This window comes from Miniopterus schreibersii (assembly GCF_964146895.1).
Source record: "Miniopterus schreibersii genome assembly, chromosome: 4".
NCBI lineage: Eukaryota > Metazoa > Chordata > Mammalia > Chiroptera > Miniopteridae > Miniopterus > Miniopterus schreibersii.
The window spans coordinates 67038584-67180494 of record NC_138105.1 but is presented as its reverse complement, the minus strand read 5'-3'; the positions used below and the strand labels follow the sequence as shown (position 1 = coordinate 67180494).

Here is a 141911-nt window from a genome sequence, read left to right as displayed (position 1 = left end):
ACAAAATCCAAGCCCCTCAACCTGGTCTTCAACGTCCTCATATAGGACCCCCATTAAATCTTCCACTTTCTCCCTAAATTTTTCCCTGCTGTAATTTCACATTCCAGCCAGGCTGTTCCACTAATTCTTACCTTCCCACCGAAATACCCAGCTCTTTCAACATCCAAACCTTTGCACATGCTGTTCCCTCTGCTTGGAATTCCCTTCCACTTCACAAACTCCTATGCATCTTGTAGGACCCAGCCTCCACTGCACCTCCTCCAGCACAGGGCGCCCCACTCTCTGGTCAGGACTCGTGGCTCCCACGAGCACCTTGTGAATCCTGCCTTTGCTTGTCTTCCTGTCAGTGGGAGCTGCATTTTCCGCCTGTGGGCACCGCCAGCTCCCACCCCAGGAATGCACATGGCTCTAACTACACAGAGTGGAGAGGACGCCCTAACACGAGGCATTAATTACAGAGTCTGGACAATTAGAAGCGAGGCTGGTAGACTGTAGACGTGCAGGCAGCCACAGAGCCATGTATAACGAGGTACTAATTGTGCAAGGAAGACAATTAGGAAGGGAGGTTTTGAGTCACCGGTTCTGCAGTCTGGACAATTAGACATTGGGCCATATATAAAAGATGTACTAATTGCTTGGTTCAGACGATTAACGGGGCACCCAGGAAATAACAAGGCAAAATGCCACCATGCAGCCAGGCACAGAGCCAGGTGGCACAGCCTTGGGGACTGAGTCTTCCCGCAGGACCTCAAAAAAGAGACTTTTCCCCTCGCTGAGCCTCATTCTTCTAATCTGTAAAACGGGATTGTTCATGGCACCTGGCACACATGAGCATTATCAGATAAATGGCAGCAGGGAGGCTGCTAGAAGGTGCTCATTGCCAAGCCCTGGATGGTGCAAGAGGCTAATTACCCAGGTCACACAATGCGAGAATAGATTAGTGTATATGATGAAAATTGAGTGATGGGCACGAGAGGCTGGGAGAACCTAACAAGGTACGAGTTACTCAGTGTGAACAATACAGAGGACATCAGTGAGGTACCCCACTCTGTCCCAGCCCTTATGACCCCACTCCTTGTGGATGTGCCCTTAATTGTGTTCCCTGGGAGCATGGGACTGGGAGCTATGGAGCAGACAGGCCTGAGTTTGAGTTCTGGCATTGCCAGTTTGGTCAGGTACTTCCCCCTGGCTGAGTCTCAGTTTCCTCATCTGTGAAATGGGTGCATTTATCATCCCCATATCTCCAGATTCGATAAGGTGTCACACACAAGCACTTAGCACCATGGCCAGCACGAGGAAGAAACGGGATACATAGTGGCTGTTTAAGTATCATTATTCACATCAGTGTTTTCACTATTGTCAGCCACCGTGAAATGTTTCTCACAGTTCCCTCATGGCTGCGCCTGCACTCCAAAGCCAGGGTTCAAGGGCACACACAGGGCCTTGCAGAAATAGCTGTCCCATCCAGACTAGAATGTTTCTCTTGGTGGCTAGGTGGCCTGGGACCTGGTGGAGGGTGATGGCTGGGTCAGCACGAGCCTCCAGGAATAGTTGTTCAATGGGTGGGAGGGACTCCTGGGAGGAAAGGCCTGCTGCTGGGCATATGTGGGGTTTCTTCAGGTGAGCAAAGAAGGGTGTTCCAGGCAGAGAAACCTGTGTTCAGTGGTATGGAGGTGGGAAGATGGGGCGATGCTGAGGGTAATTCAGGAGTGGTGGGACTAAGCCATAAAGGGCATCATCGTCTGAAGGGGAGGGTGTCGGATTGACTCTAGAGGCAGTGGGAGCCACAGGAGGTTGTAGAGTAATAGAGGAGCTGCGTATTACATCTAGAAGACCCACTGGGGCTTGGTGTGAGCTTCCTTCCATTCTGGGCAGGAATGTCTGAGGTCACTTCTGCTTTAATGCAGTTTAGAAAAAGCTTAAAGCATCCTCTTTCCTCAAATACATGTCCTGTGAGAAGCCCTTGGCCCCTCTCCAACCCTGTAAGAGCCAGAATGGATTGCTTACTGTATACTAGAACATTTCTTTTTCTCAGGTAAAACAAAACCAAAACCAAAAACTTATGTTCCCCCTTTCCCTTTTACCCCTAGGAAGCCCAGACCCAAATGTGAGGTCCAATGATAAGTACCTTATTACAGCCCCAAACAAAAGTAGGACATTATTGTAATTACTCCTCACAGAACCTTACGAGACAGGAACTGTCCCCTACTCCGGTTGAGGACCCCCAATCCCACCTACCCACAGTGTGTATATATCTCAGTTTTCCCGGGATAGTAAGATGATCAGCCCTCCGGTTTGCCCGAAGCTCCCTGCTATGTGGGGACGCAGGACTTCCAGTGCTAAACCCAGGGAAGTTCTGGGTAAACCAGGATGAGTTGTTCACCTATATGACAGCTTTTAAAAAATCGAAAAAGATCAAACAGCACGCTTTTCCCACCCAGGGGCCCATTCATTTAGATATCATGGAAGCACCTGAGCCAAGTGTGTCTTCTTTTTACTGAGCGCTTGTTAATAAATTAACAAAAATCATAGCAAACAAACCCCTAGTCATTGTCCCTGGAGAGGTGGCAGAGAACCACTGAGTCTGCGAGGAGGTTTGCACCGGGGGCCCAAGGTCTGGCCCTGCCCCTGGGTCGCTGGGTGACCTGGGGAGCATGCTGGGCGTCTCTGGGCCTCAAAGGGCACTGCGGGCTGGGAGGGTTCGAAGCTGAAGCTGACCGATTATGTGAGTCTCCATCAGGTAATGCTGGGGAGATGTGCCACCTCCCTGAGGACGAGCCGCTCAGGATGGTGGGAGATGAGGCTGGAATGTTTATAACATCTTATGCTGAGCGCCCACCGGGGTTCAGCCCATCATCGCCCGTTTGGACCAGTGCTGTTGGCCACGCCCCCACTGCCTGTCATCCCCGCAGTGGCCACCAGAGGGCGCCTGCCAGCCCAGAGTCGGGTCGGGCCTGTCCTCTACCCACAATCCTCCAGGACTCCCTCCAGGTAAGAGCCCAAGTCCTCCCTGTGGCCCACAAGGCCCTGCACAACCTGCCCCTGTCCCCTCCCTGCCCTCACCTCCCTCTCTGCCCCTGCTCACTCTGCTGCAGCCACACAGGCCTCCTCGCTGTTCCTCCAACACGCCAGGCAGCTTCCTGCTTCGGGGCCTTTGCACAGGCTGTTTCCTCTGCCTGGGACACCCTTCCTCCCACCATGACTGCTTCATCTCATCTTTCATGTCTCAGCTTAAATGTCAATTCAGAGACGCCGTCCCTCAGCATGCCAGCTAAAGTTGCATCCTCCCACCCATCACTTTTTCCCACACCGCCCTGCTTAAATTCTGCCCATCATGTGTCTCTGTTTGCAGCGATCGTTTTGTTTGTTTACTTGCCTGTTCTCTCTCTCCAATGTCCAGCAGCTCCAGGAGGGTGGGAAATATTGTCACTTCTGTTCTCTGCTGGGTCTCCAGTGTCTAGAGCAGGGACGGGCATACAGTGGTCATCAGTGTTTGTTGAACAAATAAGTGAACAAACAGAGGCAGAGAGGGTAAGAACACAGATGTGGGCGTCGAAGAACTTTATGTTTAATTCCTAGTTCTGCTGCACACTGGCTGTATGACCTTGTATCAGTAGCTTAACCTCCCTGTGTCTCCATTCCCCCATCTGTAAAATGGGAAAATCTAATGAAATAATTCACATAATGTGCCTTGTGCAGCGCCTGACAGCTAGTTGGGCCTCACTGAATGAGCAACTATTACAGGAAAGCCAGTATCCCACTTGTAGGACCCGATAACCTTCATCTCAGAGCCCTTGCCAGGTCAGGACACGTGGGCCAGCCTCTTTCTTTTTTTAATGGCGTATGTTTCCATACAGCGCATGTTCTATGGTTTATCTACCATGTCCCCACATGATGGACACATATCACCAACAACCCTGCAGGGCACACCCTTGGGCACACCTCTTGGCACACCCCGTGCAGGTGTGTCTGAGTTCACAAAAGAGGATGAGTTGCTGCTCTGCAGTTTGATGCCTCGCTAATACTTGGTTCCATCCATTTTCCCCCAATTTTCCCCCAATCTGATCAGTGCAAAACGAGATCTAGTTCTGATTCAATTTTCCATTTCCTTGACCATGATGACTTTTTGTTTTTTTTTTAATATATCTTTATTGGTTTCAGAGAGAGGAAAGGAGAGGGAGAGAGATAGAAACATCAGTGATGAGAGAGACATTGATCGGCTGCCTCCTGCACGCCCCCTACCGGGGCCTAGCCTGTAACCTGGGCATGTGCCCTGACCGGGAATCGAACCCCGATCTCCTGGATCCTAGGTCGATGCTCAATTGCTGAGCCACGCCGGCCGGGCTGCAATGACTTTTTCCCCTCCTCCTCCTCCTGGTAGAATGGACGTGCCCAAGAGATGTGGGCATTGCCACCCACAGGCACAACACGGGTGTCACGCATGGCCTGCCAGCACCACAACTCAGCCCAGGAGTGAGGGGGAGGAGGCTGGAGAGAGGCTGGAGTGTGAGCTCTGAGCTGCTGGTGGGGCCATCAATCCCCTCCACCCCCCATCACTGTGATCACAGTGTGTTCCGGTCAAATTGGGAGATACACCCCATGGAGCAGCCTCTGTGCATTCATTGATTGTTGGGAGGTCAGAGTCAGACTGCCAGTAACAGCTCAGTGGCCCCCCCAGACTCCCTAGACCCGGAGTGTTAGGGAGGAAGAACTGAGGCTGCCCAACCAGGCTTGATTCCCAATTTTTCTACTGACCGCCATGAGACCTGGAATAGGTAATGTCCCCTCCCCAAACCACTATGTGCGTATCTGTGAATGGAGCATTAACAGCCTCCTACCTCCCAGAATTCATTCATTTAGTCATTCATTCAACAAGTATGTATTGAGCACCTACTGTGTGCCAAGTTTTGTCCTAAGCCTTGCAATTTGTAACAGTGAGTAAAACAGACAAAATCACTGTCGAGATGGTAACAGTCTGATGAGGTCATGGGCAATAACCAATGTAGAAAATAATGAATGGTTTTGAAAAGGATGTGAAGAAAAATAAACTAGGGTGAGAGAGTAGAAAGTGAAGGGGGCATGGTTCCTTGAGGTGGAGTGGTCAGGGAGGGCTTCTCTGAGGAGGTGATATTTGAGCAAAGACTTGAAGAGGGTGAGTAGAGAGCCAGGTTGGTATCTGGTTGGGGGTGGGGAAGCACTTCAGGCACAGGGAGGAGCCAGTGGTGCAAAGGCCCTGAGGTAAGTGGGACCATGATGGCATATTGAGGGAACAAGGAGGAGGCCTGGGTGGCTGGAGCAGAGAGAGCAAGGGGAAGAGAGGGAGGAGGTAAGAACAGAGAAGGGATGGGGCAAGCTGTGTGGTGCAATGGTTAGGCCCTAGGAGCCAAGGCATCTGGAGTTCAAATCCTGGAACTGCTCCTCAGTGGCCAGCGACTTTGGGTCCAGAGAAGCCCATACAGGTGCTGAGTATCCCCATGCCTCATTTGCCAAATGGAGGTGATGATACAGTATCTGCTTCATAGAATAGAGGAGTCTGAGCAGGCAAAGAAGAGATTTAATCTGTGACTTCTTTAAAAAAATTCTCTTGGGCCCAGCCAGTGTGTCTCAGTGGTTGAGAGTCAAAACATGAACCAGGAGGTCACAGTTTGATTCCGGCTCAGGACACATGCTCAGGTTTTGGGTTTGATCCCCAGTAGGAGGCATGCAGGAGGCAGTAATTGATGATTTTCTCTCATCATTGATGTTACTATCTTTCTCCCCCTCTCCCTTCCTCTCTCTGAAGTCAGTAAAAACATTAAAAAAAACTCAACTCTCTTGGGCTGCAGGAATGGGAGCCTGGAGGCCAGAGGAGTTTGGGGTGGTGTCTAGACAAGAGATGACAGCTTCCTGTGAGGGTCTGTAATGTCTGACACGGCTGGTCTTGTCAAATCCTCACCCCGTGGTCATTTTATTATTTTATTATTTTATTATTTCCATTCCACAGGTGAGAAAACCAAGGTCATTTCTTATTAGCACACCACCCCCAATGTTACCTGGGTTTCCTTTTTCCCTCTTTCTTTAAGAACAAGAATTTATTGATGTCCTTTACTTCAGTTCTGACCACAAAAGTAACTAAACAAACGAAAGTGTGGTAATAAAACTTAGCTGCCATCTCCCCCAAAGAGCCCCAACATGTGTGTTTCCTTTTAGTCTTTTTTCTATGTGATTATATACTTTGTAATTTATTTAATGGCAACATACTGTTTTTTTCAATTGCTTCTCTATTGTTATTTAGGTTGTATCTGGTGGGTTGCTATTATAGACCAGGGAATAACACCCTTGTAGCTACGTATATGTTCACATTCACAATTATTTTCTTGAGAAAATGTCCTAGAACGACTAATCAGAGGGCAGGCATAATTATTAGGTTTTCCTCCCCTCCTTCTTCCCTTCCTCCCCTCCTCTCCCTGCCTCTCTTCCTTCCTTTTTTTTTTTTTACTAATTTAAGACAACTTTATTAGAATCCTTACATAAAGCTCTTTGTATCAAGTAAATTTTCACACCCAAACACACACACACAATGAAAGAATAGTAGCATATCCTTTTAGCAAGGTTCTTGATGAAAATAACGTGTGATGAAGCCCTTGCCGTGAGTGACCCCGAATGAGACCACCCTGATTTCCTCTTTGTCCTTAGAACATATTGTTCCATCACCTCTCGGCCTTTTGGCTAAGATCAAGTGTGGAAACATATTGTTCCCTTATTGATTCTTGATTTTGAGACGGATCCAGAATATCCTCCTAGGAACACTCGTCATCTGAGATTTTTACCTGTACCATCAATTTCACCATCAGCATCTGTCTCCAGGGCCTTCACTGTTTTTATTGTCATTGAGGTGAAATTCACATAACGATCATAGCCTTGGGATGTATCCTTTTGATGCAGATTACCCAGTGTTCAGACATCCCTCCATCCCTGGTGGCCGCTATTACTATTTTGTTGTGTTTTGTCCAGTCTTTTTTCTGTGCATGTGGGATGTGGGCACCTGTCTCTCTGCGCCTGCTTCATTCTTCCCCTCATTACAAATCTGATTTGATTAATCACTAAAGCGAGGGCCAGGAGTTTGTCTGTCTTGGACACTGCAGTGCCACCGGTGCCTCGAACAGCCTGGCACACGGGGACTGGGTAAACACCTGGTGAATTAATTCATGAGCAACATCTCAAGACTTGTTTTATTTTGCAACCCAGTGTGCTGACATTACAGGACCTTTTTCCTAAGTGTGAATATGGGTGTGACATGATCGGTACAGGTTCGAGAACATGTCCTCTGATTCAAGTGGAGACTTACGCCCCACACCCTACCAGTGTCTCCTGCTGTCACATGCCTGCTTAGTGGAACATCAGGACGTCACCAAAGAGTCCTCCGGAAACACCCAATCTACTCTCCGTTACAGTTGGGGAAGCTGAGGCCCAGAAAGGGGACATGTTCTGCCCGGAGAACCACAAGAAAAAAAATAGCAAGAGGGTCCCTTTTGTTTTTAAAGGACAGTGACTCGAATGGGTGACACTTGACTGGGACTTTGCACTGTGCGCCACATACCTTATCTCTTTTGACGGTCACAACATTCTAGCGAGGCTGGCACCGTTGGTGCCATACCCGTTTTACAGAGCAGGCAAACTGAGACTCATAGAGGGGAAGGGAATTACTCACGGGGTGAAAAGAAAGAGAGGGCAGCTGGGTAGGAGACAGGGCTCATGCAAAGACTCGGAGGTGGGCCTCGCAGACGGTGCACAAATACGCGCCCCTTCGAGGGGCTCCCACAGCTGCTCTTGCTAATCCCCAGACAGCCCAGGGGCTGGTCTGACAGATAAGCAGACGCGCTTGATCTGGGGAAGTGACTGCTTAAGCAGGGCAACCGAGGCCCGGAGAGGGGAACGAGGTCGGGAGGCTCCGGGAGAGAGCCCGTGACACCCCTGCTTGAAGGGAGGATCTTTGACTGTCAGTTCCGCAGCGAGCCTAGGGGAGGTGATGCTAAATCTTCCTGTGTCAAAAATTAACAGGAAATTTATTTCAGTAGCATGTGGATGCACCTTTTCTGCTCTTCTCCCTCTCCCAGGCCACACACATGGTGGGGTGGGGGATTTTAGTTAGAATGAGGGACAAACTAGGGGGCCCAGATTCAACAAAGTAAGGGGCGGACTCTCCAGAAGGGCAGAGAGAGAATAGAGCCCCACTCTAGGTACAGGGAGGGGGAACTGAAGCCCGGAGGAGAGCACGCAGACTCACCTTGCCCCTCCCGCGTCACCACGGGGTCCTCCGCGCACTGTGCGTTCATTCAGGTGAAGCCCCGCTCGAGCCCCATCTCCCGTGTAGCACATTGTCAGCACACAGTTGGAGCTGCCTGATGTGTGCTCACCCCCCCAGACACACAGCCCGGCTCACATGGGAGGAAACTGTGGCCCAAGAAACTTGGGTGGGTGACATGCCCAAGGTCACTCAGCTAGGGGTACTTGGCGCTCAGCTCTGCTTTCGACCAGTCTGTAATTTTTTAACTGCAGGCAGCTCTTGCTCTCTCTCCCTCTCCCTTATTCTCTCAGAACCATTTAAACGATTACAAAGATGCTATTTTTATCTCAGAGAAAATTCAATTATAGACATTGACCTTTATGTTTTTCCCAGGCTCACGTGCTGCAGGCCCGGGGTGTGAAAGGCTCCTGTGAACGTTCTCAGAAGAGAAACGTCTTCAAAGGCAGAAATAGAGGGGTAAGAGGAAGAGCAGAGGTCAAGGGTGAAGGTGCAAGGTCACGGGATGGGAGGCATGCCTCAGCCCTCAGGGGGAGACAGGAGGGCAGGCAGGCCCTTGTCGTCGCCACATTTTGGGGCCAAGGCCAGGAAAATCCGGAGTGTACTCGCTCTGAGCGCGGACTCTTCCTGGGCTGCCCACCTGCCTCTCATAGTATTTTCTGTTTTCCTGGACAAATCTTTCGGGCTGTAGCAATAGTAGAAGCTCATCCAATGGGTTGGGGCTTCCCTTAAGTATTTAATTATTCAACAAATATTAACGGTATGTCAGACGCTGTCCTAGGTGCTGGGGGGAAATGGTGACCCGACCAGATGAAATGCTCCATTTCCAAGAGCCGATGTTGTACGTTAAAAAGTGAACGAGCCCGATATATGTGGGTGGCGAGAAGGAAGGAAAGAAATGGAGCAAAAGAGGAGGGGGTGTGGGGAGGTAGGCCCTGAACAGGGCGGTGCGGGAGGCCGCGGGGAGATGACGGCATTGGAACACTGGAGGCCGGAGGAAGGGGCCACACCACAGAGCCACACCCGCCAGGGCTTCAGATATTTTTCTACACATAGGAACAACTTGGGGATCATAAGCGGGATCCTATTTAAAACCGCTCTCTTCCAGTGAATTAATAACTGCAATAATAGTTAGGCCTCCTAACCCAGCGCTGGGCATTTTATAGTTCGTTATGTTCTCCTAACAGCTTAGAAAGGAGATGTTTTTATTAGTCTTCATTCATAGAAGAGGGAAAGGGTCATGCAGCGAAAAGAAAGTCTGGATGGGACCCCAGATCAGCCTGATTCAGAGGCTGGGGGTTAGCCAGCCTCCGCTGCGGGGAGGAGTGGCTCCCCTCCCGGGGCAGCCCCAGCCGCAGGCCTGGCAACCTGCTCCTTTGAGATGCTAATTAAGGCAAATAGAAGATTCCCACCCTGGACCCTTCCAGAGAACTCAGTGCCAAAGGGGCACTCCCTCCCCCGCTCCCTATGTAGGCAAGGTGTTACCCGAGCATCCGGGCCTGAGGGACTCAGTTTCCCCAGGTTGCGTCACTTGCTCTGAGGCTGGGTCCCTGGAGGCTGAAGACGGGAGCAGAGAGAAGGCTGAGCTCACCAGTTCGGAGATTGGAGGTACCAACCGTGGCCCAGGAGCCAGGCCCTGAACACTCCCCTTGTACTATTCATTCAGTGTTCAAAAAATTTAGTCTTGCCTATTTCTTTGTTTGGATAGGGAAGGGTAGAACAGGGTATACAAGTGAAGAACAGTTTTTAGGTGGCACCTGCCTTATGCCAAACCCTATTCTCAGCACCTGATTAATTGGTATTAATTCATTATCTCATCCAAACAGCCCTCCAAGGTGCTCATCACCATTTTTGTTTTGTAGGTGAAGACCCTGAAGCACAGAGAGGTTAAGTGGCTACCCCAAGTCACACAGCTGGTCAAAGGCAAAGCTGGGCTTTTCGCCACTGCCTTTGGAGGTACAAGAACTCAGGGAGAGAAAAAGTTCTCCTCTCCACCCTGGGCCCGGGCCCAGCACCCATCCCTAGAGGAGGCCACTGTCATAGGCCCCTGATCCGTCGGGACACCGTGCGCACACGTAAGCCCCTGTGCGTGTGTCCCCCCCCCCCCCCCCCCCCCGCCTTTCTCACTTTCGCGTGTATTCAGTGCTGTCCTGCACTTTCCTTGCTGTCACTTAGCAATCCCCCTTCGAGGTCATTCCTTATCGGTACCTGGCTTCTCCCTTTTTATGCTCTGTCAACTCCTCCACTGAGAGCACAAACCAGACTGTTTTTAATATGGTAAAAGACACATAGTATAAAATTTACCATTTTAACTATTTAAAATGTACAACTCAGTGGCATTAAGTACACTCCCAATATTGTACAATCATCACCACTATCAAGTTCTAGAAATTTTCCATCTCCCCAAGAACAAAAAAAAATTTTTTTAATTTTTTAACCCTCACCTGAGGTTATATTTATTGATTTTATTTTTAAATTTTTTCTATTTTTTATTTTAATTTATCTTTATTGTTAAAAGTATTACAGATATCCCCCCTTTTTTCCCCCTTGACCCCCTCCACCCCACCCCCAGGCCTTCCCCATAACAATGTCTGTGTCCATGGGTTATGAATATAAGTATATAAATTCTTTGATTACTCTCTCCCCACCCACTCTCCCCTCCCCGTCTTCCCTCTGAGATCCCTCAGTCTGTTCCATGCTTCTGTGTCTCTGCATCTATTTTGTTTATCAGTTTATTTTGTTTATTATATTCCACATATGAGTGAGGTTACATGGTACTTGTCTCTCTCTGCCTGGCTTATTTCGCTTAGCATAATATTCTCCAGGTCCATCCATACTGTCCCAAAGGGTATGAGATCCTTCTTCTTTACAGCTGCATAGTATTCCATGGTGTGAATGTCCCACAGCTTTTTTATCCACTCAGCTACTGATGGGTGCGTGGGCTGTTTCCAGATCTTAGCTATTGTCAACTGCGCTGCTATGAACATGGGGTGCATAAGTTCTTTCTGATTAGTGCTTCAGGATTCTTAGGATATATTCCTAGACGTGAGGTCACTCGGTCAAATGGTGGGTCAATTTTTAATTTCTTGAGGAACCTCCACGCTGTTTTCCACAGTGGCTGCCCCAGTCTGCGTTCCCACCAGCAGTGCAACAGGCTCCCCTTTCTCCACACCCTCGCCAGCATTTGTTTGTTGATTTGCTGATGGAGCCATTCTGACAGGTGTGAGGTGACACCTCATTGCGGTTTTAATTTGCATCTCTGATGATCAGCGACTTTGAGCATTTTTTCATGTCTCTTGGCCATCTGCATGTCCTCTTTGGAGAAGTGTCTATTCACGTCCTTTGCCCACTTTTTAATTGGATTGTCTTCCTTTTGTTAAGTTGTATGAGTTCCTTATATATTTTGGATATTAGCCTTTATCCGATGTGTCGTTGGCAAATACGTTCTCCCACACGGTGGGCCCCCTTTTCGTCTTGTTGATGGTTTCCTTTGCTGTGCAGAAGCTTTGTATTTCGATGCAGTCCCATTTGTTTATTTTCTCCTTTGTTTCTCTTGCCCTAGGAGATATATCTGCAAACATATTGCTACGAGAGATGTCTGAGATTTTGCTTTCTAGGATTTTTATGGTTTCATGCCTTACATTTAAGTCTTTTATTCATTTTGAGTTTATTCTTGTGTATGAAGTTGGTGGTCTAGTTGCATTATTTTGCGTGTACCTGTCCGATTTTCCCAGCACCGTTTATTGAAGAAACCCTCTTTACTCCGTTGCATGTTCTCGCCTCCTTTGTCAAATAGTAATTGAGCATAGTGTCCTGGGTTGATTTCTGGGGTCTCTGGTCTATATGTCTGTTGTCCCAGTACCAGGCTGTTTTGACGACAGCGGCTTTGCAGTATAACTTGTTATCCGGTATTGTGATCCCTCTGATTTTGTTCTTCTTTCTCAAGGTTGCCATGGCTATTTGGGATTGTTTATTGATTTTAGAGAGAGAGGAAGGGAGAAAGAGAGAGAGAGAGAATTCTCACCGTGAGAGAGAAACATGGATTCATTGCCTCCCCTACACGCCCCGATCTGGGATCAAACCCGCAACCTGGGTGTGTGCCCTGACGGAAACCAAACCCGCAACCCTTTCGGTGTACTCGACATGCTCCAGCCAACTGAGCCACACCGGCCAGGGCGCCTCTTAACCATTTTTGTGTCCAGTTATGTGGCATTGAGCCCATTCACAATGTTGTACAACCGTCACCCCATCCGTCTCCGGAGCTTCCTCACCTTCCCCAACTGAGACTCTGTCCCCATTAAACACCCCCCAGCCCCTGGCTCCCGCCTGCTCTCTGCCTCGCCGGCTCCTCTAGGGGCCTCCGCCTGCGCGCACACAGTGCGGTGCTTCTGCGCCTGGCTTACTGCCCTGAGCACAGTGTTGTCAAGGTTCATCCACGCTGCAGCAGATGTCAGAGCTTCCTTCCTTCCTTTTTTTTTTTTTGGTTAATTCTCACCCAAGGATATATATATATTTCCATTGATATTTAGAGAGAGTGGGAGGGAGGGAGGGAGGGAGAGAGAGGAGCATCAATGCGAGAGAGACACGGCCATTGGCTGCCCCCGGCATGTGCCCCGCCCAGGCTGGGGATCAAGCCTGCACCCCGGGTGAGCGCCCCCGACCGGGCACCGAACCCGAGACCGTCCGGTGCGTGGGCCGCACACTACCCGCTGAGCACACCGGCCAGGGCAGAGCGCCCTCCCCTTGTGAGGCTGATTCCGCTGCGCGGCCAGACCGCGCCTGTCCGTCTGTCCACTCGCCCGTGGCGCTCGGGTCGCCTCCACCCTTCGGCTCTTGCGAATGGCGCTGCTGTGGGCGGGCACGCGCGGGTTTCCGTGGGGGCGCCTGTTATTCGGGGGTTAGACTAGGCCGTCCTAAGGAGCCCTGTGGGCGGGCGCCGAGCCGCTCGCACTTTCGTTTGGCCGTCGCGGACCGTCGGCGGCGCTGCCGGCTCTGCGCCTCGGCGGTCGCTCCGCTCCTGGCGCATCGGCTTCCCCACCTGTCCTGTGGGGCTGACGACACCTCCTAGGATGGGGCCGACTGACCGTGAAACTGCAGTAAAGGGCTTGGAATAGGGCCTGGGCATAGTAAGTGCTCAATTAACGTCCGTCCTCTTGGGATGTCCGGAAGCGCTTCCTCTCCTGCCCCCTTCACAGCGTCAGCTTTTCAAACTCAGGAGCCGGGAGGGGCTGGCTGAGTGTGGGGTGGCGGGAGGGGAAAACGCGGCAGGGGTGCGGGTTGGTACTTCACAGGGGTGACGAGGGTCCAGGAGGCCACGTGGAGCCTGGCACACAGGAGGGAACAGTCACACTCGCTGCCACATGTGCCCTCGGATGAGTGGCCTGGGCATGTGCCCAGGCGGGGAAGTAGCAGCTGAAATTCACTAGACGTTATGAGCCCATCTGCCTCCCCTCGCAGGCAGAAGCAGGGACACGTGTGGGGGACACAAATGCCACAGTGACATCTGTACCCTGTGCGTCTTCGGTGAGATCCAGCTCGTCAGCCTTAGAAAGGCAGCTCTGAGAGGCAGCCAGTGCTGCACGTGAGAGAGAGAACGAATCTTCTCGGTCTGTTTACTCATTCACGCGCACACACTGGGCACCTACTGTGTGCCAGGCGCTGTTCTAGGTTCTGGGACCTACCAGGGAACAAGTTAGCCGGTTGTGGCCTCAGTGTCTGGTGACTCATACTCCCATTTGACAGATGAACAAACTGAGGCTCAGAAGGAAGGCAGGGACTTGCCCAAGGTGGCACAATTCTAGCAGGAGAGAGAGCCGTTGGACAGGTAAATAATCCCTGACAAATGCACGGATTTCTACCAAGTGGTATTGGAACTGAGAAGGAAATGAATAGGGGAGAGAATAATTGGGTGTGTGCTCAGATAGGGTGATCAGGGAAGCCTTCTCGGTGGAGATGACATTTAGGCTGAGGGCTCAGCGGTGAGAAGAAGCTGGGGATTCAGTCAAGAGTTTGGGGGGCTTCCAGTCAGGATGTTGGCATAGGTAAAGGCTGTGCTCACCTCCTCCCACAACCACATCAAAATTACAACGAAACTACAGAACAATCATCATGCACAACTGCCCGAAGCCAAGCTGAACAGAAGCCCGATAACTAAGGATACACAGAAGCAGCCACGGAGAGACTGGCCGGAGTGGGGGAGGCCTGGACCTGGCTGGCCCCACACCATGCGGCGGTTAAAATCAGGAGGGATATCTGGGCTGTGGAGGGCCCCCCTGAGGAGCAAGGAGTCCCAGCCCCACCCCAGGCACCCCAGTCCAGTGTTTCAGTACCAAGAAGACACGTCCCCTTAACTCCTGCCTGTGAAAACTGGCTGGGATTGTGGCTGAGGGAGCTGGAGGCTGCTGGGGTCCCAGGTGTTTCTCCTAAAGGGCCAGCGCACAGACTTACTCGGACTCACAGAAGCTCGAAAGGCACCCGGGACGTACAGGGAGGAACTGAATTGTCCAGCGAGGGCTGGAAGGGCAGCTTTCTCCCAGACAGAAGTCATCCATCCATCCATCCATCCATCATCCATCCATCCATCCATCCATCCATCCATCCATCCATCCATCCATCCATCCAATTTCCAGGGGGCAAAAGCAGCCACAGAAGGATCTAAGCAGAAAAGGGACATGATAGGGTTTGTGTTTTGAAATGCTTCCTCTGGCTGCTGAGTGAAGGCTGTCGTGTTGGAGTGAGCGGTAGGGGTGGGAGTTCAGGGACCAGGTGAGAACCGAATGGCTGAGAGAGGCCACCTCTCCCCCTTGCGCCCCAGGTTGGTCCAACCTTGTCTCATCCTGAACATTTACTGCTTCCCAAAGTTACCCTGGGTCAGGCACCAGCAAGATGCTTTTGAGGTGTCCTCTCCTCCTTACAGTTCCCCACAGTCCCTCCAGTCCATGCCAGGTAACAAAGGAGGCAAAGTGACCCCAGCCACCTGCAGACATAAATGTTGAGGGTGGAACACCAGGCCAAGAGTTGGGAGGCGGCCACGCATAGGGACAGCCCCCGCTGTGGATGGTAAGGAGCACCCTCCCTGGCAGGCCCAGATGGAGGGAAGCGACTGGGGGGCCAGGTGGAGAGTCCCAAGCCCATCTGTCCCTGTGCCCGCTTTGTTTTATGCATACTGCCACCGTGTGGGGCCTAACTGGATGGTGGCTGCCAAGGCTTTGACAGCTCTGGGGACAGAACCCAGGTGCAAGATGCAGCCGAGGGTGTCTGCCAGATATGGGGGGCAGAGCTGGAACCAGCCCTGGAGCTGGACCTGGAGATAAACCTGCGTTGGCTTTAGACCCTGGGCTGCAGGGAGGGAGGCCTGAAGAGGCTGACATCAACCACAGCCGAGCACTATTTATTGAATGCGGGGCATGTCACATGTACCACTTCACACCATCCACAGAACCACTCCACAAGGGAGAGATTTCTGTTCCTTCTTTGCAGAGGAGGGAATGAAGCTCAGTGATAGGAAGCGACTTGCCTAAAGTGATCCAGGGAAGATGCAGTCCATCCGAAATTTGAACCTGATCTGAGTCCAGGATCCATCCTACTGGCCTTTTCAGGAGGGTATGGAGGGTTGTCTCTGAGCAGGAGCAGCCCCTTAACCTCGGGATGGCAAACGATGCTCTGTTCGCCTGTCCGTGGCAGGCATCACTAATCAACGGCAGAACTCTCCCCAAGGAGACAGGACCCAGGCATCACTAATCAATTGCAGCACCCTTTCCCTGCAGAGCTGGAACACAGGTTCCGGATCCAGCCCCTAAGCAGCAATTTCTCACAAATGAGCGGGTGTGCACTTGGAACTGTGAGGGGGACACAGGCTGACAAAGGTTCCTGCATCTTCCAGACGGACAACATTAAGCCACAAATTCCATCCCTTCCCTGTTAAAAATCCCTTTAGTTTCTTCTCATTGCCAAGGATGAAATTCAAATTCCTGGCCCTGCCTTTGACCTTGCCGTCCCCTCCTGCCCTCCATGCCATCTCTTAGCTCTTCAGAGAGCTCCCTCCGACCAGCCACTCTGGCTAAAGTCTCTCCAACATCTACCCTTCCATTATGCAATGCTTTTGTTTCTTTGTAGCAATTGCCACGATCTTCAGTGATCATCTTTATTCCTCAGTGTGTTTGTCCCTCTCACAAGACAGGGATGTGGTCTGCAGGGTCTGGAACCCGGAATGGATGGGCCGGGGTCCTGACTCCCACCTCCAAGAGGAAAGAACCTGATGGCTCAGCCTATGCCCTGGTTCAGTCTGTTAAGACAGGAAGGTGGGGGTCACACTGCTAATGAGGCAGGGGGCACTGTATTAGTGGGGTGGAGAGTCGGGGCCATTCTCGGGAAAAGCCCATGGGCAGGGCAGATGCCCCAGATGGGTTATGAAAGCAACAGCTCAAACGACAAAGAGAACTAATAATAACAGCAAGTAATCATAGCTAATATTACAATTTTAAAATTAAAATATTGTTCGTATTGGAAAATGGGAAAACCAAGGCATAGAAATGGAACGCAATGTGCCCAAGATCACACAATGAGTACTCAGATGTTCACTAGAAACCTCCCTCCCCAGGAGGAGATACATTCCTTCAAAACCTGACCAATAGGAGAACTCCCCCTGTCCCCCCCCTTCCCCCCAGGAAATGAAAATCCCTTCCCCTGGAGGCTGAGCCTGGTCCTTCCTATCTCCTGAAAGGGCCCCAAGGGCAAGTCCCTCCCCACAGCATCTCAATCCTCTGTGACCTTCATTCAATCTTGGCATGGCCCCAGGAACATGTAGGGCTTCAACTCCAGAGCAATTATGTTTTCTTTGTGGCTACTCTGCCTCAACCGCTCTGGAGGGCCTGGCACCAACAGCTGTGGGTGAAGTTTGCGTGTGGAGGACAGGAAGTGTCTATCTTTATATTCTGCCATTAACAAGCCTCTGTCATATTGAAATGGCATTTTATTTCTCCTCCTAATAAATGAGAATGTATTTTTTTAGCTCTTCCGCCATCACTTGATTCTCAAGTTTGAATTGTCTGAATGCTTAAAACACTTTTGACTACATCAACACATTTTAACATTTTCCTCTCCTGAATGAGAAAAGCATAAAAAGGGGAGAAAAATGTGAAAACATTTTGATTGTATTAACAGGAGTATGGAGTGCAAAAATCGGGAGGTGATTGTGCCACTTTCTCTGCTTGGAACTTCACTAAGAGGAATGTGTTTAATTCAGAAAACTCTGGTAAACTGGCATATAGGAAGGAAACAGGTGGGATAGGGTATAATATGTGTCATTCATTTTTTCATTCAAAAGCAATTACTGGGCACTTAATGTGTGTCTGGTACAGTCCAAGGTGCAGGGGTACAGGTGTGAAAGAGCAGATAGCAAGCTCTCCCTCCTGACATGGAGAATGTATGTGAAAACAGAAGTTAAGCAGTTACTTACATAATTAACTATCACAGTCTAAATATAAACCATTGGACATGGGATGGGGAGGAAGCCCAGAGGGGGAACCTCATGTGACTTCTCAGCTGTCTTATTAAAGATGAAAAGCAAAGGAGGCCAGGAGGAAGAGCATTTCTGGCAGAGGGAACAGCATGTGCAAAGGCCTTGATTTCGGAAGGAGCTGGGTGTAGTGGGGAGCAGAGAGAGGATGGCTGGGTCTTGCAGGTCCTGGTGAGGGGATGAGTGTTACTCTGGGAGTCCTTGGAATTTCTTGAGAAGGGTCAGATTTGGAGCACATGAGGAGTAACCAATAGACCAATAATTGAAAGGAAAAACATTCATTGGATAAGTATTTATTGAGCATCTGCTATGTGCCAGGCTCAGCAAGGTGCGGGGGCCACAGGGGCAAACCAAGATAGGGGATAATGCCCTTGTTTTTACACACGAGGAAACCAAAGAGCAAATAGACAACATGGATTGCCCAGGGCGACAGAGCTGCCAAGTGGCAGGTGTGTCTGACTTTAAACCCTGGGAGTCAGATGTTCCCCAATTCTGGTCCTTAGAGTGAAAGCTGAAGGGCTGCCTGGAGGAGGAGGAGAGAAAGGTGGTAAGGAGAGGAAGGAGGGAAGGGAGAGGGGAGAGTGAAGAAACGAGGGAGACTTTTTCTGAGCAACCTCCGGAGAGTAGGACCAGGATCAGAAAAGGGAGGTGAAAGGGAGACAGAGACAAACAGATTAAAGGAAAAGCTAACCCTTAGCATAACCTAAAATCAAGGCAGCTGTCCCATACAGGGAATGAGGGTCCGATTACTGGAAGTGTGCAAGGCCAGCCTGTGTCAGGAAGCGGTTTCCACTCTAAGAAACCCCTTGACCTCCAGGCCCTCGCCTCTCCAACAGCCTGTGATGGAAGGACAGAGGGGACTCCAGCCTGAGACTCCAGGGCAGCCTTGGCTGAGCATGACTCAAGTCACAGAGAACTGGTTTCCAATCCAGCCTCTGCTGTGTGGGCCTAGGCTGGTCATCAGCCTCTCTGTGCCTCACCTGTAAAATGGAGCCATAACAGCACAGACCTCCCAGGAAAAACATTGGGAACAGTGTCTGGAACAGAGAGTGCACTCTGGAAATGCTGTTTTTGGTGGCACTTCCAGCTCTGGTCATCAGGCAGGCTGTAGTTGTTACTAAGGCCTGGGAGGGGTCTGGCACACACTGGGAGTGGCTGGCAGCAGCCAACAGACCTCTGGGAGTGAGTGATGTCACTGGTGTTTCCAACTCAGCCCTCTGCAGACTCCCACTCAAGTGCTCAGGGTGGAGTGGGCTCCTATTTATTGAGTTTTGGGGGCACAGGCTGCCCTGTCTGTGGGTGGGGGGCTCACAGACCTGAACCTCATCACACAGGGGCTGAGGGAACTTCAGCCCCTGGGGCAGCAGCTTAGTGCATGCCTGGGGGCCGAGTCTTGGGACTCTGTCATCTGGGTTAATAATACAAATGTGCCCCCATTTAGTCCCAGGCCCCAGAAAGACTGCAAGGAAAGTGTGGCCAAGGGTCACTCCGTCTCCCTAGTCTGTCCCCAGTCTAGCTACTTTTCTCCCTAAGCTGCTTGCATCCTGGTCTACCCTATCATCACCCGCCCCAGCCAGCACTGTCACCTCCAACCTTGTGTCCTGGCTCCAGCCCTTGCCCACCCGTGGTTTGTCCTCCCTGCGGCAGCCACCAGAGGGCACCAGTGAGCTCTTGAGTCAGCCCCCTTTCTCCTGTGCCCACACTCCAGGGCTCCCACCTCCCTCAGGGTAAAAGCCCCAGTCCTCCCTGCGGCCAACAAAGCCCTGCACAACCTGCCCCTGTCTCCTCCCTTTCCTCGCTTCCCCGCACTCTGCTCCAGCCACAGGAATCTCCTTGCTGTTCCTCCAACGTGCCAGGCACAGTCCTGCCCCAGGACCTTCGCACTGACTGTTCCTGCTGCCTGGGATGTTCTTCACCAACCACTTTTAGGCCTGTGATGTTCAATTATCACAGTGAGGTCTTCCCTGGCCATCCTGTTTAAAAATGCACCCTCAGTCCTTCCCTTCTCCTGCTTCATTTCCCCCACTACTTCTCACCATAGATTTATTCATCTGGTTTCATGTCCATCTCTCCTGTTAAGAATTCAGCCTAAGATTGTTGCCTGTTTTGTACCCTGCTGTGTCCCAGTGCCTGGCACAGAGTAGGTGCCTAATAATTGTCTGTTGGATGCATGGGTAAATTTAGAATGAGCTGAAACAGACCTGGGGCTAGAAGCCCAGCCCTGTCTCTCCCAAGCTATGTGAATGCCAGTACATCCTTTTAACTCTGAGCCTCAGTTTGCTTGGCTGTAAAATGGGGAGAAATCACCCTTTTACTCCCTGGGGAGGATTCGTGCTGCTCAGCTGCACGGGAAGCTCTCAGCCCACAACCTGGCACACAGCAGGTCCTCATCAGATGGAAATTTCTGTTGTCCTTTGTCCATGACCTTCCCCCTTCCCTCAGCAGCCTGTTCCTAGCTCAGAGACATTCCAATATTTTGGTTTCTGTTCCAAGAAAAGTTATGTTCCCTTAGGTGACAAGGACAGTGACCCTAGGTTGGGGGGGGGGGTGTCCATGTGCTGCTTCTGAAACACCATGAGTCTCTGGGGCACAGGAAAAGCACCCTCTCAAGGGCCCCAGAGTGCCAGGCACCCGGAGAGAAGCTTGATGGGTAATTGGGACGCAAGGCAAGCAGATTTATTTAGCACTTCCCATTTTATCCTGCACGACATCTCTGCTTCCAGGACGATCCCACTCGCAGCCACATGGTTGGATGGGAGCCTCAGAGGGTAGCAGGTGGAGGCCTAGGCTCTAGCACTGCTGGGACATCCATACCCACTCTATGTCCTGGCCAAGTGGCCCCTCTCCAAGGCTGGATTTCCTTTGGAGGTGTGAAATAACACTATGGTATCTAGTAAGTGCCTACTATGTGCCAGGTATTTCTGTGATAACTGCACATAATTAAAGGCAACTAGAAGTTGCTCTTGGATGTTTGTTAACTGACTTAGTGACATGCACAGTGGTTAACACAGGCTGAGTAGAATTGCCTGGCAGTGGCTGCTGCTAGATTAATTTTTGTGAGAATACCGTGTGTAAAACCATAGGCAGGTAAACTGAGGACAACTTTATAATATCCTGGGGTAAAAAATATACCTTTGGAGGTACTTGTGGTTGTCTAGTTATGGGGAGAAGAGATGTCACTCTGATCCCACAACAGTTAAGGCAATCTGTGCCTCACTCCTGCCTGCATCTCCCACCCCCAGCTCAGAGCCTTCTAGCTCTGCCCAGAATAAGGCCTTTCCCCTTCATCCACCTCTTTGGGTGCTCCAGCACTCCCCTACACCCCACTGTAGCGGGGCTGCAGTCTATTCCCAAGATGCATCTGGGCACAGTATACAAATGAAGTAAGTTAACCCTTTTCTCACTCAGGAAGGCCCCACACCCAGCAGGTATTTAGCGAGCCCCAGGGTATGCTTGGCTCTGTGAGAAGGGTTAACAAGCTCCCTGCCAATCCTGGGCCCCCAGCCCAGTTGTCATAGTGACAAGTAAGACCGGGGCTGTGAGCTGGAAGAGTCAGTAGAGCTTCCTGGATGTGCCTTGTAGGTGTTAGGAAAAATAAGGAATGACAGAAAGGGCAAGCGTGAAGTAGGCACAGCCTGGGGAAACATCCAGAGGTAGGACCATCGGAGAAGGAAAGGGTATAGCTCTGCAGTCAGGCTGATCTTTGTTTCAGACTTGTCCCTGGACCAGTGATGTCACCTCACAGATCCTCTCAGCTTTACTGAGATATAATTCACACATCATACAATTTGTGTATTTGAAATATATAGTTCAATATTTTTAGTATATTCCCAAATGATCATCAGCCACCCACAATCTAATTTTAGAATATTTTCATCACCCCCAAAGGATTCATTGCCTAATCCAAGATCATAAAGATTTATGCCTAATGTTTTTATCCAAGAGTTTTACAGTTTTAGCTCTTACATTTAGGCCTATGATCCATTTTGAGTTAATTTTTATATATGGTGTGAGGTAAGGGTTCAGTTTCATTCTATGGCATGTGAATATGCAGTTTTGGTAGCACCTTTTGTTGAAAAGATCATTGTTGCCCCACTGAACTGACAACCTTGTTGAAATCAATTGATCATAGATGTGAGGGCTTATTCTAGGCTCTAAATTCTATTCCATTGACCTATATGTCTATTCTTATGCCAGTAGCAGTGTCTTGATGGCCATAGCTTTGTAATGATTTTTGTAACTGGGAAGTGTGAGCCCCTCAACTTTGTTCTTTTACAAGATTGTTGGCTATTCTGGGTCCCTTGAATTTCCATACGAATTTTAGGATCAGCTTGTCAATTTCTGCAAAAGAAGCCAATTGGGATTTTAATAGGGATTGAGTTGAATCTGTAGATCAGTTTGGGGACTATTGCCATCTTAACAATATTATGTCTCCTGATCCAGGAACATGGGTTGTCTTGCCATTTATTTAGGTCTTTTTTCATTTCTTTCAACAATGTTTTGTTGTTTTCTTAGTATAAATTACACACTTCTTTTGGTAAATGTATTTCTAAATATTTTATTCTTTTGATCAATTGTAAATGGAATTGGTTTCTTAATTTCATTTTGCTTGTTCATTGCCACTGCATAGGAAATAAAATGGATTTTTGTGTATTGATCTTGTATCATGCAGCCTTGCTGAACTTGTTTACTAGTTTTAATAGTTTTTTTAGTGGATTCCTTAGAATTGTCTATACACCAAATTATGTCATGCGCAAATAGAGATAGACTTCTTCTTCCTTTCCAATCTGGATGCCTTTTATTTCGTTTTCTTGCCTCACTGCTGGGGTAAAACTTCCAGTAGTTTTGAACAGAAATGGCGACATCCTTCTCTTGTTCTTGGTCTAAGGGGGACAACATCCAGTCTTTTACCATTAAGTATTATGTTAGCTGTAGTGCCCTCTATCAGGTTGAGGAAGTGCGTTCTATGCCTGGTTAGGTGAGTATCTCATCAGGAAGGGATGCTGAATTTTGCCAAATGCCATAGTCACAATTTGAATCCATGTTTCTCTGACTCCAGAGCCTCAGTACTTACCTGATACACTAAATCAGGGGACTCTCAAAGGAGCCCCCCATGGAATCCAGTAAAGAGCTGGTGTTCAGCAAATGGGGTGCTTCCATGTGTCCCCTTTCTCTTTAGCATTTGAAGTGAACTTGGAGAGGGAGAGGGAGAGGGAGAGGGAGAGGGAGAGGGAGAGGGAGAGGGAGAGGGAGAGGGAGAGGGAGAGGGAGAGGGAGAGGGAGAGGGAGAGGGAGAGGGAGAGAACCACGTTTAATTGGAAGGAATGTGTAATGATGGTGGAATCTCTGGCACAGGACAGAGTCGTAGGGGAGATGTTTTAGACCTGTCTCACAGGGATTTAAAGCTGGGTACTATGCAGACAATCCTGAACTCGGCATGAGGAGTCCTGTTTATATACAGTATTGGGCAGCTGATGGCTTCCCTGGAGTTGTCTCAACAAAAACACACTGGAGCTAATTACCAGGTTCTGGGAGAAACTACAGCGTGAACAGGCTGGGCTGGAAGGGAAGGAGGAGGCGGCTGGGAGGGTGGGAGAGCCCCCATCCCCAGCAGAAGATGGAAATGTTCATTGACTGAACTTTTCACCCAACAAACAATGAGCCACACCCACTGCTTTCCAGGTGCAGAGATTGGCAGAGACCCAGAGCCCACAAGCCGCGCCTCCCCATTCTAGTGTTTTCCAGGGTGGAACTTTGAGGCTTTGGCCATGCCTCCGGGGAGAACATTCTCTCCTCCGTTGTCTTCAAGCTCTGGCTTGCGGGAAGTCTTGGTTTGGTGTTACTGAATCTTAATGCCTTTCTGACACTTGTCAACCTCCTGGGGCTGCCTGGAGGCTAGGACAATGTCAGACTTGAATGTTCTGTTCTCCTTGTATTGATTTTTATGGTCACCTGGCTAGCCATCCTGACTCTTCCCACTGACAGTGGCCACATTTATCAAGCAATCCATTCTTGATTCTATACTTGGTGTCAGATGCTTGATGTTACGTAGTTCACTTCACTCTTCCAACAACACTAGGAGATAGAGACTATTACTATCCCCCATTTATAGATGGCCAGAGGCACAGCCAGAGTGGGGAGACAGAGAAAATAAGCAAACTCGCCCCAATACAAAATCACTCCAAATTATTAGAAATAATCTGGTACCAAGATGAAGGGTGAGGAGGATCCAGCCTTGGGAAGAGTAGGGGGAACAGCGCCCTAGGCAGAGGGAACAGCCAATGCAAAAGCTCTGAGGCTGGATTGTGACTGATGTTCAAGGAACATTGAAGAGTCTGTTGTGTGTGGAGTGAAGTAAGCAAGGGAGACGGTGGAGGAAGGAGAGAACGTGGACAGGTTGTATAGGACCTTGTGGGCTTCACCAGAGACTTGGGTTTTTACCTGGAGTGAGACCTGGTTTACCTCCTCCCCTGGATTATTAACTCCTGGAGGGCAGGACTTTTTAACCTGTTTACTTCTGTGTCCCAGACCATGAAACAGCCTGGTACAGATTAATGGCCTGAAGGGATAGATTTCCCGGGGAACTGTATCATACTTTATGCCCGTTTTCCTTTGCTGCTTGAAAGAACCCTCACAGGCAGATGTAGTTGTCCCCTCTTTACAAATGGGAATAGTGAGGCTCAGAGTGACTTTTTCAAGGTTCCTTCCCTAAACAGGTGGCAGAGCTGGGGCTCATGCCATGCCCACGAGCCTGCAGTCTCATTTCACTCTGCCTCCTCGAGCATGCAAGGCTTGAGCACCTACTGTGTTTGAGAAACCATGCTCAGAGTTTGTGGGACCATCCACTTGATCCTTTAAAATGGGGCCGTGTCCCCATTGCATGGATGAAAAAACCAAGGCCGGATTGTCAACGGCTAGGTCAGGGTCTTGCACCTAGGAAGGACAAAGTAGGCTCTGCAAACCTGGCCGCTGCACTGGCCGCTGGGAAACTCCAAGCTTAATTTAGGTTCCTTGTTTAATTATTCATTCCCTCCTCTCTATTCTCCTATTTATGACTTCCGCCTTCTCATTTTGTTCCCCGGTTAATGCCTTTTGTTTATATCTGCATCTTTGGCCTGGAATGAATGAATCAACGATTTTGGAGGAAAAACCCCTCAAATTCTAAACTTGAGTTCCTTTGTGGGTATGAGGCCCTCTCCAAATACATACCTTGAAGAAATAAAACTCTTTCAACATGTTCAGAACACAGTGACTCCACTTGCGATCTTGTTTGGTGTCTGAGCACTCACATCTCCCACGGTCATCCTTTTCTTTTATATTTATTTATTTATTAAAATATGTTTTTATTGATTTCAGATAAAGAAATGGAGAGGGAGAGAGAAACACCAATGATGAGAGAATCATCGATGGGCTGCCTCCTGCACGCCCCCTACTGGGGATGGAGCCCACACCCGGGCATGTGCCCTGACCTCCTGGTTCACGGGTCCAGGCTCAACCGCTGAGCCACACTGGCCGGGCTTATTTTAATTTTTGTCTTGTTTTCTCATTATCCCATTTTCAAGCACCAACGACAGGCTAGGCCGGCACCTTATCACAATTCGTCCTTACACTCTCCACGTGAGCAGGGGCTGCCTTACCCCATTTCACAGATGGGGGCCTGGAAACCAGAGAGGGAAACCCAGTTTGCAGGTGGAAACACCCAGGCTCCGAGCCCCACGCAGCTCGGCAGTTCCCGAGCTGGGGTTCCAGCGGCGGTTTGTCCTGACTCGGGGGCAGCTGACACGTCATCAGGTGGGATGTTTGCAAAGTGCTCGCTCTGCAGGAAATGCTCCCTCGTCCATCAACCAACACACAGGGATTCACGAGCCCCTGGAGCCAGAATGAAACCAGGATGACGGATAGAGGATGGAGTGTGAGGCGGCCGGTGGCCCGGGGCAGGGAAGGCGTCTCTGAAGAGTTGCCCTTTGAGCAGAAACTGGATCTTGGAGAGACTATTTCAGACAAAGGATCAGCACGGACAAGGGCCCTAGGTCAGGAGTGAGCAGTTGGTTGAAACTTTAAGGAGCCAGCTTGTCTGGAGCGTGGAGCTCTGAGGACAGGGTGGTGGGTGCGAATGCGGCGAGACGGCTGGTTTTATTCCCAGGGCACTGGGGAGCCTTGGCAGTCTGGAGCGGGGCATACCAAGCGCTGTGGCCTTTGCGCCAGGGGCCCCGGGGCTCACGAGGAAGCCAGGGGCCGGAGCCGCCCCTCGCGCTAACGCCGCGGCCCACGTGTCACGCGAAGCCGTGTACCCCACGTGCTCGCGCGGCCCTTCAAACGCCCGCGGCCACGTGACGCCACCGCGCGACCTCATTGGCCGGGGGGGCGTGGCGGCCGCGCGGCTGCGCAGTGACGCGCGCATGCCGGCCCCGCCCCGCGGCCGCCGGCCGTGGCAGAGCGCTGGCGGAAGGGATGACGTCACCGGCTGGAAGGGGGGCGCGCGAGCCGGCTCGAGGGGAGCGCGAGCCGCAGTGAGTGTCCTCGCGCCGCCCGCCCGGCAGCCCGGCCGGCGCGCGCATGCCGCGAGCCGCTGGCGCTCGGGCTCCGCTCGGATCCCATGTAACAGCCAGGATGTGAAGCGGGACAGAGCCGGGGGAGCCCAGCCCAGCCAGCCTCCAGGTAAAGGGAGAACAAAAATCCTGAATTACCCTAAAATTGCAAGCTCTCCAGTGGGGGTCTCGGTGGCAGCGGAGTGGGCAGCGCGCCGGCTTTGTGCTGGGGAAGCCTGCACGGCCATTGTGCTCGGAGGACGCTCCGCTGCAGCCGGCTGCATGCCCAGTCGCTGCGCCCGGCCAGCTGCATCGGAACAATGCCCGCGAGGGCTGGACTGGGCGGGGGCTACGGGGAGGCTCGGCGGGCGGGTGGGGGGCTTCGCCGCGGCGGGGGAGGGGGCTGGGCTGGACTCGCCCGGAGCGCGGCGTTGGAAGCTGCCCAGCGCCGCCGGCTGCACCACCCGGGCTGCGGGCGGGGCGAAGGCGCGCAGGGGTACGTGCATGTGTGGAGGGGGTACTGGCCCCGGAGGCACCCGCGAGGGACCCCGGGCGGGTCCTGGAGCCAGGGGGCGCTGTGCTGGGGGTGGGGTTGAGCAGACGCCCCGGAATGGAGACCAGACCGGGACGGGTGGCTCCAAGTGCGAGCGAGGGAGGACCGGCAGGTGCGCCCAGGTTGGCTGCTTTGCCCGACGCCTTCCCTCTCCAGTCCCCATCCCCTGGAGACCCCCGAGTCGATGCCTTCTCCCTCGAGCGTCTTCCCGGCTTCCTCTCTCCCTTGAAAGGGGAGCGCCCCTCCATCACCCTGGCCTTGCCCCACCCTTCTGCCGCCCTGGTTTCCCCTTCCAGCCCCCCAGGCGAAGCGAGGCTTCGCCCCCAGCCTCAGGGACTCTGGCGGGCGGACGAGCGCGCGCCCGGCACCCGACCTCCCCAGGGCGCTGGGGGTCCCTGGAGAGGGGAAGCCGCCCCTACATCCGCCAGCCCCGGGGGTTCTGCACGCCGCTGGAGCCCCCTGGGGGCTGGGAGGGTCAGGTCGGTGACGTCATCCCGGGGGCGGAGTCGTCGGAACCAGGTTGAAGGGGGCGTGAGGGGGATGGGGGTTGCCCTGAGGGGAGGCTCCCCGAGTTAGAGTGCCCAACTCCGTGCCCCGGGCGAAAGGGTTTCGGCTAGGCTGCGGCCAAGTTCACTGCTCCTTATGGAAATCTTTCAAATTCAGGAACCCCCCTCTTAGTGCTTACCCCTATAAATCCAGGACACTCCACGAAACCCCCCTAAATCGGGGAACTCTCCTTCAGCCGCTTTTTCTCCAAAATTCTCAAACGAGGGAACACCCTGCGAACTGGGTTTTTTTTTTAGCCACACCCCCCCAATCTGGACCCTCCTCCTACGTGACCCTTTCCCCATTTCAAATCCTCCTCTAGTAGCTCCGTAAATATGCAGCTTTTGAGAGGCCCGTTCCTCCGCAACCCTTCTTCAAATTTAGCCACCCCCTAGGGACCTCATTCCCCAAATTAACAAACCTTCCCAGCGTCTCCATCTGAGGGGCACCTCCCCTCCCTCTCCTGGTCTCAGCTGGGATTCCCTGTTCCCCCCGTGTCCATCAGGGGGAGTTCCCACTCTGAGCATGGGGCCCTTCAGCCGCTGGTCAAACCCCTGAACAAACCAGCCTGGGCAACCGGGCTGGTGAAGCGGGGTGTCTGAGGCGTCCAGGTTGGGCTTTAGGGCTCTAAGAAGCGGGACAAATTCGGAGGGTTCTGGAGGGTCCCCAGGATAGGGACCCACCCGCTCTGGGCCTCCGGTGGCCTTCATCCAGACTGGTTGCTGGGGTTCTGGCCTACTCTCAATGTAGTTGTCCCTGGGGTGCAGGGGGGAGGGCCCCTCTTTGTTTGGGGCACTCTGCTTCCTGCTCCGACGGGCTTGCCGCCTTCGAGGAGAGGAAGCCAGCCCTCCCCATACTCCTATGATACCAGCTGCTGCTGCTGAAGCTTTTATTAATGGCCGAGGAACCCAGTTGATTCTACCATTTGCATAGCTCCCCTCCCCCTCCCAGGGTCCCTTTCTTTTGTAACCCCCTCCCCCTGCCAATCTCGCTAGCCTTCTGTCCTTCAGCTATCTTCTTCCTCTGCCAGCTGATACTTTGGCTGAGGATGGCAGGCAGCTGGGGCTAGGGGCGGCTGCTTCCTGTGCCCCCAAATCCCAGAGCCCACCAACTTGGGCCTATGCCTCTGGCTGGACTCCCCTGCCCCCCAAGATGCCCTTCATTGGGCATCTTTTGCTGCCTGTGCTGCCTGCTGTCTGTCCAAGTCTCCCTTCTTCTCCAGAAAGCTTTGTTCTGCCTGTCCCTGGGGTGGAGGGGTGGGGGTGGGGTGGGGGCACCTTCACCATGACAGTGCACTTCTTCATGGGGCTCAGCCGCCCCAGCCCCTTGGGGGCTGCCACCGCCATACTCTGTCACACTGAGAGTTGGTATAATTGGGCTCAGGCAAACAAAACGTCGAGGGAGACCTGGTCTGCCTGGTGAGTTCATGCGTTTTTCTATTCTTGCCGCCTGGGCCAGTGACATCGACCCCCCCAGGGGGTAATGGAGGGGGAGGGGCTGGTGCTGTCATTTCAGTGGACTTTGATAGCCTGACCCACTCCCTTTGGGAGATGGGGGATGGGTCATTCTGGTTTTGTCGGGGTATGGCTTTGGAGGGCACTGCTGGGGTGGTGTGCTGGGCTCCCTGGGGAACCCTCTTTCAGAAAGGTTCCTTGCAAGCCCCTGAGCTAGGCCTGTGGTGGATGCCAAGAGAAGGTCACTGAAAACCAGGTGCCTGCCTGCTGCATAGAAATCAACGTCCATGACCATGGTCTTCCCCTCTCAGAGCCTTTCTTTTTCCCCTGCTTCCCTGGGGATTCCGGGCATCTCTACGTGTCCACTTGGAGTCATGAGGCATTTTCTCCCAACACTGGGACTGTGGCTCAGGGAGCAGGTGGAAGGGGAGAAGCTCCCTGGATGTCAGGGATTAGTGGTGACATCTGGGTGGATGATTCTGGAGCCATCACTATCCACCCATTCTCTTTTATATTTGGGTCGAACACAGTGTGGGGCTCTGCGTGGCATTTCCCAGACCTCGGCCTGGTCAAGGAGACAAATCCAAATCTGCTGGACAAATGGATTTCCAAGGATGACTCAGTTTCCCCTCCTGTCTTCTGGGTCAGCATTGAACAGCATTTTACAGGTGTTAGAGCACAGCACACACTCCAACGGCTGCTTCCAGCATCTGGGCGCCAGGAGACCTGTGGCTCTACTGATTATTCCATCGGCCGAGGGGCCTGAACGACTATCAGCGTCGAGTAAGGTGGCTGGGGAGGGACGGGGGAGGGACGGCAGGGACGATGTGACTGAGGCATAGCGTGGCATTTCCACCCTGGCACCCTCTGCCCTGTGTTCACCTGCTAACTGTGACTTTAGAACCTACCGCGACTGTGTGTGTGGGGAAATATAGCGGAAGCATGGAGAGAGAGCATGGGTGGGGATGAAAACCCTAAAAATAAAAACGGATATTTATAAACCCAGCAGGTTTGGGGAATAATTGACGAAGCTTAATGTTTTCAGCTGAGAGCAATTTCCCCCACCCGACTGCATTAGGCTCCATTTGTGGAGTCATTTGGAGCCAGCTGAAGGTTCTTGAAGAGTGTGGTGGGCTTGGTGGTGCCTTGCAGGCCGTGGCTCTTTTTGTGGGGGTCTCGTGCTTCTGAAGGGAGACGGGGGTCTAGGCAAGGGTGCTGAGACACCAGAGTCCCCGGCTTCTCTTCACCCAGGGCAGCCTCCTGGCACTCTCCTGTGGTGGGCATCCCCTCTTCCAGAATTTGTAAGCAGGAGGATGTCCGTCTCCCATGAAGCCGGGTGCAGGCTGTCCTTGCCCTGTCCTTCTGTGCAGCAAAAGATGCCCGGGGTTGGGTATTTGGAGAGACCCCCCACCTGCCCACCAGGCACGGTGGCTCAGCCTTTAGTGGGGACAGAAGGGGAGATGAAGGCATAACTGCTGTTCCTGAACAGGATCCATGTGCCAACCCGACAAAAACCCGCCATGGGTGCGGGACAAAGTTACATCATTGCCTGTTTTAGGGAGAACCAGGGTTTGAGAACTTTTCAAATGGTTTTAAAATTTTTTCTTGTTACCACCTGGTCTGGAACCAGAAAGCTGCTGACTTGTAGGGTGCGGAAGGTGGGTGCTGGATGGAGTGGAGGTTCAAGTGCATGCTACCCTATTACAATGACGGACAGCCTAGAGACAGACACATCTTAGTTCTGAGATACGCACAAAGTAGTGACACCTGGGTCTCCTAGCCCTGTGGTTCAGTTTGTCACCTCCTCTGCCTTTTAGAAGCTCAAGGATACTGAATGAGGGCTTATTCCCCCCCCCTTTTTTTCTTTAAGGAAATAAAAGACACTCAAAAAAAAAAAAGGAAAAAAGTTCTAACATCCCATTTCTGTCTTGTCTCTGGCTGATATTTCTGGGGTGTGTGTGTGGGGGTGCATGGGGAGTATGAACAAATCAATTGGCTTACACTTCCGCAAAGGCGAAAATCAGATAGCAGGTGGGAGTGACTCATGGACAGGGCCTGGGCTTTTCATTGCTTTATTTTTGTCTCCTTTTTCCCCCTCCTCCAAGTAGCTGTGGGTCCCCATGCCCCTCCCCAGGCCTGGTCAGACTGGACCTGGGGGCTTGTGCTGTTTGGCCTGGCCTTGGAATCTCCTCTTTACTGGAATCCAGGCACCCCCAGAGTGGACAAGGCTAAAGAGATCCTACACCAGAAAATCCTCCCAGGTTTTGTCCAGCATCCCTGTTGGTTCCTTCTTGGTCCTGTGGATTCCACTCTGGTGGGAGGCTTGGAGCCTCGGTTTCTGGGTTGCAGTGACTTCTCCCCCTAAAATGTCTGAATTGGAGCCAAACTGCAAATGTCATTTTTCTTTCCAAGGGGCAGATTTTGTCCAGAACTCCCTAGGTGGTGGTCTCTGTGACTTCTGAGTTGTTGTTTTTTTAATTTTTGCTGTTGGCCCCTGTAGGAAGGCCAGGAGTCCTACTGGGGAAGCTGAAAATCCCAGTTTCTCTCCTGGTTCTCTCCTTCTCCTCTCCTTCTCTGTATGGCCTCGCATCTGCCCTGGAGCCCCTTTGTGCGGAAGCCTTCTCGCTAGCAAAATGAGGCTGTGTCTCTGGCTTCAGGGTCAGAGCCCTGACTTCCACCGCCTGCCCTGCTTCATCTGTGCACACGCTTGGGCTGGTTATCTGACCTCTGTGCTGCTTCATCTCAGATCAGGGCAGCCACAGCCCATTTCTTGGTGAGCTGGGACATGAGATGCTGTGTGTCTGATGCAGCCCCAGAGGCTTGGGACCCCCCGGGTGGAGGTGGGGGGGAGGGCAGAGAGGGCTGGGAAGATGCTCTATTGTTGTGCTGTTGTGTGGGTAATTGAGTGTTGGTGGAAATTTAGGGGTTCTGGGGAAGTAAGGTTGACACGTCTGTGTGTGTATAATTTAATGCCGCTTATAATTAACCCCGTGATCAGCTAATGAGGGGATGTCGGGGGTATAATAATAGCTGCTCCAACTTATTTGGAGTTGGCACTCCATGCCAGGGCCTATGCCGAGTAAGCACACGAGGCATGTCCTCATGCTTTTAACCTTCACACCCTCTGTGAGCTCAGTTGCTGTTCTTGGAGTCCCAATTTTCAGAGAGGGAAACTGAGGCACAGAGAGGGGTCTTCACTGGCCTGGGTTTACACAGCTTGTAAATGACTGAGGGAGAAATCTTACCCAGGGCCAAAGGATGCCAGAAGCTGAAGTCTTAATTGCTGCAGAGTCTGGTGCTCTGCCCAATTGTCAAAGAAGTTGTTTTGATGACATTTCACCTGCTGGGGGCACCTGAGAGTCACTGTGGAGGCTTTGGGGCTCCCAGCTGTCTTTCTCAGAGGGTAAGAGAAGAGTCTGGATGCTGGACCAAGGCTGCCTGGGTTCAAATCCCAGCTTGGCCACTTGCTGGCTGTGTGACCTGAGGCAAGTTGCTCAATTTTTCTCTGCTTTTATTTTCAGATCTGTAGAATGGAGAGTAATAATACCCACCAAGCAGAGTTGTTGGGAGGATTAAATGAGTTAATATGTATAAAGCAATGCATTGTGACTTAGTGGGACCTGCTGTGCAGGGGCTTCCTAGCAGCCCCCCATCCCTCCATGGGGTCCAGCATGGAGAAATGTCGGGATGACTCAGCCACTGCAAACTGGGGCGTTCCCCTTCACTGGCTGCGTAATCAAGGCCGCCCCACTTCTGCAGCAGGACCAGGCCAGGTGCCTGGTAGGATCTGAGCCACGGGAGCCAGGTGGGGCTGGTGGGGAGGGCAGGCACTGCCTCAGAAGGCTCTGGGTGCTCCTGAGACTCCAGGAGATCGCCCCGACTGCCAGGATCCATGAGTGAGTGCCCAGGGGGAGGACAGAAACACTTCACAGCTGTGAGGTCTCAGCCTTGACTGCGGTCCCACTGAGGAGTGCTCAGGAGGTCAGTTTACAAGCTTGATGTGCCACCATCCATCCATTCACTCATTCACCAATTCATTTCTTCATTCAACCATTATTTGTTGAATACCAGCTGCCAGAGAACTTGAGAGCCGGACTCTGGGTTCAAATTCCAGCTCTGCTGCTCACTGGCTGTGGGGCCTCAGGCTAGTTACATAGCTGTCCTGTGCCTCAGGTTCCTCATCTGTAAAATGGGTGCTTTGGCAATGCTTCACTCATGATAGGGGTACTGTGAGGGGCATAGGAACTAAGCCTGGCAGAGAGAAAGCACTATGTAAGTACTTTTCCTTTCTTTTTAAAAAATAATAGCAAATAAAAACGAAATTCTGGGGCTACAGCAGTGAATAAGGCAAGCTGGGTCCTTGGACCCTGCAGTGTATTGGGGGAGATAGTGAGGACATAAATAAGCAAAAAAATATTGACTACAGTAGGGTTCTAAGGCTGAAAATCCGGTGGCACCTAGTACATCACCTGGCCACTATTTTTTCTTGGGGAGACATGGAGGGCCTTTCTGAGATGGTATTTGGGGGCAGCAAGTGCAAAGCAAGGAGGGGGCACCCACCTGTGTGGCCGGAGGTAAGGGAAGCAGAAGTAAGAGGTGGAAGGCCCCACTGGAAGGTGGGCTGGGTCCCCTCACACTAGTCTGGAGGGGGAAACTAAGGCAGGAAGACATGGCAGGAACATCATTCTCAAACCCAGTGCCCATTAGGGCCTGGCAGGTAATGGCAGTGGGTGAGTGGGCAAGGTGCGCTCCCCCAGCCTCTAGGGCAGCCCCGAGTGGCTTTACAGCCAGATCCGCCAGTTTTTCTGAGAAAAACCAGAAATCTAGATTTTACATGAAATTGCCCCATTTCACATCCTTAGATCTTTCTTTTTCTTAAAACATCTCCATTTGCTGGTTGTGTTACCTTGAACTACCTCACTTGCCATTGTTGAGCCTCTGTTTCCTGGGCTGTAAAATGGGTTTAAGATTTGAAATCACTTTGATGGGTTCTTTAGAGGCACCGGCCCAACAGCCCATGGGAGGGACGAGAACAGGGCCTGGGCCAACGTCAGCGCTCGATAAACGTTGGCTCTGATTATATTAATATTGGTCATAATGATAAACTTGACTTAAATTAAATGCTGAGCAGAAGGAAGCCGGCTGGTCCCGTGGGGCAGGCCTGTGAATTATCTTCTGGCTGCAAGACCCGTTCCTCACACTCTTGTCTTTTCCCGAACATACCTGTTTGCTCTCAAGACTGGGGCGTGGGGGTCACCAGTATCCTGTGAAGAATTTATTGCAGTGGTTTGCAACCAGGGATGGTTTAGCTCCCTGGGGGACATACGGCAATGTCTGGGAACATCTGGGGTGCTTCTGGCATTGCGTGGGGGGGCCAGGGATGCTGCTCAACACCCCGCAGTGCCTAGGACTGCCCCCCACAGGGAATGACCCGGCCCCAGTATCATCAGTGCCGATGGGGAGACCCTGATTCATGCTCAAACCCGCGGCGGCGTGAGAAATCAGGCTGTTGGCTTGTCTGTGGGTGTCCAGCTCCCACGCTTCGCAGGGTCCTGTCGGATTTGAACGCTGAGATTACTGATGGGTTCCCGCTGTGCACCTGTCCTGCCCCACTGCCCAATTGATTATCAGAAGCAGGTAATTGCCCCTGACATGTGGATTCTAGCGATCGGGAACGGCTTCTGGCGATGGTGCTGGATCTGGAACGTGGAGGGGCTGCCACATCCAGGTTTGTGTTTTTCCTTTTCATCCCACCTGGCCCTGCGAGCCTGGACTATGTCCCCACTGGGGAAGGGCTTTCGGAGGCTTGAGCACTCTCATTGCAAATTCTGACACCAGTCTTCCCCAGCTGTGTGAGGCAACCCACTATTCCCTCCGCCCTTGATTTTTCTCATCCGTGAAATGGGGACAAAGCTTGCCTGCTGCGTCATTGGGGATTAAATGGTGTCATGTTGATATGGTGCCAGGCACCTGGAGTACACAGGTGGGGACTGAGTGTGTCCTCCCGCCCCCATCTTCACGAACAGGTAGGGGGCTGAGGATGGAGTCCCAAACCTACGGTTTCCCAGCAATTGCAGTGGAGGGGAGATCACCTCAGCAGGCACTGAGCCCCTGTCGCAGAGCCCGCGCTGCATACCTGGTCCTGGGCTCTGGCTTTGTTTGCATTTTCTCTTTTCATCCTTAGAATGGCTCTGAGATGTGGCAGCTATTGCCCCATCTTGCAGAGAGGGAAACAGAGGCACATAGTGGGGATGAGAAACTGGAATGGCTGGAGCCTTTTGTCAGGGCTGCCCCCACCCCAAGCCAAACTGCGGTGTCGTTTCTGTGGTTGTAGGGGTTCCGAAGTGTCTGCACTTGGTTTAATGCTTTGCTGTTATTTTCTTGAAATTCTTAATAATTTTTGGTTGCCCTGCAGTTTCATTTTGCAGTGGGCCTCGCTATTATGCAGCAATTAGGAGCCAGAGGGCTGCTTCCCATAGCGGTTTGGGAGCAGAGCAGAGGGAGGGACTTTGTTGTGGCCAGGTCTGGGTTTCAAATCTGTTTTTGCCTCTCACAAGCTGTGTGACTTTAGGGAAGTTGCTTTGCTTCACTGGATGAGGCACCGGACTCCCCCCTTGGCAGCAGAGTCCCTGCCGGCCTCCCTCCCCTCTCCACTCCCCTCTCCCTCTTGCTCGTTCTGCAGCCATCACCGTCCCCTACTGATTGTCCCAGACGGGTAGGTCATGGCTGGGAAAGCCCTGCCTCAGCAGCCTAGACGACCCTGCTCAGCTCACTCAGCCCTGGCAGGGAATCTGGAGAACTGGTCTTGAGTGGAGGTGCTGTGTGACTTTGGCTACTCACTTAGCTGTCTCTGAGCCTCTGCATGCCTGAGGTGTCTGGTAGAGAAGCAGTGATGAGTGGCCATTGAGAGTCAGGGAACCCCAAAATAGCCCATGAGATTTCCTGTCTCCTGGGAGAAGCCCAAAGGAGCTGGGACCCCAAAAAGTGCATAGTAACCAGGACAGGTGATTTTAAGGCTCAATTACCCCGATGTTCATTTGATACCCTTTGTGTCTGGCCAGATTGCTGGAGAAGACACCAAGGAGGCCCCCAGGAACGGGCCAGCTTTCTTTGGGGAATTGAACTAGACGTTTGAAAAGCCCACACTGGAGTCTTGACAGGGCCTCATATGTGGTGTGACCCCGGGCCAGTGGATCCATCTGCTAGGGCCTCAGTCTGCTCGTCTGTAAAATGGATATGAGGTTCTCTTGGGTGGTTAGAAGGATCCATACCATAGATGCCTGGAAAGTACTGGCATAAACATTGTACAGTACAATGTGATGGTTAACGCCCTTTGGGAGCAAACTGGGAGACCTGTGTATAGGGTTTTGGAGGATAGGGTTTGGGGGTGCTGGGGAGCGGTTGGGTCAAGCAAGTCTGGCTTGTCTCAGTGGTGTGGAGTCATGCCTGGAGCCTCCTGCTGCAGTGCCAAGAGCAGGCTGGCAGGGGCCAGTGGCAAGCCCTGGGCAGATGAACCACAGGCCAGGCTGACGCTGTGATTGACTCTGGAAGGAGGCCTGTCCAGGAACCACCTGAACCGTGCTGGGGAAACCAAGTCACACTAGTGTGGCCAGAGTCCTTGGCAGGTATGGGGGGTCAGTTCTGACTTTCTGGGTCTGTGCTGAGGTCACCCTGAAGGCTACATCAAGTCCTCTGGACTCCCTGTCTAGTGCTCTGCTGGACACCACCCAAATTTCAGTCACTGATTGTGACATGTGCCTTTTGCCCTGGCTGCCTGGTCCTCCTAATGACTAAGTAGTTTTCTTGAAACCCATTCTCTTTTAAAACTTAAAAGAGAATACTTTGTCTTACTTTCATGAATGGGAAACTGGTATGTCCTTGATATAAGTAGGTGGGACTTGACAAAAACTGTGATGGGAGGGGAAAAAAAGACATTAAATAGTTTGGCTGCTGCCACAGAATTGGAGCAGAGGCCTAGGGCTACTGAGACATTAAAGCCACATTAGACTCACCGGAGACTTCCAACCTCCAGAAGGCTAGAAAACGCCTGGGACAGGAATGGTCCCCTTGCCGGTTGAGCCATTGTTACTGATGTGGCTAGAACTGTTTGGGGGTCTCCCAGCCTTGTTGGGAGGCCGGGTTTCCTCCTGCCTTCCGACTGAGTTGCTTGGACTTTCTTGTTTGCATCTGAGTGTTCCTTCTCAGCGGCCTGGGGAGAAGGTTATTTCTCCCTGAATTCAATTAATGAGCCTATTAAAAACTATTTATTTTCCCTGACAGTTGTTTACTGAGGAGAAGGAGATGAATTGGTCAGGCGTCCTCACCAGGCAGGCAGGAGGGAGGATGGGGGGGATGCCTGGAGCCTTGGGTTCTGGCGCTTGGGGAGTGCAGACTGCGGGTAGGGTTCTGCCTTAAGGGTGCCCCCAAAACACAGAGCCTGATCTTGGGCTTTGGGCACTGTTTCTGACTTTGGAGCTTTGGGGGAGGTGGATCCTGGGATGTGTGAAAACCATCCTGGTGTGGAGGCAGGAGCCTGGTCCCAGTGACTTCCATCTCTACTTTCAAGGCCAAAGTGTCCCAGATGCACTGGTTTGCAACCTAAGACCTGACCCCACTGGGCCATGTTTGTGGCAGGGTGTCCCAGTATCCCTTTTCTTCTCCATAGCAGTTGAATCCTATGACTTATCTGGGCACATGGCCACCTGGTGGAAAGAAACATTTTCCATTGTACTTTGAAGCTATCTGTGCTGTATGATTCAGTTCTAACCAGTGGGATAAATAAGCAGGATTTCCTGGAAATGCCTTCAAAGGGAGGTGGTGCAGGCTCCCTTTGACCCCAGCTGGATGTGGAGGCAATGGTAGGCACTCAGGCAGCCGTTTTGGACCATGAAGCAGGTATCGTGGGTAAGAATGAGGGAATCAAAGAGATGGAAGGAGCCTAAGCCCTAATGATTGTGGGGTGGGCACGATAGCCCTGAAAGGCCACCCTCGGGGCTTACTTGATGTGGAGAGAGAAATTACGCCATTCTCACAGGTTTTTTGGCACCCGCAGTCCAACTGGATCCTAATGGTAGCAGTACATGAGCCTCAGGAAATGGTGCATTCTTTTGTCTCCTTCAGGTCTCTCTCCTCTTTTTTTTTTTAAAGATTTTTTTTTTTAATTGAGTTTTAGAGAGGGAGGGAGAGAGAAACACTGATGTGAGAGTGAAACATCAAATCGGCTGCCTCCTGCATTCCCATCCCAGGGATCAAGCCCACAGCCTGGGCATATGCCCTGACCAGGAATTGAACTGGCAACATTTCAGTGCGTGGGACGACACCCAACCCACTGAGCCACACCAGCCAGGGTTCTGCTTGCTTTTAAGTGAGGCTTCCCCTGACCTACCTATTGAGAGTTGCAAGATTTGCCTCTCTACCCAGCTCCCCACTTTCCCCTTTCCTGCTCTGCTTTTACTCGAAGCACTTGTCACCATCTCCCTGTTGTGTGTATCTTGCTTGTCATCTGCTTCCTGCTCTGGCTGGGGCTCCCCAGGGGGCGTTTTGGCCTGTCTTCTCTGCTATGTCCACAGCAGCGCCTGTACACAGTAGGGCTCAATGCATATATTTTGCACAAACAGAGCTCCGTTCACAGGAGAAGAAATGAAGCCTGAGGTCTTCCACCTGGCTGGTGGCAGTGCCACACTTGCACCAAGCAGGTGGCTCCCAAGTTCTCCCTTTTCACCCTGCCCCCAACCAGTTGGCCAGTCCAGGCGGGCCGAGTCAGTCCCAGTGGCTGCTCCTGATCCTTTCTCTCGCCCCCATGTTCTCACCTCAGCCTCCAGAAATAGCCCCTTTAAAATAGCCGTGTCCCTGTGAGCCTTCCGGGGCCTCTGCCTGCCCACGGATGTGACGCCTTGCTGACGGGCCAGTCTCCTTACTGCTGTGGGATTTTTAAAAATATAGTTGGTGTTAGGTGGTTTTTTTCACCCCTCTTTTATGCCTGAAGAAGCCCTGTCATCCACAGGGCTGCTTTCTCATTCCTGATACTTATCATTTAGGTTTTGCTCTGTGTGTCCCTATGAATATTCCATCAAGGCATGGCTGCTGAGGGATGTCTGGTTGGCAGAGCCAAAAGAGCTTCTGTCATAGGCTGATGGCAGCTCAGGCAGGACATGTGGCCCACAGTCCCAAGACTGGTTGGGAAGCCCTGAGTTTGAGTTCCAGTGCTGTCTCTTGCTGGCTGTTTGACCTTGGGCAAGTCTCAGAACTTCTCTGAGCCTCAGTTTACCTGTCTGTGAAATGGGAACATCTCAGGACTTAGGCAAATGGCCAAAGTTCTCTGGGCCTCAAACACAGCTGATGCTCTGTAGAAGTTATAGGCATTTTTCTAATGTTTTATTCTTGTCATTAATTGAGACAGTGTAAATTAGTGGTTAAGACTAGCTCTAGGTGGCCTGGGTTCAAGTCCCAGCTCTATTCCTTATTTGCTGTGATTTCAGCTCTCATGGCCTCAGTGTCCCCATCTCTAAAATGGGGATACTGATGACCCCAGCCTGCCAGGGTCCTTGGGAGGAGTTACTAAGTTGAACCCCTTAGAGCAGCACTGGGCTCAGAGTGAGGGTGAGATGGTGCTTGTAAATAATATGTTTATTTGGTAAATATTTATCAGGCACCTTTTGTGGGCCAGCTCTTTCTGGAAACAGGATTAGTGAGATGGAAGCTTCTCTAGTTGATCTGTTTGTTTGACTTCGGGGTCCTGGATCAACCTCAGGGTCCTCTCTCCCACCAGGGCAGGGATTAAACTGGCCGGAGGGACATGCTCAGCCCAGGCCACAGGCACTATGCAGGGGCCCCTTCTTCCTGTGTTTGCTCAGCAGGTGTTGGGCCACCGGATAGCTTAGACTGGAGCTGGAGACTCAGGAAAGGGGGCAGAGGGCAGAGTCCAGGGATGGCTCTGAAATGGGGACAGGAAGGGCCCTGCTGGAGGAGGCGTGGACGCTTCCGATGCTCGCCCAGCGGCTGGCTCGGCTGCAGCCACTGCCTTCCCCACATCCGTGCCTTCAGTCATCCAGGGAGTTTCTCAGACACCTACTGTGTGCTGGGCTCTCCGCTGGGGCTCTGCTGGCAAGGAAGTGCTTGCTTTTGTGAGGCTCGTGTTCTGATCACAGAGAGACAGTAAGCAAAATAAAATATGTGTCGTGTTAGATGGTGATAAGAAAAAGCAAGAAAGGAAAAAAAGGGATTTGGGGGGTGGAGGGATGAGGGTTGCCATTTTAAATGGGATGGTAGGGGCGGCTTCATTGAGGAGGTGACAGTTTGAGTAAAGGTGAGATGTAGGTGAGGGGGGAACCAAGTGTTTATGTGAGGGAAGAATGTTCTGGGCAGAGGGCATAGCCATGAAAAGACCCTGGGGCAGAGCCATGGCTGGCATGTTGGAGGATCAGTAGGTGGCCTATGTGGCTGGAGCAGAGAGAGTGAGAGGGAGCAGGGACGGGAGGGGTAGGTTGTTGTGTAGGGCCTTGTGGGCTGTGGGGAAGACTTGGGTTTTTAACCCTTGGGAGGTGGAAGCCCTGGAGGGATCTAGTCAGAGGAGGGCTGGGACCTGACTCAGATGCTCACAGGCTCCCTCTGGTGGCTGCTTCGGAGCGGCAGCCTTTGTGGGGGTGAGGGCAGGGGTGGTCTGACCAGGGCAGAAGGGGCAGCCTTTGTGGGGGAGGGGCGTGGGGGCAGGGGTGGTCCTCACCAGGCAGGAGAAACTGCCCTAGTCCAGGTGGGTGGTGATGGAACTGGACCAGGTGGAGACAGAGGAGCGGGGAGGAGTGGTCAGATTTGAGATAGAATTTGAAGGCAGACTTGTGTACCTTTTGTAGTTTTAATCTTCACAATAGCTGTGAGGGAAAGACTCATACCCATTTGACAGATGAGAACACTGAGGCCCAGAGAGGTTAAATCATCTGACAAGTGTCACACAGTTAGATGTTGCATGGTGACAGGGTAGCCAGCCAAGCTGACCTGATGCTGGGTCTGGATGGGGTACAGCTTGCTCCCCAAGTACTTAACGGCCATCACTTCTTCCTAATTCATAGATTAACCACATGCTTTTAAAGGTTGTGTGAGTTTAGTTTTCTTAGTAGAGAGGTTTGTTGGGTTCCACACCCTGTCCTGTTTTAGGAAAAGACATTGTAAGTGCTGAGGTGCGCAGACCAGTGCAAAGCTGGCGATTCTGTTAGACCTCAGTTCAAAGTCTGCCCTCACCTCTTGCTTAGCTGTGTGACTTGTGACCAGTGCCTGACCTCTCTGAACTTTAATTCTCTGTGACGTTTGTTCATCCAGAAATATTTTTTGAGCACCTGTTATGCGCCAAGCACTTTGTTTTTTTTTTAACCCTCACCTGAGGTTATTTTTTCCATTGCTTTTTAGAGAGAGTGAAGAGAGGGAGGGAGAGGGAAGAGTGGGAGAGGGAGAGGGAGAGAGAGAGAGAGAAACAAACATCAATGTGAGAGAGACATCAATTGGTTGCCTCTCACACATGCTTCAAGTGGGGCCATGGATCAAGCCTGCAAGCCTGCAAGCCAGGTACATGCCCCTTGACTGGGAATCGAACCCATGATCCCTCAGTATGCAGGCTCTAACCACAGAGCCACACTGGCCAGGGTGCACCAGGCAGTTTTAGTCAGAGTGGTTATTCCTGCCTTGCTCACTGCAGCCTCCAAAGTGTCAGTTGACAAACCATATTGCTCGGGCCATGTGACAGTGGGCAGGAGCCTCAGCCATTGTTGGTACCTTCTGTGGACCCCTTCAAGGGGGTGTTGGCAGCTCAGAGGGAAATCCTGGAGCAGCTGCCCATGGGAGATGCTAGGTTTCTTGGCCTGGCAACACAGGGATCTGTGCCGTGCGTAAAACCCCAAATTGGCAAGTCTGGGTTAAAAAGCAGTTCAGAAGAGTTGAGCTTGGGACACAGAGGAGTTTTAGGAAAACTTGAACCTCTACTTACACTTTCCATTTTGTACCTAGTTCAGGAGAGAAAGCTGACCAAAATCTCTATTCAAAGAAGTCTAAAAAGCTCTTTCAGTAACTATCAAATCATAATTCTCTGTGATAAGGAGGTCGTGTCCAGTTTAATTGGCAGTGTTTTTTCCCTCTTATTGGTATGTAAAATAATGATGCACCTTAATCTCAGTGAAGCATGGAAATTGCCAGATCTGGCACTGGGATGGGGAGAGGAAGAAAGGATGGGAGGGAAGGTCAAGGAGGGCTTCCTGGAGGAGGCAGCAGCTGATCTAAGATGTGGAGGTTGAGTAGGAGTTAACTGGGTAGTGGGGAAGGAAGACTGTCTCAGGCAGAGGGAACAGTGTTGGCAGGCTTTCCTTCCCATACAAAGTCACAGCGAGTCCTCAAGGTGAAGTAGTTGTTTAATCTTGTACCTTGCACTGGGCCCAGCACATAGATGTAAATGGTTGCTGCTCTCAGTCGCAGATCTGGATGATGCCACCCATGTGGGTGTGACTTTCCGGTGACTGTGTTTTGAAAGACCTGAGACCCAGAAGTTTGGGTCTGTTTGAAGTCCTTCAACAAGTTGACTGTTGAGCAGGGATAACTAAGGGTTAACACCCTCAGCTCCCTGCCCCGCCACTAATGAGGTTTCAGCTTCAAACACACAGTGGGCCTGTAGCCTGAAAGGAGAACAAACCCAAATCAAACTGACTTTAGTATAAAAGCAGATGAATCGGGCCCTGGCCAGATAGCTCAGTTGGTGAGGGTGTCGTCCCGATACGCCGGAGTTGAGGGCTCAATCCCCTGTCAGGGCACTTACAAGAATCAGCCAGTGAATGCACAAATAAGTGGAACAACAGATCTGTCTCTCATCAGTTTTAAAAAAAAAAGGAAAGCAGCCTGGCCAGCGTGGCTCAGTGGTTGAGCATCGACCTATGATCCAGGAGATCGGGGCTCGATCTCCAGTCAGGGGCGTGCAGGAGGCGGCCGATCAATGACTCTCTCATCATTGATGTTTCTATCTCTCTCCCTCTCCTTTCCTCTCTTTGAAATCGATAAAGATATTGATTAAAAAAAAAAAAGAATATACCAGCTTCAGGTGTGGCTTAGTCCAGGGATGCAAACAAGGAGCCTTTAACTGATGAAGAAAAGCAGACCCAGGTTGCTCAGACCCCTTGCCTGAGGCCACAGAACTAGGCGGAGGTTTAGCCAAAATTCAGAGTGAGAGTTGCTGTAAATGTGAAGTTTGTGGCTTGGGAAGGTTGTCCCAGGCCAGGGGGTGACAACTCCATTTTACAGATGGGGATACTGAGGTTCATAGATGGGAAATGATTTGCTGAAGGCCACACAATAAGCAAGGAACAGAGCCTGAAACTGAACTCTCATCAAACCTGTGGTCTTAGACCTCTCACCATATGGTTCTCTGTAAACAGAGGTTAAATGGTAGGTTGGTCCAACTGAGGCAGTGAGGGAAAACAGGTTTGCTAGGGGCCACATTGACCTTGGGCCAGGCTGTCCCCTCCCCACCCAAGAAGTGCCCCCTTATGCTCCCTCCTGCCACCCACCCCAGATGGTTATGACATTTACCTCGCTCTTGATGAACACATCATGGGTGACAGGTGGGGAGGTCCCTGCTGACTCTGGCTCCATGCCAGGCGTGGGCCCTGGCCAGGCCTGCCCATCTCTGTCACAGGAGGAAATGAGACTGGCAGCCAATTGTTCTCTGAGCCAGCCACCTTGCTCGCCTTGCTCTCGGAGGCCCAATTCCCTGTGTGTTTGATTCCTTGCTCCAGCCCTCCCTCTCCTCCCCAGCAAGCACCCGACTGACTGCTCAGCAACTCCCGCCGTCTCCGCCTGGACATGTGAGCCGTGCCTCAGCTCACTTCGCCTTTAGGCATCCATGGCATTTATTGGGCACCTACTGTGTACCAGGCATGGAGCTTGGCTGCTGGCAGGCTTTGCCACCACATATCCTGTTCTGTGTGATCTTGAACAAGTGTCCTGACCTCTCTGAGACTCTTTCCTCATCTGTAAAGTGGAGAGAATTAGGTGAGATGTTATATGTAAAGCACTTTGAACAGTGCCTAGCACATAATACATGGTCTTAAAATATTAGCAATTATTATTATTGCTACTGTTATTTTAACAGCAAATACAGCTCTGTTCTTCTCTTCCCTTTTCCACATGTCGTCCCCTCATTAGCATTCGCTGGATCTTGCCCGGTCACCTATAAAGAGTGTTTACAATCTCCACTCTGGTCACCAGTGAGCCAGTGCAGGCCTCCCTGTAGCAGCTCTGTGGGACAGGAATGTTTTTCTTCTTTCTTTGGCTGCTCTTGGCTGCTCCCACTGAGCCAGCTGCAAGAGCCAGTGCAGGCTGCCACCCCCTCCCCACCAATTCCTCCAGGGGATGGTTCAGCCCTAAAGTTTTCTTTCGGACCCTGAGAAACGCTTCTGAGTGTTGTGGAAACAATCATAGCTCCTTCTCTGGGCCCAGAACCCTGCTGAGGGTCTAGATTCACCAATGGATATGCCAGGCCCCTGACCCAGGTGCTGGGAACAGAGTGGTACAGAGACAGAGGGAAAAGCCCTGTCTTCATGGAGTGTAGCAGGGAGAAAGACAATACACAAGTATTTATTAACGGCCTACTGGATGCCATGCTTTTAAGAAAAATGAAGCCAGGGAAAGGGTTAGGCATTAAGGATGGGCTATTTTTAGCTACTGAATCTAGGCAGGCCTGTCTGAGGAGGTGACATTTCAGTAAAGACTATCAGGAGGTGAGGAAGTGAACTGTGTGGAATTCTGGAGGAAAGGTGTTTCTGGCAGGGGGAACAGCCCATGCAAGGGCTCTGAGGCTGGACCATGCCTGGGTTATTGGAAGAGCAGCAGAGAAGCCCGTGTGACTGGAGCAGAGTGAGTGAGGGGGAAAGGGAGGAGAGGATGGGGGCAAGTTGTGCAGGGCCTTGTGGACTGTGGGGAGGGTCTGAGCTTTTAGCTCGAGGGAGGTGGGAGCCTTGAATGACTGTGGGCAGAGAAGGGATGGGACTTGGCTCAGGTGCTCTCAGTGTATTTTTGCCACCGCCGGGAGGACAAACCATGGGGGCAAGGGCAGGATCTGGGAGATCAGGGTGGGGGTGACTGCACTAGTCCAAGTGGAAGATGATAGGGCTGAACCAGATGGAGCAGAGGAGAGGGAGTAAGTGGGTGGATTCTGGAAGGATTTTTCACAAAAGCCAGTGGGATCGGCCATGTGGTTGGGTGAGGGTAAGATTGAAAGGAATCAAGGATGACTCCTAGATCTTTGACCGAGCATCTGCAAGGACAAGAAGGGTAGGCATGGGGAACCCCCTATTACAGGATAACCACCAAGGTTCCCAGAAGGCAAAGGGGCTGGTTCTCCCTAGAGGCTTGGTGTGGGCCTTCTGGAGGTGGTGGATGTGATCTGGGGCCCCTGTCCCTGTGCTGCAAACAAGCCAGTGCCCTCAGCAAGGCACATTCTTTTCTCAGCCTATGTACAAAGCACTTAGAGTAGCACCCAGCTACACCTTTGGGGTTGGATGGGGCTCGGGTTGGGGCTTTGCCAACTCCAAGCTCAACTGGGGCCCTTGGGGCAGAAATTCAGAGAGTCATGGAGGCCTCCATTTTGGGATGTAGAGGAGCCCTGATTTGCAGCCCAGAAGGCAGAAGCCCAGCGAGGTTAAGGCACTTGCCCCAGGGCACACAGCACATAGCAGGAGTTTGACTACACTCACAGGCCCACACTCCCTCCCCTCCCCTCCCGCTCCTTTTTTTCCTCCCTTTCTGTGTGTCTTCCACCCCAGGGGTTGCCAGCTTCAGTTCTTGGTGGTTTCCAGGTTCCCCTTGGCTCCAGCTTGCACTCAACTCCTGCCTCCACGCGCTCTGGGCCGAGGGGCTGGTGCCAGGTGGGCTCGAGGGACCAGATGAGCACCCTCTGACTTCTATCCAGGGTTCCCTCACCCCCCTACCCAATCCCACTAATGATGGAAGAGAAATGGGAGCGAGGGAGTGAAATTATATACACACGAACATATAAAAATTAGTTTAGGATCTGGGCCAAGAACCACTTGCGCTTGGCTGGGCATTGTGGGTAATTCATCGCCGATTACCATAAAAGCAAGAGCCTGGCTGACAGGCGGCTGTGGGGCTTTTGTTTAAGATTCTGATGAATATATAATTTCTCTCCAGGCCTGGAACCTGAGGTTCCTTCCACCCCCACGGCTTCAGGACCCCTGCCCGCCCTATCCATGTCACCCACTGCTGAGCACTGCCCCCCCAGAAGGATGTATACAGGCTTCTGCCCAAGGGACTGGCAGTTCTGGCCTGCCCAGGAGCCAGGCTGGCTCTGTGTCCATTGGTGAAATGGCCTCAGGGAAGCTTGCCTGGGCATTCCATGCCCCCACCAGCCCCAACAATCCCTTGTATTGCAGCCCCATCCCTGGGCCCAGTTCCCTTAGTCCTTCATGTGCATTTATTGGGCTTCAACTGTTTGCTTGCTCCCACACAGATGCTGCGGATGCTGGAGCGAATGAGATAGCTGGGGCCCCTGTCCTCTGTTCTTTAAGAGTCTGAGGTTGATGGACATTTATCTATATTTAAAGATTCCCAGGAGATGCAAATTAAAACAACAAGATAACCATTTTTTGCCCATCCTCTTGGCACAATTGTCTGGAACTTGGTAATATCCAGAATGCCACCAGCAGGAGAATAAATAAGCATCTCCACTTCGCAACATCTTTTATTTTTAATTTATGTTTCTGGCCAGATAGTGCATACACCTGGGGCACAGTTACGGAGATGCAGAAGAATGCGCGATGGAAAGTCTCTGCTGCCCCCCTCCCTCCCCATCCCCAGTTCCCTTCCCCCAGAACAGATCAGTAGATTTTTTTCTGCAAAGCACCAGATAGTAAATCTTTTCAGCTTTGCGGGCTGAAGGGTCCTGTCTCTGCTACTCAACTCTGCCATTGTAGCGAGAAGGCAGCCAGAACAGTGCAGGGACCAATGGGCGTGGCCACGTGCCAGTAAAGCCTAATTGGCCTGTGGGTTGGAGCTGCCGCCCTGGTTCTGCGTCAGTCAAGTTCAACCTTTGTGCACTGATAGAAATGCTCTCCACCTGTCTTCGTACACATTTGCAATGTGGCTAGTGCAACTGAGGGCTGGGATTTTAAATTGTATTCCATTTAAATATAAGCAGCCATGTGCGGCCCGTGGCTACCGTTTCGGACAGTGCGGTTATGGAGAGCTCTTCTGTGAACATTTAGTAGGCGAGTAGATTTATACTCCTTTGTTTAACCAAATGCTAGCGTCCTTTATATGCTGCTCTGTACCTTGGTGTGTTTTTTCCCCTCACTTAAAAATATAGTATCTTAAAAGTAATTTCATAATCGTACATCTAACTTCCCCATTCCTTTTCACAGCTGTGACACCAATCTCATAATACTAAGAAATACAACTTTTTTGTGGCATTACTTGGTCCCTTGTGCTGTTATATGTTTAACTGAGCCACTGTTGATGGGCACGTATGTTATTTCAAGTCGTGCTGTGAGGACTTTCTACAGGTGTCCTTTCAGGGGGATGGTCTGTCAGATACATTTCTAGAGGCATTGTTTGCAGGCTCAAAGGGGATGTGAAAACATCCCTCCACCTCTTAGCATTGAGAGAGACAAATGTTTCCCCGAGGGCCTGGGAGGCAGGGGTGTAGAGACTCATCATGGCCTTGGGTGAGCAACAGGGGATCGTAATAAATGGGTCCAGGCTTGTAGTAGAAGATTGTAAGGCAGGTGGAAGGAGGCCAGGGATGTGTGTATGATGTCATGGGAAAAAACGCAAGATGGGAAATGACACAAACAGGATGATACAGTTTCCTCTTAAAAACCCACTCTGCATTCTGGTGTTCCCTTTGGTCTGTAGCTGTGTGGGGGAGATCTGCAGAGATCGACACAAACCCACAGCAGAGGTTGCTTCTGGAAGCAGAGAAGAGGGACTCTCCCTTCCGCAATGTTCATGTCTGCTGTGTGCCAGCTGCTCGCTGTTCCACGCACAAGTAATTTATTTATTTATTTTAAAAGATTTAAAAAGAAAAAAGATTTTTAGAGAGAAAGGGAGAGGAAGGGGGAGAGAGAGAAAGAGAGAAACATCCATGTGAGAGTGAGATATCAATCAGCTGCCTCCTGCAAGCCCCCTACCAGGGACCGAGCCCACAACCCAGGCATGCACCCTGACTGGGAATCAAACTGGCAACCTTTTGGTGCATGGACGACACCCAACCAGCTGAGCCGGGGCAGACGCGAGTAATTTAAAAGAACAAATCCCCTGTCTTCTTGCAGCTCGCAGTTTAGTTGCGGAAACGGAGAACAAACAGCGCAGCAGAATCACATCCACTGTCAGGGTGGTACATTGCTGTAGGAAAAACTCAAGAGAAGGGGAAGGGGGAGTGTCACAGTGGAAGGCAGAATTTTAAGCAGCGGGTCCTGGAAGCCCTCCTTGTAAGGGGAACATCTGCACCGAGATGCTGAGGGAGGGAGCCAAGTGGGTTTCTCGGGAGAAAGTGGTCCTGGCAGAGGGACAGAGAGTGCAAAGCCATCATAGGAGTGCCAGAAGGGGAGGGAAGTGAGCGAGGGATAGAGAACCTGTTTGAAGAACGAATGGCAGAAAACTTCCCTAACCCGGTAACGGAAAAAGTCACGTAAGTTCAGGAGGCACGAAGAGTCCCGAGCAAGAAGAACCCAAAGAGGCCCATGCCCAGAAACATCATAATCAAAATGCCAAAAATTTGAGAGTGCAAAGGCCTGGTGTTGAGTCCTCCTGGAACAATTGCTGAGCCCAGGCCACTGTCCTTGCCCATGCCTGTGCCTCCTTATGGGTCCCAGTGCTAGGGGCAGCTGCTAGAGAATAATTGATAATTAATAATAATAATAAATACCTTTGGGAACCAGTGGTCCATCCTTATGCCTCCAAGTGGCTACCAGCCCCTGACCATGTGCAGACTGCGAGTCACAGATGGGCTGTTTTGAGATGCCATGAATTCTGGGACTGTGTAACTTCCAAGTGAGGCAGGAGGGTGATGGCTGGGGAGGGGAAACTGAGACTCCGATGAGTGGTTCGGGGAGGAGATGAGAACCAGCTTGGGTTCTGGTCCCTGCTCTGTCACTTATTAGTGGTAAGAATTTGAGCTCAACCTCTGTGCCTCAGTGGGGGGAATAATACTATTCATTGAGGGGATTCAGCAAGCTGCTTGTGGATGCCTGGCTTTCAGGAAGAGACAGGAACAATAGCTGGTGTGTTCCTTGAGCACCTACTGTGTGCCTGGCTCAGTTCTGAGTGCTTTGCCCATACTAAGTGCTTAAAGAGCGTTTTTAGGTCTTGAGGGAGACTGGGTTTTCTTCCAGATCCAAACTCCTGTCTAAAGATGTCACCTTCTCTCTGGACTTGAGAGCTTGGGGAGCTGTGAGGTTGTACTTGTACCTGGGCTCACACAGCAGGCCTGGCCTCCCACCCCCACCCCCACCCCAGCAGCTAGCTCCCTAGTCCCTGTCTTCTCACCTGTGGGGTGTGACTGGGACTTGGCCCAAGGTCCCTAGTCTCATCTCTTCCATTTTGTCCAGTGCTATTTAGGTCTCCTCTTCCAGTCTCTCTTCATATCTTAAGTATCACCTCCTCCTGGAAGCCTGCCCTACTCCCAGGCCTGAGGTATTCCCCATCACAGGTCTGATCTTTAACTGCTGGAGCCCCTGTGTACCTCCCCCACAGGCAAGTAAACTCCTTAAGACTGGGCTGGGGCTGCCTGGGTCATCCTGTGCCCCTAGTGCTCAGCCTGGAGCCTGGTATACAGTAGGGGCTCTATAAATGCAGATTGGGTGTTAAAGGAGAATTGTTGAAGGAGTGTGATGATTGTTCATGCCTCAACTATATTCATTTCTCAAATGACATTCCCCACCCCCTTACCCCACTAATCCCGTTTCTCAGCTACCAGCCACTTCTCTTTCCCTAGAACTTAGTGTGTTCAGCCCCCACCTCAGGGCCTTTGCATGTGCTGTACCCTCTGTCCAGAACTCCCTCTTCACCCCCATATTTTCATGGCTGCTTTTGTGTGTCATTCTCCTTCCCTGGAAGAGAAGCCCTGGGAGGTTGTCTGCCTTGGTCCCAGCTGTGTCCCCAGAACTCAGGATAGCACCTGGTGCAGGGTAGATGCTGAGGTTTGAGTAGTGAGTGACCAAGACCGGGTCCCACCTCACCCTGCCTCAGGGACCTCGCTGGCCTGTGTCTCAGTTTTCTTGGTGTTCAAGGGTCTTGAATCCATAAAAATCAGCTTTGGGCACTAAAAAACAATCTTCCTCTGTAGAGGTAGGGAAACTGAGGCCCAGAGAGTGGCAAGGACCTGCCCAGGGCCACTTAACTCCCCGGGGACAGAGCTGGGAAGAGAACCTTGCCCTCCTGCCTGTGGGCAGTGATTGCTAAAGTGGGGGTCTGCCCCCAGAATAAGGCTGTTTTGGAGTGACCTAAGGAGGAGGCGTCAGGTGCCACAGAACTGCACAGACTAGCAGTGACTTTTCTTTCGGTTGACATGTAACAGGTCCAGGAGAGACTCAGTCAGGTGCAGGGTGATCTTTAACATCAGCACCTGCCAATCCAATCTCTTCATACCAAGTCCCATTCAGGCTGCTGCCTTTAGCAACAGTATCTAGGGAAAATGGAAGAATTCTGTCCATATTTTCATTGTAACAATTTTTCTGATGACTTTTGAGGCTAGGCAGTTAGAGCTGTGCATTATCAAATTAGTTTCTAAAGTAAATTAGTTTAAGGCAGCGATTTTTAACCTTTTTCATCTCATGGCACACAGAACTAATTACTAAAATTCTGCAGCACACCAAAAAATAAGTATAATTTTGATTGATTTTTTTAAAAAGTAATTACCTACCCGCCCTACCGGGCGTGGCTCAGAGGTTGAGCATCGACCTAGGATCCAGGAGATCAGGGTTCGATTCCCGGTCAGGGCACATGCCCGGGTTGCCGGCTCGATCTTCAATGACTCTCTCGTCATTGATGTTTCTATCTCTCTCTCTCCCTCTCCTTTCCTCTCTCAGAAATCAATAAAGATATATTAAAAAAAAAAAAAAAAAAAGTAATTACCTACCCTTTTTGCTCCAAAGTGAATTTTTTAAAAAAATCAGATGCCTATACTTGTATTTAAGGATTTCTGGTACCAAGAATTAACCAATTAGATGCAACCTTATCATGCAACTTGACCAGTAAGATGCAACTCTGTTATATGACCTGTATATTTATGGTTCAAGACAGAGCATTCACACCGGACAGCTATTGTTGTGTTGGCTGTTATCACTTTTTTATTTGACAGTCTAAGGGAAAGAGGTCAGTGCCCCTGATTAAATAGTCAGGTATTACATGTTTTAAAAATTCTTGAGGCACACTGGTTGAAAATCGCTGGTTTAAGGGAAAGGCATGAGCCAGTTGAATGACAGATTTAAAGAGGGGATTGGGGTGTGGCAGAAGTCATGAGAAAGGAGGGTACAGGTTTTCGAGAGCGCCATGTACTGTTGATCGTAGAGGCACCTTGCAGAGAGCATGTGGCCAGAGCCATGGAAGCAGCCACAGATGGCTCAAGGTGGGAGATGGTGGTGGGCCGGTGGGGGCCCCAGCCTAGAAGATTGTGCCTGGTAGGGGATCTGGCCCTGCTGCCCCAGCTTCTGGTTGGGTCAGTATTTTGGTGCCAAGCTGTAACATGGAGTCTGGCAGTGGCCAGGGCAGTTTTTTACAAATTTCTGCCCTTGGGGCTGGAGTAGTAGCAGCCCCCAGAGAATACCTGGGTTGCAAGTCAGGTAGACCCAGGTGCAGATCGCAGCTTGTGGACTTGTGGCTGCAGATGGCACCTGTCAACCTCTGCCCTGTCCTGCAAATCAGCCCCTCCAGGCTTTGCAAAGCCTCTTAGTTATTCATTTGTTCACTCATTTATTTAGAGAGCATTTATTGAGCACCTACTCTGTGCCAGGCCCTGGTACCCAGTGGTAACCAAAGCCAACCCAGTCCCACCTCCTGGCTCCCAGTCTCCAGTAGAGCTGTCCACAGAACTTTCTGTGATGATAGAAATACACTATATCGCTCTGGCTGGTGTGGCTCAGGTGGTTGAGCGTTGTCCTGTGCACTGAAAGGTTACTGGTTTGATTCCCGGTCAGGGCACATGCTTGGGTTTCAGGCTCGATCCCCTGTAGGAGGCATGCGAGAGGCAGTCGATTAATGTTTCTCTCTAAAATCAATAAAAAAAATTTTTTTAAAAAAGGAAATACACTAGATCTGCACCAGTACCGTAGCCATGAGCCTCATATGCAGGAAACTCAGTCAGTGTGACTGAGGAACTAAATTTTGAATTTCATTCAATTTTATTTAACTAGTCATCCATGGCTATTGGTTCCCTATGGGACAGTGCTGATCTAGACAATAAACGAGATAAATACAGGGTAGGACAAAAGTAGGCTTACAGTTATTTGTATGGAAAATAATACAATAATTAAAAAATAATAATACAAGAAAAAACTGTTTCAGGTGGTACTCACAACTCTAAACCTACTTTTGCCCCACCCTGTAATTTCAGTGCCAAAAAAGAAAAAAATAGTGGCATGTGTGAAAAGGGCTGAGGGGGGTGCTACCTGAACCGTGTAGTGAGGTCAGTGGGGTGTTTGCGAGGAGGTGATGTTTGAGGGCGACCTGACTGGCGAGAGGGAAACAGCTATGAAAATGTGGAGGAAGGGTGTTCCAGGCACAGGGAATAGCTGGCTAGTGCAAAGGCCCTGAGGCAGGACTGTGGCTGGTGTGTTGGAGGAGGCCATGTAGCTGGAGTGGAGTGAGCCAGGGGGAAGGAGGGAGGAGGTGAGGGGAGGAGGGCACGGGGCAGATTGTTCAGGGCCTTCTGGGCTATGGGGAGGGCTTGGGCTTTTACCCCAAAGGAGGTGGGAGCCCTGGAGGCCTGTGGGCAGAGGAACAACAGGACGCAGGACCTGACTCAGGTGCTCACAGGCTCCCTCTGGCTACTGCAGATAGGACAGACTTTGGGGAGTGAAGACAAGAGCTGGGGGACCAGGGCAGAGGTGACTGTCTGGTGTAGGCAGGCAATAATGGGAGCTAGATAGGGTAAGAAGGCACATAGAGAAAGATGGACAAATTCATAAGAAATTTAAGAGGGATGCTTGGGAGTAGTATTTCCAGACCAGCAGCATGTGCAGGTGAGGGAAGAAGCATCAGGGCTGGTGCCTAGGTTCTAGCCTGAGCCTCTGAAGGATGGAGCTGCCATCAGCTGAGAAGGGGAGAACATGGGAAGAGCAAATGCATCTGGATCCAGCTGCACCTGAAGGCATCCTAGATTTCTCCAAGAGGAGAGGAAGGTAGCTGGGCCTGTGAAAAAGGCAGATGAGGAGCTGGGGCATGCCTGTAGTGGGCAGTGTGCCTGCTGTGGTGTAGCTGGCAGGCAGATATGGCGCCAGGACCATGATGTGAGTGTGGGTGACGTGGGCTCCTGGCTGGTCAGCACACGCTCACTGCCCCGGGTCATGAAAAAGGAGGAAGCTGCCCAACCAGTTTCTCCCTCACTCTGCATCCCAAGGGTGTGGAGTTTGGTGGTTGCCTGTAAATGAAACTTTTGAGAGATTTTGGCCCCAAATGTGAGGACAGTGGGGCAGATTGGGAAAGGAATGGGAGTGGGGGGTCCTACCCAGGTATGCGTGGTTTTGCCTGAGGGCACCGCATCAGGGCAGGTGTCAAAGGCTGTAGAACATCCCAACAGAGACACTTGCTGATTGGAATGTATGAGTCAGGTCCTGCTCTTCCTCTGTCCATATCCCTCTGGGGCTCCCACCTCCTAAGCCCTTCCCAGGAAGTGACAGGCCACAGGTTCATATGTGGATGTATAGGAAGTGACAGGCCACAGGTTCATATGTGGATGTCCCTCTCAGTGTCGTCATTTGTAATGCAGAACAAGTAGGAACTGATTAAATTCTGTGGGTTGGACACCGGCAAATGCTGATCTCCATTTTAAAAGGAAAGTACTAATTTGCACACATAGAAGACTAGAAGGACACAGTTGGCCTCAGGACCTTTGGACTTGTTTCTCCTGCCTGAAACACTGTTCCCATAGGTGTTTGTATGTCTGATTTGCTGACTTCACCCAGGTCCTCTGAGAAGTACCCCAGGCCCCTCCAGGCTTCTAGAGCTTCACTGCTTTTTTTTTTTTTCTTTATATCTCTTAACACTGTCCAGCATTATGCTATTGACAATGTTGGTTTCCCTATGAGTGTCTGTCTTCCTCACTCATCTTGAGGGCAGGGGGGCTGACTCTGTGTCTATTGCTGTGTCCCCATTGGCTTGGCACACAGTAGGTACTCAATAAATGTTTTTGGAAAGAATGAATGAAAATGATCACATGCTCACATTTCCTCTCCAGGAGAGGTGTGGATTATGGGCAATTTTTATGTTCTTTATGCTGATTTTCTGTAATTTTCTGCTGCATGCGCCTATTTTATAATTAGAAGAAAAGTTATTTTGAAAAAAAAATTACCCCCAAATGTCCCAGCTGCAGGGGCTGACGTGATCTAGCCCCATGCTTCTCCCCAAGGGCAGCTGCCTCCTCGGTGTATATATAGAGGACATATCAACAGAATGTTCATGAGCTCCTGGGGGTCAGCCCTCAAGGGCACTGGGGAGGCAAAGCAGTCAGGGAGGGCTTCCCAGAAGTGGCAGCTCTTAATCTTCAAGGTGTTCCAGGCCAAAACCCTGGAGTTGTCCTTGAGTTCCCTGCTTTAATTTATGCTCCACAACTAGTTCTTCAGATAATTTTATTGGATCTGCCTTCTGAATCTATCCAGAATGTGCCTGCTTCTCCCCTGCTTCCTTCCTGTGCTTCCACCTGATCCAGCCCCCTCATTGCTGGCCTGAATATGTGCAGTCACCTCCCCCATGGGTCACCCCTAACCCTCCACAGTCTTTCTTTGCAGTAGACAGAGAGTGCCTGTGAGCACCTGAGTCAGGTCCTGTTCTTCCTCTGTCCATATCCCTCTGGGGCTCCCACCTCCTAAGCCCTTCCTGGGTACCCACAAGGCCCTGTATGACCTGCCCTCCCCTCCTCCTCTCCTTGCCCTCCCCTCCCTCTCTTACCCCCTCACTCACTCTGCTCCAACCACACAGGCTCCTCCCTGTTCCTCCAACATGTCAAGCATGGTCCTGCCCCAGGACCTTTGCATGTGCTATACCCCCACCTCTGGATTGCACTTCCTCCAAACATCTACACTCCTTCACATTCCCTCACTTCCTTCAGGTCTTAGGTCAAATGTCACTTCCTTACTCCCTAACCTCCCTGTTTAAGACTGCATCCCCCCCCCCCCCCCCCCCCCCCCGCTTTGTCCATCTTCATAGCACTTACAGCTAACTGACCCTTGGTGTCTTTTATTTCTTCTGTTTCCCTTCTGTTGTCCTCAGTAGAGCATCAGCTCCAGGAGGGCAGGGATCTTTGTCAGTCTTAGTCACTGCTGTGTCTCCAGTGCCTCAAACCAGTCCTGGCTTACAGTAGGTGCTGAGAATTTTTTGTTTAAGAAAGGGTGGGTGAAGATGCCTGCTTTGTGGCCAGATACCACGCACTGTGGCTCCTAGGGGAGAATAAGGTTGGAGAGGGCCCTTCTGGGTGAGGAGGGTCCTGGCTGTTTATGTAAAGGTTTGCCTAGAACCTACTGTGTACCATGCATGCCCTCTGCTGGGTGCTGAGGACCCATGACACCGTGTGTGCTCTGATCAAGACAGACCCTTCCCTCAGAGGTCACAGTCAGTGGCAGAGGCAGGCCCTTGACTAGGCAGTTAACCAATGGGTGATTAGAGCTTTGATGGTGGGGGGCATTAAATGTGCTGTGTGGACGGGGTCACCCAGCTCTGGTAGACCAGATGCAGGCCTCATTCCTGGCTCAGATCGCTCCCACCCCTACCTCGAAGGTGGCTGTGTTCCCAGTCCATGTGGTCACTGCCATGCATGGAGGCAAGAGGTCATCTCCAAGGAGACATGGGCAAGAGGCCCAGAGAGGGCAGGGCTGGCCAGGGAGTGGGTAGCAGGTCCTCTGCCACCATCCCCTGGGTCCTGGACAACCCAGAGATGTGCAGTTCTGCCCAGGTCACACAGCCCTGGGCATCCTGACATGTAGATTCACTGAGCACCTGTTGTGCGCTCTGTTTTTAATAAAGATGGGAAAACAGGCCCAAAAGTACAGGTTCTTCCTTGAGGTCACATGGGACATGCTTGGATTCATTCCTGGGTATGTATGAGTCCAGTGCCTGGGCCATCAGCAAAACACCCACTGTGTCCTGGTAGCATTTTCTAAGGGCCCACTGTGTGCCCTTCTGAGCCAGAGGAGGTTACACTGCTTGATTTCACATCCATGTTGATGCAGAGCATCTCCTGTGTGCCCCATGTAGTGTTGGGGTGCCAGGGATCACGCCTCATGAAGCACCTACTGTGTGCCTCCCACAGTTGGGGCTGTGGGAAGGGGAGATATCAGAGTATCTTGTGTTTAGCAGCACCTACTATGTGCTCCATGTAGAATCCACATCCAGACATTCACAGAGAACCTACTGTGTGTCCAGTGCTTTGGGAACTCTAGTGCAGGCCTCTCCAATGCTAGGGGAGGTGGCATTATACACTGTTTTGCCGTGGGGCGAATTGAGGTACAGGTTGGAAAAGGGTCAGATCACCCAGCCAAGGGAACTGGGGAGAGGTGGGGAAGTGACCCTCTAAGGCAGCCATAGTAGGGCATGGATAGGCCACCTTAAAAAGTGAGTTTCCCTGAACCCTTATCAGGGGCTCCTCTGGGCTCCCACAGCTGCCTGTGTGGCCCCATCAAAGCCCCTGTCCTTTGCCCCACTGGGCGGTGAGCTTATTGAGGGTGGGGCCTGTCTGTGTCCAGTCCAGTACTGCTGTGTCGCTGGATGATTTTAATTTGTAGCAGTTTGTCCATTTGCTCTGCCCTGACCCCCTTCCAGGCCTCCTGTAGCATTGTGGGTAAGGACTCATCCTCTGGACCCAAACCCTGGTTCTAGTTCCTGCTCTTCCTGACCTTGGACAAGTAACCTCTCTATTGCTGCGCTAATCCCTTTGGAAAATTGGGGTGCTGTTGTGGTGACGCGAGCAGGCACAGCGCTGGGCATACACTAGGAGCTCCATAGATGTTAGCTATGGGAGTCATCCTGAGCACTAATGGTGGAACAAGAGGCATTTTCGCCAGGGGTAGGAGTAAATGGGGCCCTTGGCTCTCCAGGCGGGCCTCCGCCCCTCCCTGGAGGCCTCTCCAAGCTCCCAGAACCCCGGGGGCCTCCGCGTTCCCCGCCTCAACCTTGGGAGTTTTCAAACCCGCACCGGGCAGCAGCACGGCCGCGATTGGCTGCGGGGCGGGGCGCCCCTCCCGCCTCCCCCACTCCCCCCACCACCCTGTGGATCGGGTGTCTCCGGCCTGGCATGGTGGCCCCATCTGTTTCCAATCTGGGCCTGCACTCCGCCCCCTCCTCAGGGTTGTGCCTGGGGTGGGGGCGTCTGCCACCGGGTGCCCCATTCATGCCCCCGGACCCCAGCGGGAGGGCAGCCTCTTTGTGCCCGCGCCCTCCCCCACCCCTGGGACTCTGTCGGGGGCGCGGCCTCTGCCATCCGGCTCGGGCTGGGAGGGACTCTGCCCCTTAGCCGACCTCCATTATTTTGTGTGTTTGGGGAGCCCTCCGCTGCGGCGTCCGGCATCCAGCCCCTTCATCCGTTGCCATGGTCACGACCAGCACCTGGAAAGGGAGGGGGAGCAGAATAGGGGTTCCCTCTGTCATCAGGTTGCCGAAGGGGGGGGCCTCAGGGTGCTGCCTCATGCATGTGCATGTGGGGTACATAGTACCCCCCTTGAAGGCTTCTCGCGCACAGGAACCCGGTGGAGGCTTCAGGGCCCCCTGATGGGGCTCCCCCGCGGGCCCCCCGCCCCACTTCCGCCCGTAGCCCCGCCCCGGCCCCGCCCCCGGCCGCGCTCCGGGGCTGCGGCCTCTCCCGAGCCCCTCGCTGCGCGCGGCGCTGGCGCTCAGAGTGGACGGGGACCGGGGACCGGCTGCAGCGGGGCCCGCGCCCCACCTCTGAGCCGAGCCGCGGGGTGAGTGCACCCAGGACCCTCTCCCACCTCGAGGGCCCGCCTGCGCTGGGCTTTGTTTCCCTCCCTGTCCCCCCCCCCCCCCCCGGGCTCCCAGGAGGGGGTACCCTCGCGTTCCTCACCCACCCCGCCCCGTGCGGGCCTGGCCCGGCCGAGCTCCGGGGACAGCAAGCCGCCCGGTGCTTCCCACTCAGGCCTGTCGCTCTTACTTTAGAAAACTCCCGACCGTTATGCTCCGCAGGCCCCCTCCCGCCTCGGCCCCCAGCCCTTCTCCTCCCCGACCTCTGGGGGCGGAGCCAGGCGGGGCAGCCTGAGCTGCCCGCCCGGGCGCTTTGCTGGGGGGCTTCTGCGTCCTTCCTCAGGGACTCGGACCTTGGACCTTGGAGGAGGCGGCTGGACCATGGCGGTAGGGTGGGGGATATGCGACTGGTATCTCTGCTCTTAGCACCCCTCAAAACTCACAGAAAGTTTCCCACTCTCCATTTGTCCCTGTGCCCTTCTCGCCAGTGGACCCCAGGTTGATCCTGTGTCTCCTTGGGGCTTTAATAAACTCGGGGGTCAGGCAAGCATATCAGCACCCCGTTCTCACCTCCCATTTCTGACCTCAAGCTCCATGTCTTTGTACCCCCCGTTATAACCCACCAAACTACTGTTACTGCCCAAGAGTCCAGCTTCCCAAGATTCCTTCTTATCCTGGGCCCCTCCAAAGGAACTCCCTGCAACTCTCCGGCAAGGGGCCCAGCCTCCCATGTTCTGCCTGCCCCTCTCTGAGTCTCATTTCTACCACTTAAGACTCAAGTTGACCGCCAGAGCAGATGTAAGTTACAGCTAGCAGAGTGCTTATGTTGGCCTCCCCTGCCTGCAGTGTCTCTCTCTGACCTCAGCTTCCCCTTCTGCAATGGACGTGACCACAGGAACGATGTGGGTAAAGTACCAAGTGGGGCCAGGCATACAGTAGGCATCTGTTATATGCAGGGGACTTGCCACATTACCAGGGTGAGGAGAAGGCTCCCATCCTGGAGGATGACAGGCCCATGATGGGAGCAGAGCTGTGAGGGGGGGACACAGGGTGCTGGGGAAGCCCAGAGGGGGTCCTGATCCAGTCTTGGGCATTTGGGGGGGGCTTCCTAGAGGAGGTGACAGCTCAGCTGAGACCTGATGATAAGTGTGAAGGCTGAGGTTTGGTGGGGAAGGAGGAGAGATGTGCTGGGGAAAGGAACAGCATGAACAAATACCACTGTGAGCCAGAGGGCAGTGAGTAGGGAAATGGGGCAAGCAAGGCACTAGGGGTGCCACGCGATGGGGTCTGCAGTTCTGGAGGCTGTTAGGAGTCTGGATTTTAATGGATGTAGATGAGACTCGGAGGAGATTTTAGAGCAGAGGAGGGATAGAGTAAGACACAGCTACTCCCAGCTCCAGGGGTGTGGGTCAGAGCTTGAGCTGAGGAAGGGTCCTGGGATTGGGGGAAGAGTCCAGAAGGCACCAAGGCTTAGCCTGGGGTGGAGGGATCTGTGGCTTCAGCTTGAAGGATGAGTTCACAGGTGGTCCAGCTGGGGAAGGGTGTACTTGTTAGAGGGACCTGTGTTAAGAAAGGCCCAGAGACCCCAGGCAGACCAGTGCATTCTGGGAATGGAGGTAACCTTTGGGAAGAGGCCATAGGGTGGGCCTAGGGTCAGATCCCAAAGGTCCCACAATGCTGAGCAGAGGTGCTGGGGAGCCCTGAAGGGTGTGAGCAGGGTAGGGGTCAAACTTCTCCATGAAGCCAGTGTGAGGGGCATGCTGGCAGGAGCAAGCCTGGCGGCCTGGGCACTCAGGGAGTATGGACTCTGGGTTCGATTGAAAACCGGTCTCTCACCTTGAATCCCAGCCCAGCCCCCTCCGTGCTGTGTGATCCTTCACAAGCAGCAGCCCCTCTCTGAGTTTCAGTTTCTTCATCTGTGAAACAGAAGGAAGCTCAAGGAGCATTTAAGAGGGCTCGGCACCTTGGGACACCCAGCTAGGATTGCAGATTCCTCCCTCTGGGGCTGGGCCTGTCTCCCTCTCTGCTCTGCCCGTCCGCTCATCTTGGGGACAGCACCTAATACAAATGGATATTGTTAAAGGCAGCTCCCTCGCCCCAGTCCTAGATGCTCCAGGAAGGTGGTAGGGCTGGCCCAGCACTGTTTCCCACTGGGGGAATGATGAGGCCCACCAGAGACTCAGAGCTGGAGCTTGGACCCTGCTGGGCACTTTGGGGGCAGTTATCCAGCGAGGCTAGAAGCCCAGCTCCTGCCCTTAAGAAGGTCTGGGGCTTTTTTCTCAGGAAACTCTGCTCGCCCAGAAGGGAGGTGGTGGGGAGGGAGAAGTGTAGTGGGTGGATGTGAGGGCAGAGAGGTGGTCCAGTACCCGGTGTCCTCAAGCCGCACTGCCAGCATCACCAGCCTTCCCTTCCCCTGGCCCAAGGCCATGAGAAATCTCCCGAGGGTCAGAGTTGCACAGTTGAGCCCCCAGACCCCCTATGACAGGATGAACCCTCAGGTGGGGGCAGGCATCCTCGGGCCCCAGGAGACCCTGCCTTGTACGGGTGACACAGAGCCTGTTTGCTTTGCAGTCCTGGGTCATAATCACCCCTTTATGCTCCCTGCTCTGCGTGGGTACACAAGGCTGACTCTGGGATCGCGTGACCCATGCCCCGGCGCCTGGCTGGAATGGGTGCCCACTCGTCCCCCATTAGCACAGTCTGGGATCCCCCAGTGGCTGCCCAGGAAGCTGTATCAGGCCCTGAGGGTCATTCACTGTCCTGAGATCACATACTGGCCAAGGAAGGACACAGTCATGTGATTAAATGTGGGCTCTGGACCAAGGTCCAGAGGACCCAGCCCTAGCTGGGGACCTTGGGCAAGTCCCCAGGGACTTCTCTGTGAGCCTCAGTTTCCTCACCTTTGAAAGGAGGGCACAAACCATGTTCCCCCACAGCCCCCCAACTGGCTGCTGGGAGCAAATGGTGGACAACTCAGTCCCTGGCACAGAGGAAACTCTCTTCTGATGGCTGGACAGGACCCTCCCTGGACCCTGGGTTCCAGGTCCCGAAGCTGCTCCTTTCCTTCCTCCCTACCCCTGGCCCAGCCTCATTTGCTGCCCATTATTTCCTGCAACTCCCACGGGAGGTTGTTCCCTTCTTTACAGTCACACCATCTTCCCAAAATTCAGGGATTGCGGCATCATGCGGCACCAATGCACCTGCCTCAGTTTCCCTTTCTTGACAGTGGCAGGGCTGGTGTTGCAGGCTGCTTTCCTGAAAGAAGCACAGGGAGGAGGCTTGGCTGGATGCCAACCTGGCCACATCTCCCCCTGCCCAGAGCTGCCTAGGGCTCCTTGCTGTTCTGTGTTTCTGCCCTGATCTCTTCCCATCTCCTTCCTAGGACCTCTAGGTACTGCTTCTTGCTGTTTCTTGTGTGGATGACCCTCCCCCCCATTCCCATTCACCCTTTAATTCTCAGCCAAATAATAATATTAACATTAAATCTGGAGGCAGAGGGAACAGGCAATGCAAAGGTCCTGGGGCAGGACCATACCTGTTGGAGGAATAGTGAGGAGGCCCATGTGGCTAGAGCAGGTGGGCAAGTGGGGAGAGGTCAGGGAGGGGACAGGGGCAGGTCATATAGAACCTTATGGGCTGGGGAGGACTTGGGCTTTTACCCCAAGGGAGGTGGGTAGCTCAGGAGGGCAGTGACAGAGGAGGGATGGGATCTGACTCAGGTGCTCACAGGTGTCCTCTGGCTTCATGTTAAGGACAGACTATGGGGAAGTGAGGGTGAGAGTGCATTGGCCCAGGTGGGTGATGATAGGGCTGGACCAGGTAGAGGCAGAAGAGGGAAAAGTAACAAGTGGGCAGATTTGGGATAGATTTTGAAGGCAGAGCTGACAGAGCTTTTTTATATTCTCTCCAGGTTCCTTGCAAAAGACCCCACACTTGGGGTCTTTTAGAAAGTGGTCGTTGGTAGGAGGGTTGTGGGCTTTGTAGGGTCTTAATCTCTGTCATAGCAAGTTCCTCCAGCCTGCATGGGGGCCTGAGAGACACTGTCACTTTTTGTCTTCTGTGTGGTGACTGACCCTCTCCTCTCTGAGTCTGTCCATGCCTCTCACCCCCATTCCAGCTTCATCATCCAGGCCTTGACACACACTGTTCTCTCCCTCCCCACACCAGACCCCAGCAGGCTGGCCCTGAGGGAGTTGGGAGCTCATGGCTCGGCCCATCCTGCCCAGATGTCAAGAAGGCATGGACCCAGCAAGGCTAGGGCTGCAGGAACCAGGGGGTAATTTGAAGCTGCCCTGTTTAGAAGGCGCTGCCCCTGGCTCCCATGGGGTGTGGACAGTGGGGGAAGCAGCTGTGTCCGGGGCCCTCCCATACACCAGGCCTTCTGTGCAGCTGGTATTCTAGATGAGGAGACTGACGCTGGAACAGGGATGTCACTCGCTCGAGGGTCCATGGTAGGCTGGGCAGCCCTGGATTTGAGCCCCTCTGTGCTGCAGGTGTGCTATGCTGCCGTGGTTTCCCCAGACGTTCTCTGAGGGCCCACCCAGCTAACCAAAGTGGTCTGGGCCAGAGTCCCCCTTCCCAAATGTGGTCCAGCAGATGTGCGTCTGTGGGTAGGGCCAGCTGCTGTGGTCATCCTGGCCTCATCTGTGCCTCTACCTTCCTTGTTTCCACTTTTAAAGGGCCCATGGCAGGGGTACGAGGTGAGGGGCTATGCTCAAGGTTCCAGTTTCCCCAACTACCCAGTCCCCAGCTGGTTGTGTCTGAGTGTGTATTATAGTCTGTGTACATGCCTATCTGCATGTGTGTGTAGATGAGGGGGATACGGCTTTGCATGTTTCGATTTATTTGCCTGGCTGGGTGAAAGTGTGGTTTGTTCACTGCGTGGCCTGTCTCTGTAGCCTGTGTGCACACATCTGAGTCTGGGGTCTGTGTGTTAAGTTTACCTGCCTGTGCACCACCCCAGATCTGACCTGACTCCATATTTATATTTCACTGCAGCCCAATCATGTACCTGCATTGCTTGCCTGACTATGACCCTGTGTGTGTCTCTTGTCTGGCTGTGTGTCTGGCTGTGCTAGTGGTCTGACGTATGTGTATTGTTTGTCCCACTGTGACCCTGTGTGTCTGAATATGTGCATCCGAGGTCTGATTTTGTACCTGTCTGTGTTTGTGGTCTGACTGTGTACAAGTTTTATTTGCCTGCCTGTGACTCTGTGTGTTTTGGCTGGTTGTGTATCTGTGGTCTTGGTATGGACCTGTGCCTCTGATCTGTGTGTTTCTGTATACTGTGGTCTGATTACCTATATTGTCTGCCCTGCTGTGATCTCGTGTGTGTCTCTTGTCTGCTTTGAGTCTGTGGTCTTTGTGTGGACCTGTGCCTCTGATCTGACTGTGCTAGTGGTCTGGCCATGTATGTGTATTATTTGACCCACTGTGATCCTGAGTGTGCATTTTATCTGACTCTGTGTGCCTGAGATATGATTTTGTGCCTGCCTGTGTTTGTAGTCTGACTATGCGCAAATTTTATTTGCCTGACTTTGTGTGTAGCCCCATCTCTATTGCCTGACTGTATGCATACATCTGTGACTGTTTCTGTCTCTCTGTCTGTGGTCCAATTGTGTGTCTGTGACTGTCTGTGGTTTGACTGTGCAGGCATCCTTCTTTGGGTCTGTTCTGACTGCATGTCAGTTACTGGTCTGACTGTGTGAAAGTTGAGCCCCCCTACCCCCACCTTCCATCCCAGTTTCCCCATCCTCCACCCTGGGCCATGACCCAGCCACCACCCAGTCTCCCCTGGGGCCGCTCCATGGCTGGGCGAGGTGACCGCAGCTGGGTATTTTGGGAGCAAGATGACAGGGGCTGCCCCATCATTATGTGGCACCCATCCCTGTGGTCATGGCCCAGACCCACCCAGGGCATGGCCTGGGGTGGGTTCAGGGCTGACCTGGCCAAAGGGCCTTATCCTTGAGTCTCTCCCTGCCCTTCCCTAGCCCTCTGCCCTGACTGGCCAAAGCAGAGACTTGGGGAGGAGGCCAGCCCAGGGTTCTGCCCATGGGACGCGGGACCCTTCTGCCTTTAGACAAGTTTAGGTTCTTGTGGGAGAAACAGATGCTGAGTGATTAGCATACCATTTAATTTACAAACTAGGGTATATGTTGTGGAGGATGATCTTAGTCACTTCTGAGGCTGTGGGATGTGGAATGGGGTGGGAGGCTGACCTTCGAGGGGCAGTGAGGGTTCCGGAGGAAGTGACAACTGAGCTGAGACTTGTCATGTGGTAGTGGGGGGAAAAGGAGACAGCATTTCTGGCAGAGGGCACAGAAGGGGCAAAGACTTGCAGGGGAGACTGAGCTCATGCTGTGTGGCTGTCAGCAGAAGTGGCTTCCTCTGGGGGTGATGGGAGCCACAGCAGGTGTTAGAGCAGAGCAGGGATCAATAGATGTGTGTTTGGAAGATCTGATTGGTGGCCGAATAGGGCCAGGTTGTAGGGACAATCGGCAGTGTTAGCTGGTATCTCATTCTTCCAGAGTTCCACGCTATGAGGGGAAGAAATTAGGTGTTCAGAGCAAATTCTAGAGCTGGTGTTCAATCCTGGTTTGGGGCTTGGCTGGAGTCAGGGCTTCTGTCCAGGTTTGGGGGCTCAGTCAGTGTTGGGACTCAGCTGGGTGTTGGGGCTGTTTCATTTTGGGCTCCTATAACAGTACCAGAGACTGGGGGGTTTCAAAACAACAGACATTTATTTCTCATGGTTCTGGGAGCTGGAAGTCCAAGATCAAGGTGTGGCGGATCTGATGTCTGGTGAGAGTCCGCCTCCTGGCTCATAGACATTGTCTTCTTGCTGTGTCCTCACCTGGTAGAAGTGCTCTGTTATCAGGGTACTAATCCCATTCAGGAGGGCTCCACCCGCATGAGCTAATCACCTCCTAGCGGCTCCAACCTCCTAATACCGTCACATTGGGGGTTAGGATTTCCACGTGCCTTTGGGGGAGGGACACAGACATTCAGTCTGTAGTAGGGCTCAGCACTTTCTTTCTACCCCATCGTCACCCTGTGACCCTCCCCCATTGTCCTGTAACCCTCTCTTCCCCATCCCCTGGCTCTTCCTCCACCCCCCTGTGATCCTCCTGCTGCCTCCCCCAGGGAGTCCTCCGGGATTCCCCTGCTCGCCTCTCATGGCCCCTCTGTTGTCTCTGCAGACGCTGCCTCATTTGACGTGTGGCTCGAGGCCTTTCTGTGAGGGACTGGGGCCACCCCCCCTCCAGGGCTGAGGTTGGAGGTTGCAGGTCACTGCTAAGCATGGCGCCTGCCTGGGGCCCTGGTGCAGCGTCTGTGATTGGTCCCATGGGCCTCCTTGTGGTCTTGCTCATCGGCGGCTGCGCAGCAGAAGGTAAGAGCCTGGCATAGGGTGTGCGGGTGTCTGAGTATGCATTTATGTGTGCGTGTGTGAACACATGTTGTCCCCAGGGCTCCTGGATTTGCCAAGTGGATCCTCTGTGCTCCATGAATGTTACTGAGTAAAATGCCTACTATGCACTGAGTCCTGAGAGATTCAGAGGCAAATAATAATGACGGTATTAATAAAGCAATAATGGTAGTGATGTCAACGATGCCTGCTTCCCCAGCATCAACTCTGCACCAAGTCTAGTGCTAAATACAGACTTACCTGCTTCATCTCCCTCCAGCCTCTCAAAACTCAGCATGCCTGTTCAATTACCTTCCACATTTTCCGATGAGGGAAACCTAAGGCTCGGAGTAAGAAGGGACTTAATTGAAGTTCCTCATTCCTGAGTGAGCCACAGAGTTCACCTTCCCTTGCTGTAGGTAGAAACACCAGCACCCTGGTGACAGATACACAGGCATCCAAACCTTTCCAGGCAGAGCCAGAGGAGGTTTCTTAGGAAAGAGAGGGCATTGGAGTTGGGGCTTTGTGGGTTTGTAGGAGTTCACTGGTGGAAAGGGCATCCCTAGTGAAGGTGCTAGCACATGCAGTTTGGATAGGATAAGAGTCAATTGTGGGCACACCACCAAGACCCACCCCACCATGCAGGGCCTAGAGGAGACATCACTCAGACCCATGGGGACACAGAGTCAGTCCAGAAGGGAAAGAAGCTGGGATCTTTGATTAGGCCAGTTTTGCTGAAGACCTGCTGTTTGACCTTGGGCTTATGACTCAGCTATCATTTCCTCCTTGATTGAATGAGACTTATAACATTATCCCCATCCCAGCATCCTTGTGACAAAGACACATGATAAGCCCCTGCATGCTGCCTGGTACATAGTAGGCTCACAGTCCCAGGTTACCACAAGCATAATAATTATTGCAGCTGGGTGAGAACACCGGAGACACACTCCTCCTCGTCCATTGGTGCTTTTTCTCGTTTTCATGTTGTTTTTTAGTAAGTGCCTAACAGATCAGCCACCATAATCTGATGAGATGAATACTGTTATCATTATCCCCGTTGTACAGATGGGGAAGCTGAGGCATAGTCAGGTTACAGTACACCCAAGAAGTGGCCATGCTCAGATTTGAACCTGGGCCGCCTGGCTCCAGAGCCTGAATTCCCCACTATGGTATGAAGCTGCCTCCAGGCCAGAGGCCAGAGGCCAAAGGTCAGGCGTGGCTGGGCTGTGATCTGTCCAGTTACCACCTAGGGCTCTGTTCCCTGCAGTGGAAATGGTGGAATAAAGGTACTAAGAATTTTAGTTTTTCATTCATTTTTTAACACAGGGTTTTTCCCTGTGGGCACTGCTGATGTTGAGGTCTTGTCATTCTCCATGGGGGGCCGTCCTCGCCACTGTGGGGGGTTAAGCAGCCCCCACCCACTCGATGCCAGGAACACCCCCAGTGTGACAACGACAGATGTCCCCAGAAAAAGATGTCTTACCCCCATTTGAGAACCACTGACTTAACTTACACTGGTTGAATAAATGATATATTTACTGCTTGGCATTTTGCTTCACTGATAATTACCAGCCTTGGCCATGGTGGAGCTGAGATCATCCCTGTTTTCAGGTGGGGAAACTGAGGCCACAAAGTGGCCATTGTGATGAGGGATAGAGATCACAGAGTTCTAGACCTAGGCTCAAATCCTGGCTCAGTTTTGTGACATGGAAGGGACTGTTCTCATTCACATAAGCACCTGTTGTGTGCCAGGCGTAGGTTTAGACACAGGACAAAACAAAAGTCGCACCCCCTTATGGAGCTGCTAATACAGAGAGGGAGAGACACTAAGTGTGTTAGATGGTGGACATGCCCAGGAGCAACAAAAGGGGGAAGGGAGATGAGGGTGTGGGGGGTCAGGGAGAGGTCACAGTGAGTAGGTGGCATCCGTGCAGAGACCTAGAGCTGAGGAGTGCACCTCACTGGTATCTGGGGAAAAGTGCCCCAAGAAGAGGGGCTAGCATGTGCAAAGGCCCTTAGGCAGGACCATGTCTGGTTTGTTGGAGGAACAGCCAGGAGACCTGTGTGGCTGGAGCAGAGAGCGGCAGGGAGGGCAGGTTGTGCAGAGCTGTGTGGGCTTGGGGAGGACTTGGGCTTTACCTCTCTGGAGGTGGAAGTCCTGGAGGGCTGTGGGTAGAGGAGGGGCTGCACCTGACTCAGGTGCTCACTGGCACCCTCTGCTGGCTGCTGTGGGGAGGACAGACCATTGTGGGTGATGGGAGGAGCTGAGGGACCCGGTGGACCATGGTGGGGTGTGACCTAGGATGTCAGCTCTGGCATGTAGCAGGTGTTCCCTTTGTAAGTCCTCATTTATTATTACTGTATTACTTTAGGTGTTGGTAGTGGTCTAGATTCAAACCCAGGTCTCCATCTTTAGGGCTGGGACATCTCCACCCCAGTAGGTGGGTCTGTTTAGCGGGAGCCCTGTCATCTGGGGCCCAGCAGAGGGTCTGTGGGCACCATGATTGGCATTGCCAGCTTCAGGGAGTGGCCCAGGTCCTCGGGGGGCCATCTGAGGTGGGGGGGCTGTCAGGCTGCAAAGAGCCTGGGGGAGCAGCTGAAGTGTTCACAGCCGGCGCCAAGAGGAGTGATTTGTGCTGTGGAAATGGCTCCTGGGCCTGTGGGGCCTTTCCAGGGTGCTGTGGGCCGGCCCAGGCAGAGTGGAAGGAGACGGTGGGTGGGTCTGTGAATTTGGCACCAGATTCCTCTCTGCAGAATCTGAAATGGAAAAACAGAAATCAGGCCTTTCCCAGCCTTTGCACTGCTGGCCTCCCCACTTGGAAACTCAGTCTCTTCATCTGAGCCTCAGTCTCTTTGTCTAAGAAATGGGGACCCCTGGAGTGCTCTTAGTAATGAAAACCCACAGCCCAATTTATCAAGACTGCTGTTTGCAGGGCCTGGGAGCCAGATAGGATGGGGTTGGAATCCTAGCTCTTGGACTATCATGAGCTGGGTGACCCTAGGCAGGTCACTCACCCTTTCTGAGCCTCAATTTTGCCTGTGACGCAGGTGTAAGAATAGTGCTGAGCCCCACCAGGCCTAGCACAAAATGAACACTTGCTGGCGTGGACCGCGCCCATACCCAGTGCATATTTCTTGTGTCTGGGCTCCTTTGCCAAGAAGAGGGGAGAGAATGAGAGAATCCGAGCATCCACAAGGAATTTTCTAGTGGTGGATGCAGTGGGTAGAGAAAGCTCTCCAGGGCTGGCTGGGATTTTGGAACCACCTGGAGAGAGGCAAAGAAGGCGACTGCTGCGGGGGGGGGGCAGGGGGGCGGGGAGCCCAGGAGTGAGTGGGCAGCTTCACTGGGCCTGGTGTTAATGGGCGTCAAAGTCAAGAGCCCTATTTTCTCAAGGGTCCACTGGATACAGAGGAGGTATGGTGGCGTCCTGGGGAGTGGGGGCTGCCCACACCCACCCTACCCTGTGGCACATAGCCAGGTATTTCAGCCCAGCCGGATCAGGGCTGTGATGGGAGACGTCCAGGCAGTGGTAGGGACAAAGGGGCTCTTGACCTCCTGCCATAATCGAAGAAGGCTCCCAGGGTAAGTGCTGGCCCAGCTGAGATTGGAGCTGCCAGATGAAGGGACTCCAGAAGGAAGGAACAGCAACGCCCCACGTGTCTCCTTCCCTGGATTGGTGGGAGTAGGGGGTGTCCCCAGCTCCGATAAACAGCTGTGCCTCCTGCAGCTGCTCTGCCCTTTCGTCCAGAGGCTCTGAGGGAGTATTTTCCCAGAAGTAAGATTCCTGACCTGGCCGTAGTGACTTTCCCTGTGACCTTGGCTGAGGACCCATATGGCCCCAGTTACCATTCCTGAGGCTCAGAGGAGGGGCAGCCAACAGTCAGAACCAGGGAGGCGGGCCCAGCCCAGGGCTCTGTGGAGCAAAACATCTAAGTCAGGCTCAAGGCCTGGAGGCGATAAGAGCATAAGATGTGGTCTTGGGGACAGAGAGACCGGGGTTCAAATCCGAGTGTTCTCATTTCTGAGCTGTGTGACCTTGTGCAAGGTTGTTAACCTTCCTGAATCTGAACAGTCCCACCCGTACAATGGGATTAAGTCACTGCCTCAGAGGCATACGTAGGAGTTGAATGAGGTCACACATGCTGCATGCAGTGGGTCCACTGATTTTCAAGAGAGATGGCCAATGTAGACACATGCCACATCAATGGGAGCAGAGCCCTGAATGAGGGAGGTGAGGCAGGTCAGACCCCTGAGATGGGCATTCTGTTTTGTTCAAGCCTATCCTGAGCCACGTATGGGATAAACTAGGGCCTGTGGGGCACCCAGCCTTGGAACCTGAGGCTTCCTTGAGCTTCCCCAGGCTCTGAGCAGCTAGAAGTTTCCAGCTGAGCCCTTATGGCCCTCTGCTCTCCCCACTGATTTTGGGGGCTCAGAGGCCCGGGATTGCTATAGTTTGAGTTGCTTGGCCCCTTTCTGCCTCCCCTCAGACCTCAAACTTTTACTTAATAGGTTTCTTTAATCAGCTTACCTTTTTATTCAGTCCTTTAAAAAAATATTTTAAATTGATCTTTGAATAGTTCCAAATATTAAAAAGGTACCAAGGTATGAAACCTCCTTCGTCCTGTGTCCAGGGATGTGGTTTTTGTCCCTGGAGGCAGCCACTGTTTCTGAACATGTACATACACACACACACACACACACACACACACACACATGACACACACATATGACATATACACACACTCTCTTTCTCCCTTTTCATTTTTCTTATCACACAAACAATAGCATTCATACACTTTTTTTACCCCTAACTTTTCCCCATTTCATGATATCTCTTGCTGTTTTTTCCCTAGTAGTTCATTTGAAAAGCATCCTGTTCCTTTTTATAGCTGCATAGTATTCCACTTCATGGGCATTCCAGGATGCATTTAATCACTCCCCTTTGCTTGGATATGTAGGTTATTCCCCTCAGGACCTTTTAAGTATGTTGCAGCCCTTGAGTCTGGTGGTAAAAATCTCGGAAGTAACTGAATTCATTTTATGGGATACATTGTAGCATGACTGTGAATGGAAATCCAGTATCCCTTTGGGCAATTCAAAGGTTACTGTGAAAAGTCAATAAAAAGGAAATAATGTTATTGAACTCTGGCTGGATACTGTAGTCTGTCCTAGGTAGGCAGTTGAGGCTATCTGGGGATGTTAAAGACGTAATAGTTCCCACTTGACACTTTCTTGAAACGGTATCAGATCATTGCAAGGGGCAAAGAATGTGGGCACAGGAGCCAGCCTGGTTCAAATCCCTCAGCCCCTGGCTGGCTGCATGTGTCTGAAGCAAGTGCTATGTCTGGTCAGTGCCTCAGTTTTCTCATGTGTAAAATGAGAATTATGATGGCCTTGCCCCTCACGCCGTCAGAAGGATTAGATGTTACTAATCTTAGATGTTACTAACCTGCTTGGTGCCTCAGTTTCCCCACAAGTCTCTCTAGGGGATTAGACCAAGTTATCTCCTAAGTCTTTTCAGGACTAAAGACCCTTCAGGGTTTGACTGGTCACCACTGGGGGCCTCCAGGTGCTGAATTTGGGGACCTCAGAATCTCAGGGGTCTCCTCTTCCACCATCCCCTGTGGCGCTGAGTGGGTGAGCCCACGTGAGACTGTGTACACATGAGTGTATGTGGCTGTTGATCCAGGTGGTGGCAGATGGGGTGGGGCTGTGCAGACCCCGGGGTACCCACAGGCGCCTTGGGGGGAGCATTCAATGATGGCGTTCTTTCACCTCCCTCCTTCTCTCTCCAGCCCTCCTGTTGGGCCCACATCGTGACTCCATGTCCGGCGGGCGGGCGGGGGGGGGCATGTTTGCATGGCCCCGTGAGGTCCTGGCCACTTACCTGGGCCCACTGGAGCCTCTTTTTCCTGCTCTATCCTCAGAGCCCCCTAGTTTCATCAAAGAACCCAAAGACCAGATCGGCGTGTCGGGAGGTGTGGCCTCCTTTGTGTGTCAGGCCACAGGCGACCCCAAGCCACGGGTGACCTGGAACAAGAAGGGGAAGAAGGTCAACTCACAGCGCTTCGAGGTGAGTTGGGGGTGAGGGGAGGCAGCCTGGGGAAAGTCCCCCCCGCAACAGGTCTGTAGCAGCTCAGTCATGGAAGATGTCACAGAAATGTTCCCCAACATAATGTGGGCAGCCAGGGCCAGTCACCCTCTCCAGCCAGGGCCCTTCTCCCACTCACTGCCTGCCAGGTGGCCCCACCTGCCTGCTTAGTAAGGGCCCTGCCAGGCTGGCTTGCTCTGCCACCTTCATGCTGTGTGGCCTCAAGTAGGGCCCTGCCCTCTCTGAGTCTTATCTTACATTCACACAGACTCACATTCAACACCACTGCTCACAGGAAGGAATCTATATACATGCACATGATCAGACATGCATGTTTCCATATCCAAAACACCTTCACATGCCAGTCACACATATTTAATGTGCATGTCACATTCCCACATTCCCACAATACTCTTTACTTTGTACATGCCCAGGCCCAGTTTTCTGCCTCTAGTGTATACATGTGGGACATCCACACACAGGTGTGTACAGCCCCCAGTTCCTCTCCCTGGACCCCTGGGATCCCAGCTTTGCCCTGACCTTCCTTCCTTGTCCATGGCAGACAATCGAGTTTGATGGGAGTGCGGGGGCTGTGCTGAGGATCCAGCCGCTGCGGACACCCCGAGATGAGAACGTGTATGAGTGCGTGGCCCAGAACTCTGTTGGGGAGATCACAGTCCATGCCAAGCTCACTGTCCTCCGAGGTATTGGGTTCCCCAGGGTTGGTGGGGGAGGAACTGGGCCCTAGGCTTTGGGGACAAACACCAAAGGCATCTGTTAAAGTCTTGCTTTGGGTTTTCTCTTTGGAAGACCTTGATCTCTCTTCTCTAGCCTCTAACACCAATGAGCCCAGAAGCTATGGATAGGATTGCGTAAACCTTTGCTGCAAAGAGGAATGTTAAGAGACTAGAGCCATCCTCATTTTTTTATCTTAATCATGCTCTTGTGATTACAAGAGGCTGACCAAACCCAGACTGGTTCAAGAAAAAAAGAGAATTCATTGGTTATGTAATTAAAATGTATGTAGAGTAGTCCAGCTTCAGGTTCAGCTGGATCCCGGAGAACACTCATACAGTGTTCTCAGAGCTCACTCTCTCTCTGCCTCTGGGCTTATTTTCTTCCATATATATCTTCAGATGCCTCCCATTAACTCCAGGCTTCCAAGCCCCCACCCAGAAGGGAGGACCGAGTGACCCAGGACTGGTGCACTTTGGCCCAGCTTGGCCATGTCTGAGCCAGTTACTATGGCTAGAGGGACAATCAGAGGACTCCAATTGGCAGAGTGTTCCTTGGAGTCCAGGGTGTGTCAGCCGCTTAGGGTCAGTAAGGCGTGGCTTCCCCAAAAGAACAGAGGAGGAATAGCTGGACAGGCAGAAGCGGCTGCCCCCCACTTCCCTGTACACTCACATGGATCCCTTGGGAACACTGCTTCGCTGGGCTCTTTCAGGCGGGTGGGGGTGGTAGTGCAGAAAATTGCTTCCTCATTATAAAACAGCAGCATTTGGACAGCCTTGCCACAAATCCCCGCCCATCTGCTCTCTACTGCCTTCTCTATTATAAAGTGGTTTTAGCCCAGGGGACTACAACTTGAGTTCAAATCCTGACGCTGCTATTCTGAAGCTGTGTAACCTTGGACAAGTTAATGAACCTCTCTGAGCTGCAGTCTCCCCACAAGGGGTGGATTCATGAATTAGATGAGTGGACGACACAAGTGAGAGAGATTCGTGCAATGCTATGCAGGGAGTGAGCACTTGGTCAAGTCTCTGTTTGATATTATTATTATTGTCGTCGTTATTTTGGTTTGAATAAGATAGCTTGGCCACCAACCATTCTGCAGGTCTCAGGTGGGTGAGTTGCTCCTGTCACCTTCAGGGATACCCTGACTCTTTCTGATCTATAAGTATGAGCCATAGCCAGCGGTTAGGTGGGAGGTGGCCCCACATGTGGCTCCCGGGGTGGCGTTCTTTCAGTGTCCTCCAGAGTGGCAGAGCTGTGGTCAGCTTGGAGCCCGGAGGAGGCATCCCATTGGCCCCAGGGGCACTTTGTCCCTGACCCTGGTGTGTGACCTCTGTAGGGTCCCTCCCTCAGAAAGCTCTGCCATGACCATCTGGAAATCCTTAATAATTGTTTAACTGGAGGCCCCATCGTTTCATTTTACATGGGTCCTGGAGCCTGTCCTGCAGGAATGGAGGGAGGAGGGAGGCACAGGGAGGAGTCAGAAGCCTGGCCGCCTTGCCCCTTCCCAGCAGATATTTTTGCCCTGACCTTTCCTGGGCACAGATGGAACAGCCTGCCTCCCCTCGCGCCGTGCCAGCCTCCATTGTAAGGGCTCAGAGAGTTAAAAGAACAAGCTCGGAATCTATTAAGTGCCCTGGGCGTCTGGGAAAGCTACATCTCTGCTCCCTGCCCCCCATCAAGGCCTCCTTGGCATCTCTGTGCTCCAGCTGCTAGAAGGACGCAGTGCTTGGACTGGGCACCCAGCCCAGGGTGTTTGACCCAGGAGCGCCTGGCCTCCCCAGCCCTAGGCCCTGAGCCCCCATCCTCCCACCCCCATTGAGCGAGGAAGTTCTGAGCTGCTGGGCCCGGCATTCCTGCTTCTCCCTCCCTCCCCTGCCATCTGATTGTGGACTCCGCTCACGCCTCCCACACCGTTGTTTTAATTAAACTCCGAGGAATAGGGCACAATGTGGTACACGATGAACATTTTTGTTTAATTAGGAGCTCGCAGTAACGCCAGGCGGCCGTGGCCTTCCCCAGCACCCACGTGCCTGCTCCCACCCTGGCTGGCTGCCACCCACACGTGCTCACGGGGACTCCAACAGCTGCATGCACATGGGAAGTACTAACATGTGGACATGCATGTGGGTGCATACACAGGTGAACATGCATGCACACATATGGAAACAGGAGCACAGAGGGTTGCAGGCAGACCCAGCCTCCAGCATGCCCAGGCCAGGCCTGAGCACCAAGAATTGAGGCCCAGTAGTTTTGGCTTTGGCCTCTTTTGATGTCGTCCATACTAATGAGAACCACCTTTTTGGTCATTCAGGCCTTGGGGCCTGAACACCTCAGACAGGGTCTGGCTGCTTACTCAGACCCCAATAGGTCCAGGCCTGGTTTGGGGGTTCTGCAGCTGCCATCCCAGCCTCCTCAGGCTCAGCCAGGCCTGGGTGCCAACCCCAGCCTTGCCATGTCCTGGCTGTGTGACTTGGGGCAGGTTTGTGTCTGTCTGAGCCTCAGTTTCCCCCTCTGAGGAGGCACAGGAAGTTACCTACACAGAGCCTGGCACATAGTTAGCATTTGAGACTTGGGACTGGAGCCACTGGCCCTCCATGCGGCGACTCCTGCATGGCCACAACCACAGCCCTTTTGTTCCACTGGGGATATAGGGTGATGTGGCTCCTGTCCAGGCAGCCAGTCCCCAAGCCCTACCCTGGAAGGGTGGCCATGTGATAACCGGGCCTTTGTCCTGTTTTTCCTATCTCTGCCCTCAGAGGACCAGCTGCCACCCGGTTTCCCCAACATTGACATGGGCCCCCAGCTGAAGGTTGTGGAGCGGACGCGGACAGCTACAATGCTGTGTGCTGCCAGCGGCAACCCTGACCCTGAGATCACCTGGTTCAAGGACTTCCTGCCCGTGGACCCCAGTGCCAGCAACGGGCGCATCAAGCAGCTGAGATCAGGTGAGTGCAGGTAGCCAGGAGGACCTGGGAGCCACGGAGGGCAGCAGGGGAAGGGTGGCATCTCCAGGCCTAAGCCCTGTGGAATAATGGGAGACAGGCAGAGATGCTGGGCAGCCATGGCGGGCGTTGATGATGGGGAAAGTATCTTCAGAGCTGGACCAGTGGGGATATAATGGGGCACAGACTGGCAGGGTGATGGAGAGCTGTGGTAGATGATAGGAGGAGAGCTCTTTAATGCCTGAGTGGGCATGTCCTGGGCCCAGTTATGCATAATGAGGGGGAGCTCTAGAGTCCCCAGGGCATAGTGTCTCCAGTACCCAGCAGTGGGTTCCCAGTGAGGCACAGATAGTTGCAGGTGATGGAAAGCCACAGAGGATGGTGGCTATCTGCAGTGCCCCAACAGTGGGACACAAAGTGAGAAAGACAGGCAGAGATGGTGGGGAGCCATGACAGGTGGCAAGGGAAGGCCATTTTCAATGCCTAACCACTGGGTATATAATGGGGCACAGACAGTCAAGGTAATATGGAGCCGCGAAAGTGGCATAGGGAGAGTATCTTCTATGCTAAAGTAGTAGGCATCTCCAGAGGAGATAGTGAGCCATAGACAGGTATGGGGAGCCATTGAGAGCTGCAGGGATAGTGTCTCCAAGACTGAAGCAGTAAGGAAGTATGGGGCAAAGATAGGCAGAGGATGGTGGTAGAGGTTTGTCTGTTACGGGGCACAGACAGGCAGCCTAGCCTGTTTGTCTAGGCCCTGGCTAGGCTAGGGGGCCTTGGGACAGAGCACAATGCCTTGGTCACCTCAGGGATAGGCGGGTCCACAGTTGTCTCAGCATAGCACCCACGTGCCCCATCTGTGAGTCCATGCGTCTGGGGGGCTGTGTGTGTATTGTGTCCGTTTTCCCCCTGCCTCACGATACGTCCATGTGTGTTTGTCTGGGCTCCCTGTGCTGGCCTGATCTGTGGGCATGCAGGCCATGCCATCAGCACATAGGTTTGCCTTCTCCCTCCCAGGGCAGAGCTTGTCTGTGTGCATCTCAGCCACATGTGCACCCATGTTACAGTCCCTTCTGTGTGCTGTACCCAGGGCAGTCCCCCCCCCCATGAGCACATGTCTCAGGCCACAGCCCCCTAGTCCTTGTGTGTGCAGACACGTGTGGTAGGGGTGTGCTGTGTGCACTCATGCATGTTCCAGTCCGTTGTGAGTACACATGTTGGAGCACACCTCTTTTTGCTTTCTCTCTCTCCTTCCTCTGAGTACTCCACCTTGGAGCCACCCGTGCTCGAGGCCTCCCAGTTGTTCTCAGTGCCTCTTACTCATGCTCAGCCGCATCTTCTGAGGAGCCTGTTTACCCATCCTCTGCTTTCTGTTTCCCTTTCCAGGGAAGACCTAAGCCCTGAAAAGAGGCAGACTTTAAGCCCAGAATTTCTACATTGGGGAGAGAGAGAGCCTGGCCCCGCCTGACCTGTCTGGGGATATTCGCAGCTTTGGGGGTTCAGCTGGGGGAATGATGGCAACCTTGGGAATCCAGTTGCTTCCTTGTTGGCTTCCACCATCATCTCCCCAGTTTAGTGAAATGATTAAGAGCATGGACCTCAGGGCCTGATGGCCTGGGTCAGATGTCAGCTGTGTTCTAGAGCAAGTCCTCTCTGGGTCTCAGCATCCTTATAAAATGTGCCTACTCCCTGGCATTATTGTGAGGGGCACAGGAAGGAACTCCTGGCACGTAATAGGTGCTCAGTGAACATAAGCTGCTTTATTAATTATAATAACTGATTATTCTGACTTTCCCTCCGCCCCCCGCCCCATGAGTATACAGGTTCTGCATAACTACCCATTAATGATCCTGTTCTCTTTTTCTTGTCCCTCTGTTGTAAACGTTCAGAAACCTTTGGTAAGTCTCATTTCTTCACCACGTCAACAACTAACGTTCCTTCTTTGTTCCCTTGTCCCTTCCCCCCAGACTAACAGCCACTGTGACAGTAACTGTGACCCACTCCACGTGGCATGTTTACTAACCCAGCCCTCTCCACCAGCACTCCCCACCGGCCACCCAGCCCTCCCCAGCCAGGTACCAGGGAGCTGCAGAGAGAGGACCCCGAGGGAAAGAGGAAAAAAGGCAAGGCCACACAACCCGAGAGTGGGGGCTGAGGGAAAATCAGGGTCATCCTGGAGCTTTGCATATAACAATCCACCTGCCCCATTCTGGAAAATGATGGAAAATGAAGTTACAGAAGTCTGGGGGCTGAGGCTAGAGTGAGAGGGGAGTTTTCTAACTGGGCTGGTACTGGGCACTACTCATCTCCTTTCCCAGCATCTAGCCTGAATTCCCTGAAACCAGCTGTAGGCTAATTCTTACTAAGGTGAGAATGACTAATCATGGTCCTTGATTTTACTTTATGTTCCTTGGGGTACATCCTTTTCCTCTCACTGTAGTGGCCATGGGCAATTGGGCATCTTGGGGAGAAACCCTGTTCTCTAGCCTCTAGTTTCTATCGTAATCCATGTGTAGTGAAACAGCCCAAAGCAGGGGCCGACCTAGATTCCCAACTGGCCCGGATTCTAGTTCTCCACATTGCAGCTAATTCTCATTTCTTCTCTGTAAAGAGGAGAAAGTGGCCTTGCTGGGTTGAGGATTTTGTAAGAGATAATATGGGGGTCCCAAAAAGTTCAGGCTAGACAGTCCCTAACCCGATAGGTTGGATAGCTGCGTTCAAGGCCCACCCCTGCCTTTGACACATGGTGTGACAATTCCCTGGCCCCTCTGGGCCTCAGTTTTCCCATCTGTAAAATGGGCCTGGGCCATGCAAAGGAGCTATTTTTTTCACCCTCAGCAGCATCTCTGCCCTGGCTTTGGGGTCCCCTCATCCTCAGCAGGGTTATGAGCTGCCATTGGGGAGGGGGGAAGATATCCTCCAGGAAGATGAGCGGAGGGTATGACACTCCAGTCCGGGACCTCCTTTTCCTGTCCCCTGAGTTGTCCCTGCCCCCAGTACCCACGTAGACACACAGATAACCCTTTTTTCCTCTTTTCCTTTTGGAAGTAAAGAAGACTGACTGCAGGGCCCTCCTCTACCCTTGATCCCTTTCACTGTCCTCCCTGTCTTTCCTACTTGGCCTGTCTATAACACCTTCCCTTTGCTTTATTAATGCCCAACCCTGGGGTACTAACCCGTCTCCCACTGTCTCTAACAAGATTCCTGAGATCCCCATTGCTCCCTATCCCTCCTAGAAAGGAAAAAAGGAAAGGAGGTCATGGACCTCCCTCCCTTAGCCCCGAAGGAAGGCAGTCAACAGGGCCAGGCCAGGCCATCGACCTCCCCGGGGCATAGCGATGCCCCTCCTTCCCCAGGAGATTCCTGCCCAGCCTATGGGAAGCCCTCCCGATTGATAAGCCCTCAAACCCACCCTGCTCCTCGGAGCCTTGCCTTCTCTCAAGGTCTGCAAGGCCCTTAGACCTAGGCTGGCTCGGCCCCTCCGGGGGCAGAATGGACAGGCCTGGCTCATGGCCTGGCCTGACCTCCCTGGGGCCCCCGGCCCCCCAGGACTGCCTTTGTCGTTCACCTGACTCTCTCTGCTTCCCTTACAGAAAGCACTCCGATCCGAGGTAAGAGGCTCTTTACTCACCCACCCACCCACTCATGCTCTCTTGCTGCCCACCCAGCCCCCCAGGCTCCATGGGAGGCTGCCGCAGGCCCCCCCTCCAAGTGTCTCCTCCTCACCACCCTGCCCAGTGTTCGTCTATTCTCTGTGTCTATGTTGCTGCCTGTGGCTTGGGGTCAAGCCTGGCCATGGTGGCTCCTCAGGCCACCTGGCTCTAGGAAGGGAGCTGTCTCCCGCTCTGGAAGGGCGGTGCCTCCCAGGCCCACCCATTGCTCTGTGTGCAGCCCCGTCCATCTCCAGCCTCAGTTTTCCCATTGGTAAAGTGAGCGTACAGAAGGGGTCTTCCAGCTCTGAAGCTTTGATCTGCGGCTTCCAGCCCGAGGGATCAGGGAGACAGGCCGCCTCAAAGGCCAGATCTGACTTTAGCCCCTGGGTACTGCCCCAGAGAATAGACTAGAATAGGCCTGACTAGGAGCCCTAGGAAAGAGTCAGTGTCTAATCCTGGCATTACCATGAAATGCTGTGTGACATAGGGCAGCCTCTCTGCTCTCTCTAGGCCTCTATAACAATACCTGCCTTCCTGCTTCCTCAGAGCCTTGAAGTTGGGGAAAAGTAAGAATGTCACATGAGGGAAGACCCTCCTCCACCTTCCAAATGAGGTGTCCCGTGTCACTCCCATGGGACAACCATGAACAAAACTAGGAGGAGGGGTCTGCTTGGGAACTTGGACTGGATTTTCAGACTCTTGGTGCCAGGAACTCTGATCAAAGCCTGTGATTCTAACACACTTGGAGATACTCATATTTATTTACAGGTCATTAAGCACTTGCGCCCAGGCCTGTGGTTCAGACATAGTAAGAGATGTTCACTCATCCTATTTACTTGTGAAACTGAGGGTTTGCCCCAGGTCTTGGTTTCAGGTGTCCTTGGGGAAATCCTGGGCTCATTTTCATTTACTCCTGGGCACTGTAGTGCTTGATCAAGGCCTGTGCTTTCACATATTTTTGAGAAGTTTCATTCATTCTTCTATGATCATGGGAAGTGAAGTCTGCTTTTGGGCCTGTGATTTCTAACGTGCTGAGAGGAAATCAGCCCTATTTTCATTGACCTCAGGGGCACTAAGATCTATGATTTGGGCCTGTGATTTTAAATACACGTGAGAAAATTGGCCTCTTCTTTATATTTGTATTCACTCATGACCAATAAATTCTTTGATCCAGGCTTGTGATTTCAAATATACTTGATGTTTATCAGTTCGACTTCCTTTAACTGTCATCAGGAGTAACCCAGTCCTGAAATTTCATTCAAACACCCTTGAAGAGTTAACAACCTGCCTCTGTTGACTTGCGGGCACTGCGGGCTTTGGGGCCTGTGATTGCAAACACACATGAGGATCCCAGACCCATGTTCATGTCCATCTGAGCACTGGGTAAAACCAGCATAGCACCCACCGGCTCCCTGAATTTGCACATCGCTTGGCGTGGCCCGTTAGGTCCTAGGGTCTCTGGAATGACTGCTGTGGGGCATGAATAACCGTCTCTCCCCTTTGCCTGGACAGTATAACTCGGTGTTTTTGCAAATTCACCATCATGGCACACACACCACCCCAGCTTGTAGTTCACGTTGGCAGCTGTTTATGAAGGCCGAGCTCCATGACCAGCTGCTTTTACAGTGACAGTGGAGGATTTCTGGGGAGTGTGGTGTGTTCAGGAAAGTATGGGGCTAGACTCGGGGTAGGGGGAGACGAGCCAGGGAGGTGCCAGCCTAGCTGGGGCTTCCAGGCTAACTCAACTCTTTCATCTGCCTCTGGCCCAGCCAGAACAAGATCGGGCCAGATGGGACTCTGGGAGAGCCCTCTCAGCCCACCCCTGGGCATCCCCTGACTGGCCAAACTTTCTTCCCTCTCCCCACAGGGGCTCTGCAGATTGAGAGCAGCGAGGAGACCGACCAGGGCAAATATGAGTGTGTGGCCACCAATAGCGCTGGTGTGCGCTACTCCTCACCTGCCAACCTCTACGTGCGAGGTAGGGAACGCCGTATCCAGGTCGAAGTCAGGGACCTGCCCCATCCTGTCCCCATCCCTCCTGGGGCTCACAGCCTCCGGGCTCCCCTGTCCCCTGCAGACCGGAGCAGGAGAGCCCTCCTGCCCAGTCGAGGCAGGACCTTGGGCCAGGCGGCATCCCTCTCTAGATCTGAGTTTCCTTGCCTATAAAATGGGGGCAGCTTAAGTCCCCACCCCTGTGCTTTGTGATAGACGCCCAAGTGGGGTACCGGACTTGGGGGAGGGCAGGATGGAACAGGGCAGGGCCTGGGGCGGGGGCGATTCAGTCTGGAGCCTACAGGGCCGGGGGAGTCTGCAGGCCTCTGCCCCACCCTGCCCACCCACCCGAGTCAGCTTCTTCTGTGGTGTGTCGTGCGTGCCTCCCCTTGTCATGTGCTCGCTTCGCTTCTCCAAAATCCGTGGCCTCGTACCTCGCCTCACCGCCCCCCCTCCAGTGCCCTCCATCTAAGAGTTAGGGAGATCTTCGAGGGTGCCCCCCACTGCTGGCCCTGCACCCTCAGCTTTCCCAGAGCCCAGTGCCATCTCTCCTAGTTACCCTTAGAAAGGACTCTTGTAGACCAGAGTGAGACCAGGGCCACAGCAGGCACCTACACCCAGGGCCTGGTGTTCTATCAAGCCAGCCAGGCTTCTCCTGCCCAGAGGCATGGGGTTCTTGCCCCAGCACCCCCACCCCACCCAAGGAAGCCCTGGGAAGCATCTACACACACTTCCTTTTGGGTCCCTTGATATTCCCTCATACCCTGGGGGCTCCCCTGCCCCCAGTTCTGCCTGTCGCCCCCTTATCCCTGTGTTGGTTCTCTTCAGTCCTTTCAGAAATTTTAATCTGCCGCCTCCACTGTTTTTGTTCCCTCATCTCCTGCCTCCTAATGGATATTTCTGATCAGATTTGTGGTAGAAACAGCTTCTTCCTGCCAGGAAATGGGCCTGTTCAAACCCCACGGCAGTCCCAGTTGGCTCATACACTTGACTCCATCACGCCCCTTCTCCAGCCCCAGTTTCCCCATTTGACACACCAAGCCCCTGCCATTCTTCCTTCACCTGGGAGACCGGGCGGCTCCTCCCTCACCCACAGCCTACCAAGCGTAGCCCACCAGGCACACAGCCCCACTGGCCCTGAAGCAGCTCCTTGGTTCTGCACCTTGGGTTTTGCATCTGGTCTCTGAGGAGGAGGCTGCATGGAGGGAGGGGACGGGGACTTGGGTGGGCAGGTGGGCAGGGGGCACACATTTGATCTGCTGCCACGGCCCCTCTGGTGAGTTATAGTGCATCCATGACTCCAGCTGACTGGTCTTCGTCTAACCTGCTTATTTTTCTGCAAACACCTGGGATGGGGGTGTATAAGTCTGGCAGAGCTCCAGGAGAATGTGGATTGCAGGGTGGGGGTGGGGGGCTCTATCACGGGTATGACAAGGGAGGGGGGCCTCTGTGTCCCCGGCCCCCTAGAGGTGGGGTCCTCAGCATGTGCTTCCTTCCTTTGGGAGGGGATCCAGCCTCCCAATCTTTGCCTGGGTCTCAGATGCTCCAGAATTGAATTTAAAAAAAGAATCGTGGAAGGCAAATGTAGATCTTGTTTGTCAAGGAAGGAGTGGAGGAAAGGAAAAAGGTCATTGCTGTTCTTTTTTATTTTTTAATTTTAATTTTTTTTTTTGGTTTAAAGAAAAAAACGACAACAAACTATTGCAGCTTTTAGCCTTGGGAAGTCCTCTTTTTACTCTCTGTATCTCCCCTATTTTTTCTCTTCTCCCCATGTCATTGTGTTCTGCATCAAACCCCCTTTACATCCCTCAGAGCTTCGAGAAGGTTGGTGTGTTTTTTTCTTTTTTACTTTCTTTACCCACATTTTTACATTCTGAAAGTGACACGCACACACACGAAATACACACAGACACGCACATGGACACACACGGACACGCACATGGAAAATGATGGAAAAATCAACTAAAAAAATTAAACTAACAGAATACGAATAATAAGCGCAAAGCAAACAAAACAAAACAAAACAAAACCGCCAAGCGAGAGCAAAAACCCAGAAAGACACGAAAATCTCAGCCGCGCCCAGCCCGGCCTAGGGCAGGCCGCACACATGCGATGCTTGCATTGTGGTCGCCTCTATGCATCCTGTTGGTAATGTTGTTGCTAAGTTTTTTGCACTCCTCGTCGTCATGGTAACTTGGGCCTGATGCATGCTGGGAGAATGTAAAAATTTCTCTGCATGCCACTCTTGTCGGTTCGGTTTGGTGAATTCCCGACACCTTCTGTTGGAGTGTTTCTCGTCTTCTGTTCCGTTTTTCTCTTTTGGTTTTCTTCATTTTTCTTTCTTTCTTCCTTTTATTTAATGATGAGTTTTTTTGTTTTGTTTTGTTTCATTTTGGGGGCAAAAAACCGATCAGTTCGTTATTTTTTCCCCCTCCCATCCCCTTTCCCCGGCCCCCTCCTCCTCCAAAGCGTTTTTGTCTTTGGCTCTGTCGTGTGTCTGTGCTATTTGATTTCGGTTTCTTGGGCTGAGCTGCTCTGTGGTTGTTCTCCAAACGCATTGTGATTTAAAAGCCAGTGTTCCTGTCCCAGCTACCGTCCCGGAGGGCGGAAGTCCCACAGCTGGGATGCTGCGGCAGAAAGTGACCGCCGAGTGCAAGGGAGGGGGCTAGACAGGTGGTGGGAGGTGTCGTGGCCCAGGTGGGGGGTGGGAGGAGCAGCCCGGTTTTCCTGACCTCCCTTGGCCAGCCCGTTTGCCCGGATCTGGTGCGGCGGCCCTGCCAGGCAGCGGTGTTGGAAGCGGACTTAAGCAATTCCCGTTCTGCTTCAGCATGAGGCCACCTCACCCTCCCAAACAGCCCCAGAAAGCGGCGTTTGAAACGCAGCCAAATGGGCAGTCGGCATCTCGAGGCCTTGTTCAATATAGTGACAAGTCGAAGTGCGGGAAGCGGTCACCCGAAACTGGACCATCCTCCCCAAATGATGCATGCCTGACCCACAGGCAGCATTCAGAATGGCGGCTGGTGTGACGACTTTGTGGGGCCTGGCTGGGCACAAATACGGAACCGCCCATCAGAAAGCGCAGCCTGACAGACTTTGGAAGAAGGACAGCCAGTCATCCTGCTCTTTAGTGTTATGCCCTCGCCTCCCAGGCAGTGTGGCTGATTCCCCCACCCCCTCGCAAGCTCCGGGTCTAGTCACAGGTGTCTTTTGCCCAGTAGTACAGCACGGTCACTTTCTGAGAACCTGAGCATCGGAACTGTGGGATTCTGGAGAAAACCCAAGGGAACTTTGGACACAGCCTCTCCACCCCTCCGCCCCTCTCTCTGCCTCCCCGATTCTCTCTGCCTTTCTCTCTCTTTCAGCTCTCTTTCTCTCTCTGTCTCTCACTCTTGCAGACCTTCAGAGATGCATGCTCCCATCATTTGCTCCCTCCCTTGAATAAAGGCAAGCCCTTGAGAGTCCCACTCAAACCTCCAAACCAGTCTCCAGTAAAATCCATTTAGATTTCTAATCCCCAGCCCCCAGCCACTACCCAACATAGATGGTAACTGAGGGCAGAGGCCAGCCTCTTTGGGGGTCACCTTTCCCCCTATTATTCCTTACCTGCCTTTGATAAATTCCCAATTATTAAGCCTAGGGCCAAGTTGGCAAGAGGAGTTTAGATGCAAAAAGAGGGGGTGTATTTCTCTTTCCTCCTTTTTAATCCAGCGTGAGAGCTCTCAGGTTGACCTTCATGGAAGTCCCAAAAGATGGAAGAGAGGGCTCTCCCAGCCTCTACTAAAGTTGAGTCCCAGTGAATTGGAGCTGAGGGAGCTGAGGATCTCTGAAGACCACTTGGACTTTGGGGGCAGTATTGCCTAGTGGTGAGAGCACAGACTCTGTGCTCCAACAGACCAGGGTTCAAATCCTGCCTCTGTTCTTTGACTGTAGCTTTGGGCTAGTCACCATTTCCTCATCTAAACAATAAGGATCATTAATATGCCTATTTCCCAGGGTAGTTGGGAGGAGTCCATCAAGTTCATTAACGATCCTCAAGTGCCCTGTATAGTACATGGAACAAAAGAAAGTGCAAGTGGGATTGTAGAACAGGGAAGTTCAAGCAAATGATTTGGACTAGTCACCATCCATTGTTTGGGGACCTCAGTTTCCCTGTTATGTACTTCACAGATCCACTGTTTGAATAATATGGCTTATGGGAAACTGCTTTGAAAGGGCAGAGGCTAATTCATTTGCTCAGATCTCATTTTTTGCTAGTGCCTTTCTGAGGCACTGGTCGCATTTTCTCCTGGCTCCAAACCCATTCCTGTGAGATCAGTGGCCTCCCCAGAGCCACGCCTCTCATCTCACGCCCTGTCACTCCCCTAGGCAGTTCTGTGGCCACAGTATCAGAAGGGGGCAAAAAAAGGCCCAGCTTGGGTGCTAAGCTACCCTTGCAGATAAGTGCCAGCCCACCAGAAGAGATGGGCCACCTGGCATGTTCTGCCCTCAGAACTACAAGCGTTTACATTGTTGCCAGAGCATCCAGTCCTGGGAGTTAATTGCAAGGAATTTCCACCTCAAATGTAACTCTTCTTCAGTTCACAATCTCCAGGGTTGTTTAGGGGGTGGAATATTCAGACCTATCACTCTCTTCCTGAACTTTATCTCAGATCCAAAGGACCGAAGTAAAAACCAAGCCCATTTTTAAATGCAGCTGGCAGCTACACTCCCAGAACTCCCTTGGGTAAGATGAAGCTAAAGCTTTTGACAAGGTGGGAAGATGGTCAGATTATATGCTCCTGGGCTGTTAATGTTCTTCTTTGTCTCTTTAAAATTGTAAGACTTTAAGGTACGAGTTAGTGGCAAAAGGTGGTATCTTTACCACTTGGTCTAGCAAATTAGCATTATTGAACCACAATGCACAGGACCCAGTTAAATGATGTGCCACATGCTTCTATTGTGGGAATGTGCAGGGAGAATTCAGAGCAAGCTGGAGACAGTGGGGAAGAACTTTCCACTTCCAGGGGCCTTAAGATATCATCAGGGTTTTAGAGGAGGCCATGTGGGGCTGGGGTCATTTAACACCCAGTCTTGAATGCTAAACTAAGAAACTGGGGCTCGATGCCCATCACCAGTGGGAGATCTAGATTGCCCCTATTTCCAGGTGTTCTTCAGAACCTTTTATATGAGACCTGTGCCCCAGTCTTTTCAGATAAATCTGTGTCATGGAGTTTTATGGGACAAATTGTTCTTAAAATTAAATTTCTGGCACTCAAGCCATGTAATTAGTGGATATGATCTCTAAGTGCTCCCCCTACCTCTTGGCCTGCCGAAACAGGAGTAGATGAAGATATTGGGCTTGGAACCCCTCTCACCTCCTATATCTCCCGAAAGACTTCCAGAGGATGTGTTGGCGAGCTCCCCAGTTCTGCTGGTTATACCTAGCCATGCCACCCCCAAGACCCCTGACTTGGGGGTAGGCGATGGCAGATCAGGACCCAGCCCTTCTCACCCACCCTTATCCCTAGGGGAGAGGGGGCTCCAGGGTGGGGAGGCAGGCTTTCCTCCGTTTGGGCACGGCGGGCGGCGGGGAGGGAGGCGTTCTGCAGGAACACTGAGCTCTAGACACCTCTCGCCTGCTGCCTGCCTCACGCTCTTTGCATTGCTGTTTCCTCTGTTTTCGGTGGGGGGTGAGGGGAACATTAGATTACACCTTGTCATTTGGAAAGCCCTTGTCTCTGGCTGCAGTGAAGGGGTCAAGGGGAGTCAGTTGATTGGCAAGATGTCATCCCAATTTCTACTAGAACCAAAAAAAAAAAAAAGTGGGGAGAGAGAGGGTATTAAAAAAACCCCAATAAAAAAATCTATAGTGCAGTAAAATGTCCAGTTCAAAATGCCAACTTGCCAAGGCCGCTGGTCAGCCCGTGGGCCAAGGTTCCACCCAGGTCCCTCCAGGCCTTGCATGCTATCCTGATGGCGGAGGGAGCTGGTGGTGGGAGGAGGGAGGCAAGAGTGGGGGGAGGGAGAAGATGCACAAGGCAGGCGGTGGTGGTGTTGGGGTACCCATCCTCCCTGGGCTACAGGCTGAGGTTCAATGGAGGGGCTGAGAAGGGATTTGAAATTAGGCCTCGGACCCCCTCCCTTCCCCTGACAGGTGTAATCTAAGCTTAAACCCGTGGAGGCTGCAGAACTTCTTGGCATCTCTCCCGTGCCCTCCCCACCCTCATTGTCATTTTGGAGTCCGGAGGAGCATCCAGTAGCTTCTCTCACCCCAAAATGCCCAGCAGAGCCCCACCCCCCACCCCCTCGGAGCTGCGGCTTGCTGAATCATTGAGATGTCTGACACTGTTGAGTTCCTTACCTAGTGCTTCAACCAGATCACCTCACTTTTGAGTTTCCCCCTCCCCCCTCCCCCACCCTTCTCCCCTGAACCCCACTTTGGTGTTTGAGTTTCTGCCTCTTCCTGCTTGGGGGAGGGGTTGTCTCCCGGTTGCTTTGATGGTTTTTGAGTTGTTTTTCCATGTGAATCGGGGTTTGAAGCGACCCACCCCCATCCCAAACCCGCCCCCCCCACCGCCCACCTTCCTGACCCCCTCACCCATGCGGGTCCCCCCGCTGGGACCCCCGGCTACTCGGTGATGAGAAGAGCTGGAAACGAGAGCCAGCTGGAGCGTGCTGAGGACCAAGGCTGGTGTGGTCCCCTTATAACCTGCCTGGACCCTCCATTCAGGTCGGTAATTGGGGGCGGGGGTCCCGCGGGGCCACTCTGTCCCGTGGGCTCCTCGCCCACCTTACTTTCTCACCTGCACCTCAAACTTGCAGCCGGGGGTGGAAAGATGACATGGGTGGGTGTCAGCACCAAACTGGGCAGAACACAGCGTCAGCCGCCCGTCCTTGCCAGCTGGGAGGATGCCTGGAAGCCTTATGAGACCCCCAAGGGGGTTCTGAGTCACCTAGTGCCAATGGGCACAGTCCTCCCCAAATTCGTGGCGAACCAGCCCTCTCCCCACATCACACCCTTAGAAATGAATAGGGTGGGTGAGAAAGCAAGTGGGCAAAGTGTCTTAGGTGTCAGCTTTTATAGCTATTGGCAGATCCATTTAACTGATGGCTGCCGGCCATGTTGGGGATCATAAGCACTAAAATTACTGTTGTTGATAACTGCCCTCCCACATTTAACTGACTTATAGTTAACAGCCTTGCACGGCAAGTCTTTTACTTATTCAAGATGTATGCCTTGTCTCTACTTCTGAAAAAAGGTACCTTCCAAATGATGATACTTCCTAAGGGAAGAATTTTTTTTTTTTTTGGTAACATATTTTTATTGATTTCAGAGAGAGGAAGGGAGAGGGGGAGAGAGAGAGAAACATCAATGATGAGAGAGTCATTGATCCTTGCACGGCCCCGACTGGAGATCGAGCCCGCAACCCGGGCATGTGTCCTGACCGGGAATCGAACCACGATCTCCTGGATCCTAGGTCAATGCTCAACCGCTGAGCCACGCCTGGCTGGGTGCTAAGGGAAGATATGTTAAGATCAGATGTGAACAAGATCTTTTGGGCAAGATGTTGAGCCTTACAGAGGAATAAATCGGGCTCACATTTAATCTTTAAATTCTAAAGCTCTTACGCCCTTTGATGTTCCAACAATCCCTTTCAGTGTAAGCCTTTTACTGAAGGCTTCTGGGCATCTATTTTGATGGCTGCTGGTTGTTATCCAACTGGCGGTTACTGGGCATTATTCAGTTGATAGCAGTATATAGGCGATGGGTACTTTTGCCCTCTTTGGTGTCTTCAGTGGGTAAGGACACACAAGTTTGAAAGAGCCAAATGCCAAAAAGGGACATCTGGCTATAATTCTTGCTACCTATAGGTGACAGAAGTCTCACTTTATCCGAGGCAGGAGCCAGGCATGCCTGGCTTTGATCTCTGGCTCCATCACTTCCTTCCTTTGTGTCTCTCAGCTGGCCCTATCACCTCTCTGAGCCTCTACTCCCTCACCCACAAAACTGGCATTAGAACATTTGCCTCTCAAAGTTGGGGGGGCAGAATAAAGTGAGATGGGGATTTAGTAGAAGTTTTTACTATTTCCTTTTAAAAAATGTTTTAATTCTAATCCATCCCCAAACTCTCTTAAGGTAGAGAATCTAGTTGATCTTCCCAGCACCCTGGAAGTCCAGAAGGAAACTTCACTAGTCCCATGCCAGGCTGAGCTCTGTTCTAGGCACTGCCCCAGGCAGTTTAGTGGCCTCGAATGTCATTGATTGCCTCCGTGTTACATATGAGGAAACTGGGGCTCCAGAAGGATGAGGGATCTTCCCAAAGCCACAGGGCTCATTCAGCCACATCAGCACCCCCACCTCTGCCCAGAGAGGTTTTCTGAGGCCTCAAGGAGTTGACCTTATTGTGCAATTAGTGTCTGGTCCTCTAGTTTTTGTTCAGCCCCAAATGACAGGCAAGGTGTCACTGAGAAGTGGGCCTATAGAGGCTTTATAGAGAGGGGCTCCAGTGGGGCCGGGCTGGTTTGCCCCGAACGTTCTTTCTCTGCGAGGATGTCACCTCTGTGGCCGCCGAGGCTCTTGGGTGCTGGGTAGGGGGGCCAGACCCTGTGTTCTGCCAGGGGTGGGGGGCACCTCCCCGGGGAAGCCACAGCCCTCCTCCTTTCAGACCCCGATTTTCAGCCCCACACCCATTCCATGTTTTTTTCTTTTCTTCTTGCTTTTGGGTGTTTTGTTTTGGAAGAATTTTTGTTTGGTTGGTGTTTTGGATTTTTCTTTTTTTCCGCTTTGTTTCTTCATTTGTTTCTTCTGGCTTGGACGTCGATGCCGTTTTCTGTCCTTGATTAATTAGCTCCCCACGCTCATCCCCCATCGTGTTCCGTTTCCATGACAACGCAGCGTAGGGCATCCCACTGGTATGCCTCGCTGTGGATGCTGGCGGCGGTGGCTGGCCTGGACCACGTCCGCTGGCTGGCCGGACCCCATTCTCTTCCCCCGACTCCCTCCCCCCCAGCCCTGCCGGAAAGCCACCCCCCATCTCAGAGCCCCACCCATTACCCCCAGTCTGTCAGCATGGCCCCTCTGTCTCCTTTCCCTATCCCAGTCCCACTCCTCCCCTCAGGGGATACCTTCCACTTCCTCCATCCTGTCTCCAACATGACTCTGGACTTTTCGTGGGGCTTCCTTTTCCGAAGGGCTGCCAGCGTCTTGGCCCTCCTCCCTACCCTCCCAGAGCCCCCCCTTCTCTTTGCCTCCATTCAGAGATTCAGAGAGCAGAGGTTAGGGTTTCTGCTGGGAACCCAGGCTGCCTTCCTTTATCCCTGTAGCCCCCTCCTCTGTAGAGCAGGCTACACCCCCTACAAACACCCTCTTAGGGGTGCATCTGTACCCCCAATACCATGTGAAAATTAGAGGCAGGTCGGAATGCTGAAAGTTGTGGCCCTGTTTTGCCTTTTGAGACTCTACTCTGTCCTCTCTACAGTTAGAGACAAGACTCCTTGGCCCACCCAAAGCTGGGGATCTGCCCACGTGGCTTTTTAAAGCCCCAAGATCTTAGCCAGGGACAAGCTCTGCCTGGCTGGAAGGATTTACTAGGCTAACCTCAGTCTTTCCCACTGCGGTTATACCTCCCTTAGGGGCAGCAAGCCATTTAGAAGTTCAGGTGCCCGTTAGCATGAGCCCCTCACCACACCCCCCGACCCAGAAACCTGTCCAACTTCTGAAAATGGAGCCCCCGAAATGCGTCCTGCTGCCTTCATGGTCTGCGAGATGGGGACAGAAGGCTGCATCCGCTTTCCTGCTAAGAAATGCACAGAACATGTCCCTGTTTTCTCAGCGTTCAAGTTCATTCCCCACGTTTATTATTATTATTATTGTTGTATTCTGCCAGGGCTGTGATGTAACAATGTGACATGTCACATTGGGTCACATCCGCTAGAATTAATATGCAGCATTGAAGTGGGCCCCCTCCCTCCTCCTCTCTGTCTCTGTCCCCCCCTCTCTCTGTCCCTCTCCCTGTGTTCTTTTTCTCTCTCTTGCCTCGTCTGTCTCTTCTCTCTGGTACCCACACGAGTGTGCACTCAGGCCTCTGAGATCCAGGCCTCTTCAATGCATTAGCTCTCTGTTCTCTTCCTGCCTCTCTCTCCTTTTCTTTCTTTTTCTCTTTCTCTTGACCAATCTCTTTTGCATGCTGTTTGTGACTCTGAGAGCTGCATTTATCAATGGAAACTTGTGAGATCCGACAGAAGCTTTTAGAAGGGTTTCTATACCCAAAAACCACAAAAATTTCATTAGAGTTTCTCATCTTTTCCTAGAGGGCCCCCAGGGAAGGGGGTGGGGCCCAAGTCACCAGGGGGGCGAGGGTGGGCAGCCGGCCGAGATTCTGGCCCCCTGTGCCTCCTGGTTCCAACTCTTCCCCTGACTTCCCCTCTTCATTCCGTCCTTCCCAGAGTCCCCCACATGCAGCCAGGCTCTTCTGAAGCTCCCCACGTGGGAGAGCGTGTGGAGGGTCTGCTCCCTGAAGCCACATCTGTCATCAAAGATGAGAAACAGCTGATAAATTTTTGTGTTTGTAACTGTGCTGTGACCAGTCCCTCTGGTCTCTGAAACCCTGTTGCTATGAAATAATGCTTCATGTCTCTGATTATATATCGATATATCTCTATTGTTTGTGAAGTACCTTCCTTTGAAGTTTTGGTTTCTTTGTGTTGGAATTTGGTTTTAATTTGGCTTCTTTGTTTTCTTTTCATTTGGAATAAAAAAAAAATTCAACTGGGGGAAAAGAAACAGCCATTTATATTTAAATTGTTTTCCGCTTTTTTCCCCCCTTTTTTTCTTTCTTCTTCCTTTCTTCCTTCTTTTCTCTTCTCTCTCTCTCTCTCTCTCTCTCTCTCTCTCTCTTTTCTTTTCTTTTCTTTCTTTCTTTCTTTCTTTCTTTCTTTCTTTCTTTCTTTCTTTCTTTCTCTCTCTCTCTCTCTCTCTCTCTCTCTCTCTCTCTCTCTCTCTCTCTCTTTCTTTCTTTCATCTTCTTGCTTTTCTTTCTTTTTTCCTCTGCATTCTGCCCCCCCACACCCAACCCCATGCATCTCCCTCCTGCCCCCAGTCCGCCGCGTGGCTCCTCGATTCTCCATCTTGCCCATGAGCCACGAGATCATGCCAGGTGGCAACGTGAACATCACCTGTGTAGCTGTGGGCTCACCCATGCCATATGTCAAGTGGATGCAGGGAGCTGAGGACCTGACACCCGAAGATGACATGCCCGTGGGTCGGAACGTGCTGGAACTCACAGATGTCAAGGACTCTGCCAACTACACGTGTGTAGCCATGTCCAGCCTGGGCGTCATCGAGGCTGTGGCCCAGATCACGGTGAAATGTAAGCAGGGGGCACGGGGGAGGTAGGTGGAGGGACCTCAGGTTCAGGTGATGGGGTACAGGTGGAAAACCTCTGAGTTTTGGCATTGGACATTTGTGGCTTTGAAGGGGACAGTTCTGTGGACATATATTTATTGGTTATAAATTATTCTGGGCCTGGCCCCATGGCATGAGGCATAGTCTTGCTCTGTTGATCCCACAGTCCAACGTGGGAGATGCCTGCGCAGCCATGTAGCTATGATACATGCTAATTAGGGTTGTGATGGGGGGTACATTGGGCCATTCACACCCCAGAGTAAAGGCCCCATCTCCCAGGAAAGTTAGGTCAGGGAAAGACTAAAAGTTGAAAGGGAATAAGCCGAAGAAGATGGGGCACAGTTTTAAGAAAAGGGAATAGCTTGTGCAAAGACTCAGAGAGATACGGAGGGTAAGGTGTGAGGACTACAGATTCTCCCTGTGTCTCAAGTTTGTGGTGAGATTCAGAGGAAGGTGTCCACAAATATTTTTCTAGCTTTAGAACAGGGGCCAGCAAACTGCAGCCCTAAACTTTTTTAAAAATGAAAGTTTTATTGGCACACACCCATTGGCTCACGCCTTATCTGTGGAAGCTTTCTGGCTACAAAGGCAGAGCTTAGTCTCCACAAATGCCTGCAAAGCTAAAAGTATTTACACTCTGGGCTTTTGCAGGATAAGTTTAATGAGCCCTGCCCTAGGTCAGCTAACGGTTTGTTGGTCATTTTCCCGAGGGATTGGACTCTTGGTGAATGCTTCCTGGGCCTGTGTGGTGTGACATCTTGGGACGAGTGGTAGAGAAAGTCACAATTATCCAGGTGCAGGGACACAGCTGTAAACAAAACTTGAGCTCTGCTGGTGGGGAGAACAGACACATGTGAAAATGAGATAACCTTGTGTGTGATAAGAACTGGGCAAAGTAGCCTCTAGCCTGGTGGTGAATGAGGGCTTAAGGGGTGATTTTAGAAGGAGCTGGCCAGGCGTCCATCTGGGCACTGCAGGTACTGGAACAGGAAGTGGGAGCAGACAGAAGGGCCCCATGTCTGAGCAGAGTGACCGCAGAGAGAGCTGTGGACCAGGGTCCGCCAGTGTTTGCTTCAAATATAAATATTTTTGTTAAATAGCAATTTTTTTTTGAAGTCAGTATTTTCAGCTTTACAGGCCAACTAGCCTCTGCTGCATGCACTCATCTGTCCTGTCATGGCTACTGTTACACTGTGACAGAAAAGCAATAAGTAAGCGCTGCTCCAATAAAACTGTATTTATAAAAATAGGTGCCAGCCTTTGGACCTTCATTTGCTGACCCCTGCTACAGGTAATGGGATAGGGGTCGGGTCCTTAGGCCCGTGGTCACTGCCAAGGAAATTAAGGCTCAGAGAGGGCAGTTGTGTAGCAGAAAGTCACACAGTTTTCAAGGCCTGCAGGCAACATGCCCAACGTGTGACCATGCCCCCCACCCACAGCTCTCCCTAAAGCCCCCGGGACTCCAGTGGTGACAGAGAATACAGCTACGAGCATCACCATCACATGGGACTCGGGTAACCCAGACCCTGTGTCCTACTACGTCATCGAGTACAAATCCAAGAGCCAGGATGGGCCGTACCAGATCAAAGAAGACATCACCACGACACGTTACAGCATTGGCGGCCTGAGCCCCAACTCCGAGTATGAGATCTGGGTGTCAGCTGTTAACTCCATTGGCCAGGGTCCCCCCAGTGAGTCAGTGGTCACCCGCACGGGCGAGCAGGCCCCAGCCAGTGCACCGCGTAATGTGCAGGCCCGCATGCTGAGTGCCACCACCATGATCATCCAGTGGGAAGAACCCGTGGAGCCCAACGGCCTGATCCGAGGCTACAGGATCTACTACACCATGGAACCCGAGCACCCTGTGGGCAACTGGCAGAAGCACAATGTGGACGACAGCCTGCTGACCACCGTGGGCAGCCTGCTGGAGGACGAGACCTACACCGTGCGTGTGCTGGCCTTCACCTCTGTGGGCGACGGACCCCTCTCAGACCCCATCCAGGTCAAGACACAGCAGGGAGGTGAGATGCCTGTGAGCATGGCTTCTGTGAGGACAGCAGGATTTGGGGTGTCCCAGCAGAGGGGGAGGCAATGGTGCGATGATGTGCTTCCTCCTAATAGGCAGCTGGCAGATCTTGCCTGGAAGACACAAAGTGATTTATTTGTCCCACACGATGCTTTAAAATATTTTCATGCTAGCGTTTCAAAGCAGGAAGTTGTCCCAGAAAACCCAAATTTCTGGCTGTACTTGGAAAATCTGATTTGGCAAGCCCACGGGGCTACAGTCAGACATCCAGAAAGATCCCCGTGGCTGCATCTGAATAAAGGGGTGCGGTTTCCAGTTGCCTCCCTCTTCTCCGTTAACTGCCCAGCCTGTCAGCATCTGAGTTTGAGAGCCCCTGTCTACTGCTCTCATTGGAGAAATTCATGCTGCCCATTTTGAAATAACAAATGGGACGTGCATGACCCAAAGGCAGTGGGCCGGTCTCCCGCTACTCAGGTAGAAGGACCGGCATTGGGGTGGAGAGCATCTAGGTGTTTTGTACTCCAGCTCTCTGCATGTTTCTGGTCCTTCCCTCATGGGCTCAGACTTCCTGACCCTGAAATCCAGGAAGACTGAGGCAACCCAAGTGAAGGGATAGCAGGGTTGGGATTCTGCCAACAGATTGGAAAGGATGGAGATCCATATTTCCAAATATTGTCCCCACCAATTTCTCTGACAATTTGAGGGAGGGGGAAGGTGCTGGGGTGATTTGAAAAGGGATTTGTAAATGTTTTTTCCATTGGATGCAGAGAGGGTGGGAGAATTGAGGTGGATAACTGACAACAAGAAGGCAATAGGGGGTCCCACGGGAAAACAGGAGTAATAAGGACAGTGGGAGAACATTCTGGAAGCCTCTGGAGACAAACAGCCTGAGCTCCACGGGACTCTCTTTGAGGAGAATGCAGACACGTGGCAGGTTAGGTGCCCCAGGGGTGGACCCCTCCCTGGCCTCTCCCCGATTTCTGTTCCTCTGCCTTTCCGCCCCCAGTACCTGGCCAGCCCATGAACTTCCGGGCCGAGGCCAAGTCTGAGACAAGCATCGGGCTCTCGTGGAGCCCCCCAAGGCAAGAGAGCATCGTCAAGTATGAGCTCCTGTTCCGGGAAGGCGACCACGGCAGAGAGGTACCTGGGGAGCCAGGCGGGGGGCGAGGCTGCAGCGGCGCTCACTGGGCCTCCCTCGCCTGCTCTGAGCTTCCTCTCGAACCTCCCTGGCTCTGCCTGGATGTCTCTTTCCCCTGCTCTTTGCCTGTGTATTGCTAATTTTCCCACCTCTCTCCTGTTTCTCTATCTCTTTCTGTGTCTCTGTCTCTTTCTCCCCCTTCCCTCTGCCCACTTTATCTCCCTTTTCTCTCCTGTCTCTCTCTCTCTCTAATTCATTGGTGTTTCTGTGTGTCTCTCCATTTCTCTTTTCCTGTGTCTTATTTGTGTTTCTGTCTCATAATCTCTGTCTCTCTGTTATGCCTGTTTCCATCTATTTCTCTGTGTGTGTCTGTTTATGTCTCTGTTGTCATCTCTGTATCTCTGTCTCTGCTTCTATATCTCTGTGTCTCTCTGTCTCTGTCTCCCTCTGTGTCTCTGTGTGCCTCTCTTCCCGCCCCTGCCCCTGCTCCCAGGTCGGGAGGACCTTCGATCCAGCCACAGCGTTCGTGGTGGACGACCTGAAGCCCAACACGGAGTATGCCTTCCGCCTGGCGGCGCGCTCCCCGCAGGGCCTGGGCGCCTTCACCTCGGTGGTTCGGCAGCGCACGCTGCAGTCCAGTAGGTGTCTCGCGGACCCCGCCCTCATCTTCTGGGGGGACCCTCGGCCGTCACAGATGTCCTCTGTGCGTTGACCCAGGAGGAGCCTGCCATAGGATAGGGGGTGGGGGTGCCTCTGGCCCATGCCCTCCTCGCTCCTTGACCTCAGACCTGTCCACCGGCGCTGTCCTCACTTTCCCCACCAGGGCCGTGGGGTCCTACGGGCTCTGGCTTCTCTGTCTTCCTGGGGACCAGTTTTGTGGCTTTTCCCCTTAGTTTGGGAGGAGTTCCTGACTGCACCTCTCTCCTCTTCCTCTCCCTGATTTGGGGCTAATTAGAGGGGTACATGAGGCTGTAACAGCTCACACCCCAGAGAGAGAAAAGGGTGCAGAGACCATCTCCCCAGGTGGCCCTTCCCCCCCAACACAGGGTCCCCATGACCAAGGACGGGTGGTGGGAACCAGAGCTGGCACTGGGTTTTGGGGATAGCGCAGGGCCCAAATTCCTAGAGTTCTTTGCTGTACCTGCCTGGCCTCCCTGTCACAAACAAGTTACCTTTTGGCCAGGACACTACAGCCAGGAGCTGGCTCTGGGCCACACGGTGGCCCTCGACATTGCCCTCTCTGCCTCCTCCGAGCTCAGGGCCTACACAGGCCCCTCCTCCTACTGTTCCCTGCCTCCCTCTCTTCCTTCTGCTCTCTCCTCTCTGCTCAGTGTAGCCTGGCGTGGCCTCTGGTGTGGCCTCCGCCGCCGTGGTACCCACTGCTGTGGCCTTCGTCGTTGCGCCCCTCCTCCCCTCCCACTTCTCAGTCAGTCACGTATAGCCACCCAGGCCTTGTACTGGAAGCAGCTTCAGTGTTCAAACATTCAAGCCCCCCTGGGTGTGTGCACCTGGGGGGAATCACGGGTCAGTCGAGAGTGACAGCAACTCGGGCCAGGGTGTCTGAGCTGCTGGGATCAGGGGCCTCGGAGACACAGCACTCCCCCCCCCTCCCCCCCTCCCTGCTCCTGCGTGCTCCTCCATGCCGAGCCCAGCGCTCTGCAGGTCACAGGCATCTGGGCGTGTTTGTGCGTGAGGCGATCAGTGAGGGTGTCCTGTGGCTTGGGTGGCCACGTGAGAGACTGGCACAGGTGCCTCAAAGGTGAGTACGCGCTGGCCTCAAGCAGGTTCACAAAGACGGCCCACCCTGCGTGCTCCCCACCTGCCCCAGTAGCTCTGGGCTGCACGAGCAGTCCAGAGCCCAAATTCAGCCCCCCAAATTCTCCGCTGCACGGTCAAGAGGCACACCTGCCAGAAATGGTGAGTCCGGAATCCTGTGCTGCTGCACACGTGTGTCTGTATTTCTGTCCATCCCCACCCCCTCTCAAGACGTCATGCAGGTTGGGCCGGATTGTGAAGGAGGCGGCCTCCAGGGTCGTCAACAAAGTGGCTTTGGCCCAGCCATGCGAACCTCGGGGGCGGCCCAGGACAGGGACCAGGGGAGAAGGGACTCTCCACTTCTCGCCCTCAGACGGGTGGGGCCTGAGAAAACTGGCAGCCAAGACTCAGGGCCAGGCGTACCCCCCCGGGGGCTGCGGGCTTCTTAGGCTGAACTCAAGGGTAGGTGGAGGCCAGACCACTCAGCCGTGGGTCTCCCCAGACAACGCCCCGCCTTCCCGCCTCGTCGGCACCTGTCCGGAACCGCAGCGTGCCCGCACGGGCCGAGCAGGGCTGTAGGCCCGCGCGTCTGGAGACCCACCCAGAGCTCGGTCTGGCCTTGTAGCTCAGCATTCGCCATTCCCTCCCTCGTAAGAAAGTCTTTTAAGTTAGCAGTTGAAGAGTGGAAGGTAGGTAACCAGACTGGGAGTATTCTGGAAGGCGTCTTTCTTTTATTATGGTTTTCCTCATCATCATCACTATCACTGTTGTTTTGTATTTTATTATGGTTTTGGTTTTATTTTTCCTCCCCCTTTCTCAGCAAATCCATTCCTTCCAGCACATTCCTTAATTGGTTTTTTCGCTCCTGCCTGATTCCCTTGGGCATTTTTGGTTGGGATGGCTGGTCAAGAAATGGGGGAGGGGACCCAAAGTGTCTAGTTTTGAAGGAGGGCGTTCCGGTATTTCACTTTAAGTGAGGCTGGGGGATCATTCTAGTTGAAGTAAGTCAATGGAATGGCCTCTGGGGCCTCTCATAGCCTGATGACTTTGAAGACGGGCTTGTGATTCATCTCTGGATCCCAGGGTCTAGCACAGGCTGCGCATGTGGTAAATACTATAAACACATGTTCAGTGAACAAATGAGGCTAGCATGATGGTGAAGGTCCTTGACATCAAGCAAGGCCAACTCTCAAGGCCTGCAGCTGAGGCAGTGTGGCTCCAGCCATCCCCAACTGGCCTGAGCTGATAGAAGGTACAGGCTGAGGTCAGAATTCCCAGCCTCAAGCTGAGGCAGTCCTTGGAGAACAGCTGAGCCTAGGTTCAGACCCTGCCTCTTGCCCTTGGGCAGGCAACTTATCATTTCCCAGCCGCAGTTTTTTCACCTATAAAATGGGAGGTGATATATGAAAAGCACCAGGATGGGTGGGGGCCTGGCATCCAGTAGGTACTGAATCAGTGATAACAGAAAACCAAGCAGATGGGTTTTGAACCTGCTTTTACCACCTGTAACATGGGTAGAGCTGTAGGGGTGATAGTTCCGGCTCCCTAGGGGGGTCATGAGTATTAAGTGAGGCATGACCAGTGGAATGCATTTTGAATCTATAAAGGCTTAGGGTTCTGGGTGTGCAAAAAAGGTACATAGAACTTGAGATTTATTATCAGTAATGCCCATGGCACAGGATCTGCCCATTGTAGATGCTTAACACATGGAAACTATTACTGTTATTTCATAAAGCTTTGAACACACAGTAGGTGCTTAATATATGAGAACTGTCACTATTAGCACAGTGCCTAGCACGCAGTAGGTGTTCCATATATGCAGCTGCTGTTTTAAATCTAAACATGGATTGTCATGGTGCTAGGCATATAGTTGGCATTCAATGAATGGAAAGCTATTAGCAGTTTGTCCCAAGGTTAACCTCATGCCTGGCACACAGTAGGCACCCAGAACATGGGGGCTACTATTATTGTTCTGCAAAGTCCTTGGCACAACGCCTGGCATACATTAAGTGCTCAGTAAGTGGTACTTTCTTTAAAGAGGTTGGCCTGGTACTAGGCACAAAGTAGATGCTCAGATGGGAGCCATTGTCATTCTGAAAAGGCCTGACATGGTGCTGGTACACAGGTTTTGCTCAAAACATGGAGTTATTATCTGCAAAGCTCTTGGCACCGTGCGTGCAAATAGTAGGTGCTCAATAAGAACTATTACCATTTTTATATAAGGCCCTTAGCATAGTGTCTGGCATACAGTAGGTGTTTAATACATGGGAACTACTACCGTTATCCAATAAAGCCCTCAGCATAGTGCCTGGCATACAATAGGTACGTAATGTATGGGGACTACTACTGTTATTAATACAGTTATTGCCTGGCTGGCATCGCTCAGTGGTTGAGTGTTGACCTAGGATCCAGGAAATGGCGGTTTGATTCCCAGTCAGGGCACGTGCCTGGGTTGTAGGCTCGATCCCCATTGGGGGGCGTGCAGGAGACAGGGAATCAGTGACTCTCATCATTGATGTTTCTCTCTCTCTCTCCCTCTCCCTTCCTCTCTGTGAAATCAATAGAGGTATATTTAAAAACAAACAAAAATACAGTTCTTGCCACACAGTAGGTGCTTAAGTGAGAACTATTAATGTTCTATAAGGGCCTTAGTATGGTGCCTAGCACGTAGTAGGTATTTAATTTGTGGGAATTGTTACTGTTTTTCAGTTAACCCCCTAGCACAATGCCTGGCACACAGTAAGTGCTGCATAAAAGGCAATTACTATTTTTATGTTTAGAGGGCCATTATGATGCCCAGCCCATAATAGATGCTCAGTAAATAAGAACTCTGATCTATAAAGACCTTTGCACACAGTAGGTGCTAAATGTGGGCTGTGTTCTCTGTAAAGCCCTGAGCCTGGGACTAACATTGTAGGCACTTGTTTGTATTATTCTGTACAGCCCTTAGCATGCTAACTGGTACACAGTTGGTGCTCAAGACATTGGCATCATTTTCAGATGAGGCCAAGACTGTGGTCCTGGATGATGTAAGCCATGGGTGTAGGTAGCCTCTGGGGTCTCTGGTAAAACATGTTCAGTAAATAGATGCGTTTGCTGTTAACCTATGAAGCTCTTAGCACCGTGCACATAGTAGGTATCCAATAAATAGAAATGGGGCTTTTACTGCTATTCCCCTAACAGTGCTATTCCCTGGCAATACTATTTCCCTGGCACACAGTAGGTGTTCTGTAAATAAATGTGCTTATTGTTATCCTATGAAGCTCTAGCACCATGCCTAGCACATAGTAGATGCCCAATAAATGTGGCTTTTTATTGCTGTTACCCAGCATAGTGCCTGGTACAGAGTAGGTGTTCAATAAATAAATATTTTCCTATCATTCTTTGAAGCCCTGGCATGGTGCTTGGCACATAGTAGTTACCTAATAGGGCTTTTCACCTGAGGACATGCTTTTATTGATTTTAGAGAGAGAGGAAGGGAGAGGGGGAGAGAGAGAGAAACATCGATGTGAGGGTGAAACATCGATCGGTTGCCCTCTGCATGCACCCTGACCAAGAATCGAACCCTTGACCTTTTGGTGTACTGGACGACACTCCAACCAGCTGACACCAGCCAGCCAGGGCCCTAATGGGGCTTTTCTTGCTTTTCCACTTGGCTCAGTGGCTGCCACATAGTGAGTGCTCAAAAATAAGGCTTTTATTGCTATTCCCTGGTAGTGTTACCCCCTGGCACACAGTTGGTGTTCAGTAAATAAATGCATTTACTGTTACTTTTTGAACCTAGGACACAGTAGGTTCCTAATAAATGGGGTTTTTGTTGCTATTCCTCTGACACACAGTAGGTGTTTTGTAAATTAATGTGTTTACTGTTATCCCATCCCTGGTGCTGTGCCTAGCACACAGTAGGTACCCAATAAATGGAGCTTTTGCTATTCTTTTGCCACAGTGCCTGACACACAGTCGGTATTCAATAAATACTTTACTGGTACTCTGTGAAGCTCTTGGCACCATGCCTGACACATAGTAGTTACCTAATAAATGGGGCTTTATTGCCTTTCCACTTGATATGGTGGTTGCTGCATAGTAGGTGCTCAGTAAATGGGGCTTTTATTGCTAGTCCTCTGGCACAATGTCTAGCACATAGTAGATGTTCAATAAATAAATGCATTTACTATTTTATGAAGCACTTGGCATGGTGTTTGGCATATAGTAGGGGTTCAATAAATAGATGCTTTTTTTAAAAAACTTCATCCACTGGTATGCTTGTATTAGTTTTAGAGAGAAAGGAAGGAGGAGAGAGAGAGAAACATCATCAATCAGTTGCCTCTCACACTTGCCCTGACTGGGGATTGAATCTGCAGCCTAGGTATGTGCCCTAACTGGGAATCAAACCCGCTCCAACCGACTGAGCCACCCAGCCAAGGCAATAAATAGATGCTTTTGCTATTCTATGAAGCCCTGGGCACCATACCTGGCACACAGTGGGTGCCCAGAAAATGGGGCTTTTATTGCTATTCTACTTGGCATGGTGCCTGACACATAGTGGGTGCCCAATAAATGAGGCTTTTATTGTTATTCCTCTTATCACAATGCCTGGTACACACGTGTGCTCCACAGGGTCTGTGGTGGTCCACCACCTAAGACCTACTATGTGTCAGGTGCAGCCACATCAGTGAGTGCAGTGTTCTTGGCCAGCCCTCCCAGCCCCACCCCCACCCATCTCACCTTTGGTTGACACCCACTTCTTTTGGGTTCGACTTCTCTTTGCTTTGGTCCTGTTTTGTTTGTTATCATCTTCTTTTTTATTTTCTCTTTCCCATCTTTTGTTTCCCCGCCCCCTCCCTGCCCATCCCGCCTCCCTTCCCCACCCCCACGTTCTCCCCCCCAATAGAACCGTCTGCCCCCCCTCAAGATGTTAAGTGTGTCAGCACACGCTCCACGGCCATTTTGGTAAGTTGGCGCCCGCCACCGCCGGAAACGCACAACGGGGCCCTGGTGAGCTATAGCGTCCGCTACCGACCGCTGGGCTCGGAGGACCCGCAACCCAAGGAGGTGAACGGCATCCCCCCGACCACCACTCAGATCCTGCTGGAGGCACTGGACAAGTGGACGGAGTACCGCATCACGACTGTCGCTCACACAGAGGTGGGACCAGGGCCCGAGAGCTCGCCCGTGGTCATCCGCACCGACGAGGACGGTAAGCACCACCCTAGCCTGGGGACCCCCGCAGGCCCCAGGCCACCCCGCCCTGGAGCCTTCTGTCTGGAAGACTGGGCTGGCTGGTGGCCGAAAGGTAGACGCCACTGTCATGAGAGGGAGACATGAAGCACTCTCTCTCCCCAAGAAATCCTGGGCTCCCTGACTGGGAATTCTGTTCTAGACCCTTGGGCACCATTTGCTCCCTGAGCCTCGTGCCTGGAAAGTTGAGGTGGCAGCCCTGTGTTTTGGTCCAGTGGTGGAAGCCATGGAAACAAAGTGTAACAAGCAGCCAGTAGCACTTGCAAAAAATTTATGGTCCCTCACCCCAGAAACCTACCTTTTAGACTTATCTTGGGATGAGCCAGGACCTGCGGCTTCCTACCTGAGAGTAGGTGGACTGTGTGCTGATAACATTTAACTACCAGCTGTCTGGGAGGCGGAGACTGATTTGTACCGTTGGTCAAATTCTGGGGTGTCAGTACTCCTGCCGTGGCCGATTGCAGGTAGAAAGGTTTAAGCTGCAAAGTGAGGCGGATGCTCACAGAAGCTGAGGGCTGGGGCTAAATGAAGCGAGCAGCTTCCCCAGTAAAACTGAGCCCCTTTGAACCTGGTTTGCTTTCTGAGCCACTGACCTGGAAGGTGTGGTTGGCAGCCCCACGTTGTGTTCTGGTCGTGGGCGGGGTGGACTAGAGGCCTCTGACCTGGGGGCCGGCCGAGAAAGATCTCCAGGGCCGAGGGGCTGGCTGCGCACTCGGGTGTGCAGGAGCACGCAGCTGGGCCGGGCCTCAGCTTTCCCGTCTGTAGATGAGGAAAAGCCCCTGTCTAGAGGGCGTGCTGCGAGGGTGGTGGCGGTGTGCCTGAGGTTCTCCCAGCGAGGCTCAGGGCCTCTCATGTCATGTGGCCCTGGGCGGTAGCCAGGCACTGGGGCTGCTCAGTTACCCCAGCTGTGAACGGGGCGCGCCATCAGGGCCCCTTCCCCGGGCTGGGCCGCTGGTGGTGTGCGCGTAGAGCACCCCGCGAGCCAGCAGCTGCTTGTCACCCTGGCATCGAGCAGCCGCCCGGGGCAGGGCCGGGTGCCCCAGTAACAGGACCTCCCACCCTCCCCTCCGTTCCCGCTTCGCCCTCCCACCGCCAGTGCCCAGCGCGCCGCCGCGGAAGGTGGAGGCGGAGGCGCTCAACGCCACGGCCATCCGCGTGCTGTGGCGGTCCCCCGCGCCGGGCCGGCAGCATGGCCAGATCCGCGGCTACCAGGTCCACTACGTGCGCATGGAGGGCGCCGAGGCCCAGGGGCCGCCGCGCATCAAGGACGTCATGCTGGCTGACGCCCAGGTGGGGGGCGCGCTGGGGGGGCCGGGGGGCGGGCTGGGGGGGGTGTGCCCCGCCCCGTGCTCCTGCCCTCTCGCTGCTTCTCTCTCTGGCCACCCGCTCATCTCCTCCTCTCTCCCCTGCCGCGCCTCTCACACTCAGTGGGAGATGGATGACACGGCTGAATATGTAAGTAGTGCCCTCGGCCGCTGGCGTGCTCTTTCCGCGGGCCGTGCCTGCCGTTCTGTGACACCCGCCCCTGCACGCCTCTTGTCAAAGGGTCTCCTCCCCTGGGTCCAGGATGCACACCCCATTACCTCTTGGAGCTAGCAGTCTCAGTTTTCACATCAGGCAAATGGGCACAGCGGCCCCAGGCGGCACCTGCTGGGGGACCCAGAGGTCACCCATTATCCTCCTTACCTGGATGGCCCCTAGACTCCCAGTTTTCTCACACACACACCCTCCCACACACACACACACGCACTCACGCACACGCGCCGTTTCACCATCATAGCTTTACTCAAGCTGTTCCTGAGGCCTGGAATGCCTTTCCTACAGCACCGACCCACTCCTCCATCCCTCTGCCTCCCCTGTCGGACCCAGACCAGAACTGGGTCACTTTCCAACGCAGCCTGACCCTTTGTCACCTGCCTCAGCCCTCCCTCACCTAGAAATTTCTTTCTCTCTTCAAAGCATCCACTTCATTCTGGCCCTTGAACGATGGAGGGGTCAGTGGGCCCAGGGTGGGAAAGGAGTCCTGTAGCCCCACCACCATCTTCATCGTTCCAAGCTTTCTCTAGAGACCCTGAACCAGAGTTGGGCAGGTCACTGCCTCTCTGGGCTGTCGTTCTGCCTTTCATAAGAAGCCACAGGCTCTTATGAGAGCCCCAGGTCTGATGCCAAATTGACACTGGCCCTACCTCCTCCCATAGGGAAGTTTTAGCCCCTCCCACCTACCAGGACCCTGAGAGGGACTAAATGTGAGGCTCAGGGGAAGGAGACCCTCTGTTCATGCATCCCTGTCCCCCCTCCTCATGCTCTTGACCTGGGGACACCCCACAGCTCCCAGGCATGCTGAACTTTGTTTGTGGTGTGCATGTGTGGGAACATGGGCACATGTAATGGTGTTCATGGGGGGGGTGCAAGTCAGGGTGCTCTGGCATTCATTGAACAAGCAGTCATTTACTGAGCACCTAGTGTAGGCTAGATCCTCTGTAAGGTGCTACGGAAATGACAGTGACCAACACAGAGCTCAGAGCCTGCCCTCCCTGTGATCACAGTCCAGTGTGGGAGAAGGACGTTAATGGGAAAGAAACACAAACATATGTCTAGTTACAGCTCTGGTAGAGGGAGGCAGGGTTTAGACAGTGATATAAAAGTCAGTTCTCCAGATGGGTGGATGGGGCAGCCCTGATCTGTAGCATATGCATGGTGTAAATACTTCCATTGTGTCAGTTTTCAGCTAGATGTGCAGTAGCTCATTGCTGTATAGTTTTCTACCACAAGGTACAAGAGACAGAATAACCTTGACAGCCTAGGTAGTGGTAAACGTAGTAGAATGATTAGGAGGGGGGTACTGAGTACTTAATACCTTTGTTTTTTTAAAAAAATTATTTTTGTTTAATTCTAAGTTTATATAATTTACTTCTAAATAATGGCTGTGTTTAATAACTGGCTCACAAAATTCCTGAAAATTTAAGTATTCGCTCTCATGAGCTGGTATAGGAAATTCCAGCACACCAATGGGCGTAGTGGAGGTAGCGGGAATAGCCTGTGCAAAGGTCCTGGGGAAGGACCATGCCTGGCCTGTTGGAGGAACAGTAAGGAGGTCCTTTTAGCTGAAGCAGAGTGGGTGAGGGGAGCAGAAAGAGGAGGTGAGAGCAGGGAGGAGACCTGGCAGGTATTGCAGGGCCTTGTAGGGCACAAGGAAGACTTGGGCTTTTACCTGAAGGGAGGTGGGAACCCTAGAGGGCTGTGGGCAGAGGAGGGGTGGGACCTGACTCAGATCCTCACAGGCACCCTCTGGTGGCTGCTGCAAGGAGGACAGACTCTGGGGATGGGGGGGTGGGAGCCATATCACTAGTGCAGAGGCAACTACCTTATTCCAGTCAGGCTGCGCGTGGCCATCTTAGCATGGACCTGCTACCTGTCATGGTCTCTGCATGAGGTCGGGTGCATGTCTCTGCCTGAGGACCAGGGCCCACATCTACCTTGTTTGAGCCCAGCCTTGGAAGGAGGGTGGACAGGGCTGGTCTCCGCCCTGGTTGCATCGCTGACCCCATCCCTGCCTGCAGGAGATGATCATCACAAACCTGCAGCCTGAGACCACCTACTCCATCACTGTAGCCGCCTACACTATGAAAGGCGATGGCGCTCGCAGCAAACCCAAGGTGGTAGTGACCAAGGGAGCAGGTATGAGACCTCCTCCCCCCAACTGCTCCTTTGCCCCCAGTCTCCCTGCAGAGCTCTTGAGCCCGTGTGGGGAGAGAGTGTACTGGACAGGAGGAACAGCCAGAGCTGTGGGGTGGGGTCTGCTCAAGGGGGCATTTGGGGCCCAGCAAGGTCCAGCCCCCTCATCTTCCTTAGCCACTTGGCCCCAGCCTGATACCAACAGTTAACAGCCAACTCTAACCCCCTTGTCCTCCTGGATTTACCTGGCTGCTCCCTCTGCCTGGACTTCCTTCTCTGGGCTGGCTGTCCCCTCCCCATCCTTTAGGTCTTTGCATCATTCCTACCTCATTAGGGAAGCCTTCCCCACCCCACTCCTATCCTGCAGTCTTTGTTCGATGCCCCTGGGCCCCCCCCCAGCACCCTGTCATTCCCCCATCATGGCTCTGATCACCCCAGGTGGGTTGTCATTTGGGGGTGGTGTGCCCTTCTCTCCAGCTGCACCATGATGCCTCCTCTTCTGGCAGCCCTGCCTCAGTTTCCCCTTCTGGCTCCTCTCCCATCAGTCCCAAGGTTCTATTTTTGCCCCAGCCACAGATGAGCTGAATGAGGAGGAAGAGACAGCTGTGAAAATGTAAAGGGAAGATGTTCCAAGCAGAGGGCACAGCCTAGGCAAAGGCTTGGAGAGGTGAACAAGCTTAGTGTGTTCAAGAAACTGTGGAAAGGCCTCTGTCCCACTTCCCATACCCATTCCTCTCTCTGGGACCCTCAGTGCCACACCTCTGACCACATAGCCTAACATCCAGGCTGGACACAGCCCCTCTCTACATTGCTGCCAGCCCTGCCCATGCTGTTCCTGAGCCTGGCTAGTCTGTATATCTATCCTCCAGTGTCCAGTGCCCATGCACCTCCTCCAAGGAGCCTCACATGGTCTCCCCCTCCTCTCTCAGGGACATTGCATTAGAGCCATGCTTGCTAAGCTGAATCCACTGCATATACTGTGACTGCTCATAGCACAGCCCATTAAAGGTCCTGATAAGTCCTGCAGTGGAGAAGCTTGGTTTCCTTTGTAGAGCCCAGCTTTCCCCCTTCTTTACCTGACCCCAAAACCTTTTTTGGCACATTCATTACTACTCAGACTGCGAAGATCATGGGGCATGGGCAGGATTTCGATACTCCTGTGTCCCATGGATATTAATCAGGTGCCAGCGAGGGATAAATAAACAAAGCAAGAAATGTATGACTTAACTGACTAAAGGAGGAGATACTTAGGTGAGGCCTACTGTAACATCTGTGAATGTTTTCTTTTATTGGGTTCTGTTAATCCCTGGCCTCCTTGCTGTTCTTACACTCATACAGCACAGTCCTACCTCATGGCCTTTGCACTGGTTGTTCCCTCTGCTTGGAACACTGTTCCTCCTAGACCTCCCTGTAGCTCCCTCCCTCGCCTCCTTCAAGTCTTTGTTTCTCAGTGAGGCCTCTCTGAGACCCACTTTTAAAAACTGTAACTCTACCCTGTGCTCCCAGACTGCCAGGTGGTCACTGATGCTGGCCTTGTGTCCCCGCAGTGCTGGGCCGCCCCATCCTGTCGGTGCAGCAGACCCCTGAGGGCAGCCTGCTGGCACGCTGGGAGCCCCCAGTCGGCACCGCCAAGGACCAGGTACTGGGCTACCGCCTGCAGTTCGGCCGAGAGGACTCTTCACCCCTGGCCACACTGGAGTTCCTGCCCACCGAAGACCACTACACAGCATCGGGCGTGCACAAAGGGGCCACGTATGTGTTCCGGCTGGCAGCTCGGAGCCGAGGTGGCCTGGGTGAGGAGGCAGCAGAGGTCCTGAGCATCCCGGAGGACACACCCCGCGGCCACCCACAGATCCTCGAGGCAGCTGGCAATGCTTCGGCTGGCACTGTCCTGCTGCGCTGGCTGCCACCCGTGCCTGCTGAGCGCAATGGGGCCATTGTCAAGTACACAGTGGCAGTCCGGGAGGCCGGTGCCCTGGGCCCCGCCCGAGAGACTGAGCTGCCGGCAGCAGCCGAGCCAGGCGCTGAGAACGTGCTCACACTGCAGGGCCTCAAGCCCGATACGGCCTATGACCTCCAAGTGCGGGCCCACACGCGCCGGGGCCCCGGTCCATACAGCCCCCCTGTCCGCTACCGGACATTCCTGCGGGACCAAGGTAGGCGCGAGGCGACCCCCACACCAGAGCCGGACCGGGCCTTGTGCCCACCCCCACCCCAGCCCCTTCCCTCTCCCCCGCCCAGGTAAGTGGTCACTTTTCTGCTTCCTCGTGATGCTCGAGGCGAGTCTGGACCCTGAGGCTCTGGCGTTGGCAAAGGTGGGACGTGCCTCAGTGGCACCACCATCCCCCACCCCCACCCCCCTTCCTCTGCCTTCTCTCTGCAGCCGCGCCGTCTCCCCCAGCAGGGTCTTGGGTCAGGGCCAGGCAGGGCCGGGCCAGGGCCAGGCAGGAAGGCCATGGGCACAGCGGACAACAGGGAACGCCTGGGCCGCCCCACCCCACCCCACCTGCCTGTCCACCCACCCCTGGCACTCACTGGGCTTCTCTTTTCCTCTCTTCTGCTTGACTGCTGCCTGGCAGTCTCCCCCAAGAACTTTAAGGTGAAGATGATCATGAAGACATCAGTCCTGCTCAGCTGGGAGTTCCCTGATAACTACAACTCACCTACACCCTACAAGGTGTGGCCACCTGGCAGGCCAGTGGGCTGGGTCAGGTTTTGCTGCTCAGCCAGGGTTGGGGCTTGGTTTGGAGTCAAGGCTTATTGGGGTGTGGTGGGGTTCAGCTGGACTCAGCTGAGTGGGATCAGGCTTCATTGGGGATTAAGGCTCAGTCTGGGTTTGGGCTCAGTTTGGGATTAGGACTCACGTCTGGGACTCAGGGCTCAACAGGAATTGAGGCCCAATCTGGGCTCAAGATGTAACCTGGGATCAGGGATCAGTCTGGGCCGGGGCTCATTCCGGGATTAGGGCTCAGTTAAAGTTGGGAAGCAGCTGGGACTGAAGCTCTGTCAGGAGTTAGGGCTTAGTTTTAGTATTTGGGCTCAGTCATGATTGGGACTCAGAGTTGGGGCTCAACTGGGGTTAAGACTCAGTCTGGGGTTGGAGTTCACTCTGGGATTAGGTCTCAAAGTTGGGACTCAGCTGGGATTGAGGCTTAATCTGGGATTAGGGCTCAGTAAGGATTGGGACTCAAATCAGAATTGGGACTCAGCTGAGATAAGGCTCAGTCTGGGATCAGTTCAGCAGGGCTGAGTCTAGGATCGAGGCTTAGTCAGGGTTGGGGGTCAGCCCAGACCCTACTAAGCCAGCCCTGGCCCACAGATCCAGTACAATGGGCTCACACTAGACGTGGATGGCCGCACCACCAAGAAGCTCATCACGCATCTCAAGCCCAACACCTTCTACAACTTTGTGTTGACCAACCGTGGCAGTAGCTTGGGCGGCCTCCAGCAGACAGTCACTGCCTGGACTGCCTTCAATCTGCTCAGCAGCAAGCCCAGCGTGGCCCCCAAGCCCAACACCGATGGCTTCATCATGGTGTATCTTCCTGACGGCCAGAGCCCCGTGCCCATCCAGTATGCTTGACATCCCCAACCCCCAGGATTCCTCTCATCGCCCGTTAGCCAGCTGTGTGACTCTCCAGCCACTTGACCTTTCTGTGCCTCAGTTTCCTCACCTGTCTATAAAATGGGGATTATATTAGCCCCATCTAGTGTGGTTCCCCTGAAGGTCCAGTGAGTCTCATGGGAATAGTCAGTCACTAAATGTGGCTTTGTGTTTGCTTCTCCAGCATTTTCTGACATCCCTGTGTGCCTGACCTTCTACTTGTTTGGAGTTCTAAGATTGTTGGGGAGACAACTATACACAGACTCTTGACCCCTTGGTGTGGCAATAAGAGGCAGAGAAGAATTCAGGGCTTTAAAAATCTCTGGGCATGGAAGCTGGGGCTTTGAAGGGTGTGTAGGAATTCAAAAGTTGTAATTGAATGGGATAGGCTTTCTAGGCAGAAGGCACAGTGTAATCAAAGGCCTGGAGGTTTAAATATGGCTGGGGCTGTAGGGCAATAGACCCCATTATATGAGCAGAAGGGAAAATTCAGAAAGGGAGGCTCCCCACTCACCCCTAGACAGCATCTCTGTCTGGTCATGCCTATAGACAGCCTCCCTCTGACTCTTCGTCTTGTGACAGGAGTTACTTCATTGTGATGGTACCGCTGCGCAAGTCTCGTGGTGGCCAGTTCCTGACCCCACTGGGCAGCCCAGAGGACATGGACCTGGAGGAGGTAAGGGCTAGCGCCCAACCTGCAAGGAACAGACACATCGCAGCTGTCATGAGCCCAGTTGATCCCAGCCGTGCTCTGAGCAACCCACACCTGTTTCCATAGCTTATCCAGGACATATCCCGGCTGCAGAGGCGCAGCCTGCGGCATTCGCGGCAGCTCGAGGTGCCCCGGCCCTACATCGCGGCTCGCTTCTCCATGTTGCCATCCACTTTCCAGCCCGGTGACCAGAAGCAGTATGGTGGCTTTGACAACAGAGGCCTGGAGCCTGGCCACCGATATGTTCTCTTTGTGCTTGCTGTGCTGCAGAAGAGCGAGCCCGTAAGTCCCAAGTGATGTCTGCCCACATCCAGCCGTACCCCCTGAGTGAGGCAGGCCTCAAAGTGACCTCAGCCCTCAGGGCCCTGACCTCAGACACAGACACAGACACAGATCCTCCCAGCTTCATGGGCAGAGGGAAGGACTTAAAGCTGCGGGAATCCCAAGGGGAAAGCGTTTTAGAGGAAGGAACTTGGGAATTGGGGCTGGACGTGTAGGAATCCAATAAAAAAGAAGGCACCCCAGGATTCTCATGTGCAAAGGTCTAGTGGTACAAGAGGAACAGAAAGGATTTCAGAGTGGCCAATGCAGAACGGGAATGGGGGCAAATGCCAGTTGGCAAGGGCGAAGCCATGCAGGCTACCACGAGGGTCAGTTTTCTTAGAAGCCATAGGAGGGTTTAGAGTATGGGAGAGACTTAGATTTGTGTTTGAGGAAGACCCATCTGGCCTGTGTGAGGAGAATGGACACTGATGGAGGCTCTGTCCACCCCGTTTATGCAGACATTTGCAGCCAGTCCCTTCTCAGACCCCTTCCAGCTGGATAACCCAGATCCCCAGCCCATCGTGGACGGTGAGGAGGGGCTCATCTGGGTGATTGGGCCGGTGCTGGCTGTGGTCTTCATCATCTGCATTGTTATTGCCATCTTGCTCTACAAGAAGTGAGTCCCCTGCCTCCCCTGCTTGACAGAAGGGGAGTTTCCTGGAAAAGGAGGGTGTCTGGGGAAGGGTCAGCTCAGAAGATCATCACGGGAGCCCTCTATGGTATAAGTAGGGAAATGGAGGCTCAGAGGATAAGCCCCTTGATCAAAGTCACACAGCTTGGGAAGTGGCAGGACTGGGTTTCACACCCAGCTAGTGATTTGACTCCTAAGCCCCACATTCCACTCAGTAAGATTTGGGGTAGAGTCTGTCTCTGTCTAGTTGAATGAAGATACTGCTTATAGTAGCCACATGGGGCCTGTTTCAGCTTAGAAAGGGAGGGTGGTGCCCCAGCAAAAAGGATTAGTCCAATTTTCTGGATGAGACCAAGGCTCGGAGAGGTTAAGCAAGCCACCCCACCATCACAGAACAGGCCCGTTATGGCTAGCACACCCTCACCGGTCTTCTTTTCCCTCCTCACCCATGTCTGCTTTTGGACGCAGCAAACCTGACAGGTAAGAACTGGCCCTGCCCTCTAGAGGCCCAAGGAGGCCAAGGAGGGAGAATGGAGTAGTGCTGAGTCTATGGGGCGGGGGATACCTGGCTGCTCCTGTATGCATGGCCCTGGGACCCCAATTGTGCGTATACAGTGTAAATACCATGCACAGTCCCTTTCCCACTGGCTGGGTTACATGTTCACGCTTCCTGGAGTGTGTTCACATGGGCATACACATCAGGCACATGCTGACACTCACTGATTCTTCCTCTTCCTCCTACAAAGTAAACGCAAGGACTCGGAACCCCGCACCAAATGCCTACTGAACAACGCTGACCTTGCCCCCCACCACCCCAAGGACCCTGTGGAAATGAGACGCATTAATTTCCAGACACCAGGTATGTGCTTATCCCAGGTGCCAGGGACAACACTGACAGGGAAGAGGAAACTGCCTCTTGGCAACCCTCATCTGCCTTGCCAAACTGTGCTTGGTGCATTTAAGGTCCTGATGCCCAAATTCCTGCATGGTTCCAGGCCTGGAGCTCTCGTGGATTGGTTCTGTTTACAACCAAATGAGGCTTTTGAAAACTTGCATTTAACTGGTGATTGCTGTCTTTAGTGGGGAGCTTGAAGGACATGTAAAAACCAAAAAACCCTCCTCATTTCTTCTGGCGGAAAGAGCTCTGCTTCTGTTCACACCTCTAGTCTTAAGATCTCTTGGCTTTTTCCCCACACTCCCCTGGGATGTGCCCCTAGCAAGACACTAATTACACCTCCCACATCCCTGTATCTCTCCCCTCCACAGCCACAGATGCTCATGCGCCTTCTGCCTCTAAACAGTTCCCTGTTAATTAATCAGGTGCAGCTTAAGGCACCTGCCATGCCCGGGGGAAACTGAATCAGGGTCTTGTCCTCGGTCATCTTCGTGTACAGTGAGCCACACACTCCCCCGTCTCCTCCCTCTTAATGGGCTCATGCTAACTGCTTCTCACCAAATACGGAATTTTTAATGTAACTGATGGCTGCTGTTGTCCTTAACACGGTTACATCTGCCCCTCTGCCTGCCTCCACTTCCTGTATCTGAACTGGTTCATATTAACTCCGTTTCCAACCAAATAGAGATTTTAAACATTTGTATTTAGCTCATGGCTTCAGTCCTCAAGAGCTCACGTGCGATTCCTGATGGACTCCTTTCTCTTTTCTGCTGCTGGACTGTCTCATGTCTGTCCTGTTTTTATCCAAATGAGGATTTGGGGCCTTTGTATTTAACTGGTGGCTGCAGCCCTCCGTGGGGGTCATGAACGGTCTCATACGGCACCTCTAACGTACTCCCTTCTCTCATCTCTCTGTCAGTTGTTTCCATCCAAATGAGGATTTTAAACATGTGTTTAACTGATGGCTGCTGTCCTCTTCAAGTTCATGGCTGTGGCCCACATGTCCTCCCTCTGCCCCCAAGTTCTCCCTCACGATCCTGCATTCTCCAAAATCCCCGTTGACCCAGACGGGGGACCCAAGGCCAGATTAGTGTGGGGTGACGTAGACAGAAGAACCAAAAGCTTTGGGATCCTCCCAAAGTCATGGCTAAACAAACACCCGGCGAAGGAAACAGCAGCTACTCTAGGCCCAGCAGCCATGTCCCTCGTTGAAGTTGCTCTGCCCTGTGTGTCTGTTGGCAGGCTGCTGTGCGTGCACCCAGCAAGGGGTGGGGGAGGTGGGCCCCCCGCGTGTTTTCATTTATTTATTGTTTGCTGTTTCTGCAGATTCAGGCCTCAGCAGCCCCCTCAGGGAGCCGGGGTTTCACTTTGAAAGTTAGTTCCTGTGTCTTTCTGTTCTCGGCTCCCTTCCCCACCCCACCCCTCGTTTGTTTTCATCTTTGGTTTCTCCATCCCGCCACCTATCTCTGCCCACCTGTCCTGCACTGGCTTCGGGGGGAAAGGGGGGTCTGGTCCATTGTGCCCTTAGGGTGCCAATTGTGATTATGTGTGTGGAGGGCGGGGACAGGGACGTAGGTGAGACACATATGCCTACCCATGTGACAGGCAGGGAGAACCACAAGGAAAATGGACACTAGCCTCAGACCCCACAGAGGTGGGCTCTTGGGGGACACCAGGGGGCCCCACTCAGAACAACAGTTGTTTACCAGCCAGCCTTGCAATGTTTGTCCCGTTTCATGCCCACTGCTACTTTCATGGCAGTACGCAGCTGCAGAGCACACGTGTAGCACCGGCCTGTGCGTGGAGAGGGGTCTGGCAGACCTGGATGTCAGGAAGAAAGAGCCAGATCCACGCCACTACCTCCAGTCACCCCCCTGGGGGTGCTGAAGATCAGGGCTGTCACCATTCCGTGTATCAGATGAGAAAACAGGCCCTCAGAGTCGGGCTCAGTGCACCTGCCCCATGCTGGTGCAGAGACAGATCCCTGCTAGGCCCTCTCAGCTCTTCCTGGCAGAGGACTTCCCAGGTCCTCTGATCCCAAAGGTGCAGAAAGGAATGTTTGTCTCCCACCCCAGGGAACAATGTTTTTGGAGGCCCAGCTAGCTGCCATCTGCTTCTTCATTTCTGTGTCACTCGCCTGCTTCCTGCCACGAGGCACTAGGAGCTTGAAGTGCTCCAGGGCAACCCTCTCCCTGCTGGGTTGGGGTTGGAGTGGGAGGACAGTGTGAAAAGGGGTGTCGGGCTTGGCCGGGAGCTGCAGTCTCTGATGCTCCACTCTCAGACCCTCAGGCCTGGGGTCCCCGCACCCGCCATGCCCTCTAACCACAGCTCGTCCATCGCAGACTCACACTGTAGAGCATCCCCACCCCACCCCGGCTTCTGGGCTGGCCCGCCCTGACCAGCCTGCACCGGCGGGGTCTGCTCTCCCCGCAGGCATGCTTAGCCACCCGCCGATCCCCATCTCAGACATGGCGGAGCACACGGAACGCCTCAAGGCTAACGACAGCCTCAAGCTCTCCCAGGAGTACGAGGTGAGCTGGACCCCACCTACCGCCCTCCTGGGCCCTCCCACGCCCACCCTGACACCTCCCACCTTCCTTCCCCTGCAGTCCATTGACCCGGGCCAGCAGTTCACCTGGGAGCATTCCAACCTGGAAGTGAACAAGCCCAAGAACCGTTACGCCAACGTTATCGCCTACGACCACTCCCGCGTCATCCTCCAGCCCATCGAAGGTAGCACACGGGTCCCGGGCTCCATCCTGCCCTTCCTCGTTACCCAGACAGCACACAGACCCCACGCTCCTCTCGGCCATGGGGCAGAGCCAAGCTAGGGGACAGATAGGGAAGAAACCCGATTCTGGTCTCAGGCCTGGTCCAGCACTAGCCAGAAACCACTGGGAATTTTTAGATGTGTATTTAACGGATGGCTGCTGTTACGTTTTTCTATCCATCACTCTATATCAGTCTTTCTCAACTCAAGCATTTCTGTCACCCAGGGACGTTTGACAGTGTCTGGGGAAGTTTTTGTGGTCACAAGTCAGAGGAGGGGGTTTCTAGTGACATCTAGAGGGTGGAGGCCAGGGACGGTGCTCAACATTCTACAGTGCACAGGGCGGCCCCTCCCCAGAGGATGGTCTGGCCCCAAATGGCAGTCGTGCTGAGGTAGAGAAGTCCTGGAGTCCGTGCCCCACGATTTCCTCGGAGACAGATGGGGGCACTCCAGGAGGGCTTCCAGTTGGGCTGCATAGAGCCAGCCTAGGACAGGGCACCCCCACTGATCTCTGCTTCTCACCCTGGCCGTAGGCATTGTGGGCAGTGATTATATCAACGCCAACTACGTGGACGGCTACCGGCGGCAGAACGCATACATCGCCACACAGGGGCCCCTGCCTGAGACCTTCGGTGACTTCTGGCGTATGGTGTGGGAACAGCGCTCGGCTACCATCGTCATGATGACACGGCTAGAAGAGAAATCACGGGTGAGGCCTGGACCCCGCCGCCCCCTAACCCCCAGCCATCCCCGGCCCACACTCACCTCCGTTCTCCTGCCCCGTACAGATTAAGTGTGATCAGTACTGGCCCAACAGGGGCACGGAGACCTACGGCTTCATCCAGGTAACGCTGCTGGACACCATTGAGCTGGCCACGTTCTGTGTGCGGACATTCTCCCTGCACAAGGTAGGGCCCAGGCCTGGTTGGAGGCTGGGGGAGGGGTAATGGGGCAGAGGAGGAAGACAGGACACAGCTTCTGCCCTGGGAGCTCCCCATCAGACAGACAACCAAGCATATTGACCCAGGTTGACCACATTCTCGTGAAGCCCACTTTATAGGCGGGGAAACTGAGGTTCAGGGTGGGGCACTCCCGTCTCTGGCCACAGCAGGAAGACAAAACCAGCAGACCCCAACTTAGCAGTGAATCTGTTATCCTCCTGCCATCAGTCACTCCCAGGTGTTACCTGCTCTCTTACCCGCCTGGGCCTTTGACGGGGTCCTGGCAGAGTCTTAAGCCCTGCCCTTAAGGGGCCGTAAGTCTTGGGTGGAACACAGAGCTGGAGACACCCTGCTAGCCTTGGACAGTCAAGGCCAGGGCAAAGGTAATCTTTAGGTAAGTGTTTAACTAAAGGCTGCGATCCATAATATTGTGCCATCTGTCTTCTACATCAGTGGTTCTCAATTGCGGCAGTTTGCAATCCAGGGGACGTTTTTTATTGTCATGATGGGGAGAGGAGGTGCTTACTAGCACCATGATGCTCCCGACTCCAGTCAGGTCCTCTTTCAACATTAAGTGCAGGCCTCACCCAAGTGCTCGAAAGCTTGGTAGATGGACAGGAGAAGGGAGTAAGAATTCTTTTTTTAATTTTTTTAATATAGCTTTATTAATTTCAGAGAGAGGAAGGGAGAAGGGGAGAGAGAGAGAGAAATATCAATGATGAGAGTCATTGATCGGCTGCCTCCTGCACGCCCCTGACTGGGGATCAAGCCTACAACCTGGGCATGTGCCCTGACCGGGAATCGAACCTTGATCTCCTCGATCCTAGGTTGTTGCTCAACCATGCCTGGCCGGGCAAAAATTCTTAGTTCATTCCCACATATCAAGCACATCCTGTGTGTCAGGCCCTGACCTGGGCACCAGGACACAGCAGGGACTAAGACAGAAAAAATGTCCCAACCGTGAGGGGCTTAGTCTAGTGGACAAGACACAGACAAAAGACAAGAAAATAATAAATTTTTTAAAGTTAAATTTATTAGGGTGGCATTGGTTGATAGTAACTAAAGTTCCAGGTGCCTGTCTTAATAATTTTACATCTATATTCCATTGTGTGCGCACCACCCCCGTGTCCTCCCCCACCCTTTTTCCCTCTGGTAACCACCGTTCTGTTGTCTGTAGCTATGAGTTGGTTCATTTGTCGGTTCTTACTGTTCCTGTTCTTTTCCATCTGACTTATTTCGTTCCATCCACACTATCACAAATGGCAGCATTTCATCTTTCCTTATGGCTGAGTAGTACTCCCGTGGATATATGTACCACATCTTCTTTATTCATTTATCCTTCAGAGGACACGTCAACTGTTTCCATGTCTTGGCCACCATGAGTAATGTTGCAGTGAACATAAGGGGTACATATCTTTACGTGTGTTTTGAAAATTTTTTGAGTCAATACCTATAAGAGGGGTTGCTGGGTCATATGGCAGCTCTATTCATAGTTTTTTGAGGAGCCTCCATACTGTTTTTCCTGGTGCCTGCCCCAGTTTAGACCCCCACTAGCAGTGAATGAGGGTTCCCTTTTCCCCACACGCTCTCCAACACTTGTAAGTGGTGTCTCTTTGTAGTTCTGATTTGCATTTCCCTGATAGCTAGTGAAGCTGAACATCCTTTCATGTATCTGTTGGCCATCTGTATGTCTTTGGAAAATTGTTCAAGTCCTCTGCCCATATTTTAATCAAATTGTTTCTCCGTTGTTGAGTTGTATGAGTTTTTTATATATTTTGGATATTATTGGAGATACCGCTTGCAAATATCTTCTCCCATTTGGCTGGTTGCCTATTTGTTTTGTTGATGGTTTCTTTTGCTGTGCAGAAGTGTTTTAGTTTGATGCAGTCCCATTCATTTTTTCTTTTACTTCTCTTGCCTTTGGGGGAGGGTGGTCAAGTTCACAAAAACCCCTCTGAGACCAAGGTCCAAAAATGACAAGAAATCTCACATGTAGGGTTAAAATAAAGCTGAGGAGAAGAATAGAATGTGTACTGGGGGACCTGGAGGAAGTGAGGAAGGGAGCCATGAGGAGATGTGGGGAAAGAGCATTTCAGGCAGAGGGCACAGCTAGTGCAAAGGCCCCGGGGCAGGACCATGTCTGGCGTGTTGGAAGAACAGTGAGAAGACCACCTGGCTGGGGCTGAGCGATCAGTGGGGAGAGAACAGGGAGGGGATGGGGCAGGTTGTACACGGCCCATGGGCCACAGGGAAGACTTGGGCTTTTACCCCAAGGGAGGTGGGAGCCCCGACTCCTGCTCACAGGTGCTCCCTGGCTGCTCTGGGGGGAACAGACTTTGGGGGTGGCAGCAGGGCAGAGATAACCATGCAATCTGAGGGCGATGATGGAAGGACCATGGTGACTGCCATGAGGAGCGTGAGAAGTGGGCAGGTTTGGGATAGGTTTTAACGGCAGTGATAGTATTGGCTGATGTGTTGGATGTAGGAAGGCATCCAGTCGAGGGTGACATTTTAAGTCCTGGTCAGAGCACCTGGAGGGATGGAACCACCATCAGCTGAGACGGGGGAAGCAGGTTTGGGGAGAAAGTGGGGGCACAGTGTAGGCTGCATTGTGTAAGACAGATGAAACTCTCCTGTGGAGACCCCTCTGTGTCCTGGGGGCAGTTGGACACCCGGGTCAGACACTTGGGTGCAGTGGTCTGGAGGTGTGCATTGGGTATCCTCTGCACGTGGGTGGTGGGCTGCAGTGACAGGTGGTTTTCCTGTGGCTCCCAGAATGGCTCCAGCGAGAAACGTGAAGTCCGCCAGTTCCAGTTCACAGCGTGGCCAGACCATGGAGTGCCCGAGTACCCCACACCATTCCTGGCTTTCCTACGGAGAGTGAAGACCTGCAATCCCCCAGATGCTGGCCCCATCGTGGTTCACTGCAGGTACGCGTGTCACCATCCTCCACACCCAGCTCCGTCTGCACTCCGTTCTGCATGCCCACCTCATCCCCCTCTCCTGAGGGTCCCCTGATCACCACACCTGTCCCTGCAGCGCTGGGGTGGGCCGCACAGGCTGCTTCATCGTCATTGATGCCATGCTGGAGCGGATCAAGCCGGAGAAGACAGTGGATGTGTATGGTCACGTGACACTCATGCGGTCCCAGCGCAACTACATGGTGCAGACTGAGGACCAGTATAGCTTCATCCATGAGGCCCTGCTGGAGGCTGTGGGCTGTGGCAACACAGAGGTGCCCGCCCGCAGCCTCTATGCCTACATTCAGAAGCTGGCCCAGGTGGAGCCCGGCGAGCATGTCACTGGCATGGAACTTGAGTTCAAGGTGGGAAAGGATGCGGAGGCTGCTGTGGGCGGGAGGGCAGAGGGGCTGAGGAGCTGGAGACGGAAGTCACCCTAACGATGGGGACCAGAGCTTAGGGGGTGTTCCTCTACCATTCTACCATTAGCACTCTGGTGGGAAGCTGTTCTGATGGCAGCCCCGCCTCCTTGTCCCCACAGCGGCTGGCCAACTCCAAAGCCCACACATCCCGCTTCATCAGTGCCAATCTGCCTTGTAATAAGTTCAAGAACCGCCTGGTAAACATCATGCCGTACGAGAGCACGCGGGTCTGCCTGCAGCCCATCCGGGGCGTGGAGGGCTCCGACTACATCAACGCCAGCTTTATTGATGGCTACAGGTACCTTACCTTTGCCTGGGGTTACTGGGGCCCCAGAGGGTCCCAGCCTTGTCCCTAAGAGGCCTCCACTCTCACTTGGGAGACAAAACTGCAGAGACATTGCCAGCCCTGTGCAGCATCATTGAGGTGGAAGGAACCTTCGAGTGTAATAACTGATGGCTAGCATGGCTCTGTCTTTCCTTTGATATCACTGGTTCTCAATCTGAGCAATTCTGCCCCCAAGGGAAATTTGGCAATGTCTAGGGACAATTTTGTCATGATTTGAGTGCGTTGGGGGTTGGGGTGGCTACTACTGGCATATAGTGGGTAGAGGCCATGGATTTTGCCCAGAACAGTGCACGTTCACAGAGAGTATCCAGCCTTGAATGTCAGTACTGCTGGTGTTGAAAAACCATGGCCAAGGGAGGTTGGGCAGAAGGTACGGCCTGTGCAAAGGCCCGGGTGTGAGGGAGAACTTGGCCTGTGCATACAACCGAGAGTACTTTACTGGCACTTGAGGGAGGTGGAGCAAGAAGGCAGGAGAAGTCAGCGGACAATTTTGCGAGCTGGAATGTATCCTGGGGCTAATGGTTTCCCCGTGTGCAAAATGAGATAATTGGGAGGGCTGAATAAGACGGTGAGGGAGATAGGCCACTGGTCAGCCGTCCCCGGGAAGGCAGGCATGTGGCAGGTACGGCTGCCGTGGACTCCTGCTTTGTTCCTGACCCATCAGGCAGTATCAGGCCAGATCTAGGCCTAGGCCTGGGGCTCCCCATCAGCCCTGGACTCACCCCCCTCCCCGCAGGCAGCAGAAGGCTTACATCGCAACGCAGGGGCCACTGGCAGAAACCACAGAGGACTTCTGGCGCATGCTTTGGGAAAACAACTCGACCATTGTGGTGATGCTGACCAAGCTGCGGGAGATGGGCCGGGTACGTGGGGACCGTGGAGGGCAGGGTAGGGGCCTGGTGGGGACTCGGACGGGGCTGACCACAGATGCCATCCCCTCGATAGGAAAAATGTCACCAGTACTGGCCGGCTGAGCGCTCAGCCCGCTACCAGTACTTTGTGGTGGACCCAATGGCGGAATACAACATGCCACAGTACATCCTGCGGGAATTCAAGGTCACAGACGCCCGGGTGAGTGTGGGGACGATTGGCAGCAGGGACTAGAGCCCAGGCTGGGCTCAGTGCTTCCCTGGTGATCTGGAGAGGGCTTCCCTGGTTGGGGGATAGAAGCAAAGGCCCAGGGATAGGAATAAGCGTGGGGGTTTGGGAGGAAAAGGAGTCAGTTGACTAGTTGACCAGTCACTCCTACAACCAAGTGGGTGGAAGAGACCGTGTCCCTGTGCTGACCCCATAGTGTCCCCATTAGAGCATGTATGACCCCACTCACTAGGGCACATGGCCCAAGGGGATCAGGTAAAAGGGAGGGAGGTGTCCTCTGGAAGCAGCAGCCTGTGGAGGAGAGTGTTAGAGGGCTGGGAGCTGGGTGGGGAGAGTTGATGGGTTGATGGTGCTGGAATGGAAAAGGGTGGTGATCAGTACGAGGTTGGTGGTGGGAATTGTCACCACTCAGTAGGGAGAAATGAAAAGGCGGAGCGGATGTCGTTGGCTGATGGGGGGGGGGGGTATTAGATGGCAGCTGATGAAGACTGATCCTGGAAGGTGGCCCAGTTGGGTGAGAGAGGATCAAAGTTAGTGGTAGAAGAGGGGATTGGAGAACATGGGTAGGATGCTGGGGGTTCAGAAAACGCAGTCAGGGTGTTGCCAGGGGCTGGCGAAGCCTGATTGAACGCACAGCATCACTGGTCGTAGTGTTGGGTGGGGTAAGATGGTGCCATTGGATGGGTGGGATGTGGGATTGGAGAATGGAATGTGTGGGTAACACCAGTGGGACATGGTACTGCAGGCCAGCGAGGGCGACTGGTCATCAGCAGTGGGCGGAGGAAGAGGAGATTGGAGAACAGCTGGGCTGTGAAGAAAATCAGTGGAAAACAACTTCTAAAAGGGAAGAGGGATGAGCATTCAGTGGCCGTAGACAGTGCTGTGGACGGTACAAGAGGGAGGGGATGGGACTGGAGAAAGGACATGTAAGTGGTAGGGGCTGGAGACCTTTAGGGTAAGATGGTGTCATTGGGTGGCACCATTTTACTGTAGAGAGTGTGACTGGAAAAAGGCAGGTGACAGGTGAAGGAGGTGAGAGAACGTCAGTGGAAGGTCGTCCCCTGGATGGTAAAGAGGGGTGAATCATTAGTGATGGGTTGTGGCAAATGGTGCCATTGAGTCATGAAGAATGAAAGACGGCAGAGTAAGGACATTGGTGGCGCCGCAGGGTGGTGGGAAGACAGGGTTGGGGAGAAGGGTCACTGAGTGGGGGGGTGGAGAAAGTCATTGGAAGGTGACAGCACTGGATGGGCAGGATTGCGAGTCGCCAGTGATGGGTGGTAAGACAGGAGGTGATGGTATTGGTAGTGCTCTTAGGTGATTGATAGAGGATCACAAGCACAATGGTCCCCACTTATGAATGTTCCAAGACCCACAATGGATGCCTGAAACTGCAGATAGTACTGAGCCTGAATATACTATGTTTTTTCCAATACATGCCTGTTATAATGTTAAATTTATAAACTAGGCACTGTAAGAGGCAAACAACAGTACTGATAAAATAGGACAGTTGCCCTGGCCGATGTGGCTCAGTGGTTAGAGCGTCAGCTCACACAAGGGTCACAGGTTCAATTCCAGGTCACGGACACATACCTGGCAACCAGTCGATGTGTCTTGTCTGTCTCTCCCTCCCTCCCTCTCTCCCTCCCCCCCTCCCCTCTGAAAAAGCAACGGGAAACATCCTCTAGTGAAGATTAACAACATAAATAAATAAAATAGAACAGTCATGACAATATACTGTAATAAAAGTTACGTGAGTGGCTTTGTGGCCAATATGAAGTAAGATAAGGGTCACTTGAACATGAGCACCGAGATGCCACACAGTCGATCCAATGACCAAGACGGCTTCTAAGCGACTAACAGGCGGGGAGCGTATAAAGCTGGGACACACCAGACAAAGGGGTGACTCGTACCAGGCAGGACAGGGCAGGATGGCGTGAGATTTCATCACACTACTCTCAGTGTCACACCATTTAAAACTTATTAAATGGAAAATTCCAGGAATAAACAATTTTTTATTCTGGACCATGGTTGACTGGGGTTAACTGAAACCATGGAAAGCAAAACCGCAGATGAGGGGTGGGGGGCTGCCAAGCGATAGGTGAGTTAGAGCAGCGGAGGGTGGCGGGGGTGGTAGTGTTGGGTGTCACTCTGGTGGTGGATGGGATTGGAGATGTGGAGAGAGGAGCAGGTGGGCAGCGGGGGTGGACAGTATCCATGTAAGATGGTATCATTGGACGGTGACAATAGAAGATGGTGGAGAAGGGTGTTGTTGGCAATGAGACTGGAGCATCTCAGTGGAAGATGGTACCATTGGAGTCATCAGGGTGGATGGGGAAGGATGGGGGTGATGCTGGCTGGTGATGGAGGATGGGATTGGAAATTGGCAGGGATGGAAAACAGCTGTGACCACCACTGACCTCAGTAGCAAGACTGGGTGCCTCTCCTTTCCAGGATGGCCAGTCCCGGACTGTCCGGCAGTTCCAGTTCACGGACTGGCCGGAACAGGGCGTGCCAAAGTCGGGGGAGGGCTTCATTGACTTCATTGGCCAAGTGCACAAGACCAAGGAACAGTTCGGCCAGGATGGCCCCATCTCCGTCCACTGCAGGTGAGCTGCTTCCCCACCCCAGCTCATTTTCTGGCTGGGGAAACTGAGGCCTAAGGAGGATAACCATCAGCCTCGAGCAATCCAATCTGGGCTATTTTCATGCCTGGGGAAGTGGGGGCTCCAGAGCCCCTGCCCCTGAGCTGCTGTCTACCTCCCACAGTGCCGGCGTGGGCAGGACTGGTGTCTTCATTACGCTCAGCATCGTGCTGGAGCGGATGCGGTACGAAGGTGTGGTGGACATCTTCCAGACTGTGAAGATGCTGCGGACCCAGAGGCCAGCCATGGTGCAGACAGAGGTGAGGCGGCTGGCCTTACAACTCTGTCCCCAGAGCCTTAGTTTTCTCCTCTGTGAGGTGGGCTTGTGAATGGCTGGTCTTCAACACCTCCTGCTTTGAGCAGGAAGATGATTAGCTCCTGGCACAAGAGTCGATTGAAGTCCAGAGCTGAGAAGTGTCCCTTGGAATAGACAGAGAGGGGTCCATTCTAGTTCCAGAGTCACAGCAAGTTTATGGCTCAACCAAGACCCTAGTACAGGCCACAGATTCTAAAGTCCCACTGCTCCCCTGAGGGAGAAACTGAGGCCCAGAGTGGGAGGGTCTTCCGTGGGATCGCATTCACATTGGCATTTTAACAATGTCTACAAATACTCTTCTGTCTCTGGAGAGACAAATCTGGAGTCACAGACTCCCACCCTGCAGGGGCAGGTGACTGGTGGAGGGGACAGCTGAGCAGCCATGTCTTCAAAGATGTACACGACCTTTAGGCAGAGAGAGGAGAGGGCATTCGGGGTGGAGAGTGGCTGCTCCTGGGCGGCGTCGGAGCGGGAGAGACACTGACAGAGCCCCTGTCCCCTCCCCTCCCACAGGACGAGTATCAGTTCTGTTACCAGGCCGCTCTGGAGTACCTGGGAAGCTTTGACCACTATGCAACCTAAAGCCATGGTCACCCCCGGCCCAACTCCACCGGCTCCAGATGCCTCTGCCCAGGCTAGGAGGGCCCCGGGAGGCCTGGACCCCCTGGCGGCAGCATTTCTGCACTGTCTCTGGGAAGACGTGGCCCCTCGAGCCCCCCCATGCGGCCCCCAGCACCTCCCTGGCACCGGCCGCCGCCTTCAAATACTTGCCACATTCCTCGTTTCCTTCCAATTCCAAAATGAGTAATTCTGGGGTGGGGGGTGGGGGTGGTGGTGAGCAAAAAGGGGTTCTCCCCAGAACCAGAGGAGGGCAGGGGCCGTGAAAATGACCCCTTGTTCCCCCAGGGAGCCTTCCAGCCCTGCATTCTGGGGGTGCCGGGCTGGGGGGTGGGGGGCAGAATTCAGCTTTCTTTTCAAACTCCATGTAACTGTATACAGTGACATTTTCTTTTTTTTTTAAATAGCATATTTTTTTCCTTTTTTTTTTTTAAAGAAGAAACAAACAGACAAAAAAAAAGTGACTTGCAGTTAACGAATTTAAAAAGGAAATCATTGCTTATTCCTGTTCTCGTCACCGTCTTTTCCACCGTAGCAAATGTTGCGGTGTGAAGGCTGCGTCCCAGACGCGCTCCGTGGCCCGTGCTGGCTCTTTTCTTTTTCCTGCCATTGGAAGCCGTGCCTCATTCAAGAACAGGACATCCTTTTGCTCCTGGTTTCTTTTTGTTCTTTTTTTTTTTTTTTCCTTTTTTTTTTTAATGATTAAATTCTCAGACATATCAAGGACAGTTCTGAGGGTGGGGCAGTGGAGGGGTGGGCACTGCCACAGGAGGTGGCAGCAACCTGCCTCCCCTGCAGCCTGAGCCCCCATCACCCGCCCCCGAGGAGGAGGAATGAACAGAACAGATTCCGCCTCTTCGGGGACAGAGGCTGTGTGCCGCCCCAGTTCAGGGAGCCTTTCCCCGTGGACTGTGGGGCAGTTTGGGGGCAAAAGCAGAAAGGACGATATCCCCCACCCCTGAGCAAGTGAGTTTTTCTCTTTGTACAAGAGCAGATCTGCCGTTGCTCTCGACACTGTTTATTCAAACGGAAGCAGCTGGGTGGTTTTCCCACCTCTGTGTATGTAGATATATCGACTTTGTATTAAAGGAAGATCGTCTGAACCTGGCTGTTGGTGGCTTCTTTGTTGTGCCCGTCAGTCCCATCTTGTCCTGGGGCTGGCAGGGGCCTGGAAAGCTGTGTTCTCATCCCGTCTTGTGACAGTCCATTGTGGGTGGGGCCAAGATAACACAGGGTCTAAGGGTCCACGCTGGGATTTGAACCTAGAACCCGAGTTATTACTGTTTATAGTGTGACTACTATTGAACATCTACCAGGAGCCAGCTCTCTGAGATGGGTGCCATCAGCCCAATTTACAGATGAGGAAACAGGTTCAGAGAGGGGCACTAACCCAAAGTTACAGGCACAGAAGGTTTGAAATGGATCTGGGATTCATATCCTAGCCAGTCTCACCCACAGCCATATTGCCTTCTCCAGAAGGACCAGTGATGGAGCTGAGTCCATGGAAGGAAGCACTGGGTTAGGAGCACTATTCTTATCCAATGAGTGAGCCCATACTCAGAGCCAGAGTCGGACCCTGGGGGATGGATGGTGAGCCATTTCCTGTTTATACCTTGACTAGGAGCCAGATGTAGGATGAAAGATTCCCCCTTCCATGGTCACACAGAGGCTCCAGGGACCAGAAGGGGTGGTCTTAGGACAGGGGCTCAGCCTAAGAAAGGGTGAGGTCACCCCTTTTAGAAACTGTGAGATCTAGTAGTCAAAAATTCATTTATAGAAGATGTGACTAACACCATTAATAAACTTAGTCAAATAGATTGATCAAATTCTATATTCCCCAACCCCCAAATTCTCAATACATGGACCATTTATAAAAAATCAGCATTTAGAAAAAGCAGCAGTGGACTTTTTTTTTTAATTTTTACCCAAGGACATATTTTTATTGATTTTTAGAAAGGGAGGAAGGGAGAGAGAGAGAGAAAAACATCAATGTAAGAGAGAAACAGTGATCGGCTGCCTCCTGCATGCACCCTGATAGAGGATCGAACCTACAACCTAGGCATGTGCCCTGACCTGGAATCCACTGCTCCAACCAACTGAGCCACCCAGCCAGGGCAGTAGTGGACATCTTTATAAGTTCCAAGAAACAATTAGATAAGATAACCTGATCTTGGCACCAAGGAGTAAATTCTGCAATTAAAGTCTGCCTCCCCCAAAAGGCCTAAAGGGGGAAATTTTAAAACACATTTCTAAATAAAGCATGGGTTTAAAGAAAGAATATAAAGAAGTATATTATGTAATGAAACCTTTGGATTGCAGCCAAAGAGATGCCCAGAGGAAAATATATAGGCTTGAACACATGGTTCAGAAAACAATAAATTCAGAAATTTCGAGAATTAAAAAACAAGTGAAGCAAGCTTTCAATTCAAATAACTAGAAAGTAATAGAATAAATCCTAATAAAAGAAAAATAAAGATAAAAGTGGAAATTAACTGTAACTGGACATTTTTGAGATTCTTTTGAATTAACAAAAACATTTAGCTCCCGACTTCTGAATTCAATAAATAAGGGAGAGGGATACTCTTAATGACAGATTGTGGGACAAAACGGACAGAAAAGTCAGACTTACCTAAGCTTGGTCCTAGCTGAATCATCTAAGATGATACTCTGCCCAGAGAACTCCCACTCAATTCTCAAAGCCCCATTCTAAAAGTCCCTCTGGTCTCCCAAGCCCATGAGTCTGAAGTGTCTAAATAGGATCTACCTTGCCCTCCTTACTGGAAACTGGACAAAGAGGATCTTCAGGGAAAGTTAACATGTGTGACCCCTCAGTTCTGTGGTTCGGCCCTTGAGATGCTCATGGCTGTGGTTGGGTAGGTGATGGCAGGCAGGGGTTTATCTCAGGGCTTCCTGGAAGAGGACCCTAAGGGATTGTCTTAACCTACAGGCATGACCACCAAGACACTAAATATCTCCAGTTATTTTGTCCCTGCCACAGGATACCATAACATCCACCCCCCATTTATTGACCCCTATTGTATGCCTGCCTCATGTAATCTCAACTCTTCTGACAATAGACAGGTAAGAAAGGCTGTAAGAGTCCAGGTCTCTTACCCAAGATGATGTAAATGGTAAGTAGTAGGACGTGGTGGGCCCAGGTCTGCCCACTTCCCATGGCCATAACGAGGGAGTTAAGGGCATCTATGAACTCTGCCTGCCCATGGTCAGTATCAGCCACACACACCACAGGACCAGGCTGGGAAGGATAGCCTAGAGCAGAGCCCCACCTCCTATCACCATGGATCTGTCAGGAGCAAAAGCATTGTAGTGTTAAGTGCAAATGCCCTAAATATACACTTTGTCTCTAAAAACAACACATAAGAATGTTTAAAGCAAAAACACCCACAAGGAGGAATGGAAAAAATCATAGTGGTGCTAGAAGCAACCTAACTCAGGAACAGAAAGACCAAGTCCTCAAAATAAGGATCTTGAGGAGATGAATAATGCAGTAGCAAACTTGATCAAATAGATGTGTACAGGACTATGTCCCCAACAAATAAAGAACATACCTTCTGTCCAAACACAGAGCTATCACAAAAACGGAACATGTATTAGGTCATAAAGGAAAGCTCAACAGTCAGACTTAATAGCCACAATGCAATAAACTTATAAATCAATGACCTCTAGCTCCTGGAATCCACATAATTGGAAGTGTTAAAACAACAAATCATGAATTAAGGATAAATCATGTAAGTTATAAAGTACTTAGAATTGAATGATGAGACCACTGCAAATAAAAACCAGTGGGATGCAACCAAAGATGTATTCAGAAGTAAACTTAAAGTCAACTGCATTTATGGGGGGGAGGAAGATCATGAAGTATAAATGAAATAAGCAGCCAAAGAAGTACTCAGAAGCAAATAATGTAGCTTTATATGAATTTATGAGGAAAATAACTGAAACCCGTTAAAGCTTTCAACTAAGCATCTACAAAAAGAACAAACGCAAGGTAAGTCAAGGGAAAACATCATTAAGACAATCAGAAATCAATAGATGGGAAACTACGGCAGCAACAATGATATAAAAAGCTGGACCTTTGGGAATACCCATAAAAGAGGCAGGCCTTTAGCAGAAAGACAGAAGGCACAAACAACGTTAGGAATGACGAGACCAACTACTCTTACAGGGGAGAGATTTGAAAGGGCATATATACAACTTTATACCACTAACCTATAAAAGGATAAAATAGAAAAAAAATTAAGAACAAATCAAAATTAAGTCATTAAAAAGTGAGTAATCTTAGACATTAGCAAAATGATGGTCAAGGGTCCATCCCTCGTACAAAACACCTTCCCAGATGGTTTTTCAGGTGAGTTTTGCCAAATCTTCAAGGAAGAGATGATTTGCATCTTTTATAAACTATGTCAGCTCATAGGGGGAAAGAGAGCGCTCAAATTGTACAAGGACAACCTGGGGTGGGGGCAGCACATCCCACCTATGTGCCTAGGTACAGAAAGGCTAAGAAAATAGCCACAATGCAAACCTATCATCTCATTAAAAGAACGGGTGTTATAACAGTAGGGAAGGAGTTATGGCACGCAAGGAGCGGAGGAATTCTAATTTTCCCTTTGCATTCCTTAACTTCAACCAACTGAGCTACGCAGCCAGGGCGAAATATGGCCATTGCAAAACACGACCACAAACTCTTTGGCACTTCTGTCATTGAGAGGTGGGGTCCACAGCCCCTCCCCTTGAACCTGGCCAGGCTTGTGACTGCCAGGACCTATAGAAGACAGGGCAAGTGGGGCTAAGTGATTCCCAAGGTGAGGTCATAAAAGGCTCTTAGCTTTCTCAGGATGCTCTCTTAGGCCCTTGCCATACTGTGAGGAAGCCCCAGCCACACAGAGGGGCCACATACAGGTGCCCTGGTCTGCAGTCCCAGCTTCCTAGCTGATGCCCCAGACATCACCGAACAGAGATAGGTGTTCCCACCACGCTTGGTCCCAATGACTGACTCACAGGATCAGTGCCCAGGAGCATAACAAAATGCTGCTCACGGCTTGAAATCTGGGACGAAGGGTGTGTGGCAATGGAAACTAGAAGAGAGCGCAAAGATGAGACCGGGGCAAAAGATGACGAAACTTTAGTTCTAATAGTACTATCTGTGTTTTTACGATGGAAAGTGGGTTTATGTAGTAATGGTGTGATTAAAAATGAATTTAAAAAATGAAACCCTTTTATCCATTATCAGCTATTAGAGATTTAACTCATCCTGAGCAGAGAACAGCAGTCCACAAAAATGAGGGTACAGTAATCGTGCTATGTGACTCCCCCCAGGGCCTTGTCACTATCATTAAAAAACAACAAAACAGCTCCCACTGATTGAGAGGCAATTGTATTTCACACCGCTGTGATAACATAGTATTGTCACCATTTTGTAGATGAGACAACTGAGGCACAGAGATGTTAAGTAACTTGCCCAAGGTCACACAGCCAGAAAAATGACAGCGCCAAGATTTGAACCTGGGCCTTCTGGTCCCAGAATGTTCACAATATTGAGCAAGCATGTGCCAGGCACTGGATATTCAAGAGTGAACAACATAAACGCCACCTCGACCTTCATGGAGTCTGCTGATGAGTTGGGGAGACAAAACTGTAAACAGGAAGTGGCTGTTTTATTCTGCTGGGTGGAACACAAGGGACCACGGGTACATAGATTAAAGGGTGTCAAGAAAGGCTGCCCAGCAGAGCCAGGTAAATAGGATTTGAAGATTTTAATTTCTTCATGAGGGGAGAGGGGAAATGGTGTGCCTGGAAGAGGCACAGCTCAAGTGAGACCAGTGAGAGAGCCCAGCATCTGGGCATCGGGGACATAAGCAAACTCACTGGCCCCTTCATTCAACTCACTTTCATTTATGTGGGCTGTCCCCTCCATAGGACAGTTTTAACGTCCATACAGCTCAGACTAGGGGAGGTGGGGAGCCGGGACCTGGCTTCTGGAGGAGGAAGAGGGCTGCTAGCTGTGCCCCAGCTGACACCTGTGGTCCCAGCAATTCTGTTCAGTCCCAACTGGTCGGCTCCTCCACCAAATGAATCTTGGGGAGATGAAAGAGTCATTTGAGCCAGCTCTGTGGGGGTCAGCCTTCTTTCCCAAGTCCCAAGATCCAAGTGGATGCCTAAAACCCTGGACAGTACCAAACCCTATAGATACTATGTTTTCCCTACATATACACACCTATGACAGAGTTTAATTTATAAATCAGGCACAGTAAGAGATTAACAATAATAATAAAATTACATTATAATTGTTCTCTAAAAGTGATGTGAATGTGGCATTAAGTAAAATAAGGGTGGCTTGAACACAAGCCCTGTGATAACCAAAACCATCAATCTGATCACCTAGATGCTACTCGGTGGCCAACGGACTGGGAGCGTTACAACCTGGGTATGCCAACGGGAAGACTCAGTTCCTGCCTTGGACGGAACTGATTTCATCACTTAGCTCAGAATGGTGTACACTTTAAAACCAATGAACTGTTGCCCAGCCGTGTGGCTCAGTGGTTGAGTGTCAACCCATGCACCAAGAGGTTGCTGGTTTGATTCCCGGTCAGGGCACATGCCCAGGTTGTGGGCTCGATCAATGACTCTCTCATCATTAATGTTTCTATCTCTCTCTCTCCCTCTCCTTTCCTCTCTCTGAAATCAATAAAGATACATTTAAAAAAAAAAAATGGATGAATTGTTTATTTCTGGAATCTCCCATTTAATATTTTCAGACCACAGCTGACCCCGGGTAACTGCAGCCACAGAAAGCAAAACTGTGAATAAGGGTGGGGCTGCTACACAAACAGTGCTGCTTGTGAGAGGGAAGATCTGCCAGCAGTTTTTTCCACCCACTTGAAGACTTCACCCTGCCCAGGACTTTGCCAGTGAGATGAATTTTTCTTCTGGTTTTACACTGAGTTAAACCAGGTCTTACTGGCTGAATTGTGTCCTCCCAAATCCGTATGTTGAAGCCCTAACCCCAGGACCTCAGAATGTGACTGGGTGTGGAGATCGGGTCTTTACAGAGGTGATGGAATTAAAATGAGGTCGAGGGTGGGCCCTCACCTAGTGTGACTGGTGCCTTTATAAGAAGAGATCAGGACAGGGACTTGCACAAAGGGATGACCATGTGAGGACACAGGGAGAGGACGACCATCTTCAAGCCAAGGAGAGAGGCCTCACAAAGAACCAACCCTGCTGACACCTTGATCTTGGCCTCCCAGCCTCCAAGACTGGGAGCTGATATGTGTCTATGGTTTAGGCTCCCAGCCTGTGGTGCTTTGTTACAGTGGCCCAAGCAGCCTAATACACAGGGTTTCCCAAGTTTGGAAACAAAGCACAGGAGACAAATAGAATTGATGGGAAGTGGAATGATTTCAGATGGCACAGGGATTGCACCAAATAATTGAATCACAAATGAGGACATTCTCTTTTATATATATATAAAATTGATTTCAGAGAGAGGAAGGGAGGAGAGAGCTAGAAACATCAATGATAATGAGACAGTCATTGATTGGCTGCCTCCTGCACGCACCCTACTGGGGATTGAGCCCGCAACTAGGGCATGTGCCCTGACTGGGAATCAAACCTCGATCTCCTGGATCATAGGTCAATGCTCAGCCACTGAGCCACATTGGCCGGGTGAAGACATTCTCTTTTAATTCTCTCAAAATTCTTCTGCTTGGGCCCAGGCAAAAAGACTCAGTTGTATGTTACTTAATAACCACCCTAATCCTTGCTAACCTCCTCTCATCTTTTAAAAAATTTTGGTATAATTTACATGTCCAAATAGTAAGTGTACAGCTGGATGAATTTTTACATCTGTTTACCCATTAGATCAAGATAATAGAATATTTCCAGCCTGCTATGCTATGAATGTGTCTCCCGAAATTTAGCCAATTGACCCTTGAACAATGCAGGTGTTGGCGCGCTGACCCCACATAGTCAAAAATCCACATATAACTTTTGATTCCTCCAAAAACTTAACAACTAATAGCCTACTGTTGACTGGAAACGTCACCTATAATATAAACAGTTGATGACACATATTTCATATGTTCTATGTATTATATACTGTATTCTTACAATAAAGTGAGAAAAGAAAATGTTATTAAGAAAATTATAAGTCAGAGAAAATACATTTATGAGTATTTACTGGAAAAAAATCCACATATGAGTGAACCCACGCAGTTCAAACCTATGTTGTTCAAGGGTCAATCTTGTATTGAAATCCTACCTCCCAATGTGATGGTGTCAGGAGGTCACCAAGGTGGAGCCCCTTTGAACAGGATGAATGTCTTTATAAAAGAGACCACAGAGAGCTCCCTCACCCCTTCTGGCACATGAGGACACAGCGAGAGGGTGCCATCTATGAACCAGGAAGAGGCTCTCACCAGGTGTAGAATCTGCTGGCACCTTGATCTTGGACTTTCAGCCTCCAGACTATGGGAAATAAGTATCTGTTGTTTATAAGCCTCCTAGTTGCTGGAATGCTGTCATAGCAGTGCCCCCACACACGCCCTGCCCCCCCCCCAAAAAAAATTCGATGGTGCCTCCTCCAAGTCAGTGTTTCCACCCCAGGGAGAACCACTGTTCTGATTTCCATCACCATAAATTAATATTGCCTGTTCTTGAACTTCACTGGAAAGAAATCATGAAGCATGTTCTCTTTGGGATCTGCTTTCTTTCACATATGCTGTAGATATGTGTTGCTTCTGTTATGTGATTCCCTCTTTCTTGTTGCTGCACACATAATATTCTGTGGTTGGATTATCCATTCTGCTGTAGATGAGCATTTAGGCTGCTTCTAGTTTAGGAACAAAGCTGCTCTGAACATTCTTGTACAAAACCATGGAATATCATGGAATATGTATTCCATAAGATGATGGAATACTATACAGCAATGAAAAGAGCCAGCCACTGGGTAAACACCCAGGAAGGGGCTGCTGTATCCTCCAATCTCCTATTTTTTTATAAAGGACATCAGGTCTGGGGTTCAAGTCCTTGGGCAGGAAAAATTTTATTAACATAATTGTTTCCTTTATATACTTTTAAATAAATTTTACTTTTTGGAGAAGTTTTAGGTTCACAGCAAAATTGAGCAGAAGGTACCAATTTCCCATAAGCTCTCTGCCCCCCACATGACAGCCTCCCTCACAATTGACATGTCCCACCAGAGTGAGACATTTGCTACAGTCGATGAGCGAACACTGACACCTCATCACCCAGAGTCCACAGCTGGCATCAGGGCTCACTCTCGGTGCTGTGCATTCCGTAGGTTGAGGCAATTGGATGGAGACCTGTATCCACCTTCACAGTGTCATACAGAGTAGTCTCACTGCCCTGGAAATCCCGTGCCCCACCGAGTCATCCCTCCCCCCTCTGGCAAGCACCGGTCCTTTTGCTGTCTCCATAGCTTTGCCTTTTCCAGAACGTCACAGAGTTGGAATCAGGCAGTTTGTAGCCTTTTCAGACTGGCTTCTTTCACTTAGTAACATACATTTAAGTTCCCACCACATCTTTCCACAGAAATGAGCTGTTGGCTCGTTTCTTTTTAGCACCAATAACATCCCGTGGTCTGAATGGCCCCCAGTTTGTTTACCCATCACTTCCTGAAGGACACCTGGGCTGCTTCCAGGTATTGACAATTATGAGTAAGGCTGCCGTGAATATTTATGGGCAGGTTTTTGTGTGGACATAAGTTTTCAACTCCTTGGGGTAAATACCACAGGGCACAGTTGCTGGGACGTAGGCTAAAAGTATGTTAGTTTTGTAAGGAATCTCCAAGCTGTCTTCCACAGTGGCAGCACCATTTTGCAGCCATGAGTGAGGGTTCCCATTGCTCCACACCCTCACCAACGTTTGTTGTCAGTGTTCGGGATTGTGGCCATTCTCCTAGGTGTGTAGTGGTAGCTCATTGCGGTTTTAATTTGCATTTCTTTCCCCATGACCTACGACGTTGAGCTTCCTTTAATATGCTTATTTGCCCTCTGTGTATCTTCTGTGTACTGGTCTTTGGCTGTTTGTTTTCTTGTTGTTCCCCACCCCTCATCTTCACTGAGATATAACTGACACAGAAAGATTGTATATATTGAAGGTGTGCAACGTGATGTTCTGATATATGTTCATTGTGAAATGATCACAACAGTCAAGTTAATGAACAGACCCACCACCTCACACAGTTCCCTTGCGTGTGGTGAGAACACTTAGATCTACTCTCTTAGCAAATTCTAAGCATACAATACAGTATCATTAACTACAGTCACCACGCTGAGCACTAGGTCCCCAGACCCTCATCCTGCATAACTGGAAGTTTGTACCTTTTGACCAGCATCTCCCATTTCACCCCTGGTGCCCCCACAAGGCCCAGGCGAACACCATTCTACTCTCTGCCTTGATGAGTTTGACTTTTAGATTCCACATATAAGTGAGTATCATACAGTATGGCTTTCTCTGACTTATTTCACTTAGCATAATGTCCCCCAGTTTCATCCATGTTGTCCCAAATGGCAGGATTTCCCTCTCTCTTTTTTTTTTTTGTTTAAACGTTTTTATTGATTTTTTTAGAGGAAGGGAGAGGGAGAGAGAAACATTGAAGAGAAACATCATTGATCGGCTGCCTCTTGCACGCCCCTTGCTGGGGATCGAGCCCGAAACCCGCGCATGTGCCCTGACCAGGAATCGAACTGGTGACTTCTTGATTCATGGGTTGATGCTCAACTACTGAGCCACACCCACTGGGCTCCTTCTTCTTTAAGGTTGAATAATATTCCATTGTATATATATATCACATTTTTAATCCACTCATTTGTCGATGGGACTTAGGTTGTTCCCATGTCTTCACTACTGTGAATAATGCTGCAGTGAACTTGGGGGTGCAGATTATCTCTTCAAGATAGTGATTTCATTCCCTTCAGATAAATACCCAGACCTGGCATTGCTGTGTCATAAGGCACATCTATGTTTATTTTTTTAAGGATTCTCCATACCGTTTTCCATGGTAGTGGCACCAATTTACAGTCCCACCAACAGCGTATGAGGGTCCCTTTTTCTCCACACCTCGCCAGCACTTGCTGCTTCTAGTCTGTGGATGGTTGCCATGCTGACAGGTGGGAGGTGATCCCTCGTTTTGGATTTGACTTGCATTTCCCTGATGATCAGTGTGTTGAGCATCTTTTCATGTACCTGTTGGCCACCTGTATGTCTTCTTTGGAGAAATGCCCATTCAGGTCCTTTACCCATTTAAAAATCTGGTTATTTGTTTATTTGCTATTGAGTTCCATTTCTTACCTATTTGAGATATCAACCCCTTATCAGATGTATTGTTTGCAAATATTTTTCCCCATTCCCTATGTTGTTGCTTCACCCTGTGGATGGTTTCCTTTGCTGTGCAGAAGCTGTTTCCTTTGAGGCGGTCCTACTTGTCTATTTCTGCTTTTGTCACTTGTGCTTTTGGGGTCTTATTGAAAAAAAATCTTAGCACCAGATCAATGTCAAGAAGCTCTTTCCCGAGACTAGGACAAGATGGCAGCGAAGGTAACAGCTGCACCCGCCGCCTCCCGCAACCACATCAAAATCACAACTAAAATACAGAACCACCGTCACTCAGAACCTCCTGAGATCTGGCTGCACAGAAGCCCCGCAACCAGGGAGCTGAAGGAGCATCGAGACCCGGAGGAGGGGCGGAGACGTGGGCGGGTCCGGGCTGAGTTGGAGATGGGGCCTCGGGCCCACACCCAGTGCCCCGGTTGAAACCCCGGAGGGAATCTTGGCGGTGGGGGTTTCCCGGAGGAGCGAGGGGACCCAGCCCCACAGCAGGCCCCCAGCCCAGGGCTCTAGGGCTCCAGGGCCGGGAAGAAACATCCCCACAACCTCGGGCTGTGAAACCAGCGGGGACCGTCCCTGAGGGTCACGGAGGCTGCGGGAGCCCCAGCAGCTCCTCTAAAGGGCCCGGCACAGACTCACTCGGACGCTCCCTCTGAGCCCAGCGCCGGGCAGCAGCCTGAAAGGACCTGGGACACTCGGGGAGGAACTAACCTGCCTGAGATCCGGGCAAGAGCTGGAGGGGCCGCTTCCTCCCAGGCAGAAGGGCTGGCGGAGGCCATGGCTCCTGTGACGAGTCCTCCCTGCACACAGCCGGCAGGCAGGCGCCATATTTGAATCGCCAGCGCCTGACTCACACCTTTGGCCCCGCCCCGTGATTCCCGGAGGCCCCGCCCCTCCCCACCTGCAGCTTATCCAGGCCATTTCCGGGGGCTTTTCTCTGCAAGTGGCCTCTTGAGCCTCATGCTTAGGACTTTCCTAAAATCTCTCAAACAAGCAGCAGCGGGCCCCATACGGCTTGATAAGTGGCCCCAAGCCTGGCACTAGCGGCAGCTGCATTGGCTCATGGCTTGGCCTCTCCTGGACACCTCCAAGCCCAGCACAAGCAGCAGCCATCTATGGTTTGCTGTGTAGTTCATGCTGGTGGCCCTGGGCAAGGCACTGCCACAGGCTGACTTTGCACCTCCCGGGAGGCCCCAGAGACAGTGCACCTGGTGCTCAGACTCGACCACACTGGATTACAACCCTACCACATCCACGAGTGACACACTCAAGGGGCACACTTGGTGAACCAAAGCTCCACTGAAGTAAATCCTGCTCCATAGGGGTGTCTCCAGCACAGCAGCTCTCTGACTGTAGTAGCAGCTGGTCCTCATAGCTGATTGGCCTGGGAGTCAGTTCCTCCCAGGGACGCCAACAGCAACCAAGGCTCCACTACAACAGGACAGTGCACACAGCCCAACAGGGGAGCACCTAGAAGGCCCAGCTCAGGTGACTGGGGAGGCTGAGCCACTGGACCCTACAGGACACCTACTACACAAAGCCACTCTACAAATACCAGGAGACATAGCAGCTCTACCTAATACATAGAAACAAACACCTGGAAGCAGCCAAAATGTGGAGGCAAAGAAACATGTCACAAAGGAAAGAACAGAAGAAATCTCTAGAAAAGGAACCAAATGAAATAGATCCAAGCAAACTAACAGATACAGAGTTCAGAATGATGGTTATAAGGATGCTCAAGGATCTTCATAAGACTATTAAGGAAACTAGTGAGGTCATCAATGACCTAATAAAGTACCAATCAGAAACGAAGGCTACACAAACTGAGAGGAAACAAGATGGGGGCGCAGGTAGCAGCTGCGCCTGCCGCCTCCTGCAACCACATCAAAATCACAACTAAAATACAGAACCACCGTCACTCAGAGCCTCCTGAAACCTGGCTGAACAGAAGCCCCGCAACCTGGGATCTGAAGCAGCACCGAGACCGGGAGGAGGGGCGCAGACGCGGGTGGATTGGGGCTGAATCTCGGAGATGCGCCCGCGGGGCCCACACCCGGTGCTGTGGGTAAACCTGGGAGGGAATCTCCAGTGGAAGTTTCCCGGAGGAGCGAGGGGTCCCAGCCCCCCATCAGGCCCCCATCCCAGGCCTCCAGGGCTGGGAAGAGACGTCCCCACAGCTTCGGGCTGTGAAACCAGCGGGGACTGTCCCTGAGGGTCGCGGAGGCTGCGGGAGCCCCAGCAGCTCCTCTAAAGGGCCCGGCACGGACTCACTCGGACGCTCCCTCTGCGCCCAGCGCCGGGCAGCAGCTGGAAAGGACCTGGGACACTCGGGGGGGAACTAACCTGCCTGAAATCCGGGCGAGAGGTGGGGGGGCGGCTTCCTCCCAGGCAGAAGGGCTGGCGGAGGCCATGGCTCCTTTGGCGAGTCCTCCCTGCACACAGCCGGCAGGCAGGCGCCATATTTGAATCGCCAGCACCTGACTCACACCTTTGGCCCCGCCCCGTGATTCCCGGAGGCCCCGCCCCTCCCCACCTGCAGCTCATCCAGCCCATTTCCAGGGGCTTTTCTATGCAAGTGGCCTCTCGAGCCTCATGCCTAGGACTTTCCTCAAATCTCTCAAACAAGCAGCAGCTGACCTCAGCATGCCCTATACAGCTTGATAAGTGGCCCCAGGCCTGGCACTAGCGGCAGCTGCATTGGCTCATAGCTGGGCCTCTCCTGGACACCTCCAAGCCCAGCACAAGTAGCAGCCAACTACGGTTTGCTGTGTAGCTCATGCTGGGTGGCCCTGGGGAAGGCACTGGCACAGGCTGACCTTGCACCTCCCGGGAGGCCTCAGAGACAGTGCACCTGGTGGTCAGACTCGACCACACTGGATTACAAACCTACTACATCCACCAACCACACACTCAAGGGGCCCACTTGGTGAACACCAAAGCTCCATTGAAGTAAATCCTGCTCCATAGGGGTGTCTCCAGCACAGCAGCTCTTTGGCTGTAGTTGCAGCTGGTCCTCACAGCTGATTGGCCTGGGGGTCAATTCCTCCCAGTGACACCAACAGCAACAAAGGCTCGACACAACAGGACAGTGCACACAGCCCACACAGGGGAGCACCTAGAAGGTCCAGCTCAGGTGACTGGGGAGGCTGAGCCACTGGACACTACAGGACACCTACTACACAAAGCCACTACAAATACCAGGAGACATAGCAGCTCTCTACCAAATACATAGAAACAAACACCAGGAAGCAGCCAAAATGGGGAGGCAAAGAAACATGTCACAAAGGAAAGAACAGAAGAAATCTCTAGAAGAGGAACTAAATGAAATAGATCCAAGCAAGCTAACAGATACAGAGTTCAAAATTACAGTTATAAGGATGTTTAAGCAGACTATTAGGGAAATAATTGAGAAAATCGATAACATAATAAAGTACCAATTTGAAATGAAGGCTACACGAACTGAAATGAAGAATAATTTACAGGGAATCAACAGTAGAGTCGAGGGTGCTGAGAATCAAATCAGCAATTTGGAACATGAGGAAACAAAAAACACCCAACCAGAAGAGCAAAGAGAAAAAAGAATCCAGAAATATGAAGATTGTATAAGGAGCCTCAGGGACAACTTCAAGAGGCCCAACATTCGTATTATTGGGGTGTCAGAAGAGGAAGAAAGAGACCAAGAAATTGAAAACCTATTTGAAAAAATAATGACAGAAAACTTCTCCTACTTGGAGAAAGAAATAGACTTACAAGTCCAGGAAGCACAGAGGGTCCCAAACAAGAGGAACCCAAAGAGGCCCACAGCAAGACACATCATAATTAAAATGCCAAAGGTTAAAGACAAAGAGAGAATCTTAAAAGCAGCAAGAGAAAAACAATTAATTACCTACAAGGGAGCACCCATACGTCTGTCAGCTGATTTCTCAACTGAAACTTTGCAGGCCAGAAGGGAGTGGCAAGAAATATTCAAAGTGATGAAAAACATGGAACTACAACCAAGATTGCTCTACCCAGCAAAGCTATCATTTAGAACTGAAGGTCAGATAAAGAGCTTCTCAGACAAGGAAGAGCTAAAGGAGTTCATCACCACCAAACCAGCACTACAGGAAATGTTGAAGGGTCTTCTTTAAGAAGAAGCTAATGAACAAAAGAATCTGACCAAAAAAATAAACCCTGAGACTTTGAAGCATGCAACAGGCTGTTGTATCTCAGAGGGAAGAGGGGTGGGAGGTGGGAAGAGACTACCCAAAGTTATATGCATATATGCATAACCCATGGACACAGACAATAATGGAGTGAAGGCCTGGGGAGGGGGTGGGAGTGAGGTGGAGGGGGTCAATGGGGGGGGAAAATGGGACACCTGTGGTACTTTCAACAATAAAGATAAATTAAAAGCAAAACAAGCCCAGCCGGGTGTGGCTCAGCAGTTGAGCATGGACCTAGGATCCAGGAGATCGGGGTTTGATTCCCAGTCAGGGGATATGCCTGAGTTGTGGGCTCGATCCCTAGTTGGGGGTGCGCAGGAGGCAGCTGATCAATGGCTCTCTCTCATCATCGATGTTTCAACTTTCTCTCTCCCTCTCCCTTTCTCTTCTGAAATCAATAAAGATATATTTAAAACAAAACAAAACAAACAAAAAACCAAAACCGAACAAAACAAAAAAGAAGCTCTTTCCTTATGTTTTCTTTCTAGTATTTTACAGTTTCAGGTCTTACCTTTAAGACTTTAATCTATTTTGAGTTCATTGTTCTTCATTTAGTGAAGAGAGTACACCATTTCCCGAACACTATTTATTGAAGAGACTATTCTTTCCCCATTGTGTATTCTTAGTGTAACAGAGTAGTGAGAAGCTGGGAAAATTCCTAAGCAAGTGGAAAAGGGAAACTGAGACAAGAAAATTAAACAAAGCCAAACAGTTTAGGCAGCTTGCAGCCAGCTTGTAAATAGCAAGCCCTTATCTTCCCCAACCAAAGACGCATGAGAACAAATGGTTAATGTTTCTCCTCCCTAACCAGAGAAAACATAGCTTAAATCACCCTGGAACTGCTAAGGCAGGAGGGGGAAGGGGAAAGGAGAAGAGGGGGAGTTTTATCTCATGCCCTAAACAGAGAAGCCAGCAGTCTCTGGGTTTGTCGAGATAAAATCACCAGACGCTTCTTATAAATTCTGGAAAAGCCATAAAAAAGTAAAAGGGAGACCTTGAAATCTAGTCTGTACCAAGATATCTGGCAAAGGAATCTTGAAACCTATAGAGAGAAAAGTATAAAAAATGTTAAACCCCCACCAGGATTGCTCCTCAGATTAGCTGAGAGCCTGTCTGTGCTTCATAAACTAGATGTATTTTCATAAATTTACTTGCTTTGCTTCTTTAATAAATTGGCTTTATTACAGTGCAACTTTCCAGTGTCACTCCTTTGAAGTCTTTCCTACCAGACTGACGAGAGCCGAGGAGAGGACAGTCCTCTCCTTCTGACTCAAAGGGCTGTGTGATAACACCTTTTCTGGTGTTTCTGGTGCTTATAACATTAGCATTCTTGACAAAGATCAGTTGACCATAAATGCATGGATTTTTTTTCTGGGCTCTCTATTCCATTGATCTATGTGACTGCTTTTATGCCAGTACCATCATGTTTTGATTATTGTAGCTTTGTAATATGGTTTGAAATCATGAAGATTATAGATCCAGCTTTGTTCTTGTTCAAGACTGCTTTGGCTCTTCAGGGTCTTTTTTTGTTTGTCTGTTTTGTTGTTTTTTTTGTTAATCCTTACTCTAGGATATTTTCCCATTGCTTTTTAGAGAGAGTGGCAGGGAGGAGTGGAGGGGGAGGGAGAGAGGGAGGAGAGGGAGAGGGAGAGAGGGAGAAACATAGATGTAAGAGACACACATTGATTTGTTGCCTCCTACACAAGCCCCAACCGAGGCTGGAGATCTAACCTGCTACGGAGGTACATGCCCTTGACCAGGAATTAAACCCGAGACCCTTTGGTGCTGGAGCTGACACTCTAACCACAGAGAACACCAACCAGGGCCAGGGTCTTCTGTGGTTCCATATGAATTTTAGGATTTTTTTTTCTGTTTCTCTGAAAAGTACCATTGGAATTTTGATAGAGATTGCACTGAATCTATAGATTACTTTGAGTTATATGGACATACAAACAATATTAATTCTTCCAAT

At 52.0% G+C, this 141911-nt stretch overlaps 1 protein-coding gene across 8 annotated transcripts; it reads left to right on the top strand.

Annotated features, from left to right (window-relative positions):
* The first annotated feature begins 26188 nt into the window (after positions 1–26188).
* On the top strand, positions 26189–125467 carry PTPRS (protein tyrosine phosphatase receptor type S). 8 transcript variants are annotated; one of them, XM_081137198.1, is made up of 34 exons: positions 26189–26459; positions 65245–65435; positions 71379–71524; positions 72105–72246; positions 75037–75225; positions 80743–80853; positions 91946–92215; positions 93690–94271; positions 95283–95416; positions 95908–96052; positions 102061–102366; positions 103504–103697; positions 105968–106085; positions 107630–108238; positions 108662–108759; positions 109402–109655; positions 110269–110362; positions 110465–110680; positions 111181–111338; positions 111822–111833; positions 112100–112212; positions 113575–113622; positions 114682–114779; positions 114858–114981; positions 115552–115727; positions 115807–115926; positions 118735–118889; positions 118999–119284; positions 119461–119639; positions 120424–120550; positions 120633–120758; positions 123240–123394; positions 123555–123690; positions 124260–125467. In XM_081137198.1, exons 2-34 carry the CDS (start codon positions 65345–65347, stop codon positions 124326–124328), a joined length of 5781 nt encoding a protein of 1926 aa, XP_080993324.1. In that variant the 5' UTR covers positions 26189–26459; positions 65245–65344; the 3' UTR covers positions 124329–125467. The 8 variants fall into 8 exon arrangements, with proteins under 8 accessions (XP_080993324.1, XP_080993326.1, XP_080993327.1 ...); XM_081137199.1 differs by lacking the exon at positions 26189–26459 and adding an exon at positions 57916–58032; XM_081137200.1 differs by lacking the exon at positions 111822–111833.
* Positions 125468–141911: the final 16444 nt, after the last annotated feature.

What these genes read in the sequence shown, in the direction of transcription:
- PTPRS (XM_081137198.1), top strand. Translation starts at nt 65,345, where the DNA reads ATGGCGCCTGCCTGGGGCCCTGGTGCAGCGTCTGTGATTGGTCCCATG. An exon ending in CGGCGGCTGCGCAGCAGAAG is followed by an intron (nt 65,436 to 71,378) that starts GTAAGAGCCTGG and finishes CTCTATCCTCAG; the next exon opens with AGCCCCCTAGTTTCATCAAA. An exon ending in GCATGGAACTTGAGTTCAAG is followed by an intron (nt 119,285 to 119,460) that starts GTGGGAAAGGAT and finishes TTGTCCCCACAG; the next exon opens with CGGCTGGCCAACTCCAAAGC.